The sequence below is a fragment of the Neofelis nebulosa genome, chromosome 12 (assembly GCF_028018385.1).
Source record: "Neofelis nebulosa isolate mNeoNeb1 chromosome 12, mNeoNeb1.pri, whole genome shotgun sequence".
Lineage (NCBI taxonomy): Eukaryota > Metazoa > Chordata > Mammalia > Carnivora > Felidae > Neofelis > Neofelis nebulosa.
The window spans coordinates 93680365-93821881 of record NC_080793.1 but is presented as its reverse complement, the minus strand read 5'-3'; the positions used below and the strand labels follow the sequence as shown (position 1 = coordinate 93821881).

Below are 141517 nucleotides of genomic sequence, written 5' to 3'. Positions count from 1 at the left end.
CTGACAGAGAATAAGCACAGGAATTCGCGGGACCTGAGACCCAGCAGCTCCTCCCCCCTCCCAGCGAGTGGATTCCTCCCCGGGCCACACCCAGACTGCCAGGGGCCTGCCCATCACCCTGCCCTGTCTCAGCCCACCAGCACAAGGCCCTGGGAGGAGGGACATCGTGTTCTAGAGCCTGGCGGGGCAAAGGTCAGGCGACCTTTTTTGTCATGTGAGACCTTCACATGCACCCGCAGCACACAGTGGGGGTTTGCCCCAGGGCCTCCCTGCCTGTAAGTGGCCTCGGGTGGGTCCACAGACATTTCTTGTGCACTCAGCATGTCCCCAGGCACCGTCCCAGAAATAGGGGTGCAGGGGTGAGCGAGGTGGACAGCCAGAACCCCATCCACTGATGACGTCTCAAACCTGGGAAGTGCCAGTGATGACACGTGGGGTGGGGGAGAGCCAGGGGAGGGCTGCTTCCCTGCTGACATCCAGCAGCTCCCACACCCCCTGAGACAGGGCACCCACACCACCTCCTACCCTCATGCTAACTCCTAAAGTCCTTTGTGGGGAAATCCCCCTCTCCTGAGCCGTCAGGCACCTCGAGGAGGGTATGAGGTTTTAATATTGGTCCCCATTTAAGAATGTTTTTTAATGTTTCTCTTTTTATGTTTAGTCATTTTTTTGAGAGAGACACAGTGCGAGTGGGGGAGGAGCAGAGGGAGAGGGAGACACAGAATCCGAAGCAGGCTCCAGGCTCCGAGCCGTCAGCACAGAGACCTACACGGGGCTCGAACCCACGAACTGCGAGATCATGACCTGAGCCTGTGTCGGACATTCAGCTGACTGAGCCGCCCAGGCGCCCCACTGGTCCCCCTTTTAAAGAGTGGGAAACTGAGGCACAGAGAGAATGGGTCACACAGCTAACAAGTGGTGAAGTCAGGCAACCCGGCTCAGAACCCGTGTCCGTAACCACGGAGCCAGCTCCTTCCCTCACTCGCAGCTAACCCTGATCATAGGAACCCCCCGGAGTGGACGATTCGGAACCGGCTGGAAATAGAGGCAAGCCACCCCTCTCCCGAGCTGCCGGTTCCTCACCTGTGAAAGGACCTCGGTAGCCTCCGTTTCTGAGGGCTTCCAGACCACCCCCTGAGGAGTGACCCAGGCGGCCGCAGGGCACGGCTGCTCGGACAAGCGTGGGCGCGGCGTGTGGCCCACTTAGGAGCCCAGGAGGGCCGTGGCTTCCAGCTGGGCTCCAAGGCTGCGCACCACGTGCTCAGGGCTCCGGAGCCCAGCCCGCACACCCCCGCCCAGACGGAAAGGAGGAACACCGCAGAGACCCCGGCGAGGGGAGAGGGCCCAGCCGCGCGTGTCCTCCTGGAAAGTTTGCCGGGCATCTGCAGTGGGTGCCCCAGCAAAATCCAGGTCTGAAGCCACGTCCGCCTGGCCGCCAATCCAGGGTTCCTTGTGCTGGGGAGGATGCCAGGCGCGGGGCAGCAGCCACTGGGGGCCCTGAGGCTGTGCGGGGCTGGGGCGCGGGGTCCCAACACAGACCCCAGCGAACGCACGGGACCGAGCGGAAAGGAGCGCCCGCCAACAAGGCAGGGCGGCTAGAGCTGCGCGCTGGGAGCCACAGGCCCGAGGAAGAAGGGAGTTTGGCGCCTTTGAGAAGCTCAAACGGTGAGGGAGCTGCGGGCAAAGGCGCCCGAGGCCGCTTGGCGTTTTCCCCGCGGGGCGCCGCCGCCCACCGTCACTTTTGTGCACACGGTTGTCCGGAGGTCTGGGGACAGGGGCCCGGAGAGAGCCCCATGCCTGCGGTCCCCTCCTTCCTGTCCCCTCCTCCAAGTCTGCCGCCTTCCCCCACCTCCCTCTCCTGCGGGCCCTTTCCCGTCCTCCTCCCGCCCCTGCCCAGCTCGAGGCTGCTTCACCCACGGCGCCCACTCCCACCCTCTCTTTCGCCCTCTCTCGCTCAGACGCTTCCACATTTGGGGTCCGTTTCTGCATCTCCGATCCCTGCACATCTCTTTCTCCGTCGCTCCTGTGTCCCGGCATCTTTCCGCCCCGCCCCCCGCGGTCCCCAGGGCCCGCCCCCGCCTCCACCTGCCCCTGCCCCGCGCCGCGCCGCCTCCTGCGCACAGCGCCGCTAGCCTCGCTAATGCGTTTCGCATGGCGCGTCAGTCAAACGCCCTTCTAATGTCCTTAAAGCACGCAGAAAATTGCATCCTTATGAAAAAAAAAAAAAAGCAAATTGCCTGGTGGAGGCGGAGCTGCCGCGGGGCTCTGGCGGCCGCGCGGCGAGTTTTGAGGGGCTGGGCTGGCGGAGGCGCCGGCCCGGGGGCTGCTAGAGCTGCAGGGCGGAGGGAGCCCGGATGCCGCCTTCCGGCTAGCGCCTGGGCCCACCTCCTCGCTCCCTCACCCACTACCCTTGACCACCTCTCCACACTTGTTTCCTCCACCCTGGCCAAACTCCTAACTGCCTCAGGACCCTTGCATGCGCTACGCCTGCTGCTTGGCATGCTTTCCTTCAGGTCTCAACTGAAGGATCAGCCCAGGGACAGAGATCCTCTCTGACCATGCTGACCAAAGCCCCCACCCCACTCATTGTCTATCACCTGATTTATTTTCTATAAGACGTTGGTCACTCCCTGAAACCATCTTGTAGGTTTAATTGTGCCCTCTTTGAGGTTTACCCAAGCGCCCTCACCCCCAACATGAGGTCCTTGGGTCAGAGGCTGCGTGCCCCTCGCCTAGCACAGTGCCTGGCACACAACAGGCATTTAATAAATACTTAGTGAACAAGTGCACAAACTCATTCCGGGCAGGCAGGGGCTGCAGGGGACCCTAAGGCACCCACAACACCCCGAGCTGAACCTCCAGGCTGCTGGGCAAAGCGCAGTGGAGGCCCACAGAGGTGAAGTCAGATCCGAATTCTGCTAATAGCTGTGTGTCCCTGGGCAAGTTGCCTAACATCTCTGAACTTTATCTGTAAAATAGGAGTAAGGTACATACCTTACTGGGCTGTCACTGGATCAACATAGTGGGTGGGCTTGTGTCGCATGCTGGGAACTGCCTGCCACACTCAGTAACTGCTTTGCTAAATGAATGAATGGGCCAAGGAAGTGCTTGGTTGATATTAGAGTCAGTCCACCATGCCACCGAAGGCAGACACTGATATTTCTGGAAGCACTAAGAAAGAAAAGTTTGTGAGGACATCGACAATGTAGCCATCACCCCATGTTTTTATGTCATCAGAATTTTTATGTCATACTTACTCAAGGATCTCTTTGGGGCCTATTAAGACATTGATTTTTCTCACAGGTCACTACTGAGTTTACATAAAAAGGAAACTATCAAGGAAATCAATGGCTTGAGGTATTTGGAAAACGTCTCTGAGGTCAGAACTGCTTCTGAATCCATGACCTCCCACAGCCAAAGCCCTGTGCCTCTTGGCCTCTGCCTGTGTCTCCCTGAACCTCCAGGAAGGTCTCCCCCTCCCCTGCCGCTCTAGGAAGCTTCCTGGCTTTCTCCATTGAGGGTCAGGGCCGTTGCTGCGGGGACAGTCACATCCTGCAGACCCCAGGACCCACAGTGCCTGGGACACCTCTCCCCCAACTGTCATATGAACTCAGATTTCAGGAAAGGGAAGATGCTGTCTTAAATTTGATGAGATTCAGTGACAGGGTGTGAGAACTAGGAAAAGGGGACCTTTGAAGTCACACAAGGGAGAGGCCTCCTGCAGAGTCAGGCCCGGGGGTGCCTCCGGGGGCCTTACTGCAGACACAGGAAGATCTACTTTTCACTGCATCCCTGTGTCCAGTGACCCAGGGGGCAGGGCCAGCAGAGAGGCTGGCCCAGAGCCAAGCTGACTCCACATGCATAGTCCTGACTCTGTGGCCACCTTTTTTCCCCACTCACTGACAGGGAGTAAGCCTCCCTTACTCCCTAAAGTGGGGATGGGGAGGTGGTGTTTGAGAAATTTCCTTCAGCTCGGAGAGCCCAGGCCAGGGGCAGGTGGAGGCGGGGGAGAACCCCTCCTGCTCCTGGAGGGGCTTTGGGGGCAGAGGCTTCCTGGGTCGGCTGGGATCCTCTCTGGACCTCGACGTGGAACCAGAGATGTCACTTTGAGGCAGGAGCCCCTCTTGAGTGTGGCAAGAAAATCAGGCAGAGGGGCAACCCGATGGTGAAGGGGCTGCCTGGTGTCTCCTCCCCCCTGCAGCCCCTGGAAAGGTGAGGCAGCATGCCGAGTTCAGGAGGAGAGGCCGGCTCCGCTCCCTCTTCCCTCTGCTCCTGGGTACCGTAAGGAGCGCCCTCCCTCCAGGAGGCACAAACTTCACACCGGCCGGTTAAGTGTGGCCCGGCACGCCCTTCTCTTCTGACTTAAGGGTTCCCACCAGCAGTTCTCCAGGAGAACTCCGAACCGGGAAAGGGTTAAGCCAGAGTAAACTTACTTTCTTACAAAGTGGTGTGGCACGGGGAGGGTGGGGAGCCCCCACTCCCGGCTGCACCTGTCACTTCCCGGGCCAGGGGACTGGCTGCCGGCCCCAGGCCCGCCTCGATGGGACCACCCTGTCCCCAAACGCTCCTGTGTGCCGCCCGAGCTAGGCTCCCGCTGGCACGGGCCAGAGCGATGGGCTCAGGGTCAGGGTCACCATCCCGCATCCCTCCCTCGGCCCCTCGCAGACCCTCCCCCGATGTCTCCCCTACCGCCCAGCCCCGCCGACCCCCTTCCCCTGCCCTATAAGCACAGAGCGCAAATTTGGCGGCGGTTGCGGAGCGCGGCCGCCAGGCTAATCCGGAGACGCTCAGCCAGCGGGCGGCCTCCGGCCCTTCCCGCGGAGAGGGTCCGGGATGCGGCCGTCGCTCCCCCCGTCCCCCACCCCAGGGCACGGCTCTCGCGAGACGCTGGAGCGCGCTCCCTCCCCCGGCCGCCGGCCCAGGGCGCCCCAGGCGCGGCCGCGACCTCGTCCCCAGCGCAGTCCCGGGGCTGTGTTTCCCAGGACCTTGGGGCGGAGCCGAGAACGGTGCGGCCGGGAGCGGCGAGGGGGCGAGGGGGCCGTCCCTCCTGCCGCCGGGCCTGCTCGGAGGGGCGCGCGCTGCCGGGTGGGGGAGGAGGGGCCTCCGCGCGGGGTGGCACCGCGTCACCTCCGTGGAGGGGGGAGGGGGCGCGGTGCGGCCCTTTCCCTGGAGTCGCGGCTCTGCGGGCGGCGGGCTGCGCTCCAAGTCTGGGGCGCCGTGGACACGTCGTGGCTGCGGCGCCTCCTCTTCTCCGGGAAGGGCTGAGCTCCCTCCCGGGGTCCCCAGGGCAAGGAACGCACCGCGGGGTCCAGGCCTGCTGCGGTCGCCCACTCCCAGGCCCACAGCTGCACAGGCAGTGACAAGGAACCCTCCCACCCCCGCCCGCACTGGGGGCCCAGCTCCCCCTCTGACCGGCTAGTGACCTCTCGACAGCAGTGCCCGAACAGGCTCCCCATCTGCGCCTGGAGGGGCTATCGTCGCTGCAGTACGGGCCCCTGTGCTCTGGCGCCCGGTCCGGCCGGATGCCCCCCGCCCCAAGCCCTCGTCCCCCGCGGCCCTATCCTGCAGTCCGGTAAGGGGGCTGCCTTGGGGATACGCCGCGGAAGCGCGAGGCAGTCTGCCCAAGGTCGCATTGCTCAGAACGAGTCCAACCGAGGGCCCCAGCAGCGACTTCGAGGAGTGGGTCAGAACGTCTCCTTCTCTTCTCTTGGACCCTCCTTCCTTATACAGCTCCGCGCCGCTGAACAGGGGCCGTAGCTGGAATTTGCGCCCTGGGAGCACCCGGGGACAAAACTGGTGGGACCTTCCCTTCCCTTTGAAGTGGAGAGAAGGAAACGGAGCGGCGTGCAGGCTTGACTGGCCGGGCTGGGTGCAGGAAGGTTACCGCCCACCGCCGCAGGGAGCCAACCAGGGGTGACCCTCAGGGCCGGAAGGGATTGGGGGCGCAGCGGTACACCGGGTTTTGGGGGCGCCTCGAGGACGCTAGCGAGCGAGTAGGCTGGAAGCTGTTTGCAAGATTGAGCCTTTGAGTGCGAGCTGGTTTCCTTGAGACCGGGCAGGGCTGGGGCGCACGGAGAGTTGCCTGCGGTCCTCAGAAAGAACCCACTCTCTTACTCCTCCCGGCCTTAACCCGACGCCTGCGATGCTCAGGGACCAGAAATCTAAGCGCTGGTTTCACCAAGGAACGATTAAGTCACAATTTGAAAGGCAGCCGTCGCCACCACAGGTGGAGGCCAAAACTGTCGTTTTCACATTCGGGAGACCCAAAACCTGAACGTGGATAGGATGTTCCTCTGTCCCCCGTAGCTGCGCCAGAAGGGCCTGGTTAAATCCTGGTCCCACTTGGAATTCTGCAGGGCCAAAACGCAGTCTCTCTCTGAGCTGTAACCAGCGAAGTGGCCATCTGTCCACCCCTAGACTCTGGTCGTCGTCCTGGTGAGAAGTGCATGGGCAGGAACCCACTGGCGTGCCCAGCCCATCCTAGAGGGGGAGAAGTCCACCGAAGCCTTCGGGTAGAAGAGGGCGCCCGCGGACACACGCCTCCAAGCCCCACCCCTGGAGAGCGCGCCCTGCGCTCCCCGTCCTGTGACTGGGTCAGGTGCCCTCGCTGCCCCGAGCGGGACCTCGGGGCTAGGCGCCGCCGCTCGGCGTGTGCCGCGCAAAACGTGAAGGCCGGGAGGCAGGGCTGCGCAGGTGGCGCGCCTCTGCGTGAGCCTTGGATCCCGGGCGTCCTGTCTGCCTCGCGAAGACTTGGCCGAGACCACGTCGAGGACCTCACGAGCGGTTCTTGAACCAACAACCGGAGGCCGCTCCTAGCCCCGGGACACTTCCCGAGCGAGCTCCGCGGTGGCCTGGGGCTCCCGCGTAGCGTGGCTGCTACTGCCGGCGCCCTGGGCTGGAGGAAAGGGGCGGAGGCTCACCCCAGCCCCTCACACCGAGCCGAAGCGGTTCCAGGAATCCTGCAGCAACCCAGCCGCCTGCCGTGCCCAGTCCGAGCCCGTGGGGCAGGTCACGGTTCGCTTCCACGTAGCCCGGGGAAAGGACGTTTCAGGAGCCACTGCAAGCGTCCCTCCTACTTTGCCGCGACCACCCTCCCCTAGCCCCGCGGACTCAGAGACCCCTTCATCAAGCCCGGCTGTGTCATAAAATATTTTATTGGAAAAAAATCACTGTCTTCGCAAGAGAGGGGTAGGAGCCCCAGCGACGTCGGGGACCCGGCCTCAGGGTAGAGCCACCGGGCTGTCCGCGCGCCCTATCGGGCCGTGGTGGCCTGCGCCGGGCCGCTGAGTCCCCGACGCGCGGAAGCGGGTGTGTGCCGGCGGCGTCCGGACGCGGGGCGGGGGGGGGGGGGGGGGCGGCCGAGGCCGGTGGGGGTGCGGGAGAGGAGCGGGGCGTGAATGCGCGCGGAGCTCCGGGCCCAGGCGTGCCACGCGCCAGACGCGAGTCCCCAGGCCCGGGCCGGGGAGCGCACTGGGGCCGGGCTTGGCTGCAGGGTCTGTGTCCTTTCTTGGCCCCTAACTGTCCGCATTCAAGGTAATCATGAAACGTTTAGAAAGCAAATGGCGGGGCCGCAGAAGGGCCTACTCGCGGCTTCCCGCGCGCGGAGGGGGCCTCGGCAGCGCGGGGGTCCCGGCTCGCCGCTTTGCACGCTCAGTCCTCGCGGCTCCTTTCGATGATCTCGCCTGGCGCCTCCGCCGGCCTCTCCGCCTCCTTGGCGCGCTCCTGCTCCGTGAGTTGCCCACTCGTGGGAATGGAGTTCTTCTTGGGCCTCCCCTTGGGCTTGGTGGGAGACTCCAGGCCGCCGCCCTGCAGCACCTGTGCAGAGGAAGGGCCGGCACCGCGGTGAGCTGGGACCAGGCAGCGGGACTCCGTGCCCTGTGCCCAGGCAGGGCCTGCCGGGCACTTTCCCACGGGCACCGCCAGGCCAGCTGAGGCCGCGCCTGGCCCCAGGAAATGGCGGCCATTTGAGCCGAAGGGTTGGGCCTGGGGGTTCAGGCTGCCAGGAAGCCTGGGGGCGCAGCAAAGCACGAAGGAATGTGGGCTGTGCTAGGGCGCCCAGAGGTGCGGAGAGAGCAGGGAGGGTCCCTGCGGGCACCAGCCGCGGAGGGAATCGGAAGGGTTGGTGCCACGTCTAGGAGGCGGTGGGGAGGTGGGGAGGGGAGAGAGGAGGGTGGCTCCCGGAGGGCACAGGGGCCTGGCGCCAACCAGGGGCAAAAAGCCACAGGACACTCACTATTTTCTTCCACTTCATTCTCCGATTCTGATACCACGTCTTCACCTGCAACTGACTCAGGCCCAGGGATTCCGCGAGATCTATTCTGGAAAGAGCAGGGTGCACCCTCAGCTGGGCGAGTAGACTCCTCCCACCATCCGCCGGGCTCAGCCGGGGCCCAGGCTACCTGTCGGGGGTGGAGAGGTACTTCTGCTTCTCGAAGCGTTTCTCTAGGCCCATCAGCTGCAGCTCGGTGAACACTGTGCGGCTCCGACGCCCCTTCTTGGCCTTGGTGCCCGGCTCCCCGGCGCCGGGCGTCTCCAGCTTCCCACGGAGCTGCAGCTCAAGCGGCAGGTGCGGTGTGCCAGGGGCGCCGGGCAGTCCAGGCCCTGCGGCCAGTAACGCCGAGCCCAGCCCCGAGCACCCGAGCGGCGCCAGCGGGAACTTAAACACCGCTGCCTGCTCGGCCTTCAGCACGGCTGGAGGGAGAGAGAGTGGGGAGCCGGTGAGCTTGGGCCCTGCACCCTCCTAAAGATCCCCAGCACTGTGAGCTTGGCCAGCGCCACCAGCACAAACCCTTCCTGCCTGGTGACAAAGTGCGCGATTTGTGCCGCACGCCTAGGGTGACACTCTTCAAAGCCAGCGTCCCTGGAGTCTGCGAGGGGGGACCTCCCGCACCCCCGCCTTTGCCTGCTGTTCCCCAGGCCCCAACCGCCTCCGGGATTTTGGGATTCTCAATGCACACAAGGTTTCGGCAGGCAGAAGCACAGTGTGTGTCTTTCACAGAAAAGGAAAGCAAGAAGTGGCAGAGAGAAGGGTGAGCGTTTGCCGCAACCCAGTCGGCATCGCCGCGGCCCGGCCGAAACAAGATGTTTGTTAAATGAGTGAGCGCATCTGGCGTCCTGGGCCGGGCACAACAGCCACGCGGCGGGCAGGCGGCTGGTCTTTAGCGGGGGTGGGGCTGGGCGCTTCCGGGAAACTCCGAGCACCCCGCGAGTCAGGAAAGTACCCTTCCTGTTTTCTCTGTTTAGACTCTTCCCGCGAAGACCTTTCCATTTTTCATTAGTCCTGTGATGATTGGTTTTTCTTTTTTGCCCGCTTCAAACGAATTGTTAACAGCACTGCAAAGAGCAGCGGGGAGGCTCCCTCAGAGCTGGACTTGGAACGAACGAACGAACGGGCCCTGCTGCCCCTTGCGCTGGCCGAGCAGCGGCTGGAGAGTCAAGGGTGCAGGGCAAGGCGGTCTGCAGGGCGGAGGTCCTGCCTGGGCGGGCATCTCACTGAGGCCCAGGCTCGCCCTGCTGGAGGAGGCGAGGGCCGGGCAGCGTGGAGGCAAATGTGAGGAGGGGAGAAAGGATCCTTGGGAGACGGTGGGAGAGGGAGGGCAGACAGACCCCTTAGAGAGAAGCCGATGGGAGGGAGGGGAGAGCGGTAAGGGCAGACAGACCCCTTAGGGAGAAGCCGACGGGGCAGGGGCAGGGGGGAAAGGCCAGAAGAAGAAGGGGTGCCTCGGAGAGGGACCGGCAGGGAAAGGCAGGATCGGCCAAGCAAGGAAGAGGAAGGACCCGCGGCGTCAGAAAAGGCCGGAGCAGGCAGCTCCAGACCCAAGGAGGCCCAGCCGACCTGGAGGGGGAGGGCCAGGCGGGCAGCGGCTCACAGCCAGGCCTCTGGTCCCCAGGCCAGGCCCAGGGGCGTGGGCGCTGCAGCAGAGGCCGCGGGGCTCCCACCTGAGGCGCCGGCACCGGCGTCAGCCCCCAGCACAGCCCCCCGGAGACACGGGCTTCTTCCCCAAAGGTCCGGCTTCCCCGCCGTGGGCAGCCGCGGCCACTCCCGACCAGCCCTCTGCGGCTGAGGCCCGGGAGCCCGAAGCCTGAGGTCGCTCTGACCCGCAGTCAGACATTAGCAGTCCGGTCCTGCGCCCGCGCCCGGAGGCCGCAGGTCGGCGGCGAAGGGGAGAGCGGACGCCCCCCTCCAGCCGGCCAGGTCTGTGCGCGGCCCGGCGCCTGCCCCGAGCGGCGACCTCGAGGCGCCTGTCCCTCTCCCCCCCCCACCCCCACACCGCGCGGCCCCGCACGTACCCAGGTGGCTGTGGAAGGGCCGCGCCGCCAGCAGCGCCTGCACGCCGAACTTGAGCAGCTCGCCCGCGGCGGCGGCGGCGGCGGCGGCGGGCGCGGCGCCCTTGGGCCCCGGCGGCTCGGTGAGGATCTCCTCGATCATGAAGCTGCGGTAGCGGTGCGGCGGGTGGTCGGCGCAGCCCTCGGGCGGCCCGAAGCGCGCGGCGCCAGGCTCCCCAGGCCGCTGCATCGCGGCGCCCGCGGCTCGGTGGCGGTGGCGGCTGGGCGCGGGGGCCCCGCGCGGGGCTCTAGGCCGGCCCGCAGCTCCGGGCGGCGCGCGGGCGCCGGCTCATGCCCCCCTCCCCCGCCGGCCGGCCGGGGCGGAGGCGCAGGGCGCGGGCGGGGCGCGCGGGGCTCGGCCGGTCGGACCCGGGACTGCGCCCCCGCCCCGCGCCACCGCGCCTCTTGCCCGGCCGGCCCCGCGTCACCGCCCCGCCCCGCCCCGCCCGGCCGCCCCGCCCCGCCCCGCGCCGCCGCCGCCGCCGCCGCCGCCCCCATCCCCACCCCCACCCCCAGGGCTAGAGCCCCAGGGAGGCCGGAGACGGGAGGGAGGCGGGAGAGAGGGGGCCGTTCGAGGGGCGGGCCGACCAGACCGAGGGGACCCGGCGAAGCGCACTCCCAGGAAGGAGAGAGCCGGAGAGCTCGGGGACCAGACCCCAGAGGTGGGAGCGGAGGGCTCGAGACCGAGGTGAGAGGGGCCAGCGCGAAACGGCGAGGCCACACAAGATGCGAGACAGGGGTGGGGGTGCCACGGACGCCGAGACGTGCGCGGAGAGCGGCCGGCAGAAGCGGGAGCCGCGGGCCGCGACGTGCCGCCGGGCACAGAGGCAGGCAGGGCTGGGCAAGGGGCGGTAAAGAGAGAGCCGGGGCTAGGAAGGCTAGGAAGGCAGCGGCCTGGCCGGAGGAGGTGGGGTGGGTGGGTGGGTAGGCAGCCCTGGAGAGGTCGGGGGAGGAGAGGCAAAGGCCGCGAAGCTCGCTGGGAAAGGGGTAGCTGCGCGCGAGCCTCCTGGCCGGCGCTCAGAGCCGCCCGCCAGGCCGGGGTGCAGCGGGAGGCAGCCGAAACTCGAAGAGCGGCGGCCGCACCTGTGCACCCCCGCCTCAGTTTACCAGGCATGGCCTCATTTGTCCCGAGCTGGCTGCCCTGAGGGGTGCTCCAGCGGGATTCATCACATCGCCAAGTGATGCATGGACACGTCCTCCTTGGCAACCCCGCTGACTGTGGGGTGGGTTCTGCCCCCCTGGAGGAAGACACGGATGTCCGGGAAGGACAGGCTGCAGCCTCCCCTTTCCCCAGCTTTACAGTAAGAGAGAAAACTGCCCCCAGGGCTGAGCCGGCCGAGGGGCCACAGGGCGCGCTGAGAGCCTGGGGGCAACTGGCGTTGCCCTACGGGTCTCTGAGCCTTAGAGTACCCCCACGTGACTGGAGGAGGTCCAGCCTTCCCTGGCTGCTTCTCTTCATCACTGCGGGAATATCAACCGAAGCCGTCGGGTGAACAGCCCCCCCACCCCCCACCACCACCACCACACCCTCTCGGCCGAGTTTCTCCCATCTCTGCCTCCCACCACTCCCCACAAGCCACTGCCCCATCTGGGCCTCACCTTCCAGACCTGTCCTGAGGGGATGCTGACTCTTGGCTCCAGGGAGGCTATGACAACTCAGTAGGGGGGGGGGAGGGTTCCTGCACCCATGTGCCCCACAGGTCTGTTGGGGAGGAGTACACCGTTTGTCTGGGCAAGGAGGGTGTCAATGGGGGTGGACGGGTGTCTCTGGGAGGCTGAGGAGAGCCGCTCGGCAGTCCCTCAGCCGAGGTCCTGGTCCACTTCTCCCCCTATATGAGTTCTGCCCCAGGCCTCAGTGTTTGCTTCTGGGAAATGGCCTACGGACCCACGGCCTGCACTCTGTCAGCGGATGCAGGCTCTCTAGCCCCAGGGCAGGCAGTGAGACCTCTAGGACAGCCCCACTCCCTGCACCCGCCCTAGCCCCTTCGTGAACTAGGAGATGGCCGAGACTTCTTGTCCGTAGGGACAAAGACAATGTCTTGCCAGAGGCTCTGAGATCCCAGCTGCTTCCCCCTGCAGTGATCGGGTGACTGGCTGGAGCTGCCCCTTCCTGGACGTAACAGCCAGCATCAGGTCTGAAAGAGGGCTTCCAGGTGCTCCACTTGTGGGTAGTCTTGTGAGTCACATGGTTGTTGTTGGAAAGGGGACAGTGTGGGACCCACTGAGAATGACAGTGTCCCACACTGAGCCGGCCACCCTCCCCATGAGAGGTGGCATGATGGGGGGTGGGGCCACCATGCCAGCTGTCCCAGGGGGAACCCAGCGGCTTCTGGACGGCACTGCCCGTCCCCACCCCCCACCCCCCCCCACCCCGGGGCCACGAGGAGCAGGGCTCATTCACCATTGCTCCCTGTACATGTCAGCATCACACCATTTTCCTCTCACCGCCCCCCACCCCAGTTGGGCCCACCAGCCTCCACCCATCCTCACTACCCCTCCCCCTCCCCCTCTTCGCAGCGTCTTTACAAGGGCATAGATGGGGGTGTTTCCTTTGAAGGGTTAGGCCCAGCCACCTCCACTCTATCCCTTCACCCCCCCCCCCCCTTTTGGACCCCTGACGGAAGTTTCTCAGCTCTGAGCCGTCTCTTCCCGATGCAATTGCTGCTCCAGGCGGTCTCAGGTCCTTAGATGGAAGACCAGGTCCCAGATGACACTGGGTTTCCAGCAGCGGTCAACAGACCCATCTGCCCCCCCCCCCCCATTGGCCTCCTAGGTCAGGCTTGAGGGAAGGAAGTCATTGTCAGGGTGAGACCTCACCTCTAGATTTGGGGGAGTCAGAACACTGCACAGCCCAGCCCACACCCCATTTCGCAGGTGCGGAGGCCCAGAGTGCCTCCCCCAGCTCTTTGGACACCGCCCGGGCGCTTTCTCCGTGGCTGGCGAGGTCTGCGCGCAGGGAATGAGGCCCCGGGCTCTTCGCAGAATGCCTCCAGGGGACCAGTCGGAGGCCTTGGTCGGGGCCTCGGTCCCAAGAGAAGCCGGCCCGCCCATCACCCTCCCTCCGGTCTCCCATACCCGGTGGGAAGGCCCCTGACCTCCCCCGCCGGAGGAGGCCTCCCCGCGGGCGCGATCCCAAGCAGACCCGCAGATAAACCCCTCTTAGGCGAAAAAATGCGCACGAACGGTAGCAGGGCCTCTTCTGCTCGGGAATTGCCGCGTCGTGGGCAGGCAAAGGTTCACCGTGGGTCCCTCCTCCCCGTCCTATAGGAGGGGGCCCCCGGGGCGGAGGAGCCTCCGAGCCTCCGAGCCCCCACCCCAGGGGCGCAGCAGCCGAGCCAACGCCTGGGACCCGACTGGGGCCTCCCGCCGCCGCCGCCGCGAAAATCCCGGAAACCGTCCGCTCTCGGCGGGCGCAGTGGAAAAGGTGACCTCAGCGCCCGAGGCCAGCCACCCTCTCCCAGCGGCGGGCGGCGAGGGGCTTCAGGTGGCTGGGGGGTCCCGGCGCCGGCTGGGGCCGCTTTCCCCCACTGCGCTGCCCTTCCGGACCCCGCGGCCGAGCTGGAAGCGAGACGCGGGGAGGGGGTAACTCCCTCCCTAAGCAACCCCTCAGCAGGGGTGCCCGGGTTCCAGACTCCCCCTCCTCCCTCGGCGCCTCCTCGAGGGAGCCTTTCGCCGTGGGCGTCCCGAGCCCCGACGCAGACGGGGAGGCTGAGTCGGGAGTGCGCGGACCTGGGCGAGGCCGGCGGCCGGCGGTGCTGTTTCTGCACGGCCGGGAGGGGCCCAGAGGGGCCGGGAGGGGCCTGGGACCAGCCCCCACCCGACCCCGGCCCCGGCCGGTTTCTTTGCGTCTCCTCCCCCGTTGGCCGTGGGCTTGGATCTTACGCCGCAAAACCGAGTCAGGGCGGGAACGGAGGGTACGTTGCTTCCAGACCTGTGGGCTCACCTCCCAATGCGACCGTCAGCAGCTGCCTGCGGGGACTCCCACGCGTCCTCCGCGAGCCCCGACGGGCCAGCGGTTCCCGGGTCCCGGCGCAGCCCCGCGCGCAGGTGCTCATCCTCGCTCCCCTCCCGGGAGCCTACGGTTCTGGTTGTCCCCGGCCCGGCCCGGCAGGCGGAGGTGGCGCCCGCACCCGCCGGACCTCAAGTGCGCAGCGCCCCGAACGCACCGTGCGCCTTCGGCTCTCGCCTTGCTCGCGCTCCCGGTGCGCGGGTTCGAGACTGGCCACCTCTGTCCTGCCTTCAAAGCAGAAGATCTCGGGGTCCTCACGCTCGCAGGTCACATCTCTCAGGGATCGCCAAGTGACTTTCTCGTTGGAGACGCCTTCCTTTACGAAAGTTTCGATGTCAAGTGTAGACTTTTCGTTTTGGATCATTTCAAACCCCTGTGAGCTTGGGGCTCAAATCGGGTTTCGGGACAGCGCCTTAAGACACATCCCTCCTTCTTCTCTTCAAATTATTCCTTTTCTGGTATTTTACAAACTTGCTCCTTTGGAATGTGCTATTTTATTTTTGTTTTGTAGTTATTTTTCTTAAACGTGTGGTTTTCTTTAGAAGTGTGAATTTTAAAAGATAAATCTGTAGGCAGGTAGTAACTGGCTCGAGGCAGCGCAGACCCCAGACCACCCAGCCTCGTCAGCCCCCTGTATGTCCCGCCTCCTTTCACGCCGACCCCTCCACCTGTCCCCAGGAGGCTCCGCAGGGACCTTGGATCCCAGTCCACACCCGGGGCCGGAAGCGGTGGCCGCTGGGGCCGGTGTTTGATGGGGACCCGCAGCGTGCGCAGGAACATCGAGGACGGGTGTGGGCGGCCTGGAGATGTGCCCCGCGCTCTGGGCCCTGTGACTGGGGACACGGTGCCAGGCCCCCAGACTGGTCAGACTCCTGCCTGGGCGTGCATTCCAGACCGCATTGGGACTCGGAGCTGCTCCGCCTCAGGGAGAGGGAGGGTCCGTGCAGGACGCCCCCATGGCCATCTCCGCCATCACAGCAGGTGCCAGGTCGCCCACTGGCCGCCCCCCGTCCGCGTCACTGGCCTCGAAGGCAGCAGAGGAGGAGAGGCCCCACAGCGGAGGCAGGGTCTCTCCAGCGGGACCCCCCTCTCCAGGTGCGCCTGGAAACTGCTTCTGCTTCCCTTTCTTTTGCCTTCCTGTTCCATCCTTGTTGGCCCTCCTGTTTCTCGTCCCTCCCTGCACTCACTCACCCTCCTTCTTCTTTTACATTTTCGCTCTTCCTTCACCTGGGTCACCTTCCGCTAGGGCTCCCTTCCGTCCTTCTGCTCCCCTCTCGCAGACACTGCTCCTTCCCCAGTGTCTTCAGTCAGAAGGAGGGCTAAGCCAGTCAGTCTTCCTGATGATAAGGCGAGGGTTGCACTCATGGGTGGCTCCAGGGTGCCCAATGCAGAACCCGTGGAGGGGCCCGTGGCCTGCGTACCTGGACCACGTCTCCTTCCTAGCCAGCCAGCGGGGTACCTGGGGGCCCAGGTGGAGACCAAGCCACTGTCTGGCCCCGCCGCCCCTCCCCCCAGGCAGGTTGGGAGGGCCGCACCAACTCCTCAGGTTGGGTCCGCCAGCAGCTGGGAGGACAGATCAGGTTGTCCGAGTTCAAGTAGGGACTCACACCCGTGCCTCTCCTCTTCCTCCATCCATTCTCCTGGGACTGGGGATGTGGGCGGGGCTACAGGGGACAGAGAAGCCACAGCTGCCTCACCCCTCAGACAGCAGGACAGTACAGCCTCTGGTCCCCAGACTCTCCTCCCTCTTGCTGGTCTGAGTGGGGATGGGGTCAGGACTCTGGTGCTGTCCCCACACACCAGGCTGTCCTGCCCCTTGCCCCCGCCTGACCTGGGCTTCCTGCAGCATCTTGTACCTGTCTTTGGGTGCTAAGGAGGGCCCCCGAGGCCCAACTCGCAAGTGTCCAAATGCCATCCAGAGCACAAAGGACCCCACAATGAGCCCAGGACCATGGTTTCTGGTCCTTTCCTTCTCCTGCCCTTGAGCAAGTCCACTTCCTGTTTATTGCCTCGGTTTCCCCAAATGAGACGATGAAAGGAGTGAACTGGGTGAATTCTCCTCCTTGCCAGTTTTAATAGCCTAGATCAGGGCCCCAGACTTTCTCTGTTAAGGGCCGGATACATCAAGATTTTAGGCTTTGCGTCCACACGGTCTGTTGCAGTAACCCCCTCTGCTCGGCAGTGAGAAAGCAGCCAGAGAGAACGTGTCCTGGCTGTGTGCCGACCACACTTGATTTATGCACATTGACACTTGGATTTCATTTAATTTTCACATGTGGCAAAATATTATTCTTATTTGTATTTGTTCTGACCATTTAAAAATGTCACAGCCGTCGTGGGTGTAGGGGCCGTGCACAGCCAGGCAGTCTGGCTTTCTGGTCTACTATTTGTAGTCTATTTCTGATTCTCATGCACACACATATGTACTTCTACATCAGAGGTGTTACCTAAGCAAAAACAAATTTTTTTTAGTGTTTTCCCCACATAAGCACCCTTTAGTTTAGCGCTGGAGCCTTGGACACATAAATTATGTAGTTCATTCCTATGACCGTGTTTGACTTCTTAACAATTTAAAATCTTCTCGATGCTCATACTGTGTTATACACGCATGGTTTAGAGTTGTCAGCTCATCGAATAGATGGGCTCTCACCATAGTCCTTTAAGGATTGTTTATTTACCCCCCCCCTTTCCAGTGCTTTGCACACTCCTGGTGACAGGGAACTCACTCCCTTCAGTGGCAGCGCTAAGAGACTCCTAGGGCTGGGTCCTCTGGAGAGTCCTGGCTACTGAGAGCCCAGTGACCTGCCTGCTGGCCCCGGAAAGGCAAAGGCTACCGTGGGTATGAGTGCTCCGTCCAGGGCCCATCCTTTCCCATCTCTACTCAATTCCATCTAAATCCTCTCCAGCTGTTGAAATGTGGATGGACAAGGGAGCCACATCCTTGATTTTCTGGAAGTTTCCCAAGTCCTGAGCCTTTGCAGGCCTTTGCAGCTGCCAAGTGACAAATCCTGCAAGGAATATGCAACGGGAAAGAATATGACAGAAAAACAGCTATTATAAATGTGTTACTTGCTAGAAATATTTCCAGGAAATCTCGTTCGTGCAGAGGCCTCTTCAATGGCTCTCGCACCATCTGCTGGTCGGATTGAGTCATAACCAGGCTCCCCAGGAGGCTCTTTTCCTCATCAAAAGGAAAAACAAGCCAGAAAATTCTCTCCCCTTTACGTACCAGACGTTGGATGCTAAGGAGACAAAGGAAAGGGCAATTTATCTGCCCTCAAGGAGCACAGTTTAGCCGCGGAGAGAGGTAGAGATGTGCTCACAACTGATAGCAAGGGTGAAGCTGTGACACGGGTGGGGACAGGTGGGGAGAGGTGGACAGCTTTCTAGAGCAGGTGACATGCTGTCGCACCCAGCCAGGGGTGAAGAGCTTCCAGATGCAGACGCGATGAGCTCACGGCTTCTGGGGGGTGTTAATGTTCCAATCAGTGTGCTGGCGGTGTGTCGGCTTTTCAGTGTTTGGATATTTTGGACATGGCCAGCCTTTGGAAACCTAGCAGGCTGGAGCTCCATGCCCCACGCCCTCTCCTGACATCTGCGGATGTTTTCTGGGCCCTACTGCTGAGAAGGGCTCCAGTGTGCACTCCCCAAGTGGAATCACCCTGGGAACGGTTTGAGGAGCATGTCCTCGGAGTCCCGCCCTCATACCATCTCATTTAATCCCTCGCTAGGACAAGGGCTACTGAGCCAGTAGCTCCCATTGCCAGATGTCACCTCCAGCCAGGTGTCCAGAAGCACACTTTGCTCACTGTGTTTAAATCTGGATTCCTCCTCCCTGCACCTCCCCAGGCAGCCGCTCCTGCTCCCACACAGGGGGTGGGTGGGGAGGACCGGCCCAGCAGCCATCAGTACACACAGGCCTCCGCTGGCTGCTGACTGCAGGCAGCCCTGGGAGGCAGGCCCCATTCAGGGTTCTGGGCCCCTGTGCCAGCCTTGCCCCGGGCCCATCCTGGCTGTCTAGGAGAGCATATGGGCGTTGAAGACAGGGGGTGACCAAACGTGGTGGCTTTGGGAAGAACCGTCCGCTCTGGGAACCCCAGGAGAGGTCAGAGGAGGAGGCAGCTGACTCGGTGTCGGGGTGTGGCGGGCAGGGGCAAAGAGATGGAGGAACATCATTTGCCGGGGCTGGAAAGCCCTCTGGAATGTAAGCTTAGGGTGGGGGTCCAAGACCTTCTGGGAGGTCTGGGTAGTCACCTGCTTTGAGGCTAAAAGGCTTGTTCCAGAAACACGGTGGTTCCCAAATGGTTTTGCATTTAGTGGTACACCCAGCAGCATCCTCAGCCAGGGAGTTACAGTTGTAGACCCTCCTGGCACCTGGAGACAGGCTGGGGACAGCTGTTGGGGACCAGGGAAAGTCTGGAGACCCCTGTTGTAAGCACATAGCCAGAACCACCATGTACAGACTACACAGCTCTCGGGAGTATCACTGACTGTGCTGTGAAGGGCACTTCAGTGCACAACCCATACAACTGTCCAGGAGGCCTGCCAATTATTCATTACCTTCTGTTCTCATGGAACAAAAGGGGGTTGAAGAGACCGTTGTCGTTCAGCTCATCCTGCTCTGTGGGCCTCTTTCCCAGACGATGAGCCACGTGTTGGAATAAGAGGAAGCAGATCCTTTCAGTACACGTCATGTGAGAGACCTACCCTAGTTTAGAAATCCAGGTTTTAAATGCCCTGCTGTTTTATGTTTCTACTACAGATGAGAATAAAATTTCTCTAAGTGCAGAGCATAGAATCGAGGCCGGTTGAATTCTGTGAGCGCCCCCTGGTGACGTGCCCTGTGTAACCCCCAGACCGTGGGCACACCTGCTGGTTGGTACCTTATCTGACAGACAGGATTTGCTAACGTAATTGAGGTCCCTAACTGGTTGTGTTGAATTGATCAAAAGGGAAATTATCCCGGACTTGACCCAACCGGGGGACAGGGGCCTCCCTGAGGTCAGGAGATGGTTCTGTAGGCCTGGAAATCGGCTGCTACCTGGTGAGGGCCCTACGGAGGGGCCATGGGACCAGGACCCCAGGGGGGCCTCCGGGAGCAGAGAGCAAGGAGGTGAGTGATGTCAACAGCCCGAATGAGCTTCGAAGTGGGTCCGTGGTCAGCTGGACCTGCAGATGAGGGCAGCCCTACCAACGGCCTGGGCGCCTTTGTGGGACCTCCGGCAGAGAACCCTGCCTGCACCCCTGGCCCGCAGACACCCCAAGATAACGAGTGCGTGCTGTTTGTGGTGATTCGTTAGGCAGCAGTAGAAACCAATTCAGTACGGAGACCTGTGCTGTCAAATGTGACTTCTGCTCTGGAGTAAAAAGAACACAAGAGGACAGGACACTCCTCCATGCCCCAGGGGCAAAGCGGGGGGTCTGCCCTGCCGAGAGATCACAGCATGCTGGTCCCCATGTGCCTGCTGACACCCGGGGAGGCCCTTTGGCAGGGAGCTGGCCACAGTGGGCAGGACCTCTGTGCCGCTTGCCTGCCTGGGGCAGAGAACAAAGATCATTCTGGTCACCCAGTATCCAGATACCATCCTGCTGCAATTAAGAGTTGAGTGCAGGGGCGCCTGGGTGGCGCAGTCGGTTAAGCGGCCGACTTCAGCCAGGTCACGATCTCGCGGTCCGCGGGTTCGTGCCCTGCGTCGGGCTCTGTGCTGACAGCTCGGAGCCTGGAGCCTGTTTCCGATTCTGTGTCTCCCTCTCTCTCTGCCCCTCCCCCGTTCATGCTCTGTCTCTCTCTGTCCCAAAAATAAAAAAATAAAAAAAAAGAGTTGAGTGCAGGAAAAACCCTGCCCAGAGAGGGAGGCTGCTGAGCTGGCTGGTGGTGCACACAGGCAGGGGCGAGGGTGTCCAGTCCTCTGTCTCCATCCCTGCTTGGCTCTTCTGGGCTCTGGGAGGCAAGACAAGGTAGCAAGTAGAATTTAACCCTCTTCTGAGACCCGGGTCTGGTGTCTGCACTGCCCCACCTGCCATCTGGAGCTGGGTCTGGGTCAGGTCACAACACTCCCCTCCCCACTGCCCTGCAAACACACTGCCCACAGGAGTCCTCCCCTCCCTCGTGGTGACAGACCCCAGTTGTGGATGCCAGTGTCTGCGTAAGCCCGGCAGCCTGGGCTGCCCGGTGCCCTTGCTTCTCCTGTTCCCTGACAGGACTCTTAGGTCCTGGCAGGAGTAGGTGACTGGTACAGCCGTGCCTGGTGGGGGGTTTGCCTGCTCGGTGAGTGTGAACAAATGGGGCGTTGGGAAGGGTCTGAGTGCACCAGGGCCATACCACTATCTGGATGCCGTGGGGAGAACCCTGAGCCTGTCACCAGCTGGGCAGGCCACCTCTCTCCTGGCCCCCTGACACCACTGACCCTCCCAGTGTGGGGCCCAGACCCTCCCTGGAGTCCTGCAGCCCTGCAAGGCTCCTACCTCCCTAACCATGAGGCTGCAAGGGCCTGACTATCCCAGGCTGCTGTGGTTCCTCAAGTCCCTTCATCCCTTGTAAGCAGTGGCAGGCGTCACGAGGGTGGGGCATCAGCTGTGTTAATAGCCACCTTGTCCCTGGAGAGCCTTCCTCAAAGGGTGGGGGTAGGGGTGGAAAGGCACCGCCGGCTCTCCCGGCCTGGCCCATAGCAGGTGCTGAGTGAGCACAGCTCTTGCCCTGCGCCCGAGACCCCTGCCAGAGCCTGTCCACTGGGGCGACCCCCTAGTCTCCTTCCGCTCGGGGCTCCCGCTGCCCTGGATCCCCACTCCGCTGGCTCTGCCTTCTGCTTTTCCTTCCTGCTGCCCCCAAGTCCCCCATCCTCAATCTCTTCCAGATCCCGATTTCCAGCCTCATCACTGGATGGGCGGCTGGTATCACCCCCGCACTCCCCCAGGGAAACTGAGGCTCTTCCAGAGCCCTCCTAGTCTGACATTCTGAGACAAAACCAGTCCATGCTGCGTTTCCATGGTGGATCACAGCTCCGCAACAGCTCTGGCTCCCCAGCACCAGCCTGGGATTGTGGGCAAACAGTAGGACTTCTCTGAGCCTCAGTTTCCCTATCTGCCTGGTGGGGACGGTAACAGTCGCACAGTCAGGGGTTACTGTGGATAAAATGAGGTGCTGTTTTCAAGGTGCTTAGCAAAAGGTCAGGTTCAGAATAAGTGCTCACAAGACTGGAGCGAGGAGGTGGGTTTAGGAGCCAGTGGTCACCGTGGGAGCGAGCACAAGCCCGAGCAATTAGTACGATTGTCTTCGTCTTTCTGACAAGGAAGCTGACTGGAGGCATTCCCAAAACAGACCAGGGCAGCGAGTGAGGGCACAGCCAAGATTCGAGCCCTGTGCTAGGAGATCAGCAGGCGCCCAGGTCTGGGAGGGGAACCGAGTGGTCCGGCAGCAGAGAGGAAGCCTGTATGTACTGGGAATAAGAGATGGACAGAGGCCCCGACGGGCCCAGTGCAGTGGGCAGGGGGGAGGTGCGGGCGCTGTGCATGCGTCTGGAGAGGCCTGTGCGCAGAGATGCTGTAGGGGGTTCTCGGCACAAAGGTGGCGTGGCCTCCTCCCGCCCGCACGAGCCCCTGTCCGTGTAGGCCCCCGCCTATAGATGGCTGCGTGCTCACTGCCCGGAGCCCCTGGCCACTTGCTGTCTTGCTCTTGCCCCCCTTCTTGTGCAGGCCCAGCCTTGGGTTTCAGATCTTGGGGTGAAGCCAGGTGCCTTTCCAGGACAGGTGGGAACAGAGGAGATGCATGTGCCCAGTCTGGACCCTCCCTGCCTCTCTGGAGCCTCAGCTTCCTCCCCACCCCCACCCCCATCCCCTGGAGAACCAGGGACCCTACGGGACAGGGGTGGGGGGCTTCCCCTCCTGTGGGAAGAGGAGGAGGAGCCCTGAGCACAGCCTGCCATCCACCCAGCAGGTTCTCAGGGACGCCAGGCCGGTGCCCCCTGCAGGGTGCTGGCACTGACCGCATGGCCCAACCGCCCTCTGGTGGGTGCTCAGGGAACAGCAACTTGGCCTGAGCCATCTTCTCTCCAGCCCTTCCCGCTGCAGACTGAACGTTTGTGGACGCGGTCTATGTGTATTGTGTCATCTTTGCCACAGGACTTTAAGGTCCTTGAGAACAAGACTCACCGACCCCCACCTCCACCCCTGCCGAGGACTTCACGTTTCCAGGGGGACGGGGAAGGTCTGATGTTTAAAAATGCCGACAAGGAGGGTTCTAGAACAGGGCCATCACTGCCTGTATGGCTTTCCGGGGCTCCTGCCAAAGCAGCCCCACACACGGGGCAGCTTAGAACACCAGAGTCCAGGGGCGCCTGGGGACTCAGTCGGGTAAGCGTCAGACTTCAGCTCAGGTCATGACCTCGTGGTTTGTGAGTTCGAGCCCCACGTCGGGCTCTGTGCTGACAGCTCAGAGCCTGGAACCTGCTTCAGATTCTGTGTCTCCCTCTCTCTGCCCCACCCCCACTCACGCTCTGTCTCTCTCAAAAATGAATAAACATTAAAAAAAATTTTTTTAAATAAGAAAAGAACAACAGAGTCTATCTTCTCGCTGTGCTGGAGGACCCCCAGATCAAGGGGTCGCAGAGCCTCGTTCCCTCCCAACACCAGGGGAGGACCCTTCCTTGTCTCTTCAAGCTCCTGGAGCCAGCCCCTGCTGGCCTCCGTGTCTGCCACTGTGGTCATTCCCATCCATGTGTCCAGGTCTCCCTCCTCACAAGGCCTGCAGTCATTGGGTGGGGGCCCACCCTGATCCAGCCTGACCGAATCTTAACAAGTTATATCCGCAAAAACGCTTATTTCCAAAGCGTTACATTCACAGGAGATGGGGAGTTAGGACTTCAGTATGTCTCTTCGGCAGTCTCGATTCACCTGACACTGCCCGCATAGCATCTTTGTACAAATTAGGTAAAGACCACCCCTCGTGCAGGTAGGCATGGCAGCAGCAGCAGAGAACAGGCTGGGTTTGAGCCCCTCACGTGCCCTCAAGCCAGGTACCCTTGTGCAGTGAACAATCTGCACAACTGGAAGCAGCAGCTCTGTTCTGGAACCTCTCATTTAGAAGCTTAACATCCATTCCAGATAAAAAGTCCAGACTGGAATTTCAATGTCAACCAGGGCCAGAAGGTGCTATGAAGCCCAAGGGAGAGGCCAAGGCGGGGTCTGCAGCAGGCAAGGCCACAGCGGGTACGTTGTCTGCGGAGAATTTAAGAACGATAGCAAAAGCTCAGTAAAAGTGGATCTGTTTTTTACTGTCCCCATGTACCCACGACTCTAAACAGTGTAACTCAAATCTCCTGTTGGTCTTAGTTTTCTAAGCGACCACTACAAGGTTTTCAGATTAGTGCACACTCATTATTTGTCTTTTCACGAACACTGTGGCCGGCACAGAAGTTGTTCAGATAACTGGAATTCTGCAGCCAGGCCAGACATTCACATCCATCTTGAGTGTGGAAGGCTCGGGACCACTGGCAGTCATGGCCCTGTGGGATTGCACACCCCTGAGACCCAGGGTAGTCAGTGTCCCTCGGGAAAGCAGAGCGACCACAAAGACAAAGACAGACAGACCCCCAGCTTCTTCAAATCTGCCATTCCGCAAGACCCCGGGAAGTTTTGATTAGCTTTTAAACCCTCCGACAGTGAGACGGAGATCCAGTGGGAGGTGAGAGCTAATAGTGCCATGGTCCGGAACACAGTGGCCGTTACCACACTAGTGATAAAATGGCAAGAACAGCACAAACATACCAACGTCAACTTCCTGCTTTTGACGCTGCTTAACCCTAGTTAATTAACCTAGGATGTCACCGGTTGCAGAGTGGGATGGAGAGTACACGGGGACCTCTCTCTACGACCTTTGAATCTGTGATATGGTTCAAAATAAAAACTTAAAAAATATATATATATAATGGCGGAGGGGCACCAGGGTGGCTCAGTCGGTTAAGTGTCCAACTTTGGCTCAGGTCGTGATCTCACGGTTCATGAGTTCGAGCCTCACATCAGGATCTCTGTCCTCAGCACAGGGCCCGCTTTGGATCCTCTGTTCCCTTCTCTCTCTGCCCCTCTCCCCCCACCCCATAAATAAATAAATGCTTAAGAAAAGTATAGGCTTAAAAAATATATATATGTATACATATACATATACATATACATAAACATGTGTGTATGTGTGTGTATATATATATGTATATATATATATATATATAAAATGGTACACATGAATGATCTCAAAAACAAAAAACAAAAAAACTCCAAAACACCATGACGGTGCAGATTGTAGAGTGTAATCATTTTGTTTGTGAGTGCAAATTTATTTTGTACCTGAAATATTTTACTGAATTTGGTTATCTTTGAAATTAGAGTTTATTATTCTTTTAAAATTATGCTACTTAATTAATTTTTATTTAATTGTTATTGGGGCACCTGGGTGACTCAATTAGTTAAGCTCCAACATCGGCTCAGGTCGTGATCTCATGGCTCGTGTGTTCGAGCCCCACGTTGGGCTCTGTGCTGACAGCTCAGAGCCTGGAGCCTGCTTTGGATTCTGTGTCTCCCTCTCTCTCTGCCCCTCCCCTGCTCACACTCTGTCTCTGTCTCTGTCTCTCTCAAAAATAAATAAACATTAAAAAATTAAATTGTTATTAAACCACAATAGACCAATGTGTAGGTTTAAGGTTTTCCCCTTTCAAAAACACTCAAGTAAGTCAAGGGTACTAACCTATTGGTTTCTTCCTATTTTGTACCATATAGATAGATAGATAAATAGACAGATTTTTTTTTTTTTTTTTTTTTTTTTTTTTTACTGGCATGAAGTTCGGTAAAAGTTTACTGTCTGAGTCCCTTTACCGCCATGATGGTGGTTGATTCATGTCATTTCATGATTATTCCTGAAAACAGTTTTGTTGTGTCCCGGAGAGGGTGCTAAATAATGGAGCACCAGGCATGCTGTATGCACTGCGGGGCCCAAACTGACCCTGTTAACTGCTTGGGGCCTGAACCCAGCTCTGCCCGGCGCCCTCCACCCTCTGACCTGTCTGCACATCTGTGGCTCGGCAGCACAGGGTAAACACAGGTGCCCCTGTGGCCCTGAATGTCAAGGACAGGCTGACTCTGCATTTGGTTCTTAGGAGGGAAGCAAGTTTCAGGAAGCTTTGTCCCCAAAGGCGAAGGCTGCACAGTTCAGGTGTAATTATAAACACACCCTGTTAGGGGTGCTCTTGGTCATTTGGGACCCGGCACACATGGACCCCTGGGAGTCAGGCTGGCGGGCCAGAGTCCTTAGAGGAGCCGTGTGCCCCCCGTGGCCTCCCGAGTAAAGGGGCCCATCCACAGACACTTGTCTACATGCTGCTGTAAGGAGCCAGTGGGTCACATGTGGGCGTGCTGTGTCCCTTCATCCTTGCCACCACATACACGTCACTCTGCTCAACTGCTCTCTACACAGCTCAAGGGCCACTTCACCCTCTGGGCCTGTTTCCCCGTCTGTGATTGGCTGGCTCTCCAGGCACCTGCCAGCACCGATGTCATTTTTGTCCCAGCTCTCATTGTCCAGGACCTATTTATTCCTCCATGTGGCTGCTGGGTCCATCAGCCACTTAACCCACAACAGTCCTAGGGGTTAGGCACGGTCTTTCCTCCTTACAGATAAGGAGACTGAGGCTAGCTACGTTGGTAACTTGCCTGTTTACTCTGTAGTGAGCGTGGAGCTGGGGCTTGAACCTCAGCTCTCACAAAGCACACTAACCACTAGGCTACACTGCCTCCATTGCAGGCAGAAATAAACCTCAAGTTCCCAGCACCAACTGCCGCTGGTGAAATTGAAAGCCTTGTGTGGTAGTGAGCTCACTAACACTGCAGGTGTGCAAGCAGAGACAGACCGATTTGTCAGGGAAGTTGCAAAGGATCAGAGAGAGGATTCCTTAAGACCTGCATGCTTCAGTGACAACATTGTATTAGTATGGGTAGTATGGACGTTTTAACAAGATTAATTCTTTCCATCCATGGACATGGAATATCTCTCCACTGATTTGTGTCTTTTTCAATTTTTTTCATCAATGCCTGATAATTTTCAGGTTAAATTTATTCCTAAGTATTTTATTCTTTTTTGGTGCAATTTTAAATGGAATTGTTTTCTTAATTTCTCATTCTGATAGTTCATTATTAGTATATAGAAACACAACAGATCTTTGCATATTGATTTTGTATCCTGCCACATTACTGAATTCATTTATGAGTTCTAGAAGGCTCAGGGTGGAGTCTGTAGGGTTCTGTGTGTGTAATTGCACATGTCTGCAAATGTGACAGCTTCTTCCTTTCCAATTTCAATCCTTCTATTTCTTGTTTTTTCCTAATTACTCTGACTAGGAGACTGTGGTTTTACATTTAAATGAATTTTTTGTAGACAACACATAATTGTGTCTTTCTTATCTATCTCTGCCTTTTAGTGTGAGCACTTAAGCCACTGACATTTAATTTTTGTTTATTTATTTTTGAGAGAGAGAGAGAGAGAGAGCGCGCGCGCACACGCACGCAAGTGGGGGAGGGGCAGAGAGAGAGAGAGAGGGAGAAGGAGACACAGAATCCGAAGCAGGCTCCAGGCTCTGAGCTGTCAGCACAGGGCCCAACGCAGGGCTTGAACCTACAAACTGTGAGATCTAGACCTGAGCTGAAGTTGGTCACTTAACCGACTGAGCCACCCAGGCGCCCTTAAACCATTGACATTTAATGTAGTTATCCATACGGTTGGATTTAAGTCTACAGTATTGATATTTTTTATTTTTCTTCGTTGCTTTTTTTTTTTAATCCCTGCCTCCTTTTAAGGCAAATACCTTTGTTTTATGATTTCAGTTTGTCTCCATGCTTGTCTTATTAGGTAGATTTCTTTTATTTATGCATTTGTGTTATTAGCTGCTCTGGGATTTATGTTGATCACAATCTATGTTCAAATGATATCATATTTTCTCGTATATAATACATGAATTTTACAACAGTCAACTTACATGTCCTTTCCCCCACACTTTGTGTGTTGTTATCATACACTTTAATCCTACATATGTTGTAAACTGCAAAATACGTTGTTGGTTTTTGCTGTAAGCAGTCAATCATCATTTAAGATTAAAAAATGGGAAAATGTGGAGTGCCTGGGTGGGTCAGTCAGTTAAGAATCCCACTTTGGTTCAGGTCACGAGCTTGTGGTTCCTGGGTTTGAGCCCTGCATTGAGCTCTGTGCTGATAGCTCAGAGCCTGAAGCCTGCTTTGGACCCTCTGTCCTCCTTTCTCTCTGCTCCACCCCTAATCAATCACTCTCTCTCCCAAAAATAAGTAAACATTAAAAAAAAAAATTATTCGGGGGTGGGGGGTTGCTGAGTGGCTCAGTTGGTTAAGAGTCCAACTTCAGCCCAGGTCATGATCTCCCAATTTGTGGGTTCGAGCCCTGCGTCGGGCTCTGTGCTGACAGCTCAGAGCCTGGATCCTGCTTTGGATTCTGTGTCTCCCTCCCTCTCTGCCCCTTGCCTGCTTATGCTCTGTCTCTGTCTCTCTCTCTCAAAAATAAAAATAAACATTAAAAAAAAATTTTTAGTGGCAAAATGTATTTCAAATGTATCCACATAGTCGCCAGTCTGGATGCCTGTCCGTCTCCTTCCTGTAGAAGCACAATGTCGTCCTGGCCCCATTCTCGTTCTGCTTGAAGCAATCCTCCCATAACATTTTCTGTCGTTGGGGTCCACTGGTGAGCTGCTAACTCAGCGCTTCTTTCATCTTTCTGGAAAGATGCTTTTATGGAATATAGAATTCTGGGTTGTCATTTTTTTTTTCTCTGAACACTTAAAAATGTTGTCTGATTGTCTTCTGGCCTGCAGTTTCTGGAAAGAAAGCCACCGTCACTGTTACCTCTGATCTTGCAATACGCCTTTCCTTCTCCAGCTGTCTTAAGTACGATGTACCTTAGTGGGGTTTTCTTTATATTTCTGCTATTTAGCATTTGCTGAGTGTCATGGATATTTGGGCATGCAATTCTCCTCAAATTTGGAAATCTCAAGTATAATTTCTTCAAATATTTTTATGTTTTCCCTCTCCTTCTGGGACTCCAATTACTAGTCTGCCAGACCACCAGATATTGTCCCACAGCTCACTAAACCTCTGGGAGATTTGTTTTCAGTATCTCTCGTTTCCTCTGTGCGCTTTATTTTGGATAATTACAATCGCTGGCTATGAGGTGTCTGATTCACTCTTCTGCAGAATCTCCTGTGCCCTCGGCCCTGCCTGGCTTATTGTTCACTTCAACATCACAGTCCTCATCTCTCCATCTTCCACTTGTGTCTTTTTTACACTTCCCGGTTCTTTCCTCATGATGTTCACATTCTCCCTTCTGGCCCTGATCACAGTTATAAGATTTTTAATGTAGTCGTTTAATATTTCCATCTATTAACACCATTACCTGTCACTTCTCGGTCTGCTTGTATGGCCTGATTTTTCTGCTGGTCTTGGGCCATTTTTCTTGCTTCTCTGCATCTCTGCTCATTTGTGGACAGTGTAAGCTTTAGAGTGCTGTTCAGTGCTGTAAGCTTTAGAGTGCTGTTCAGTGCTGTCATTTTTTTTTTAATTTTTTTTAACGTTTATTTATTTTTGAGACAGACAGAGACAGAGCATGAACGGGGGAGGGTCAGAGAGAGAGGGAGACAGAATCCGAAACAGGCTCCAGGCTCCGAGCTGTCAGCACAGAGCCCGACGTGCCCGACGTGGGGCTCAAACTCATGGACCGTGAGATCATGACCTGAGCCGAAGTCGGCCGCTTTACAGACTGAGCCACCCAGACGCCCCAGTGCTGTCATTTTTTTTTACAGAGTGTTACATTTTGTTCTGGCTGAAGTTATGTTACTTGCAGATGAATCCAATCCTTTCGGGTTTTGATTTTGAGATCTACTAGAGGGATTTCTGAGCAGCTCTGGTCCTGCAGGTAACTGAACCCCAGTACTAGGCATGGCCCTTGAGAACATACTACCTAATGCCCTGGGCATCATGAGGACTCTGGGAACACAGACTATTCCCAGCTTCATCTAAACTCCAGGAATTGGTGTCTCCTGCTTTCCGGGATTTCTTTCCTCAGTCTGGGAGTTTCTCTGCCAAAGACTCGTTGGGCCCCTCTGCAGATGCCTGGGACTCTGTCTACAACACCATTCCCTTCTGCATTCTGTTCTGAAATTCCTAACCTTCTTGACGTCCCCAGAACTCAGTGTCTGTGTCTGGAGCTCAGCGAGAGCTCTGAGTCCTGCTGGATTCCCCTGCCCTGCCCTGCTCTGCCACCCAGATGTCTGCTCCGGGCAGTGAGCCGGGACACCTGTGGGGCTCACCTGCTTTTCAGCTTCTCCGCCCTGTGCTGCCGCTTTCCGGTGCCTGGAACTTTCTGGTGCCTGGTGTTGCAGATATTTGTCTCCGCTGTTCTATTTTTGTATGGCCAGAGGGCAACTCCCTTAGTACTCGATCCTTCACGGGCAGAAGTTGAAGCCATCCACTGAGTTCTTAATTTCAGTCATTATGGTTTTCAATTCTAGAATTTCTGTTTGATTGTTTTTAATGGTTTCCAGTTCTCTGAGAATCATTTTCCATTTTCTTATTGGATATGTCAAAGACATGAAATACGAAACTTAATTATTTTAAAGTTCATGTCTGATAATCCCAGGATCGGGGGCATTCTGTGTCTGTCTTTAGTCTTATTTTTTTCTCTGAACTTTTGCTCAATTATTATCTTTTTGTATGCCTTCCTAAATTTGGTTGAGGGCCAGACATCTGTGGTTTACAAACTATGAAGACAGCTCGAGATTTTGGATTCTTTCTCAGACAGAGAGGATTTACTTTTGTTGCTAGCCAGCGGTTAGTGAGGGACAGACTCCCTCATTCACACGACAGATGGAGCTGCCAGAAGCTGCCTTTTGTCCTGGCAATCAGTGATCTGCTTCCTGTCTGCCCTCTCTCCTGGGGTGCACCCCTCCAGGGACCCAGCCGAAAGCCTGGGATGTCCTCTCCTCCTAGGCCAACTCTGAACAACGCTTGAACAATGCTGAACAACTCTGAACAATGCTTGTCCCCAAGCCCAAGGAGCCACCGACAGTGAGCCTTGGGGCCTGTGCAGCAGCGGATACATACCTTGGGGGGAAAGGTACCGGAATCGGGCTCCCCTCCCTGGGCTTTCTGTCTCTCTGCAGTGCTGTTGACAGACATTTAGTTAGAGACTGTGTCCATCTTTTCTAGTTGCTCTTGGTTCGAGGATTAGTTTGAGACATGCTGGTTCATGGTTACAGGAAATAAAACTCAGCACGGATTTCTTCATGGTAGTACTTTTTCAACCTGAAAGGGCAGCGGCTGTGGCCAGTGTAACATCACCAAGAACTCCCCTGTAGTCAGGGCTGACTCCAAGTTCCTGAACGCCAGATCAGGGTGAACAGAACCCTCCACCTCTCCCTTAATGAAGCCGGGATTCGGGATCCTTGAATTAGGGCAAATAGTCATGGAAGAGATTTACAGCCAGGCCACATGCAGGTGCCTCCTTAAACAGGGTGTGGTCAGCTAGGTGCCCAAAGCTGAGGGACTCGGTTATCACATTAAGGTCCCAGAAAAATCATTCAAGTCCGAGTTGCTGGCAAATGCAGGCAAAATGTAGGATTTTCTGAGGGCATGTCATAAAAATCTAGTCCAGTTCCTTGGACTGGACCCCGTTCCTCAGTTGCCTCCAGAACATCCCCCTGATGTCCAACAGCACCTTGGATGCAGGGGCCTGGGCTAAACTTGGTGTCTTCCCCCCAAATCCCTTTTTTTCAGAGAGAAAGTTCTGAAAGGACACAGATTAAACTATTTTTTTTTAACATTTAATTATTTTTGAGAGAGAGAGAGAGAGAGAGTGAGCAAGCGAGGGACAGAGAGGGGGGAGACACGGAACCTGAAGCAGGCTCCAGGCTCTGAGCTGTCAGTACAGAGCCTGACGAGGGGCTCGAACCCATGATCTGTGAGATGGTGACCTGAGCTGAAGTCGGAGGCTTAACTGACTGAGCCCCCAGGCGCCCCTGTTGAAAACAGGGCCTCGCAGGCGCCCCTGGATGAAACTTTTAATGGGGCCACATCAGAGGAGGTCACCTGCGGAATCGGAGAACGGAAGTGGCGGCAACTTACGCTTTCCACCTTTCGCTCCTCTATAGTCTTGAAAACAATTTTAAACCATGGATTGGTATCGCCCTTAGAATAAAACACACCTGTCCCTCCCGTGCTCCCTGCAATGCCCACGAGGGTAGCGCCCCCACCCATCCCCGCTCACTCCGCCCCTGACCCCTTTCCCCGCCCCCCCCATCCCGTGGGAACACGGAAGGAGGCCCACCCCCACCCCCAAGTCCAGCTCCTCTGGTGCTCCGCTCCTGTTTAACTGACTCAAACGCACGCCTGCTCGTCAGAGCAGCGGGTCCTCATGGCTGTGCCTACGGTGAAGCCCCAAGTCCTGGACGCGGAGCAGAGACTCCCCTCCACCTGAACCCAGGCCTTCCCCCGCCAGGTCCGCTCGGTTCTCTCTCTGCGGCAGGGGGGCTTCCGGTCGGGGCGGGGCTTCCGGTCCAGGCCGGCGGCGGGGCGGCTGTGAGGCCTGGCGGGTCGCAAGTTCACGAGTGCTGCAGGCAGGCCTGCGTGCGGGACTCGGAGGGCTAGGGTCCAGGGCAGGGTGCCCCAAGCACCGCTCCCTGCCTCGTCTTTCCCTCGCTGTTCTCTGGGGTGTGTGGCCCGTGCTTCCGCCGACGCCTCGGGCCATCCACTTTCCCGACACGGTGCTGCTTCTCCCGGCGATGGCATCAAAGTAACACAAGGTCTGGAACGTCGTGGGCCTGATTGAATTCTGGAAGGTGACTTACCACTGTGAGACCCAGGTCACTCTTCCAGAAAAGGGGGTTCCCGGAGGTTGGAGGACTAGGAAAGAAAAGGGCGAGGCCCCAAGCCCAGCTCCTGCCACAGCAGTTCTGCCACAGACGCCAGCCTGCCCCTTGTCCTCCGGGGTCCCCGTGCCCCAGCGCCCTCTCCGCGTAGCGCCTCGGGCTCAGCTCAGCCGTCAGCGCCCGACGCCAGCGTATGGGCTCACAGCCTGGCCGGTCCGCATCCTTCCAGGGCATGGGCCGCAGAGTAACTGACCCCCAACGCTGTCCTCGTCCCGATCTCCCAGACCTGCGACCATGCGACCTTACTCGGCCAGAGGGTCCCTGCAGACGTGGTAGACTGGTCCTGAGATGAGGGATGGTCCTGGATGATCGGGGGCCGGGCGAGGCCATCACTGGGCCCCGATAATCCGGAGACAGGACAGTCAAAGAGGCAGATGCTGGAAGCCACCATCAGAGTGATGCAGCCGAAGACTCTCCAACCCCCCAGATGCTGAAGAGGCCGGGAGACGGGTTCCCTCCCTCCCCCCAGGCCCCACAGGGAACCAGCCCCAGCCACACTTGAGCCCATGAAACCAACTTCATGCTTCTGGGCCTCAGAAAGGTAAGATATGAAATCTGGTCTATTTAAGTCACCAGGTTTGTGGTAGTTTGTTACCAGCAGTAGAAAATTCGTGCGGGAAGAGTGAGAGCCTCACCCGGCACCGTCTCCCTGCGGTTTGCTATGGGGGCAGTGGCCCATTTTTCTTAGGTCGTAGATGCATGTTTGACATCCTTGAGAAGGCCAGGGCAGGGTCTGCTGAAGTCAGTCAACAGCCAGCAGGTCTGAAGACTCGAGCGACACCCCACAGGCTTAGCGTGATGGCCACACGCCTCCTCCTGACCCCAGAGGTTGCTCTCAGACCTGTGGTCCGTCACACCCGTCACACCTGCAAGGATCTTTTCTCACTGTGAAAGCGACACCTGCCCACCCCTGTGCGGCAGCAGGAGGCGGGCCACCTCCTCCACATGGGGCCTTGTCTGCTGCTCCCACTCCCTCACACTTGTCTGCCGGTAAAGAACAGAGAGGCCCCGACTGGCTGTTCGTTTTCTGTAAGCAGAGAGTTGCAAGTATGGCCACAGAATGCATTAATTTCGGATTGAATTTCGTGAGTGACATGTGGTCCCTGGGGGTTATCTATTGCAGAATTTATTAAATCCCAGCATTACCAACCAGGGGTTTTTCAAAGTGTAGACTTTGTTAGAAATGTAAATCCTCAGGGGTGCCTGGGGAGCTCAGTCGGTTAGGCATCTGACTCTAGATTTCGGCTCAGGGCATGATCTCACAGTCTGTGAGTTTGAGCCCCACGTCGGGCTCTGTGCTGACAGTGTGGAGTCTGTTTGGGATTCTCTCTTCCCCCTTACCCTTCACTTGCTCTCTCTCTCTCTAAGTAAATAAATAAACTTTAAAAAATTAAAAAAAACCAGAAACATAAATCCTCAGGTCCCGTCCTAGAACCGTCTGTTATGGACTGAATGTTTGAGTCCCCTCAAAATTCATATGTTGAACTCCTAATCCCGATGTGATGATGTTAGGAGGTGGGACTTTGGGAGGAGATCTGGTGACTTTGTAAGAGAGGGCCCAGAGAGCCCCCTCATGCCCTCCACCATGTAAAGATACAACAGGAAGTCTGCAACCCAGAAGAGGGTCCTCACATGACCCACTGGCACCCTGATCTCAGAGCCCCCGCCTCCAGAACCATCAGGAAGGAATGTGTGTTGTGGAGGCCACCCCGTCTGTGGTGCTTGGTTACAGCAGCCCATGCTGGCTGAGACACTGCACGTCCCTGAATGCCCAGTGGTCACGTCTTACCAAGTCCTCGGTGAATCAGGTGCACACTCAGACGGAATACCGATCTGCCTTGCTCCTGCTGGACACGCTTCTGCAGCAATAAGGCACCGTGTAGCCCCACTTGCATACCTTGAAAGCCAGGGACTCACTACCTAAATTAGGTTTGGTCATCAAAAGCTCTTTCTTGTATTGAGTCAAAATCTGTCGCTGTGTCCTGAACCCGTGTCTCCATTCTGCCCCTGGGAGGCACTTAGAAAATAAGTGTATTCCGCTGATGTCCTTCCTCCAGCCACTGGCGCGCCCAGAGGGCAGAGTCCCCGGATGGCTCCACGTCTGGGGGCTCTGTCCAGGCAGCCAGAGGCCCCAAGCAGGGGTGCTGTGTGAACTTCTTGCCTTGCTGCCTATAGACTCCAGTGCCTCCTCTGAAGTGGGCAGTGATCAAAGTGGGACACAGGGCACCTGGGATGTCCACCTTTCCCCTCGCCAGCTCTCGCTCAGGTGGGCATGTCCCAGTGGCTCCAGAGCTGTGCCCTCAAACCTGCCTGGGCCTTCCTTTGCTGTGTTCTCACTGGAGGCCCCTGTCAGTTACCCGATTCTGTCCTAGCACTGCTGAGGCTGAAGCTGTTTTCTCTCGGCATCAGACGGTCTTTGTGTCTTTGCCTCTGTGGCTCATTGTGGCTTGTCATGGCTCTTACAGCTGCTGGAGGTTCACACACCCTGGCTCCCAAGTGCAGGAGATGTGCAGGAGGGGGGGCTCAGGAAGGAAAGAGGCTGCAGATTTGAGTGGCAGAAAGGGGCCAAGGTGGTGAGAGATGGAGGTCAGAAGGGCCTGGAGGGGGAGGGGGCCATGCAGCATTGGGAGTGACACGAGCCAGGTCAGGTTTGGGGAGCCCCTCTGTTCGCTGGATTCGGTGACAAGTGCCAAGGGGGTGTCCTCAGAGGATGAGTGAGGAAGGGCATTTCTGGCCCAGGGAACAGGCCTGGCAACGTTCAGAGGAGAAAGGAAGGAGCAGGACCTGGTGGGAAGCTGTACCTCACTCTATGAGATTCGGACCCCGATTCTTTCTTCATTACAAGCAGCTTCCAGGAGCACCGGTGTCCTCCTGCCCGGTCCACATTGGCTATGAGTGGTCGAGGCTGGACTCCATCTGTCCAGCTGGCCTCAGGCTGGAGGCGCATCCCCGCCTGGGACTCCAGACTCGGGTGGGGTGTGAGCCGGGGCCATGGTTTCATTCTGTGCCATCAATCAAAGTTCACATGACCAGCTGGCTGTCAGGGGCTCAGCTGGTGGAGATGCCAACTCTGGTCATAAGGAGAAATGAGTGTTTGGAAAAATACAACCCACCCCAACCAGGGAGCCTGACCAGGTCTGGGGGTGGCAGGGACGAGGGACAGAGCATGGGCCTGATGGGCAAGCAGACTACAAGGTCAAGTCCAGTGGCCCCCAAATGTCTTTTTTAGCTGGTTTGGGAAAGCCAGGCTCCAGTCGGACCCCAGGCATCAGAGAAGGCTGCCCTAACAAAGTGCCACAGATGGGCAGCTTTGACAACAGAAACAGATACTGTCAGTCCCGCGATGCAGGCATGGGCAGGGCTGGTGTCCCCTGAGGCCTCTCTCCTGGTGTGTAGATGCCATCCTCTCCCCGTGTCGCCCCTCCAACCCTCTACGTGTGTCTGTGTCCTGATCTCCTCAGTCATGTTGGGCTAGGGCTCACCTGCCATCAGCCCTCAGGGAAGAAGGGTCAGGGAGCCGATGTGGGGGGTACCGCTTGCGGGGTGGGGGGGGGGGTCTGTGCATCCTCCAGGCCTCTGGGAGGCCATGACTCGACCCATCACCCCCCATGCTACCCCACGCGTTCAGTCCCTGGGAATCAGCCTCAGTGCAGACACGGAAAATACACTTCTTTTCCTCCGGTGCATGGTCACTTTAGCAAGCGGACTGAGGTCCCTTTGGGAGACGTGGGTGAGAATACGTGTGTGAATCCGCAGTATCCGCATGGTGTCGTCTCTCGAGGGATTTGGGGCCAGTGAACCGACTCTCCATTGTGGCACTTCAAGCCCGGTTTTTGGCCACCAGACCTAGAGGGTTTTTTTGGTTTCGTTTTAATTTTTTTTAAATGTATATTTATTTTTGAGAGAGAGACACACACAGAGTGCGAACAGGGGAGGGGTGGAGAGACACACACACACACACACACACACACACACACACACACAGAATCCGAAGCAGGCTCCAGGCTCTGAGCCGTCAGCACAAAGCCCGACGCGGGGCTCAAACTCACGAACTGTGAGATCATGACCTGAGCTGAAGTCGGACGCTTAACTGACTGAGACACCCAGGTGCCCCGCTCCCTAGGTTTCTGACCCGCATTAGCAAAATCTTGAAAATCTTCCAGCATTCAAACTGCGTCCTCCTGGGTCACCTCCCCATGTTCCCTGGGGTCATGCTCAGGTCTGACCTAAACCACGGGTCTAGAGGCAACAGGAGTGGTTGGGGTGGGCCTTGAAAAGGATGAGTATCCCTTTTTGAGGCACTTGCCCAGGAGTCCCGATATCAAGGGTGTTAAGCAGAAGCAGCTGTCTCCTTCGACAGCAAACAAGCTGTTTCCCTGGCGGTGGAGGCTCAGAATGATTTGCCAGTCCAGTATTGTCAGTTTCATCTGGGTCCAACCAGATTTCTCCATTCCCAGTGTCTCCTTTTCCAAGTTTCAAGATTACGTTCCTTCCCGATCAAAACCCTAACTTTCACAGGGGAAGCTCGGCAAGACTGAATCTGGCTGCCGAAATCTAGCACCCTGCACAGCTAAACAATGTGCCTGATTTCCAGCTTCAGGGGCTGTCTTGGACCCTCTCTGGTTTTCAGAAAAGGCTTCAACTGATTATTTTTAAATTTTTTTTTCTAACATTTATTTATTTTTGAGACAGAGACAGAGCATGAACGGGGGAGGGTCAGAGAAAGGAGACACAGAATCTGAAACAGGCTCCAGGCTCTGAGCTGCCGGCACAGAGCCCAACACGGGGCTCGAACTCACGGACCGCGAGATCATGACCTGAGGTGAAGTCGGACGCTTAATCGACTGAGCCACCCAGGCACCCCGACTTCGACTGATTATTAACACACCCGAGCTTCTTGTTTTCTCTCTGCAAGAGCTCAGGTGCCCCCACCCCTGCTGTAACAGTCAAGCACAAGGTCACTGGGATCATAACCCATCGCTGTGGTCCATGGTGCCTCACGGTCCATGGTGCTCCCGCTTTCCCTTGGTGAGGAGCTCAGCACTGTGCATGATCCTGAGGGTACTGCTAAACCAACCCCCGAATTCCATCTGTGCAGGTCTGCTTCCCAGGACCAGTCCCAGAACCAGTTCTGTATCAGTTTGGATCCAAGCAAGGGTCAGAAACCACACAGTGATTTCAACGGAGTTTAGTCTAAAGAATTATGAAGCTTTGATTAGGGAATAATATAAAGGTGGAAAGAGATCTCTAAAGGGAACCTGTCAGCTGGATAAACAAACTGGGGTTCATCACAGGAAGAACACGCACGCCACATCGTTCTTGTGCGCAGCACACACAGGGGGAGAGCAGACTTGGAAGGAGCCTGCTTCCCAAACCTAGGGCTCAGACATTGTCGGGGAGGTGCAGTGTGTGATTTTGCTGGCTGCCTGGACAGAGCCGGTCCACAGTCTCTGGCAGCAGGAAAAGACCCTCTGAATTTGCCTTCTCACAGACAAGACAGCACACGGTCTCCAGTGCATGGGGTTCATGTTGGAAGAGTTGCAGCCACATGGCCACCAGGCCAGTCCCCGAGGCAGTAAGGTCGTGAGGGACACATGCTCCAGGGCTCTGGGCTTGTGGCTGGGGCAGAGCACCACTGGGGGTTCCCAGGGGGTGTGGCAGAAGACAGAAAAAGCCGGATACAGCATGTGGCTATCAAGGGGAGGGACCCCTTGCCCCTGCACTGGCCCCTAGTGCCGGCTGCTGACAATTTCGGTCATCACACCCTGCCAAGGTGAAATGCCGATGGATCCCAGGCTGTCACAGAGGAGGTGCTCCTGGGGCAACCCTGGAGCTCAGGGGCATATATAGATCTGGCCCATGCCACAGTGTAGACACCACACCAGTGTTTATCAGCAGGTGAATGGATGAACACAGTGGGGCACGTCTATGCGGTGGGAAACACCACTCAGCCATAACAAGTAGCCTATCACTGGCACACGCACCACACACGTATGTCGCAAGGACATTTTTCTGAGAGCCGCAGACACAGAGGAGCCCACGGCACGTGACTCTGTAGGAAAGACTACTCTACCGGTAGAGTAGGAAAGAGTCTACCGGCAAAGCGTCAGCTGGATGGGGCTCCCAGGAGAAGTCGCTGCCAAGGCGCATGCGCAACTTTCTGGGATGATGGGGGTGTTCTGTTTTTACAGTTGTGCTGGGTAAGTGGATGCACCCGTCTTTCAAAACTCATAAAGCTCTACACTACGGTGGGTGCGTATGTTTTATGTAAGTCATGCCACAATAAGGCTATTTTTCAAAAGTTAGTGGGAAACTGTGGCCTCTCAATGAAAGCAGGATTATTAAGAATTCAAACCGTCAGATGTTGGGGAGAGGACCCCCACCAGCTGAGGGGCCGGCTGACAACAGAGTACACACACGCGATGGGGAGACCACTGCAGATGTCAGCTGTGGCTTCAGGACCAGCTGTCCACATGAACGGGTTTCTTGTTGGCTGTTCTGGGGTGTGTGTGGAAACCCGGTTTTCCCACCTCCTCCCCTGTTGTTTAGTGATTCATTTCCGTTGTCTTTGGGGTCACAGAATTTCCAGTAGGACTTTGAGCCAGAACAGGAATGACCACTCAGACGTTATGATGGGGCGTAATGGGACTTTGCGGTCCCCTCCCGGGGGTGAGAGTCAGAGGATCCCCCACGAAGCATGACCGCGTCCTGTTGGAAGAGCATGAGGCTTCTGTCCTCTGCTGAGCGTGACCGTAAATGCAGATGGTGGGAGGTAGGGATGCTGGGCGCGACAGGGGCTGCGACGATGCTTGACTGCACGGGTTATGGCTGTTGTCATTGAGGTCCACACCTGCCTTGCTGCGCTTTGCCTTTGGCTGCTGGAGCCGAGTGTCTCAAGTCTGTGTTTCCTAGGGTCACCTGACAGCTGGCTTCTGGTCCTGAGGATGGGGAGCACTGGCAGGAGACACGAAGCTACAGAGGGAAGACAGCTCGAGGTAGCTCTGCCGGTGGGAGACGTGTGGCTGTGCCCCAGGGGACCCAGGCAAGGGCAGGGGCGGGGAGGGGGGGTGGGGCCTGGTTATCACTCCTTCCTTTTTGCTCTTCTGTACCTTCTAAGTCGTTTGTAACCAAGTCTCTGTATACATTTTTCTGTTTAAATACCTAGTAGAGTTTCTGTTTCCTTGCCCAGACTGTGACAAATACAATAATCCTAGTATCAAAAACACTGGTATGGCGTAGCACAGTAAGCACAGCAGCCTTGCCCAGGGGGTAGGTGGAGACAGGGTAATCACCTGATACCATTTACACGGTGGTTTTAAAGTGTTTGCTTAGCAGAAAGGGTGAGCGCTCTAGATAAATGAAGGAAGGGCCCGGAAGGAGGAACGGCTCAGCGAGCACCCCCAGCATCTCCCCACCTCCAGAGAATTCATTTCTGGTCCCAAATCTGCATCCCCTCCTCAGCAAATCAAAGCCCTGAAGTTAAGGGCACCACTGTCTCAGAAGGTGATGTTTTGGCTCAGTTCCTCAGGACCCTCTCATTCTAGGCCCTGTTCAAAGATTCCTTCCCCCACCCCTGCCCTGCTATTTCCCCTGAGGGCAGATCCAGAAAAGATTGCTGTCTTTACCCTGCTGCTGCTTTCAGTGAGATTGGCTGGTCTTCCCTGGCTAAAAGGAAATGTGCTTTCTTTCCAAGTGCTCTGGAACTTTCCTGAGCCCTCTGGTGCTCCTGTGTGCCTCCCCCCTCCCCCCCCCCCCCCCCCGCCACCCCACTCCTGGCTTCCCAGGGCCCCCAACATAACTGTCAGTTAGGCCATGACATAGAAGGTGCACAGACGTTAGAAAAGTGCAGAGACAAAGGATTTAAATAAGAAACAGTGCCTCATAACATATTATGTCCAGAATATCATAGAAAATCAACAGTTAAGCCAAGATCCAGGAACATCTCCACTTCATCGAGAAAAGACAATCAACAGAAGTCAACACTGAAAGGATGCAGATGTCGGAATTATCTGGCAAGGATTAAAAAAATTTTTTTAACATTTATTCATTTTTGAGAGACAGAGCTCAAGTGGGGGAGGAGCAGAGAGAGCAAGACACAGAATCCAAAGCAGGCCCCAGGCTCTGAGCTGTCAGCATAGAGCCGGACGCGGGGCTCGAACTCATGAACCGTGAGATCATGACCTGAGCTGAAGTTGGATGCCCAACCGACTGAGCCACCCAGACGCCCTTTATCTGGCAAGGACTTTAATATAGCCATCACAAAAATGCTCCAAAGAGCAAATACAGACACGCTTGCAACAAATGAAGAAATAGAAAGTCTAAGTAAAGAAATAGAAGATGTAGAGAAGAATAAGAGGAAAATTTTAGAAGTGAAAAATACAAATGAAAACCTCAATGGATGGACACAATGGAAAATGGAGAGGAGAGGAAAGAATCAGCGAAGTTGGAGGTAGAATAAAAGAAACTACCCAACCTGAGCAAGAACAAATAGACTTGAAGAATAAACGAACAGAGCTTGCATATCCTGTCGAACAATAACAAAAATCACACACTGAGACTTCAGAGTCTCAGAAGGAGGGGAGGAAGCAGGTGGCCTGAAAGATTTTCAAGGAAATCACTGCTGATAATTTCCCAAATTTAGCAAAAGACATAAACCCGCAGATTAAAGAAGTCGAGGATAAACAAGATCCACCCAGTGAAACCCACACCAAACACCACAGTCAAACTGAAAAGGTATCTGAATCCGCAAGACAAGTGAGTGACCCCTTGCCTGTAGAGCAAACAAGCCGCGGACAGCAGAGTCGGCGTCAGAAACCGCGGCGGCCAGAAGGAAGCCACGCGGTGCGCTCCAAGCGCGGACAGAGGACCACTGTGAACCCAGAATCCTACACCCCGTGGGGATAGCCCTTGGGAATAAAGAGAAGAGTGAGACCTGCTCAGAAAGGAGAAGTTCAGTGGGTCGCCAGCAGACCCACTCTGAGAGAGCTCGAGACTGAAGCGACAAAGGAAAGATTCTGAAAGATCAGGAAGGAAGGGGGAGAAATACAGTGAGAGTACCAGCAACCCCGGTAGACTCTGCCTCTTACCTTGAGCCCCCGCATCGTGCTGGACAGTTGAAACAAATCAGTGTTCCCTGGAGTCTACCGGGGATCAGGGACGCAGGGGGAGGCGTGCCCTGTCCTGGGGGAGGGTGTGGGGGGGGGGGTTCCCAGGCAGTGCATACTTGATCAAACCGCCTACAAACAGTCCTGATATGGCAGTGAGCAATGCATGTAACTGTCTGTTAACGGAATACAAGAAATGTAAGTATCCGGACACAAAAGTCAACGGAAAGACGTCCACCGGCAGAGAAGATCGTAAATCCTCCTTTTTGCTCCCATTAATGTGGCAGTAAAGTACAGAGGGGAAGAGATCCATCTGGTCCACTCAAGTTCCGGGCTGTACTATCCGCTCTCAGCCAGCCGGGGTCCAGGTGGTCCCAGAAACCTCCAGGGAGACGTGGGTTCTTCCTGGTCTCCACCCCACCCCACCCCCTCGCGTTGGCCTCCACACCACCGACTCCATCAAAACTCTAGCATCTGTTTTTAGAGAAAGGTTTTCTCCCCATTTTCTCTTCTGAACATACACTTTGACCCAAGCTCCCACGTTGCAACATCAGAGAAAAGCTCTGTTTGCAGCCTCTCTCATGTGCTGTTAACATGAATTAGGTTGCAAATTAATCAACAAAGTCACTGGTTAATTGGCTTTCATTTCTTCCAGAAATGTCAGGAGAAATGATATTTTTCAGACCTGAAAATGCATTCCCCAGCCAGAAACACTGGGCTACATAAGAAGGTTTCCTCCTAGGCCAGATGAGGGTGAAATGGGGCAGACAGATTTTTCTTGCGGCCCCCACTTCCTTGCTGGCAGTCTGTTCACAGGGACAGGGCAAGAGTCGTGCCCTGGAGGACCCGGCTTATCGCCGCGTCCTGTCACTAACGAGTTGTGGGAACTTGGACACGTCAACGCCGTGAGCCTGGTCTGTAAAGTGCATACAAATCTACCCCATTTGACCTTTGCAAAAAATTCCTTGTAAAATGCAGCATATCACAACGATACATTCCTTTTCAGGGGCTGGAACATACGGAGAAGTGCAGGAAGGTTGGAGAACCAAGCTGAATCATGAAGGAGGAAAGGAAAGGCGGTATTTTCGGCCAGAAGAACAAGGTGGCAAAGGTGAGGGAGGGCGGGGCAGATCCAGAAAACTGCTCAGAGTTTGCACAGCCAGGTTTAAGGACTGAGGGAAATGGGGGGTGGGGGAGGTATTGGAGCAGGCAGGGCAAGGTCACAAAGCCCTTCTGGTGTCCCCCGAGGGAGTGTGGCCTTGGAGGATGTGGGGACCCATCAAGGCATTTGGAGAGGGCAAGACCAGGTCTGTTGTGTGAGAGCTCGCTGGGAGTGGGGCACAGAGGAGGGACCTGGCACAGACTAGGCTGGAAGACCCCCCGCCCCCCGGCCGGAGCCAGGCATGTCAAGAACCCAACCGGGGGCTGTTGTACTGTGACCGAACGTCAGGTGGAGCGTCCAACTTCGGCTCAGGTCACGATCTCGTGGTTTGTGAGTTCGAGCCCCACATAGGGCTCGCTGCTGTCAGCCTGTCAGTCCAGAGCCTGCTTCAGATCTTCTGTCCCCCTCTCTCTGCCCTTCCCCTGCTTGCACTCTCCCCAAAAATAAATAAATATTTTTAAAAAGTGGCTGAGGGGCGCCTGGGTGGCGCAGTCGGTTAAGCGTCCGACTTCAGCCAGGTCACGATCTCGTGGTCCGTGAGTTCGAGCCCCGCGTCAGGCTCTGGGCTGATGGCTTGGAGCCTGGAGCCTGTTTCCGATTCTGTGTCTCCCTCTCTCTCTCTGCCCCTCCCCCGTTCATGCTCTGTCTCTCTCTGTCCCAAAAAAAAAAAAAAAAAAAAAAAAAAAAAAGTGGCTGAAAACCCTGCCCATAGGAAGAGATCTTAGTTTTACAATGAGCTAAAGTAACTTTAGGGCAACTCAGGGGGCTTCTGCACAGGCCCTCAGCTCCAACCTGGGTAGCTGCCTGTTCTTCAGAGTAGACACATTCTTTCCCTGCCTTCGTCCCTCCCTCTCCCTGAGAAGATGCTCCCAGTGTGTTACTGGGGTCACTGCCTTGCAGCTGATATGGAACACACTCTACATCCAGTGGTTTTCAAACTCCCCACCCTCATTCCTCAGGATTTTTTATAAAAGAAAACCAAACAGGGAACCCCAATATTAAAAGCACATTTTATTTATTTTTTAAGTTTATTGATGTATTTTGAGAGACACAGTGCACTGCCAGCACAGAACCTGACACGGGGCTCAAACTCACAAAAACGCAGGATCATGACCTGAGCTGAAACCAAGAGTTGGATGCTCAACCGTACATTTCAAAGGCTCTTCAGACGGTTTAAATTTTTTGTTTACATTTATTTTTGAGGGACAGAGAGAGACAGAGCACAAGTGGGGGAGGGGCAGAGAGAGGAGACACAGAATCAGAATCAGGTTCCAAGCTCTGAGCTGTCAGCACAGGGCCTGACGTGGGACTTGAACCCACAAACTACAGAGATCATGACCTGAGCTGAAGTCAGACGCTTAACCAACTGAGCCACTCAGGAGCTCTGGCTCTTCAGTTTAAATCTTCATCTTGCACGGTTCAGTTTGAAAAGTCTGATTCCCAATGATCTCTGCTAAGAATTCAGCTGCTTTCCAGGACGGGTCATTCTCTGCAACCTGTCCACTGCTCACAATGCTTGAGGTCAGGGATCTCCGTCCACATCCAACCTACGATCTCTTTTGTCTGGTTAAGCCCATTGCTTTTGGTTCTTGTCCTTATTAGAATCAGATCAATTTCTTGCTATAAGTTTACACAATAACAGTTTATGCCTTTAAACCTATGGTTGGACTATTTCAAACACATGGATAAAAAATTTAAAATATGGTTGTCCAGATGTTTCCAAATCTCAACCAACAATTATCATTTCTCATTGGTTTCCCCGTGCCTCTGAACTAGAGACCAAAGTTAAACTGGCCAGCAGGTCCTGTGTGATACAGGTCCTGCCTGCCTTTTCAGCCTCGTGCTCCCATCTCCCCTAGTTGGCCACCGCTCCTCCCCTGCCATTCTGGGCTTCTCTGCATTTCTGGGATGCTCCAGGCCTTGTTTTCACTAACTGCTTCTTTGTGACTGTGCATAAATTGACATACAATTCAAGATCAAGGGCAGAAGTGGGGTCAGGATTTCCACTTGGGTCTTAAGTTCCTTCATCTGTAAAATGAGAAGGGTGAACCGGACCGGGTTGGACACCAAGAATAGGATCCCATGATTCCCAGGGAGCCTCAGAGACCTGCATGTCTTAGTGAGCTAGGAGAACGGAACTTTGGCCCATGAGAAGCTACAACAGGAATAAATCTTCACCAGGCTCTCACTCACCAGGCTCACATTTCCCTAGTTCCTTAACGAGGTAGGTGCTGTTGACCTACTTTACCATCGCCATTTTCAGGTAAGGAAATAGTCCACAGAGAACTGAGATAGGACCCTTAAAGCAGACCTGGGGATTAGAAGCAAAATGAAACCAAAACCATGTTTCTTTGCTTTTAAATGGAATTATATGAATTTAATAATGTAACCAGGGCTGTCCAGTCAATAGGCTGGGTGGCAGGGCAGGGGAAGAAGTGTATTCTTGCTTTCCGATACCTTTCAAAACATGATCCACCCGGGGAGGGGGATAATAGTACGCAGACTTCTTTTTTTTTTTTTTTTTTTTTTAACGTTTATTTATTTTTTTTGAGACAGAGACAGACAGAGCATGAATGGGGGAGGGGCAGAGAGAGAGGGAGACACAGAATCCGAAGCAGGCTCCAGGCTCTGAGCTGTCAGCACAGAGCCCGGTGCAGGGCTCGAACTCACGCACCGTGGTGACCTGAGCTGAAGTCGGACGCTTAACCGACTGAGCCACCCAGGCGCCCCAGTACGCAGCCTTCTGATAAAGTTGGTAACCAGTGGAGTAGTTGCTTCATAAAGTACCTCAAAATCCACGAGGATCTAAGAAAACCTGACATATGGCGTGCGCGGTGGTAATTAGCTGCCATGGGCGGGAGTGCAATTGTCAGAAAGCAGGAGGAGCAGGCCCCACACTGCTGCCCTCACTTAGAACATCCTTTCTCTTTTAAAAATTCAGTCTTGGGGCGCCTGGGTGGCTCAGTCGGTTGAGCGTCTGACTCCGGCTCAGGTCACGATCTCGCGGTTTGTGAGTTCGAGCCCCGCATCGGGCTCTGTGCTGACAGCTCAGAGCCTGGAGCCTGCTTCCAATTCTGTGTCTCCCTCTCTCTCTGCTCCTCTCCTGCTCACGCTTAGTCTCTCTCTGTCTCTCAATTATAAATAAACATTAAGAAAAAAAAAATTTTTTTTAATAAAAAAAATAAAATTTCAGTCTTGATTGTTCTATTTAGTAAGGACTGGCTTACTTGCACGAGTACCCACATGGAGCCCTTCCCAGCCTCCCCTCGATAACGCACATTAATAATAAAAACGGTGCACTGCAACTGACTTCCTACTCCCCACCCACCATTCTTTCTAGTACCTTCTGTCTCCCACTGTATTGGTATGGTGGCCTGGTGGCTGCCTTTTGAGCAGATTTAATAAGCAGGCATCAGGCTCTCACTGAACTTGAACATGCCAGACCCTGTGGCCACTAGGAATCCCAAGCAGCCCGTTTAGTTAAAGCCACGTGGCTGGGGAAGTGAGCAGCTCGCTGACCATCTGTTGTCTTCCTTCTCCAGGGGCCGAGTTGAAGGAATGTGGAAGGTTAGTGAGCTCTCGCTGGCCCACATGGTCCTGCCCAATCTGTGGTGTAGGCCTTGTCCTCTTGGAAGATAAATACCCACATGAGGGGCGCCTGGGTGGCGCAGTCGGTTGGGCGTCCGACTTCAGCCAGGTCACGATCTCGCGGTCCGTGGGTTCGAGCCCCGCGTCAGGCTCTGGGCTGATGGCTCCGAGCCTGGAGCCTGTTTCCGATTCTGTGTCTCCCTCTCTCTCTGCCCCTCCCCCGTTCATGCTCTGTCTCTCTCTGTCCCAAAAATAAATAAATGTTGAAAAAAAAAAAATTTTAATAAAAAAAAAAAAAAAAAATACCCACATGAAATGTGTCAGGTGTGCACATGCCTATACGGTGACCAGAGTTTCCTGTGAACTTTCCAGAGGCTATAAGGGAATGTCAGAAAACAGCATGGGCTTTGTAATCAGACCGTTCAGGATTTTAGACCTTGATTCCTCCACTTAATTAGGTAACTCTGGTGCATCTCTGAGCTTCCTCTTCCTGTAAAATGAGGCAATGATAACATGTTTATCTTGTGGGGCTATCGTGAAGATGAACTGAACTAAGTGTATGGAGCACGGAGCACAGACCGGCTGCTTTGATTGTTGGACTGTAACTAAGCTCCCTCTTCAATTCCTCTACGTTGGTTTCTTCAAACCATCAATCACTCATCCCATAAACACTCACTAAGTGCGTGAGAACATGCCAGTGGCTAAGCTGCCGCCAGGGCGGGGCAGGGCTGGGGGGGAGCTGAGACAAGCAGGAGGATGGGGTGGGGACCCCACAGCGAGCAGGGCTCTGTGCTGAGAGCTGAGAATCGCTGGCAGACGAGCCCCAGCATCTGGATGTCGTCCTCACTTTTGCTTCTTCACTCACGCATTCATTCAAGAGACTTCAAGGCTCACAGGAGCTCTTGGAGACAGGCCAGCCGGGCTTGTGCCCCCACTTACTTCCCCCCTGCGGTGAGGATTAGCCACTTTCTCAACAGGAGCCTCCTGCCCTCAGCCTCAGTAGTACTGTTTTTGAGAGCGATGGGGTTGTGGCGAGATCACCTGCCCTCTTACTTATGGCCCGTTATGGTTTGGTCCTTGTCCCTGGTCCTCTGATCACATTGATTTATTTGTGTTGTCAATTCTGTCACTAAGTATATCCTCTTACATCATGTTGTTATAGCACACTTCCATACAATTTCAGGAAAAAGTGGGTACCACTGGAAATTAAATTACTCAGAGAACCACATGATGAGGACATTCCACAGTGCTAATTTGTTCTCTCTTTCCCCCAAATCTGTGGCAACGAGTGACTCATCTTTAAAATAAAATAGCTCTAGAGTTGGTCATCTAGAATAACTCAAGGGGAAAAAAAAAAAAACCCGCAAAACCCTTGTCATGGCCTCCATCAAAGCAATCAATCTTACAGCACGATAAAAAAACTCCGAGAAGGTTGTCAGTTGAACATGGCATTAGAGTGAAATTGGATGGCAGTCTTTGCACATATTACTCAAAAAATTGTTTTGGTGGAACACCCCATCCAAACTGTCATAGAGAAATGATGTTGACATAGTCCAGACTTTCCGCAATAGTGCTGATTTAAAATACCGGGTATTTAATTTGGGGTTAGAAAGTATGATCAAAGTAAGTAAAGAATACATCTTTTCAGGGACTAAAATACAGTTATTCCTATCTAGTTCTGAGGTGTGAAAATGAAGTAATGAGACTTTATTGCGTTGGCTGAGGAAAACATCACACACATAACCCCTACCCTCGGTTGTGCTTTCCATGCAATTTTGTAAGCTTTTCGTGGACCCACAAGGCATCCCCCTTGCCTGCTCTCAGGTGGGGATGTTTGAACCCCTGACTTTCCCTCTCACTCCTGGTAGATGATCCTGGCTTAGCTTGAGTCAACTGCCCATCTGTTGGCTGGATGCCAATGGGTATTTAAATTAGGAATGGATTTGGATATTTGGATACCAGAGGGTATCTAAATGAGGAATACCACCAAGACTACACACAAAGTAAAGAAACCCCCAAATCAAGGAGGGAATGGCTGCAAGTGGCCATAGGGATGCGAAGTCCTTATGTGCATACATGACCAGTTACGTGCATACATGACCTGTCACGGCAGGGCACCACCTAATTAGTATGTTCTTTTAGTCCTCTCTTCAAACCCAGCGGTCACATAAGCGACACCCTTTTGCCCTACATACTTTTGTACTGCTATTCCCTACACTTAGCTTGGTCCTCTCCAGTTCAATTTTCAAGAGCCCCATTCAATTATCTCTTGAGGCCTTCTCTGATGACTCCCTACTTCTTCCTTGCCTCCAGATTGGATACCCTTCTCACATGTTCCTACACCACCCAGGGTTGTCCTGATGAGTTCAGATTGTGTTCTGGTCTTTCTCCCCATAGACTGTGGGCTCCCTACAGGCAGATCAATGTCTAGCTTTCCCCACTAATTGTCAAAGTTTAATGCAGCAACAATATTTGAGAGGTATTTATTTGTATATTTATTTTAGAGAGAGGGAGAGAGAGAGAAAGAGAAAGAGAGAGAGAGAGAGAGAGGAAATCTTAATCAGGTTCCACATTCAGTGTGGAGCCTGATGCAGGGCTCAATCCCACAACCCTGGGATCATACCTGAGATGAAATCAAGAGTCAGACACTCAACCCACTGAGCCACTCAGGTGCTCCTGGAGAGGCCTTTAAACCAGTCCGGTTACTTATTAATAAACCATAGTGTGGGCACGCTTCTCCCTTGGACAAACTTGAGGAAAATCAAGTTCAAGTTTCTCAACTCTCATCAAAAACGTTTCCTTTTACAATCTTACTATATTGTTTTGGCACGGTAATATCTTTACGTTGGTGCATTATGTGAGGCCTGCTTCTTTTTTTTTTTTTTTTTTTAATTTTTTTTTCCCCCAACGTTTTTTATTTATTTCTGGGACAGAGAGAGACAGAGCATGAACGGGGGAGGGGCAGAGAGAGAGAGAGGGAGACACACAGAATCGGAAACAGGCTCCAGGCTCCGAGCCGTCAGCCCAGAGCCCGACGCGGGGCTCTGGGCTCACGGACCGCGAGATCATGACCTGGGCCGAAGTCGGACGTCTAACCGACTGAGCCACCCAGGCGCCCCATTTATTAATTTTTTGAGAGACAGAACGTGAGCAGGGGAAGGGCAGAGGGAGAGAGGGAGACACAGAATCGGAAACAGGCTCCAGGCTCCGAGCCATCAGCCCAGAGCCCGACGCGGGGCTCGAACTCACGGACCGCGAGATCGTGACCTGGCTGAAGTCGGACGCTTAACCGACTGCGCCACCCAGGCGCCCCTGTGAGGCCTGCTTCTTGAGCTGCAGAGAGGAGTGATCTTGTCAGAGCTGGGTGGCCTTGTTGATTTAACAACACAGACTTATATTACTTGGGCCCATGTGTTTGTAGCACTGTAGAGCCGCCCACACCAGATCATCTGGTGTACGGAAAAGCCATCTGCGTTCTAGTTTGCCATCCCTGATCAGCGGTGGTGCGGAGGTGATCATGCCTACCTCGCAGGGTTGTTGAGAATTAAATGGGAAGATGTATGCAAGCATCCAGCACAAGGTCAGCCACAGAACATGTATTCGCCTAGTAAGTTGTTCACATCCAGGAGGACTTATTTCTAAGGAACTGTGTGATATAGGACCACCTGCACTGGTTTCAACGCACACAACACCCACCCACCAGGACGTAGCATTCTTTCCCTCTTTTTTGGAAGATTTCACCGCGGGCAGAAACGTGCTGAGACTCCATTTCCCAGCTGGGTGAGCTGCTAAGGTTAAGTGTGTAAGATGTGGGTAGAGGCTGTTGGAAGGGGCTTCTGGAAGGCCCGTCCTAAATCAAGGAGGTGACTGCCGGAGCTCCCCCAGATTTGCGGTCGGAAGCCAAGCCGTGAGGCCAGAGCGCAGAGAGCCTGGGCCCCTGGGGTCCCGAGCTCCCCTTGCTCTTGGAGGGGAGGCAGCCTTGCGATAAGGCTCGGGGTGTTGGGATTTGGGGGTTCTGCTACACGCAGGCGAACCCCATCCGCCACGCGCTGGGGGAGCAGGTGCGGGCCCCTTGGGACACTCGTGGGCCAGTCGCGGCCGTCGGGGCGGGGTAGCTCGGGGGCGGGGCCCAGGTTCCGGCTCCCCGTCCCGCGGGCACAGGCTGGCCGAACCCGGGCCCTGCCTTCCCTTCCCGCTGCCGCCGACCTCCGAGTCGGGCCGGGAGGCGGCATCCCGCAGCCTTCCCGCGTTCCGCCGCCGCATCCCAGGCCGCCTCCGGCTGCCATTGGCCGGCGCGCGTCACGTGCGTCGGCGGCGGGGGCGAGGCGGCGCGCGCGGCCCGGGAGCGGCCCAGAGCGCCTGCGCCGGCCGCGGCCGAGGTGGGCGCCGGCGGTTGTGTGGCGCCGGGCGGAAGCTGCTGGGCGGCTGCGGCGGCGTCCTTGGCGGGCGCAGGCGGCGCGGTGAGTGCGGGCGGGCGGCAGGCCTGGCGTGTCTCCTCCAGAGGCGGAGGTCGGCGCTGTGCTGCCGCAGCCCAGATCCCGACGCGTCGGCCGTTTGTGGGAAGCGCGTGAGGAGAGTGGGGACCGGGCGGGGGGCGGGGGTCGTTCCGCCGTCCGCGCGGAGAGGCCGAGGCTGGGATGGAAGCCCGAGCCCGCCACGGCGGTCCCGGAGGCCCCTGGGCGCTACCCCGCCGCCGGCGACTTGGGACCGCGCCGCCTCCCGCCTGCTGGTGCGGGTGCCCCCAGGTGCGGGTGCCTCCCAGGTGCAGGTGTCCCGCCGGCGTCTGGGACGCCCCCTGGTGCGGGTGCTCCCTGGTCTGGTTCTCCCGGTCAGGTGCAGGTGCCTCCAGGTGCGGGTCCCCCAGTTGCGGTGCCCCAGGTGCCCCGGGTCCCGGGGCCATCTTCAGGGGCTGCACCCCGGGCTTCGGCGGGGACCAGCTGCTGACCGGGCCTGGCGCCCTGCCTGGTCCGCGCGGTCTGGGAAGGTGTCTTGTCCTCCCTTCTCTCCTCCTTTCCAGTGTCGCGCTTCCTCCTGTGCTCCTCTGACCCTCATAAAAAATTCAGGCCCACGACAGTTATTTTAAAGGTAACATTGGACGCTATGAAAAGGGGTCTGAGAAGCACAGTTTCCCCGAGTGCAACCAGTGTGGCAGAATCACTTCCACACCCTGCCGAATCCCCTACTGATGATGAAGTCTCCCCGGTGCTCCTCGTATAGCTTGTTCAGGGTGCCAGCATTTAGGAAAATATTCGGAGAGAAGGGGCTTGCACTTCAAAATTCCACTTGGAAGTCTGGAAATTATCCTGAGGACAAACCTTAAATCACAGTTCTCTTAAAGGCACATCTCATCCTTTTTCCGACTAAAACCGCCTCAACATCTGAAGATTTTCTTTAGCTTTAAAACAAGCAGCATGGTGGGTGTGAAAACGTGTACGTTGGAATGTTTCTTTGCTTTATCCGTTCTTTCTCACCTAAAGATACATTTCGGCCTCACCTAAAGATACATTTGATTTTTTTTAGTTTACTCATACATCTCCTGTTCTAAAATATGTAAGTTGAATAATCAAAACATTTCTTTGCAAAATATATTTTTTTAAGTTTTTATTTATTTTTGAGACAGAGAGAGAGCATGAGCAGGGGAGGGGCAGAAAGAGAGGGAGACACAGAATCCGAAGCGGGCTCCAGGCTCCGAGCTGTCAGCGCAGAGCCCGACGCGGGGCTTGAACTCACAGACTGCGAGATCATGACCTGAGCTGAAGTCGGACGCTCAACCGACTGAGCCACGCAGGTGCCCCACTTTGCAAAATATTGACTGTGTCATTTAGTGCACTTAATGTGTTGTTACTGAAAAAAAATGGAGTATTTTTTGGTTCCCTTGGAGGCAACTTAGGGTAGAGAAAATAAAGTGGGTTTTGGTTTAAGCAAGAACTCATATTTTAACCCCAGTTCTAACACTTTCCTGACCTTGGGCCAGTGACTTCCTGGCTGAGTCTCACTTTGCTCATATTTAGGATGGGGACAGTGCCTCCAGGGTTTTATTTGGGACAGCATATGGAAAGGCCTGGTAGAGTACTAAGCACAACCAGTTTTGTCCTGTTCTCTTTCACCTTCCCTGTTTTTAGAGATTAGTGCGTTCCCATACTGCTGTAATATTCCAGGTCATTTTCATTTCCAAAAAAGATGCAATTTATTTTTGAGGACCTACTGCATGCAAGGCATAAAAAGAAAAAATCGATAAAAATAGTAATGAGCCATGGGGCGACTGGGTGGCTCAGTCTGTTAAGCATCCGACTTCGGCTCAGGTCATGGTCTCATGGTTCGTGGGTTCGAGCCCCGCGTCGGGCTCTGTGCTGACAGCTTGGAGCCTGGAGCCTGCTTCGGATTCTGTGTCTCCCTTTCTCTCTCTCTGCCCCTCTCCAACTCGTGCTCCTTCTCTCTCAAAAATGAAATAAAGACATTTAAAAAAATAACAATGAGCCACCTTTTTAAATATTTTTGAGAGATCTGCGGGCATGGGCTATTTATTTAGCTCCTAATCATGCTTTCCTTTCTATGACTAAAATCATCCATTTGTTAATTCAGGAAATATTTATGAACAATTATTGGTGCCAGGCTTTGTGTTAGGTGGAGGGGATATACCAGTGAGGAAGGCAGACAGGGTCCCTGATCTTACAGAAATTATATGGGAAAAAAAATACAAGCAAATAAAAAAACAAAGGTAAGTACAGATTGTGATAAATGAACAGTACAACTACAAAGTCTCTGAATGTTAGCATGATGAGGAAATGTGTTTCTCACTGAGTTTAATTTGTAACAAAATAGTGGTTGGGAAATTCTCTTAAACTCTTAAAGTCTCAATTAAAAGTACATTGTGTGTTAGAAAATAGGAAACTTCAAGAAAGTAAACGAGCACAGTTGAAGATTTCACAGGTCTGAAATACTTTTCACAGTTGATCCAAGAGATGTAACTTAAATTTGTTCCGTAAAAATGTCAGTGCTTTGACAGTTCTTTGGCTTAACTTACAAGAAGTTATAATCGTATTTTTTCTTGGAAACCATTCCCTTTAATGGCAGTTAGTATGGGCACCTAGTTTTGTAGAAAATTGTGTCCCCATAAATCTTTCTGCATGATCTCGAAAATGTACTGATCCTCAAGCCCATGAGACTTTTAACACGAACAGTGAGTGTGGACTGACCATTAAACAGGTGTCTGAGAGAACAACTAACCCATGACCTTAGACATCGTTTATAAGGTACATGTTTTTATTTTTCTAGTTGATCAAACAGCAATAGATCTGATGCCAGCAAATTGAACAAATTGGATTTTTAAGGAAACTGACTTTTGCAAGTGACCAGTTACGATGATGAAAATCTGAAACTCCCTAACTACTTACACTTGCATGAAAAAAACTACCAGAAATATTAACAGGCATTCTGCTTATCATTTTCTCAGTTCGTTATTAGTCATGTTTCCTGGGCTGTCTAGTTAAGTATTTGGACATAACTTTTTTGCCATGGTTTAAAACCTAATAGTTGTCCTCTTGGTGGTAAACCTTATGATTTTAGTCCATGATTGTTTTTGTTTTGTTTTGTTTTGTTTTAGAGAATGAACAGAGGGAGAAGGGCAGAGGGAGAGCGAGAGAACCTTAAGCAGGCTCCATGCTCAGCACAGAGCCCAACATCCATGACCCTGGGATCATGAACAAGTTGAAATCAAGAGTTGGACGCTTAGCGCCTAGTCCTTAACCTCTTGATTGGCAGGTCCCCCCCCCCCCCCCGTCAGGCCATCAGCTAGCCTCCTTGTAGTTGCTATGAAAGAGCACTTCTGCCCTTTGTTCTTTCTCTGTGGGCACAAACACCTGTCAGTCTCTGGATCAGACCTTTGCGTCTGAGTGCTGTCCCGCTTATGAGCATAGGAGCCGGCCACTGTAGGTGGAGACCAGCTAGGAGAAAGCCCGCTAATAGTTTCTTGAGGGAAATAAAAGTCTTTTTGGTCTGGGAGTCATTTCTTTTCACTATAGTTCAAGCAACACCATTTTTTTCTGCACGGTCGGTGTAGTAATTTGTGGCGTTCTACCCTTCAGAAGGAAAGATGTTTGGCCCTATATGTGAACTCGAGACTTTATTTTATCAAAAAAATCCTTTTAAGTTTATTTATTTTGAGAGAATGAGAGTGAGCAAGCAGGGTAAGGGCAGAGAGAGAGAGAGAGAGAGAGAGAGAGAGAGAGAGAGAGAGAGAGAATCCTAAGTAGGCTCTGCACTGTTAGTGCAGAGCCGGATGCAGGGCTCGAACTCACAAACCGTGAGATCATGACCTGAGCCGAAACAAAAAGTTGGACGCTTAACTGAGCGAGGCACCCAGGTGCCCCAATTCTAGTTCTTTTTAAGCAGGTGTTTTATTGCTAGAATAAGGACCAGAAGAATCCATTTATTGAATTGCTCTGCAGGATAAATTTGGAAACCCAAACTGCCTGTCCAGGAACAAAATCAATTACCCGCTCCTTTCCTTCCCTAACCCTGGCCTCTCAGCCTTACTGCCCACCGGAGGGGTCTCTGTCGGAAGAGGTCTCTGAAGGAAGATTTATCCTATTGGTGACAGGTAGCACCTTCAGTTCTCTTCTTTTCAAACTTTGTCAGCCAATCCTTTAGAATGTTGATTTTTTACTTTGTTTGCTAGAGGCAGAGCATGAAGAGTAGACTTGAGGGGATTAGGGTTAGTATGGAAAAGTAAAATCACATGCTGGAACTTTTCCTCAGAATTGTAGGGAAAGGGGAGATGGCTGACTGAAAATATGTTGAGTTGAGTAATAGATATTCAAGTTTAAAACTTTTGTGTTCCAAAGAAAATGGCCCAATTTAAAAATTCTGTCTAGCCTTTTGTATATTACCTCAAACTTGGTAGCAATTTTGTTGTGTCTATCACTGATGGGCAAATATATTTGACTATTGTGGCTGTTTTGAAATATACAGTAGTTTTGTCTTTATCCCCCAATGAGAAACTATGTATAAATTGACCCAGGCCACAGATTAAATTTATAGCAGATATTAGAAACAATGGCAGGAGTATATTGTAACATGTAGCACGAAAGTAAATAAGGCTGTGTGTAATGTAATAGTAACCATTACAACTATAGGATCTTTTGAAAGTGGAATTGTATTCCTATAAAAGTGAAACATCACTGAGCATAAAAATTTAGAAAATACTGATAAGCCAAAACGGAAAACAACCTTGCGACTTCAGCAGCGTTAGTATCGTATTAGCTGCGTTCGCCTTTGTTGATCTGCGGTGGATTTACTCGGGATGGTGGTAGACAAGGCCAGCTGTCCCGTGAGCGCTGGACGCTGCATCTCCTGCGAGCGCGCGTAGTGTGTGCTTTCTACTCTGGGTGTTCCGTGAATGGAGGCACTTATTCTAAGGTCAACACCTTTTGTCCACTCTTTTTTCCAGACTGTGACCTCTCCGGACGTCTTCAGACCTCTGGCTCCTCAGGAATCTTTAGGGAAGGGCCTGGTGAGCCAGCGTTTCAAGTCTGTGGTGGCCACCTGAGTAAGGACTGAAGAGTGGCCGAATATGTACTGCGAGTAATAACGGAAGCTGTGGGAGCGTGTCAGGGGAAGTCAGCCACCTGGTGTCTCTCAAGCACTTTCTCTCCGCCTGTGTGGACGCACTGTGTGTACAGTTGTTGTGTTTGACTTTGTTTGGTGGGAAAGCCTTTCCATTTCCAGCCAGCTCTCTGCATGTCCGTATGGCCCGGAAGTGCTATCCTGAAGTTCTGTCCCTGCAGGCCAGGCCGTCCCCTGCCATGGTCCCTCCCGACCCGCGGGCCTCCTGTGCTCCCCGCCGTCAGTGCTGTCGTGTCTTGAACACATCTCGGGCTTCTCGCTTCATGTCATAGGCCCACCTGAACACGCTCACCGTCACCGTGCCCTCTCCTGCTGGCCCCCGTGGCTGAGCTCCTGGTCTCCGCCCCGAGCTGACTCGTGTCCACACGCCCTCCATAAGCCTGTTTTGCAAAGGTCCTAGCACGCATCCAGGTTAGCCTGTGTTTAATTTTGTGAGTATAAAGCTGTACAGAATCAACTGTTTTCTTTCAGCAAAAGCTCATTGGGAGCAGAGGTGATAAGCAGGGGCATTGGGGAGGCTTTCTCCTCTCGGTGGTCAGTTGTGTGTGTTTCCTGGTACATGTGGGAAAGCATTCTCATCCGGATAATTTTCTTCTCTTCCCTCTGATGCAGCCATTCCATATTTCAAAACAGAGAAACAGAATGTTAATTATGTGTGGAATTTTAAAGTGTTCATGCCATTAATGGTCGAAAGTTCTATAAAGCGATCGTGGAGTATTTCTGCTTTTCAGTCTGTGCTGTCCAAAGTCTTATTTTCTAATTGCCTATTACTTGGATCATTGGTGGCCTCCTTGAGTCAAAGTACAGGACTCCCCCATTCATGTAGACAGAAAGAAAACTGAACAGTTTTTCTGCATGTTAAGTTTTAGACTTTTAAGTTCTGTACTTCTAAAACGCTAATTTCTCTAGTTGATTATAACAATATAGAATGGAAGTAATATCCTTTTGTCACATAAGTGGTGAAATTTACTGGTTTCAGTAGAGTGAGTCCTGTTGCATTGGGCATTTGGGGAAGAGCTCGTAACATATATTAATCACTTACTTGGTGCCAGATGTTGACTCCAACTCAGCCTGTGAGGGTGTCCTGAGCCGTCCCTCAGGCCACGCACCTCAGGAACTATTTTGTCTTTGTACTCCCCCATGTTCTCAGAGCTCTTGGCACCTCGTAGGGGCTCAGATATTTACTATATTGAATTGGACTGTTGTTCGTGTGACTCCCTAAGCATTCTGGCATCTTCCCCTCTAAGGCATACTCTGGTTTGTCCCCCTGCCTTCCGACTTTGGGAAAAATATACCTGCATGGTGACACAATTTTGTATTATTGAGCATGTCAGAGGTTTCTGTTCCCAGGTAGATACAACTGAAAAGTGCAGTATTTATTTGTTGCTCAAATTGTTCCAACTTTACCATTGAGAGCTCTTTCCGGTGGTTTCTGTTTGTGTTTGGAGCACTTGCCTACTTTCCAGCACTACAGGATGCTTCAGATTCATCTGGTGTATTCCCTGTTCCAGCCCTAAAATCAGCCATTTCAACAAGGATCCCTGGATCCTGGTGTTAAAAGTCAGGATTTGCTCTGATGTGCTCATCGCTACTGGGGTGTCCTTGCTTTTAGGTCCCGTGAGTGAGCAGAGCTAGGAGATAAATATGTGGATATTTACTTACCTGTGTGTGCACACATCTCTGTAATGTTTCCACTTTGAGTCATCGGTTTCTGTATTAAGCTAAATAGGAGTTCCGGCTGATGCCTCAGACTCTAATTCAGAACCCCCCACCCGGTTCATTCTGGCCTTTTCCCCGGTGCTTACTTGTTATCTGTACCCTCCATCTGCGACAGCGAGAGACCCGGCTTCTGCCATTCACCATGTTTCTACTTAACTTCTCCATTCCAGGATACGTGTGCAGGAGTATCAAGATTGTTAACCACCCCCTCCCTGAGAAGTCGTATTTCCAGCTACAGTGGAGTGTATGGTTCCTTTTGACTTTCAGTCTCCGGTCATTTCCAGAGTTACTCAGGTCCCTTTCTGCCATCCCCCCCCCTCCTCCCCGGTGAGGTTATTCACACATTTGTAATACAATTAAATTCTTTTGTCTGGATTCCCTGCTGGGGTTCCCCACTCTCCACCCTCCTAGTTGATTTTTTTTAGTTTGCATTTTAAAATATTGCATAAAGTTTATTCTCTGTGCTATAAAATAGTTCTGGGAGGGCTGACAAATGGATAACATACGTATCCATCACTGTAGTACTAGACACAATAGTTTCATGGCCCTAAAAATTTGTGCTTTACTTGGTCGCCCCTCTGCCCTTTTCAGACGTCTTGCAAAGACTGTTTTGTCTCTTTTCCAGAAAGTCATATAAATGGAACCTTACAGTGTAATCTTACATTGGATTCTTTTGCTTAGCGTGCTACATGTAAAATTTATCCACGTTGTTGCATAGAATAATGATCCTTTCCCTTTAATCACAGAACAGTGGTCTAGTAGGTTTTGTGACAGGTGGGTCATTTCCAGATATTGGCGATTACAAGTGAAGCCATCGTGAAGATTCACATATGTGTTTTTGAGTGGATGTGTTTTCAAATTAGTTGGGTAAATAGCTGAGAACAGTTTCTGGGTCTTATTCTAGGGCTGTGTTGAGCTGGCTGAGAGACCGCCACACTGCCTTCTACATGGCTGTACCATTGCCCTCTCTCCCACCAGTGGTGAAAGAGGCTTCCTCTTGCCCCCCATCTGTGCCAGCAGTTGACATTGCTAGGTTTTCTTGTGTTTCTGTGTTTTGCTGTTCTGACATAGAGTGGTATATCATTGTGGTTTTAAGTTGCACTTCCCTATACGAAGCATCTTCTCATATGCTTTATTTTCATCTGTCTGTCTTTGGTGAGGTGCCTGTTCACATCTTTTGCCCATTTTTTTTTCTTTCGGTAGAAACTAAAAAGTATAATATAAAGGTTTTATTTTTAACTTCAAAATAAAGCTCAAACAATACAGAAGTGTATAAAGGGAATAAATAGGACAAATGCTCCCTTTTTTGCTCCAAATGTAAATCTCTTAAAACTGGTATTAACAGATTGACACATATGGCGCCAGTTTTCCCTTATGTTTCTAATTCACAAATGCATTTTTCTATAATTTTGAAGTTTTTTTAACACATAAATGTAACTCAACCCAAACTATTACTCTGCAACTTGCTTTTATTTTTTAACTTACTGCTGTATTGCAGTCAAGTTCCAGCTCAGTGCATGTAAACATAACTTGGTGAGAATGTAACTGGCTTGTGTTCCGTGAGAAATGTATGCTAGAGTTTGCTCAACCATTTCTTACTCAGAAGTATTCAAATTCATACCAGTTTCTTTTCTACAAGAAAAATTCTGCAGCAACCACAATTTACACACCCTGATGGCCTTTTCATTTTTTTCTTAAATAAAAATGCAACATGTGGGGCGCCTGGGTGGCTCAGTCAGTTAAGCACCTGACTTCAGCCCAGGTCATGATCCTGCACTTCGTGGGTTGGAGCTTGGCGTCGGGCTCTGCGCTGACAGCTCGGGGCCTGGAGCCTGCTTCAGATTCTGTGTCTCCCTCTCTCTCTGCCCCTCCCCTGCTTACACTCTGTCTCTCTGTCTCCCCAAAATAAACAAACATTAAAAAAAAAATACAATATGTAAATATCTATAATATCTCCAATTAACCAGCATATGAGCAGGAAAGAGTAGTTATCAGTCATCCTGGGAACCTGTCCTCCCACCCCTGCCCTCTCTCCTCCCTTTCTCATTTTGCCAGTTTTTAAGAGTGCTTGGGTGGCTCAGTTGGTTGAGCGTCCCACTCTTGATTTCAGCTCAGGTCATGATCCCAGGGTTGTGGGACTGAGCCCCACATCAGGCTCTGCGCTCACAGCATGAAGCCTGCTTAGAGTTCTCTCTTTCCCTCTCTCAGCCCCTCTCCCCCGTGCTCGCACATGCTCTCTCTCATTTAAAAAAAAAAAGAAAAAGAGTTGTCCTCTTCTTCAACCTTTAAAGTTGTTTGCATGTGTTTGATGCGTGTCCTTCATCAGACATGGGATTCTCCCAGTCCGTCTTTTCATCCTCTGTGGCTTTTACAGAATTCAGGGTTTTCATTTTAATTAATTTCAACTTAAAAGTTTTTCTTTCATAGATTTGCTTTTGCTGGTATACTTAAAAACTCATCACCAAAACCAAGGTCATGCAGATTCCCCCCTGTACTTTCTTCTAGAAATTTTATAATGTCTGCATTTTACATGTAGGTCAGTGATCCATTTTGAGTTAATATCTGTGTGAGGTTCAGTTTGTTGCATATGTACTCCAGTATCTGGCATCACTTGTTGAAAAAGCTGTTCTCTCTTTATTGAATGGTCTTTGCACCTTTGTCAAAAACTGTGTTTTTGTGGGTTTGTTTCCAGGCTCTGTTATGTTCCATAACATGAGTTGGTTCTTTCACCGGTTTATAGTTAGTCTTGAAATCAGGTAGTGTGAATCCTCCAACTTTGCTCTTTTCCAGAATCAAATTGGCTATTCTAATACATTTACTTGTTCATATAAATATTAGAATAAACTTGAGTGTGTTTCCAAAAAGCTGGCTGGGATTTCAGTAGGAATTGCATTAAACCATCGATCTGCTGACATCGTTACTACATTGGATCTTCCAAATACAAGAACATGAAATATCTCTCCCTTTATTTAGATTTCCCTTGATTTCTTTTGATCAGTGATTTCTGGTTTTCTGTACCCAGATCCTGTACATATTTTGTTACATCCATACCTCAGGATTTCATGTGGGGAGGTGCTGTTATAAGTGTATTAGTTTTTATAATTCAAATTCCAAGTGTTCATTGCTGGTATGTAGGAAAGCAGGTGTCTTTTTTATCTTGATTATGTCCCTTTCAGCTGTGCTAAATTCACTTATTATGTACAGGAGTTATTTGGTAGATTCTTTGGGGTTTCTGGATAGAGAGGTATGTTGTCTGTGAATAAAGATAGTTTTATTTCTTTTTATCCAATTTGTATACCTCTTCTTTCTTTCCCTTGTGTGATTACACTAGCTAAAACTTTTAGTATGAAGGTGAATTAGAAGTGGTGAGAGGGAACATCCTCCTTCCTGATCTTGGGGAGAAACTTAACATCTCACTATTTAGTGTGATGTTAGCTGCGATTTTTTTTTTTTTTTTTTTTTTTTTTTTAACATTTTTTATTTATTTTTGGGACAGAGAGAGACAGAGCATGAACGGGGGAGGGGCAGAGAGAGAGGGAGACACAGAATCGGAAACAGGCTCCAGGCTCCGAGCCATCAGCCCAGAGCCTGACGCGGGGCTCGAACTCACGGACCGCGAGATCGTGACCTGGCTGAAGTCGGACGCTTAACCGACTGCGCCACCCAGGCGCCCCGTTAGCTGCGATTTTTAAAAATAGTCTTATTAGATTAAGGGAGTTCCCTTCTAAGTTTTTTGGGTTTTTGTCATGAATGGATGTTGAACTTTGTTTCTCCTGCATATATTAATATAATCATATCTTTTTTCATTCATTCCATTAATATGACGAATTACATTGATTTACAGATGTTGAATCAGCCTTGCATTGTTGGAATGAACCCCATGTTACCATGTATTACCCTTTTTAAATAGTCAGTTTGCTGGATTCATTTTGCTAATATTTATATCTAAATTCATGAAAGATCTTGGTTTATAGTTTTCTTTTTTGTAATATATTTATCTAGTTTTGGAATAAAAGGTAATGTTGGACTTACAAAATGAGTTGAAAGATGATCTCCCTTCTGATTTCTGGAAGAAACTGTAAAAGTGGTATTGTTTCTTCCTTAAATGTTTGGTAACATTCACCAGTAATACCATCTGAGCTTGGTGTTTTCTTTTGGGGAAAGATTTACCACTGATTTAATCTTTTTCAGGTGTAGGGCTATTCATATTATCTGTATTTCCTGGGGTGAGTTTTGGTTGGTTGCACCCTTCAAGAATTGGTCCATGTTATCTAGATTATCAAATTTAGGGGTGCCTGGGTGGCTCAGTCAGTTATGTGTCTGACTTCGGCTTGGGTCATGATCTCACAGTTTGTGAGTTTGAGCCCCACGTCGGGCTCTGTGCTGACAGCTTAGAGCCTGGAACCTGCTTCGAGTTCTGTGTCTCCCTCTCTCTCCCCCTTCCCCCTCTCAAAAATAAATAAACAGTAAAAAAATGAATTACCAAGTTTATGGGCATAGAATTGTTTGTACTATTCGCTTAACTAACTTGATGTCTGTAAGATTAGTAGTGATGACTCCTATTTTACTCCTGACTGGTAATTTGCATCTTCTCTTTTTTTCTTAGCTCTTGGTTTGGTTTATTGTTTCCTTCCTTCTACTTGCTTTAGATTTTGTTTTTCTTTATCTCATGTTTGAAGTTGGAAGCTTATGTTATTGATTTTAGACCTGTCGTCCTTTCTGTTGATCTTAAAAGTAAAACTGCTAGTTATTTTACTCTGTACAGGAGTAGAAGAATTGCAATCTAGGACGTTCAGGTTACTACAAACCATAGGTAAACTCAGAACAAAGCAGAAGAATGCACTTTTATGGATGGAAGGGGGATTTGCAAAGGCTGTTCTGCACAAAAGTCCAATGGAGGTAAATGGGAGTTTCAGGGTGGTGCCCATCTCTCATTGGCTGGGCTGTGATAATCTCTCATTGGCTGGGTTATGACCTCTCTCTTTGGCTTGGCTGTGATCATCTCTCATTGGCTGGGCTGTGACATCTCACATTGGCTGGGTATTACCATCTCTCATCTCTTGTTAGCTGAGCTGTGACCCTCTCTCATTGGCTGGATATTACAGTGTCTCATTGGCTGGGCTGTGACACCTCTCATTGGCTGGCTGTGCCCTCTGTCATTGGCTGGGCTGTTGCCAGGTCAGAAGAAAATCTTTCTTCCTCCTGCAGAGGTGGTAAAGCGAACTTGGTCCTGACCGAATGCAAGGTAGGGCTCTTCCTGTTGCATCTGCAAAGGCTGCAAGGAGTGGGGGTGGGGGCATGAGAGTCCCCCCACCCTCACCCCGTCTGACCCCCAACTCCACTCTAAGTAAGGTTTCCTTTACTCATTTTCACATTCCCCCTTTTAATCAAGAGCTTTCCCCAAAAGCAGCGCCTGTCCCGAATCAGGTTTTCTGTATTTAGTGGTTTAGTCCCTCAGTGGCACGGAGGACCTTTGCTGGTTGTCATGTCCTACATCGGAGGGAAAATGCATAGCAGTTGGAAACCACTTCAGGCCACATTTGAGTAACGAGGAACGTTAGGAGGGAGAGACCCTCGGGTGGTTTCCAACTAAAGTTTCTGTCTTCTCAACGTTGTAAGTGTTGGAAATCACCTTGAAGCATGAGCTAGAATCACCTTATTGGGTACATTGTTTTTACAAAAGTTTGATAGGTAATAAAATGCAAAACCTAAAAGTAATTATACAAAACAAAAAAGGTAATATGACAATAACAAATTATAGTATAGTCTACAAAGTTTTCCCCTTGAGACTTCACGATGCCGCGAGTGAGTGTGACAAGTCTGAGGACTGAGTGTGGCGTGTGCACAATGCAAGTGTGGTAACATCACACGGCCGAACAGTGCACGCCTAACTAACAAAGCACCTGAATGGTGAAGTGGGTTTCCCGACCACCGTGATGTGTGAGAGGCGCCCCCAGGTAGGAGTAATCTTCTTTAACAGAATTTTAGCCACAGAAGAAGCATTGGCCTGTCTACAAGGGGAAGCTTCGGTCCGGTGGCAAAACATACAGACCATGACAAGAACATATTTCTTTCCCTGAGGTAGGGAAGCCGTATGAGATCCATTTGCCAAACCTCTAATGGTCCGTTGGACGGTTCAGAGTCTGGGAGAAGTGCTGTTTTCCCTGGATTATACCTTGGATGGGGGACGAGCGAAGTAGGCACTTTCTGTGGCCCTGTTATCTTTTCCGCACCAGTATTGGTCCACGAATGCCATCACCGTGTCAGGAGGCCAGTGGTTGAAAGCACGTACAGTGGTGAGCAGTGGGGATTTTGAAACTTCTGTGGGCAGATTGTTATTTGGTCCAAACCAGAGTTCTCTATTACTATCAAACCAACAATGACTAGATTTCTAATACTGTTTTTCCTTTTCTGGGACCAATTTTTGGGGTCTCTGGTCAATTTTTCCAAATTATCATTTGAGAGAACATCCCTTTGGACCAGGGCAGAGGTCTGGCTGTTGGCCTCCGAGAGACCAGCATTTGGGGCAGAAATGTCAGTGAGGTGGTTTCCTTTGGCCTCCAGGGACTCATGTCTGGAATGCCCAGGAACCTTGGTAATGGCCAGAGCAGCCCTTAAAAATATGGCACGTAATATATTTAGATACTGGCATTTAAAATTTTATCTCCATTGGAGGTAAACCTCGCTGTTGCCATACTATTTCAGAGTCCTGAGTTACTTACTGGAAGGGGTACCAGCTCTTGGTATAAATGCCTGTGGTTTTACCCTTGGCCAGGGTATCCAGCTCGAGTCCGGGCATGTAACTCAGCCTGTTTGGCTGAAGTAGGCAGAGGTAAAGGTGCCCCCTTAGTGACTTCAAAAGGGGTTCCAGTAGCACTCCCAGCACGATATTTACCATTTTCATCCTTTAAATAAGAACCATCAGTGAACCATTAAAAGTCTGTATTTCATCTGCAGAGAAATTCCTGTAACTTGTCACAGGGCGTCAAAAGGTGATGTGTCAACACCGAGCAGTCGTGAGGGTCTTGTCAATGAGGGAGGAGAGAGGAATAGTGGGGTGAAGGCTGTTGCAAAAAGGAAGAGTCACATGAGGAGCAGTTAGCAGGAGGATGGGAAGTGAGGCGACTGGCTGAAGAGTATTGAGTGTGGGGAGAGTTCAGGAGGGCTTCCACTGCATGGGGCACAAGGATGGTTAGAGGGGACCCCATGACTATTTCCGCAGTGGCCTCAACCAAGAGGGCAGTGGCAGGAATGGCTGGGAGGCAAGGGCGGGGGGGACATCCCTGAGCCACAGGTTCAAGTTGTTGGCTATAATGCCCTACGGGACAGCGATGGTGCCCGTGATTTTGGGGTGAGCGCTCCAAGGGCATTCCCTTCCCTCTCACATACCAAGAGGGAAAAGGGGAATTGAAAGGACGTCCAAAGGCAGGGGTCGTATTGGGCTTTTCCCTAAAGTCCCAAAAGCTGTGTCATCCTGATCTTTCCAAATAACAGGGTCAGGTTGGTTGATTTTCAGGAAAGCGTGTGGAAGTTGAGCTGTAAGAGAGTTTGGGGTCCAGTTTTGACGCAGTCAGCTAGGCCAAGAAAACCTCGTAATTGGTGCTGGTTTTAGGTTTAGGGATGTTCAGGGTGCCCTGAAGTCGGCCTGGGTCCAAATCTAGCCCTGGTTCTGAGGTCAGGGGCCCTAGGTATCGAACCTGAGTTTGAGCAAACTGCAGTTTTCCTTTGGTGACTTTATGTCCGTTTAAGGCCACAGCTTTGAACGGATGAACGTTGCCTTCCTGTGAAGAGATCTGAGAAGAGGGGCAGAAGGGCGAATCCTCTACGTATTGGAACGAAGTAGAGCCTGCAGAACACTTCCTATCGTCCGAATCGGCTTTTAAGGTTGTGAAGAGTAAGGACTCTGAGGAAGCCTGGGGCATGACTGTCCAGGTGGATTTTAAGTCTTCCCCAGTGAAAGCAAAAATATACTGGCTGTCCTTATCTACTGGAATACTAAAAATACACTGTATGGATCAATCACAGTGAAAATTTTGTTTTCAGTGGGATTGGGTGTCGATATGGATGGGGGTTAGTGATAACAGTGTGACGTATTGTGTGGAGATCCTGGACAAACTTTCGTCCTCAGCCATCGAGTTTTCTCGCAGGTAAAATAGAGTATTACAGAAACTAGTGCAGGATCACTGAGGCCCTGAGCCTTGTAACCTTGTATTATGGACTTGATGCCTTGAAGGGCTTCTTTATTTGGAGAGTATTGGTTAATTCTGGGGAGAGAGTTTGAAGGATCTGTGCGAATCTTGATGGGAGGTGCACTGTGGGTTCTGCGAGTTTCAGCTGAAGGTTTTGCCCATGAGGAGAGTGGTAGCTGATCTAACAGGGACAAATGATCAGTGTCTTTGGACTTAGCTCCCGTTAGCTCGGAGAAGGAGCAAATAGGAGACGTTGAAGGGTCATTTGACTTACCGATTTGGCTACTTTGATTGCTGCTGTCAAATTCTAGGATTATGTCCCCCTTTGGGGAGGAAGGAGTCGCAGCATGAAATTTTTCTGAGACACCTCAGCCCAATAAGTGAATGGGCAGAGGAAGTAAGGAGAAAAGGGCGTGTGTCTCTCGGAGGGCCCAGACGGAGGGAGTGGGTTCAGGGACGGAACCTGCTGAGGTTTATTGGAGACCCCGCTCCGTGAGCTGTTCCAGTGCTCCGAGGGGAGGGCTGCTTGGTGGTGGCGGGTGGAGCACCGAGAGTCCAGACGGGCAGAGATTCACTCCCAGTCTGGAGAGTGGTTCCTCCAGGTCGATGAAGAGGGGGGATTGGGAAACGCCAGGAATTCCGTGGCCCCCCCCCCCCCTTCCCTGGGAATGAGGAGGATATTGGAATAGGTTGGCTAGAGGGTCGAAGGTGCCTGGATCACTCCAGTTGGTAACGGTCTTTCCACAGTGTCCTGGCCCTTTGCAGTAAGAGCAGAAACCATGAGGTTTTGGTTTTGTTTCGGGGCCTCCATTCGCTGGAGCTGAAAACTGAGAATTTTGTGCTCTTCCTTTTAGCAAGCAGGTGTGCAATCCAGTAGTATTAAGTATATTCACATTGTTGTGCAAGATAAGTTGTATTTTCATTTTTATTAGTTTAAAATATTCAAAGATGTCTCTTGAGACTTCCTAACCCATGTGTAGTTTAGAAGTATTTGTTCAACTTCCCAATATTTCTAATTGTTGAGCCATCTTTCTATTACCGACTTCTGCTTTGGTTCTGATATGCCACGAAGCAGGACTTTGTGTCACTCCTATGCTTTCACGTTGTTAAGATGTGTTTTATGTGGCAGCAGTGGTCTGTCCGGTGCTGTTCCATGTGCGCTTCTGTCGGTGGGTGAATACGTACCAATTAGACCAAGCCGATTGGGAGTGCTGTTCAAGTCACCTGTATTCTTACTGATCTTCCGCCTGCTTGATCTATCAATTTTTTGGAGAAGAGTGTGGAAGCCTCCAACTATACATGGTGGATTTATCTATTTCTGCTTTCAGTTCTGTCAGTTTTTTCTCATGTTTGTGAAGTTTATGTTTTTAGTTCTTGCATTTGGGTGTATGATAATTTTGAGTTAATTTTTTTTTTTTTTAATTTTTTTTCAACGTTTTTTATTTATTTTTGGGACAGAGAGAGACAGAGCATGAACGGGGGAGGGGCAGAGAGAGAGGGAGACACAGAATCGGAAACAGGCTCCAGGCTCCGAGCCATCAGCCCGGAGCCTGACGCGGGGCTCGAACTCACGGACCGCGAGATCGTGACCTGGCTGAAGTCGGACGCTTAACCGACTGCGCCACCCAGGCGCCCCGAGTTAATTTTTATATGAGGTATGAGATGTCATTTGAAGTTCACGTTTTTTGCACATGGATTTTCAGTGGTTCCGGCACACTTTGTTGAAAAGAGCATACTTTTTCTACTTAATTGCTTTAGCATCTTTGTCAAAAATGAGTTGTCCAGCGGGTGTGGCTGTGTTTTTGGGTGTTCTTTTTTGTCCCATTGTTCCATTTATCTGACTTTAAGCTACTACCTCACTTTTTATTTCTGTTGTTTGAGAATAAGTAGTGTTAGATAGACAACTTTTTCTTTTTTTTCAATGGTGTTTTAGCTACTGTGGATCCTTTGCATTTCCATATGTTTCATAATTGGCTTTCAGTTTCTACAAAGTCCCCATAGGATTTTGGTTGAAATTGTGATGGCTCTATTGGTCATTATGGGGAGAATTGATATGTTAACTAGGCTTTTCAACTATGAACACAGTAGATCTTGCCCTTCATTTTAGGTCCTCTGTAATTTTTCTTAGTAGTGCTTTATAGTTTTTAGTATTCAAACTTTTTACCTCTTTTATCAGATGTAGCCCTAAATATTTCTTACTTTTTGATGTTATTATGTTTTCAATTTTAACTTCATTACTTATCCTTATTATATAATATGTGATTGGTTTTTATATACTGATATGTATACCACAGTCCTGCTAGATTGACTTATTGTTTCTAATAGATTTTTTTGTAGATTGCATCAGATGTTCTACGTAGATAATATGTCATCCTTGAACAAATATAATTATACTTTTTTCCTTTTCAAAAACCTTTCACTTTTTTTTTTCTTGAATTATTGCTCTGGTCTCCATACTGTGTTAAATAAAAGTGACAAGTGTGGATGTGCTTGTCTTGGTAGAAAATACATTGAGTTGAGGGGTGCCTGGGTGGCTCAGTCGGTTGAGTGTCCGCCTTCCACTCAGATCATGATCTCACGGTTTGTGGGTTGGGCCCTGCATCAGGCTCTGTGCTGACAGCTTGGAGCCTGGAGCCTGCTTCAGATTCTGTGTCTCCTCTCTCTCTGCCCCTCCCTACTCATGCTCTGTCTCTCAAAAATGAATAAACATTAAAAAAAATTTTTTTAAAAAGAAAATACAGGGGCGCCTGGGTGGCTCGGTCGGTTGAGCGTCCGACTTTGGCTCAGGTCATGATCTCACAGTCCGTGGGTTCGAGCCCCGCGTCGGGCTCTGTGCTGACAGCTCAGAGCCTGGAGCCTGTTTCAGATTCTGTGTCTCCCTTTCTCTCTGCCCCTCCCCTGTTCATGCTCTGTCTCTCTCTGTCTCAAAAATAAATAAACGTTAAAAAAAATTAAAAAAAAAAAAAAAAAAGAAACTACATTGAGTTGAATGAAATCTCAACATACCAAAGTTTGTGGGCCACACCTAAAGCAGTGCCGAGAGAGGGAGCAAGGCTGGTTCAGAATTTGAAAATCAGTCAGAGTAATCCACTATATCAATAGGTTAAAGAGACAGAAATTATACATTTATATCAGTTGATGCAGAAAAAGCATTTGACACAATTAAGCACTGACCATTATTAAAATTCTCAGAATGAGGTGTCGTCTGGGTGGCTCAGTCGGTTAAGCATCCAACTCTTGATTTCGCTTCAGGTCATGATCCCAGACTCATGGGTTAGAGCCCCTCATTGGGCTCTGTACTGAGCATGGAACCTGCTTAAGATTCTCTCTCTCTCTCTCTCTCTCTCTCTCTCTCTCTCTCTTTCTCTCTCCCCCTCCAGTCCCCCTATCCCTCCCTCCCCACATATGCACTCCCTCTCCCTGTCTCTAAAAAAAAAAAAAAAAAAACTACCAGAAAATTAGGAGTAAAAGGGAACTGCCTTGACTTGAAAAAGAGCATTTTTAACAGAATTTATAGAACTAAAACTATAATTCAAGCTTATAGAAATAAAATTGTTTTTGTGTATCATTCTTGTATCTTGCCAACTTGCTGAACTTGCTTATCAGTTCTCTAGTCTTTTTAGTGGATTCCTTAGAACTTTCTAAATATAACACCCTATCTGCAAATAGAAATAGTTTTACTTCTTCCTTTCCAATATGTAAGCTTTTTTATTTCTTTTTCTTGGATCATTGCACTGATTGGAACCTCATTACAATGTTGAGCAGACATGGTGAGAGTACATATCCTTGTCTTATTCATGATCTTAGGAAAAAGCCCTCCATCTTTCTGTAGATCATGATGTTAGTTGTGGGCTTTTCATAGATGCCCTTTATCAGGTTGAGAAAATTCTCTTCTGCTAGTTTATTGAGTGCTTTTACCTTGAGAGGATGTTGGACTTGGAAATGCTTTTTCTGTGTCTATTGAGATGATCATGTGGTTTTTGTCCTTTATTATGTTGATGTATTACATTAATTGATTTTTTAATGTTAAGCCAGCCTTACATTCCTGAGATAAATTCCACTTGACCATGGTGTATATACTTTTCTCTATGTTGTTGGGTTCAGTTTACTAACATTGTTTAAGGCTTTTTGTCTCTGTATTTGTAAGGGATGTTAGTCAGTGGTTTCTTGTGATATCTTTCCCATTTTAGTATCAGTGTAATACTGTACTTATCGAATCAATTATGACAGTCTTCTGTTTTTGAAAGAGTTTGAAAAGGTTAGTGTTAATTCTTTAAATGTTTGGTAGAACTCACCAGTGAAACCATTTGGGCTTGGTTTTTCTTTGTGTGAAATTTTTGAAATAATTTAATTTCTTTACTTCTTGTAGGTCTATTCAGATTTTTTATTTCTTCATGAAGGTATTCTTGGTAGTTTGTGTTTCTCTAGTAATTTGTTTCATCTCACTATTTGTTGGAATATTTTTCTTCTTAGTATTCTTTTATAATCCTTATGTCTGTAAAGTTAGTTATAATGTCCCTTTTGTTATTCTTTAAGTTTATTTTGAGAGAGAGAGAAAGAGCGCGCATGCAGGTGGGGTAGGGCAGAGACAGAAGGGAGAGAATCCCAAGCAGGCTCTGCACTGTTAGCACAGAGCCCGACACAGGGCTCAAACTTACAAAACATGAGATCATGACCCAAGCTGAAATGAAGAACCAGACGCTTAACCCACTGAGCCACTCAAGCACCCCATGTTATTCTTGATTCAGTACTTGAGTCTTGGTTAGTCTAGCTGAAAATTTGTCAATTTTGTTGATTTTTATAAAGAACCAAATTTTGGGTTCATTGATTTACTCTTTTGTTTTTGTTTTTCTCTATTTCATTTATTTCCACTGTGTTCTTTTTCATTTCCTATTTTCTGCTTGCTTGGGATTCATTTTGTTCTTTTTTTTCCCCAGTTACTTAAGGTGAAATAGTAGGTTATTGATTTGAGTTCTTTCTCCTTTTTTCCCCCCCCAGCAGACCATAATCTTTCCCTTTTTTTCATACATGCAGTTATATCTCTAAATTTCCTTTTTAAGCACTGCTATAACTGGTTACCCCACAAGTTTTGATATTTTGTATGTTTTCATTTCATCTCAAAGTATTTTATATTTTCTGTTGTATTTTCTTCTTTGACTCATTGGTTGTTTAAATATATATTTAGCTTTTATTTTTTTTTTTTTTTTTTTTTTTTTTTCAACGTTTTTTATTTATTTTTGGGACAGAGAGAGACAGAGCATGAACGGGGGAGGGGCAGAGAGAGAGGGAGACACAGAATTGGAAACAGGCTCCAGGCTCCGAGCCATCAGCCCAGAGCCTGACGCGGGGCTCGAACTCACGGACCGCGAGATCGTGACCTGGCTGAAGTCGGACGCTTAACCGACTGCGCCACCCAGGCGCCCCTATATTTAGCTTTTATATATCTATGACTTTCTTCTGTTATTAACTTCTAATTTAATTTCATTGTGGTCAAAGAAGATATTTTCTATGATTTAATTCATTTTTAATTTACTGTGATTTGTTTTATGGCCTAGGATATGGTCTACTATGGAGAATGTTCTATGTGAACTTGAGAAGAATGCGTGTTCTGCTTTTGTGGACTTGAAGTGTTTTGTAAATGTCTGCTACAACTAGGTAGTTGTGGTATTAAGTCTTCTGTTTCTTTGTTGATCTTCTGCCTCATTTTCTCTCTGTTACTGAAAGTGGAATATTGAAGTCTCCCAACTATTTTTGTTGAATTGTCCCATTTCAACACAACCTCTTCAGGTTTTCAGTTTTACTTTGTGTATTTTGGGATTCTGTTCTTTTTTTTTTTTTTTTTTAATTTTTTTTTTTTTCAACGTTTTTTATTTATTTTTGGGACAGAGAGAGACAGAGCATGAACGGGGGAGGGGCAGAGAGAGAGGGAGACACAGAATCGGAAACAGGCTCCAGGCTCCGAGCCATCAGCCCAGAGCCCGACGCGGGGCTCGAACTCACAGACCGCGAGATCGTGACCTGGCTGAAGTCGGACGCTTAACCAACTGCGCCACCCAGGCGCCCCTGGGATTCTGTTCTTATGTGCATGGATATTTAGTCATTATATCTTCCTGATGAATTGATTTCTTAATCATTGTACAATGTCCTTATTTTGCCTCAGATAACAGTTATTGTCTTACAGTGTTCTGTGAGGTATTAGTATAGCTATCTCAGCCGTATTTTGGTTACTGCTTACATGGTATGTATTTTTCCATCTTTTTTTCTGCCAGCCTGTGTCTTTGAATCTAAAGTGAGCCAGGTGTCAAGGGGTATCTCACTGTTTTCATTTGCATTTTGATGACATATGATGTGGAGCATCTTTTCATGTGCTTATTTTCCATCTGTATACCTTCTTTGGTGAGGTGTCTGTTAAGGTCTTTGACCCATTTCGGGGCGCCTGGGTGGCGCAGTCGGTTAAGCGTCCAACTTCAGCCAGGTCACGATCTCGCGGTCCGTGAGTTCGAGCCCCGCGTCCGGCTCTGGGCTGATGGCTCAGAGCCTGGAGCCTGCTTCCGATTCTGTGTCTCCCTCTCTCTCTGCCCCTCCCCCGTTCATGCTCTGTCTCTCTCTGTCCCCCCAAAAAAAAAGCGTTGAAAAAAAAAGGTCTTTGACCCATTTCTTAAATCAGATTGTTCTCTTATTGTTGAATTTTAAAAGTTTTTTGTATATTTTGGATAACAGTTCATCAGATGTGTCTTTTGCAAATATTTTCTCCCAGTCTCTGGCTTGTCTTCTTATTCTCTTGGCATTGTCTTTCACAAAGCAGAATTTTTTTTTTTTAATACTTATTTATTTTTGAGACAGAGAGAGACAGAGCATGAACAGGGGAGGGCCAGAGAGAGAGGGACACACAGAATCTGAAACAGGCTCCAGGCTCTGAGCTGTCAGCAGAGAGCCCGACGTGGGGCTCGAACTCACGGACTGTGAGATCATGACCTGAGCCGAAGTCGGACGCTTAACCGACTAAGCCACCCAGGCGCCCCTCACAAAGCAGAATTTTTAAGTTGAGTCCAGCTTATTTACTTTTTCATGGGTCATGTCTTTGGTGTTGTATCTAAAAAGGCATCACTACATCCAGGGTCATCTAGGTTTTCTCCTGGTTTATCATGGATTTATAGTTTTACATTTTATGGTTCGGTTGCCATCCATGTGAATTAATTTTTGTAAAGAGTATAAGATTGGTGTCTAGATGTTTGTTGTTGTTGTTATGTGGATGTCCAGTTGTTCCAGCACCATTTGTTGAGGAGATTGTCTTTGCTCTGTTGTTTTGCTTTTGCTCCTTTGTCAAAGATCAGTTGATTGTACTTCTGTGGGTTTGTTTCTGGACTCTCTATTCTGTTCCATGGATCTATAGTTTTGTTCTTTTGCCAATTCCACACTGTCTTGATTACTGTAGCTTTATAGTAAGTCTTGAAGTTATGGAGTGTCATTTCTCCAGCTTTGTTCTCCCTAAGTATTGTGTTGGCTATTCTAGGTCTTTTGCCTCTCCCTATAAACTTTAGAAATATTTTTAATGATATCCATAAAATAACTTACTGGGGTTTTGGCTGGGACTGCATTGAGTCTATAGACCAGGTTGAGAAGAATTGACATCTTGACAATGTTGAGTCTTCCTAGCCATGAACATAAATATCTTTCCATTTATTTAGTTCATCTTTGATTTTGTTTATGAATGATATGTAGTTCTCCTCATGTAGATCTTACCTGTATTTTGTTAGATCTTTTAAAAAATCTGTTCTGCCATTCTTTTACTTGGTAGAATATCTGATCCATTTACTTTCAATGTAACGTAATTACATTACTGATAAATTACTGATAAATTAGAATTTGTACCTACCATTTTTGTATTTTTTTGTATGTCTGAGGTCTTTTGCATTTCTTTATTCGTTGATTCTTGCCTTCTTTCATGTTACATATTTTTTTAATATACATTTTCAGTTCCCTTTTTGTTTCTTGACTATGTATTTTGAGTAATCTTCTAAGTGTTTACCCTGGGATTACAATTAGTATCTTAGCTTAAAACAGTCTAATTCAAATTAATACTAGTTTAATTTTAGTAGCATACAAAACCTTTGCTCCAATATACCTTCATTCCTTTCTCTCTCTTTTGTACTATTACCGGCATTCAGTTCAAATTACATCTTTATACATTATAAGCTCTTCAAGTCGTTTTCATAATTAGTGCTTTATGTAGGCATCTTTTAAAACAGATCAAGAAAAGAGTTTTATTTATATGTATTTTTATAATGCTTATTTTGTGAGCTTTTTTGTTGCTCTTTCTTTGTCTGGATTCAAGTTACCCTTTAGTGTCCTTTATTTTGGACTGAAATACAGTATTTCTTGTAAAGCAAGACTGATAGCAAATAACAAATTCTGTTTTGTTTTTTTGAAGTTTGTTTTTAAATCTGGAGATGACTTAATTTCTCCATTTTTTCAGGAAGAGTTTAGCTGCATGTGGAATTCTTGGTTGACTGTCTATTTCTTTCAACACTTGGAAGATGGCTACCTCCCTGTTCTCCATCTTTCTGAAGAGACACAGCTATGTGTTCTGCAGAATATGCATGGGCATATTCTGGGCTACAGCTTCCTCACCTCTGGTTTATTGACCTCTTTATTTTACTTGCTTTCTTTCCTCTGGGAGCTTACTAAGGTAACTAGTCCACCGATAACCTCCTCCTGCTTCTTGCTCTGTGGGGTTATTCTTTTTAAAATTTCTTTGCATTGGGGTCTTAGGAAGAGAAAGCTAGAGTATGAGAGTGTAAGAGAAAGCTAGCTTAGTCCACTACTTAAACCAGAAATTCTATGTATCTTGCCGTAGAAAGTTTGATCTAAGCCTTTGAAGATCCAGGAGCCACACTCCCGCTTATGTTTTAAGTCACCCAGACTTGTCACCCAAGTACTGAAATATGTTTCACAGAATAGTTTTTTCTTAGGGGCGCCTGGGTGGCTTAATTGGTAAAACGTCCAACTTCGGCTCAGGTCATGATTTCACAGTTTGTGGGTTCGAGCCCCACATCAGGCTCTGTGCTGACAGCTCAGAGCCTGGAGCCTGCTTTGGATTCTATGTCTCCCTCTGTCCCTCCCCTGCTTGTTCATTTTCTCTCTCTCTCTCTCTCTCTCTCTCTCTCTGTCTCAAAAATAAATAAACATTAAAAAAAATTTTTTTAAAGAATAGTTTCTTTTAGAGAAATAGTTCAGGAAGTGAAGAGGTAGAAAATCATGTTATCTTCTTAGTCGATAAATAAGGATAGAAAAGTGAATAACAAACTGTTTTCCTCACTATTTTAAGCTTTTCATGTTGAACTACCTGAAATTGAAAAAGTTGTAAACAGGGGCGCCTGGGTGGCTTGGTCGGTTAAGCGTCCGACTTCGGCTCAGGTCACGATCTCGCGGTCCGTGAGTTCGAGCCCTGCGTCGGGCTCTGTGCTGACAGTTCAGAGCCTGGAGCCTGTTTCAGATTCTGTGTCTCCCTCTCTGCCCCTCCCCTGTTCATGCTCTGTCTCTCTCTGTCTCAAAAATAAATAAACGTTAAAAAAAATTAAAAAAAAAAAAAAGAAAAAGTTGTAAACAGCATGTCATATTAAATGTGAACATAATTTTATATCCATGCTACTTATATATTTACTAAAAAGGAATATTTAGTTAATGAACATCTGTTGGTTAAGAATCCAAATTAGGCTGTGCAAAGTGGTGTGGTATCTGGTGGCTGCTGTGGGGGGTGTTTCTTCCTGTGGATACCTCATTCCAGGTGATTGCTTGGTCCAAACTAGGATATTGGTGGGAACATTAGTACCCAGGGCTCACCCAGGTATGTGAAGCTTTATCTAGGTCTGGTTGATGCGGTGGGGCTTCTTAATGTATTTTGGGATTTTGTGAAGGTTGGTGGAAGAACTGTAAAAGGAAGCCTTCATTATGTGACTGCTAAACAGAACCCAGGGGCCCTGCATTCACAGTAGCCTCCATGAATACCTGCTGTTATGTGAATGCAAGCTGTTTGTCTAATGCTGCATTCTCAAAGCATCACTGGAGAGGCACCTGGGTGGCTTAGTTGGTTGGGCGTCTGACTTCAGCTCAGGTCATGATCTTACAGTTCGTGAGTTCGAGCCCTGCATCGGGCTCTGTGCTGACAGCTAGGAGCCTGGAGCCTGCTTTGGATTCTGTGTGTGTGTCTCTCTCTCTCTCTCTCTCTCTCTCTCTCTCCCCCTCTCCCCCTCCCCCACCCCCACTCATGCTCTGTCTCTCAAAGATGCATAAATGTTAAAAAAAAAATTATAAAAAAAAAATAAAGCGTCCCTGCAAACTAGGCAGAAATGCAGATTCTCAGCCCCACCCAGACCTACCAAGTGGAAATTCTGGGAGTGAGGCCCGGCCGCTGGGCTTTTAAGAGAACCCCTCTGATGGGTGTTGAGTCAGGAAGGGTTGACATCTTGATGAGTTTAGAAGTACCTGTGGTGGTGACACTGATGTGAGTGAGGTGTGTTCACATCTGTGGGAATGATCCTGGTGTGGCTGTTTGTGGGAAAAGGCTAGGAGCGTGGGAACCCTGCTTGCGAAGATCTGCTTCGCCTATTGTTAACGTCGCACCCATTGCCTTATCATAATGCGTTTTCTGGAGCATCTGAACCAGACAGCATACTTCTTCAGATGATGCAGCAGCAAGGGTCCTGCTGTGTGTTGTTTTCCCTGATCAGTGATGAGTCTCCTGAGAGCCCAGGGACCTTCCCAGAGGTGCAGTGCAGGTGTGAGATCACAGGAGCCCGTGAGGTTCAGGCAGACTGCCAGCTCTTTCCCAGAGGACCTACCTTGCAAGAAGGTCTGGAGGGGCTTCAAGAAGGAAGAGGCACCTTTTAAATGTTGCCTGCCTGCCCCCAGGTGATTTGAGGAGAAAAAGAATTTCATTCAGTTTCCTCATTTTGTTTGAGTTTGCAGATTCAGAAGTGAGGATGTTTCCATTTAAAATTTTTTTTTTTTTAACATTTATTTATTTTTGAGACAGAGAGAGACAGAGTATGAACAGGGGAGGGGCAGAGAGAGAGAGGGAGACACAGAATCTGAAATGGGCTCCAGGCTCTGAGCTGTCAGCACAGAGCCCGACGCGGGGCTCGAACCCACAGACCGTGAGATCATGACCTGAGCCGAAGTCGGACGCTTAACCGACTGAGCCACCCAGGTGCCCCGAGGATGTTTCCATTTAAAAGAAATAGGGTTTTTCATTTGTTTTACTACATATGGACTCATAAAAAGTGCTATAATTCTTTAAGGACAGAATACAAGTGTGGTGTCAGGAAGCATCCGGGCCCCTAGGTAGATCTGCAGTCGGCCCTGCATGATGAAGGGATGTAATAAAATATGTAATTGGTATTAGGGAAAACATCCTGAAGGAGAGGAAGTTGGAAGTTCAACAGACCCACCCCTCCGGGGATTAGAAGGGAATTAGAAGGGACACCAATCTGTCAGGTTGAAGACCAGCCAGGGGTTGGAGATGTAAATGTGATCAGGAAAACTAAGATAAGGAAACAGTTCCTTGTGTTTGCATGTGGTGCTGTAACCTGAGACAGGTGAGGCATAGCTGCTATTTCCCCTTTACAGCCACGTCAAATGACGGTGGTGCTGGTGGTCATGACCTTTGAATGGTTATTCGTGTATTCATTCACTAACTCTTTATTGAGCATGTACTGTGTGCTGGGCCCTGTTGTATACAGTAGTTGACAAAGCAGACAAAACTCTGCCTTCGTGGAGCTGACCTCCTAGTGGGGAAGGCAGATAATAATGTAATAATAGGGATAAATCAGTAAATGATGTGCCATGTTCCATGTTTTCTTCAGAAGTCCTGAGGACACGGAAACAGAGGGGAGCTGGTTTAAATTGTAAACAGGGTGGCTACGTGGGTTTGAAGAGAAGGGTGGTGTGACCCGGGTGACCCTGGCTGCTGTGTTGAGGATAGACTGAATTATGAGTCGGGCACGGAATTAGGTCTGTATACAAGCTCGTGGGGCACCTTTACGGTGACCGCAGGGCAGATGTGAGGCTCAGAGGTGGCAGTGAATGTGCTTACGGTCACAGAGCTGGTAAGTGCCAACAACCCTCCATTGTGGAGGAGCCCAAACATGTGAAGGAGGTGTGTGGTTGACACATGTCTTTGGGACAGCAGTGCATTGAGATTTGGATGAAGGAAGGATCAGCTAAGTGTCTGCACAGAGCAGAACGAATGTGAAAGTCTTGCTGTGTGGATAGGGAGGTCTGAAAAGTTTCTTGGGAGCCAAGGAATTATCAGCGCCACAAAGTTAGAATGCATACAACATTGCATTCATTGCATTGCATGCAAACAGGGGAGTTTCCTTTATTCAGTGAGAGGTCTTTACTGTTGAGAGGCTGTGTGTGTATGGTGGTGAAGAGAACAGACTGTGGAATGAACGATGTGAATTCAGATCCCAGCTCCACCATTTAATAGCTGTGTGACTGCAGGTAAGTTATCTGACTTCTCTTTGCCTTGGTTCTGTAATCTGCAAAATGGGAATAATATATGAACCTAAACATGTTTTTACCATATGGTCCTGTGGTCGTGGTCCTTGGTGTTTGCTCACAGGAGCTGAAAAACCCACTCCCGCACAAACATCTGCACACAGATGTGTACACAGCTGTATTCATAATTGCCAAGCCTTGGTAGCAAGTAGAATATCCTTCAGCAGGCGGCTGGATAAGCAGACCGTGGTCCGTCCAGATAATAGAATGTTACTCAGCACTAAGAGGAAATGGACTGCTGGCCACAGAACATGTGGAGAAGCCTTAAATGTGTGTCACTAAGTGAAAGAAGCCAATCTGAAAAGGTCACATACTGTATGATTCAATTACATGACATTCTGGAAAAGGTAAATCTGTGGGCACGGTGAACAGATCAGGAGTTGCTGGGGTGGGGGTAGGGGTGACTGAATGGGGCATGGAGGATTTTCAGGGCAGTGAAGATTCTCTGTGTGATCCCATAATGACAGATACATGTCCTTATACATTTGCCCAAATCCGTAGAATGTCCACCACCTGGAGTGGTCCCTTAGGCAAGCCGTACATCTGGGTGACGATGACGTGTCCGTGTGGGCTCATCAGTTGTACCGAAGGTGCTATCTGCTGGGGGTGTCGACAGTGGAGGCCGTGCACGTGCGGGTGGGACAGGCGTGTGCAGGGATTCTCTGTGTCTTCCATGTAGTTTTGCTGTGAACCTAAAATTGCCCTAATAATAAACTGTGTTTCTGATTGGAGTAATGGTAGTACTTCCCGAATGGTGTAGTGGTGAGGGCTCCGAGTTGCAACAAACAAGGCACTTGGAACAGTGCCTGGCTGGAGTCAGCCTACGTGTTTATTATTACTAACAGATTATTCACAAGCATGAAAGTGTTTATGTAGCTGTCCTGTGTTCACTCATATACTTGGAAATGTCTATTTTTGCCCACACAGACTTAAATTTCCAGCCTCAAATTCTTCTACCATGATTGCTGTGTAGAAGGTAATCCGTTGACATGTTTCTTTAATGTGGGCAGAGGGCCTCTTACGTCAGGAGGAGCTGGACGGAGTGTGGGCGGATAACGTGTTCCGTTCCTCAGACATCCTGAGGGTGGGCCGCAGACTTGCACTTCCCACGGGCGCCCGAGAGGACTCCGAGCCCCAGAGCAGGTGGGAAGGGTGACGCCACACCCCTGACCTCCCAACTTCTCAGGGCTGTCCCCGTCAGCTCTCCCAGAAGTACACACGCAGGCTTTTTGTGCGGAAGGCGGAATGGAAGGCAGTGACCTCAGAACCCCTCAGGCTGTCACAGAGCCTGGCTCTTGGGCCAAGTGACTTTTTTATGAAGTAGAACATTCTTTATGTCAAACTCTTACTCGGTGACGACTCTTCCTAACAGTATGAGTAATCGTCCATTGCTGTTCTGAGTTTTAAGTATTAGGTACTAATTAGTGAGCCTGTGATTAATTCTGAATTTTCAGTCATTTCGAGGGACTTCTTGAGATGAAAGCAAATTGCAGGATAGAGTGAGCAAAATATCTGTTATTAGCAGCAGGAAATGAAATTAAATAAGAGGACTGTGCAGTGAAATGACAGGATTACTCTTCAAACCCTCTTTCTCCTGACTCTACAACCAGGCACACAAAATCAGTCCAGTTGTGGATGAAGCTAATGGTTCATAAATCTTCTTCAGGTCGGCCATTACCAACTGCTGGCAGGACTGTTCTACACGTCATGAAGGCAATGCTTTACAGATTCTTATAAAATATTACGATACTGGTTTGCAAATTAAAACAACAGTAATATATCGGATACCTATATGCCAGACATTGTGTTAGAAACACACACACACACACACACACACACACACACACAGTTGTTCTTTATCCTCACAATAAGCTAGGAAAGTAGTCTAATAATAATCCCCATTTTACAGGGGAGAAAATTGAGGCTGAAAATGGTTCCTGTGGCCAGCAATGAACAGAGTCAAGGTTTTTTGTTTGTTTGTTTTAAATATGAAATTTATTGTCAAATTGGTTTCCATACACCCGGTGTTCATCCCAACAGGTGCCTTCCTCAATGCCCATGACCCACTTTCCACTCCCTCCCACCCAAGAGTCAAGGTTTAAACACAGAACTTGTGACTGCACAGGATGGTCCAGCCTACTTGAGCTGTATGTAATTGGTCAGCAGTTCCTCTAGTTGGACTGGACATCAGTGTTTTCACACAGAGTTAATCCACAGTGGACACTCCTGCAGAGTCCCCTAGCCAGGGCCAAGGGGGGTTCTGCTTCCAGCCATGATGAAATTGCAGAGAGCAGGGTTACCTTCTGCCTTAAACAACTAGAAAACCAGATGAAATATACAAAAATGGGTTTGGGACAGTGGAAAGCAGGCAGCTCGGGACCATGATCTCTGAGAGACAAGAAGAAGACGTGTGTGAGCCCAGGATTGGACTCCCGGGAGGCAGTTCCCAGGCTGCCTTGTGGGACGGGGACAGACACAAAGCTACCTTGGATATTCACTGAGAGCTGAGGTGGCTGGAATTTGCGGTGAAGGGCCCTGGCGGGAAGGAAGTGGCACGGAGAGGGCCATGGACGTGTGCAGAGGGCCTGCTGGGCTCCGCTGACCTGTGTTTGACTGAATACTGACCATGCGAGCTACCCAAGGCCAGGGGTGGACACAGGAGTGGACAGAACACCTTCTGGGGCTCTCAGACAGCTGGAAGGAGTTCACATTCCCACCAGCCAGACAAGAAGGGCCTCACGATACTCAGAGCAGCAGGTGGAGGCCTGGAAAGGTGTCGGCTTAGTGATGGGACTAAATTAGCCTAAAGCGAAGGCTGCTGTAGAGCTGCCTCCTGATTCCATAGAATTCATCTAATGAGATGAGGACAAGAGGTTAGGAGCTGAGACCCGTTGGATAAGCAGTGGGGATTCCCTGGAGGAAGCTGGAAGGTGAGGCGGGATAGAAGAAGGTCTGGTGTCCAGGCAAAGAGGGAGGTCGCTGGATTTGTGGAGCCGGGGGCCCCCAGACTTTGTGGATAAAGGTAGTGATGGGCAACTGCATGCATGGAAAGGGGCCTGCGTGGATGCCCTTCATTTTCTCCTTTAACTCTCAGTCTCAGAAAGGGCTTGAAATATACTCTTTCCCAAACTGATGTTGATTATATATCTCAGATCGCTGAAAATTTATAATTTAACACTAAGTATGTATAGTAACTCTCAGGTAATTAGACCAATAAAACACTCCATTTGTTGCACCATTTTTCCTTGGTTAGAAGGATTACTTTAATAAAAGGCATGTATTCATGTTGTTGGCAAAAGCACAGTATTTAAGGACTGCCTGGGTGGCTCAGTTGGTTAAGGGCCTGACTCTGGATTTCAGCTCAGGTCATGATCTCACAGTTGGTGGGATCAAGCCCCACATCGGGCTCTATGTTGACAGCATGGAGACTGCTTGGGATTTTTTCTCTCTCCCCCACTCTCTGCCCTTATCCTGCTCACGCTGTCTCTTTCTCTCTAAATAAATAAATAAATAAATAAATAAATAAATAAATAACACAGTGTTTAAGCTATATAAATGTAAGTGATTTACAAAGAGTTTTATTTTACTGTTCTTTTTTATTTATATTCTAGTTAGTTAGCATACAGCGTGATAATTTGTTTCAAGAGTAGAATTCAGTGATTCAACACTTACATATAATACCCAGTGCTAATCCCAACAAGTGCCCTCCTTAGTACTCATCGCCCATCCCCCACCCACCTCCCTCCATGAACCCTCAGCTTGTTCTCTATTGTTAAAAGTGTCTTGTGGTTTGTTTCCCTCTCTTCTCTTTTTCTCCCCCTCCCATATGTTCATCTCTTTTATTTCTCAAGTTCCACATATGAGTGAAGTCATGATATTTCTTTCTCTGATTGACTTATTTCACTTAGCATAATATACTCTAGCTCCATCCACGTTGTTGCAAATGGCAAGGTTTCATTCTTTTTGATTACCAAGTAATACTTCATTGCATATATGTATACCACATCTTCTTTATCCATTCTTCAGTCTGTGGACATTTGGGCTATTTCCGTAGTTGGGCTGTTGTTGATAGCAATGCTTAAGCATTGGAGTTCACATGCCCCTTTGAATTTGTATTTTTGTATCCCTTGGGTAAATACCTAATAGTGCAATTGCTGGGTCATAGGGTAGTTCTATTTTTAGTTTCTTGAGGAACCTCTATACTGTTCTCCAGAGCAGCTGCACCAGTTTGCATTCCCACCAGCAGTGCAAGAGTGGCCCCCTTCCTTTGCATCCTCCCCAACACCTGTTGTTTCTTGTGTTGCTAATTTTAGCCATTCTGACTGCTGTGAGGTTGTATCTCATTGTGGTTTTGATTTGCATTTACCTGATGGTGAGTGATGGTGAGCATCTTTTCATGTGTCTGTTAGACACCTGGATATCTTCTTTGGAAAAGCTTATGTCTTCTGCCCATTTTTAAATTGGATTATTTGGTTTTGGGTGTTAAGTTTGGTAAGTTCTTTATAGATTTTGGATACTAACACTTTATCTGATATGTCATTTGCAAATATCTTCTCCCATTCCATAGCCTGCCTTTTAGTTTTGTTGATTATTTCCTTCACTGTGCAGAAGCTTTTTATCTTGATGAGGTCCCAATAATTCATGTCTGCTTTTGTTTCCCTTGCCTTCGGCGATGTGCCTAGTAAGAAGTTGCTATGGCCTAAGTCAGAGAGGTTGCTGCCTTTGTTCTCTAGGGTTTTGATAGTTTCCTGTCTGAGATTAGTTCTTTCATCCATTTTGAATTTATTTTTGTGTATGGTGTAAGCAAGTGGTCCAGTTTCATTCTTCTGCATGTCGCTGCTCAGTTTTCCCATCACCATTTGCTAAAGAGACTCCCTTTTTCCCACTGGACATTCTTTCCTGCTTTGTTGAAGACGAGTTGACCATATAGTTCTGAGTCCATTTCTGGGTTTTCTGTTCTGTTCCATTGATCTATGTGTCCGTTTTTGTGCCAGTACCATACTGTCTTGATGAGTACAGCTTTGTAATATAACTTCAAATCGGGCATTGTGATGTCTCCAGTTTTGTTTTTCTTTTTCAGGATTGCTTTGGCTATTCGGGGTCTTTTGTCATTCCATACAGATTTTAGGATTGTTTATTCTAGCTCTGTGAAAAATGCTGGTAGTATTTTGGTAGGGATTGCACTGAATGTGTCACTTGCTTTGGGTGTTATTGACATTTTAACAAGGTGACTTTTATAAAGTCACGTTAGGATACATATGATATTCTTTGAAGATGGGCCATCTTTAATTTTGTCGTTTAACTATTATGCTTTAGCAATACTGTCATGCTGCAATAGGGACAGCATTTATCACTCCAAAATGGGAGATATTAAATTAGGATTTACATGTTGTATTGTAGAAGGTTTTCTTATTGTGGCAGAAAAGTTGAAGTCATAGGAAAAATCTTACAGGTTGGACTATATAAAACAGGACTGCTAGGCAAAACACACCATAAACATATGTAAGACATGATAAACTGTAGGAAAAAAAAGTGGTATTTTAATTAAGTTTTTAATTTTAATTCCAAGTAGTTGACATTCAGCGTTATATTTGTTTCAGGTATTCAAAAATAGTGACTCAGCACTTCCATGCATGGCCCTGTGCTCATTGCAACAAGTGTACTCCTTCACCTGCATCTCCCATCTCCTCCATCCCTTCGCCCACCTCCCCGCCAGTAACCAGCAGTGTATTCTCTTTAGTTAAGAGTCTGTCTCTTGGCTTGTGTCTCTCCTTTTTAATGTTTATTCTTTGTTTTGTTTCCTGAATTCCACATGTGAATGAAATCATCTGGTATTTGTCTTTCTCTGACTGATTTCACTTAGCATGATACTCTCTAGCTCCATCCACGTCATTGCAAATGATAAGATTTCAGTCCTTTGTATGGCTGAGTAATATTCCATGGTGCCTGTACCACATCCTCTTTATCCCTTCATCTATCAATGGACACTGGATTCCTTCCAGAGTTTGGCTATTTGTCAGTAGCGCTGCTATAAACATTGGAGGCATGTGCCACTTCAAATCGGTATTCTTGTATCCTTTGGGTAAATACCTAGTAGTGCAGTTACTGGATTGCGGGGTATTTCTATTTTTGAGGAACTTCCATACTGTTCTCCAGAATGGCTGCACCAGTTTGCATTCCCACCAACAGCACAGGATGGTTCCCCTTTCTCTACATCCTCACCATCACCTGTTGTTTCTTGTGTTGTAAATTTTAGCCATTCTGACAGGTATGAGGTGATATATCTTCATCATTTTGATTTTTATTTCTCTGATGATGAGTGATGTTGAGCATCTTTTCATGTGAGGACCATCTGGATGTCTTCTTTGGAAAAATGTCTGTTCATGTCTGCTGCCCATTTTTAAATTGGATTATCTGCTTTTTGGGTGTTGAGTTGTATCAGTTATTCATGTATTGGATACTAATCCTTTATCAGATATGTCTTTTTTTTTTTTTTTTAGTTTCTATATCATTTATTTCTGCTGTAATGTTTATGATTTTCTTCCTTCTACTATTTTTGGGTTTTGTTATTTTTCCAGCTCCTTTAGGTGTAAGGTTAGGTTGTTTATTTGAGATTTTTCTTCTTCTTTTTAAAAAAATTTTGTTTATTTTTATTTTTCATTTATTTATTTTTTAAATGTTTTAAATGTTTATTTATTTTTGAGACAGAGAGAGACAGAGTGTGAGCAGGGGAGGAGCAGAGAGAGAGGGAGACAGGATCCAAAGCAGGCTCCAGGCTCTGAGCTGTCAGCACAGAGCCTGACACGGGGCTTGAACCCACAAACCATGAGATCATGATCTGAGCTGAAGTCGAACACTCAACCGACTGAGCCACCCAGGCACCTCTCTTATTCATTTTTTTTTTTAGAGAGTACAGGGGAGAGGGACAGAAGGAGAAAAAGGGAGAGAATCTTAAGCAGGCTCCATGCTTCATGCTTAGCACAGAGCCTGATGTGGGACTCAGTCCCATGATCCTGGGATGATGACCTGAACCTAAATCAAGAGTTGGGCGCTCAACTGACTGAGCCACCCAGGCACCCTGAGACTTTTCTTGCTTCTTGAGGTAGGCCTGTATTGCTATAAACTTCCCTCTTAGAACCACTTTGCTGCATCCCAAAGATTTTGGACCACTGTGTTTTCATTTTCATAATTTTTTTTTCTTCTTTGATTTCTTGGTTGACACATTGGTGTGTGATTTTTTTTTTTTAATGAAGCCCTTGATATTCTTAATATAAAAAGACATCTTGTAAGTCAATAACAAAGGGACAGATGTCCCCATAAGGAGAAGAGCTAAGCCCTGAAGCAGGAAGTGTATTAATACATTCATTAAAAAAATTTTTTTTTAACATTTATTCATTTTTGAGAGAGAGAGACAGAACATGAGTGGGGGCGGGGGGCAGAGAGAGAAGGAGACACAGAATCTGAAGCAAGCTCCAGACTCTGAGCTGTCAGCACAGAGCCCGACGCGGGGCTCAAACTCATAGACTGCAAGATCATGACCTGAGCCGAAGTCAGACACTTAACTGACTGAGCCATCCAGGTGCCCTGATAAATTTATTTTTCAAATTGAGTATAATTATATTAGTTTTAGGTATATAACATAATGATTCAACATTTATATATGTTATGAAATGATCATAGTAAGTCTAGATATCATCTGTCACCATACAAAGTTATTACAATATTATTAAGGCTTTTAGGCTTTCACCATTGTGTGTGTTGTTAGCTGTCAGTTTGTCTCTGTAATATCCTTACCTTGTAGATAGCACTGTTCACTGGAATATCATGTGAGCCTTGGATTCAGTTTTAGATTTTCTAAGAGCAACATTAATAATAAGAATCAGAACACTAATTTTTTTTTTTTTTTTTTTTAATTTATTTTTGGGACAGAGAGAGACAGAGCATGAACGGGGGAGGGGCAGAGAGAGAGGGAGACACAGAATCGGAAACAGGCTCCAGGCTCCGAGCCATCAGCCCAGAGCCCGACGCGGGGCTCGAACTCACGGACCGTGAGATCGTGACCTGGCTGAAGTCGGACGCTTAACCGACTGCGCCACCCAGGCGCCCCCAGAACACTAATTTTAATAATGTATTTTATTTAACTCAGCATATCAAAAATATTTCAATGTAAAATCAGTGTAAAAAATTATTGGGGCGTCTGGGTGGCTCAGTCGGTTGAACGTCCGACTTCAGCTCAGGTCATGATCTCACAGCTCGTGAGTTCGAGCCCCACGTCAGGTTCTGTGCTGACAGCTCGGAGCCTGCAGCCTGCTTCAGATTCTGTGCCTCCCTCTCCCTCTGCCCCAACCCACTCGCATTCTGTCTCTGTCTCTGTCTCTCTCAAAAATAAATAAATATCAAAAAAATTAAAAAAAAATTACTAGTGAACTATTTTAGTCTTTTTTGTATTAGGTCTTCAAAATCGTATTTGACACTGACAGCACATCTCACGTCTACACTGTCCACATTTCCAGAGCTGGGGAAACACAGAGCTAATGACTATTAGCAGCAGAAGTCCAGCACTTTGTAGGTGATTCATAAATGCACATCCCATAAGCAAACTCTCAAAAAGTAATGTTTTTTTCTCAACAGACTACCATGCCTGCGGGAATCTTGCCTCAAAATGAAGAGCCATACTCCACTTTGGTGAATGACAGTCCATATGCTGCCAACATGAAGGGTAAGTTCTTTGACACACTTTTTGACGCTTTGTGCAGAGTAGCGTCTAATGAAACAGTATGAGTAGACATGATGGAAAAGGCTCGAGGCCTCACACTAGAATCCCAAGTGCAGTCACTGCTTATGGCTCTTGTTTATTTCTGCCTCCCTGTTTCGACCTGTTGAAACTCCTTTTCAAAATCTTGAATAAGCGGTCTTTTGAGAAGGAATGTTGAAAACAAAGTTTGCCTCCTGCATTATCCTTAGACTGAAATGACCTCTTCCTCTCATTTCTAGCCTCCTTGTGAGGCAAGCTTTCTCTTCCATCCCTCGCAAGTGTCACTTCGAAGCAGGTGCCCCTGCTCCTCCCAGTTTGTTTCTTCTTCATTCCATCCCACACATTTGATTTTTCACATGGTAGCCCTGGGAAGAAGGGTGCTGTGACGGGGACCCTTGCTGCTGTCGCAGCTACTAGGCTGGTGACTGATTTCCTGCCATGAGCCATCAGCCAGACGTCAGGTCATTTTTTTGGCAAAACCTTTGCATGGTTTTGGTCCTGCCCTGTTCACGTTAGGGCTCCTGTATCGGGAACCTTGAAGGGCTTCCCCCTGCGTCAGATGAGGTAACGTACAGAAAGTAAAGAGGCAGGAGTCTGAAGGTATTGGAGTCCCGCACTTGCTGGGAATAATGGGCTCTGTTGACTGTTCTCTCGTAGGACTCTGACCACCCCACCAGGGGGAGCCCTCTGTCATCAGGAAACCAGTGTCTCCCTCCTCTTACTTGTCAGAATTCCCCTCTTTGTAGTCCCTCCTGCATCTGTCTGCTCCTGTCTGACTCAGTAGGGACCGGCCTATTGGTAACCACTGTTTGTGGACAGCGTCTGAGAGCTAACTTACTGTTAGTTTCCCTGTTTGAGAAAGCGCTATCTAATACAAGGGCGGTAGCGGTGCCTACTTGCTGCTTCCTTTGTACGACATGTTTCTTGCCTAAAGGACGCCCCAGCTAACAACCCTGAGTCAGACCTTTTTCCCCTCTCCCTTCTGTCGAAATGTCCCCTCTTAGCTGGTGTTTCCCATCAGGGATTTTCTTGGCTTCTGAGATGGGCGAGTCTTCGTCGTACAGGAGCCAGGTGACGGCATCCCTGACCGAGTCCCGTGATGTCCCCAGACTGTGGTGACAACCAGAAAACCTGATGTGTTTTCAGATGCCCTGGGGGAGGTCGTCATACCCACGTTGTGATCCTCTAGAGAAGCTGATTTTACCTCTCCTAAAGCCATCTCTTTAATTGAAAATCTCCTCGTGTATAATATGGAGCTAATTTTTAATTAGGAAAAAGTCTGGAGAAATAAGAAACTTACTTTATATCTAACTTTTTTAGAGTGAGTCTCATCTCTAAAGGTAGTTCTACCTATTGGGTTAACATTGGGCTAGGAAGCATTTTTTTTTTTAATGTTGGCTAATGAACCATAAGGAAATTTAATTGGGTCAGTAAGTAAAGTATTTAAATTATTTTTAAAGGAAAATAGAAAGAAAACTCAACAAGAACTAGCTTTAGAATGAGACAAACCTAGATTTAAATATTCTACTTTTTGGAAAAAAAAATTTGTGGGGAAATTTCAAACATTCACAAAAGTATATAGAATACTACAAAGATCTCTGTGGAGGTACCACTGCCTGTATGGGTGCCAGTGGAGACCCCACCCCCAGGGAGGTCCCCTTCCCCAAGAGGTACCATCCCCCATCTTTAACAATTTCGGCTCACTCATTTCCTCTACTCCTTTCCCTGCTTCCATATTACTTCGTTTCATTCCTTAACCATATCACCATCACCATAACTAGAAAAATTTAACACTGGTCACCTAATATCCTCAATACCTGAACATTGTTCAGATTTCTAGCTGTCTCATAGACGTATGTATGTTTGTTTGCATCGGGATCCAACAGAATCCATATTGCATAATTGGTTGATATGTATCTTACATCTGTTTTACATGTGGATTTCTCTCTCTTTTTCCTTACAATTTATTTTTGAAGAAACCAGGTTTTTTGCCCTATGGAGTTTGCCACAATCTGTATTTTTCTGATTTTATTCCCACATTATTTCCTGTAAACTGGATTAGTGGAGGGATGTAGAGCCTAATCAAGTTTTTTTTTAATTTACAACCATGTTTCATGGATGGCACTATATTCTTCCATCAGAATGCCTGTGATGTCTAGTTGTCTCTCGTGATGTTAGTTCTTTCATTTTGCAAGAATTTCAGACTCATAGAAAAGCATTAAAAAATCCCTAAATACTGTTCACCCAGAGACTCCCTCTCAAGTTTGGTCAGCTGTGCCAGTAACATCTTTTAACAGCAAAAGGATACTTGTCATGTTTTTCCAGTTTCTTTCTGTGACCACAGTCCTGCCTTGATGTCTGTGAAACTTACAGGCCAGGTACTTTGCAGCATATTCCTCCCTGGGGGTTTGTCTGCTGTTTCATCATAACATCGTTAAGGTTTTGCGTTTCTGGCAGGAACATCACAGAAATGACTTCATTCTCTTCTCACGCATCCCATTAAGTGACCCAGAACGCCATCATGCCACATCCCTGGGGTGCTCAGTTTGGTCCCATCAGTGCAGTGGTGTCTGCGGGCTGTATCCACCGTAAGTCGTTCCTTCTCCCTTCGACTTCGTACTTGGTGGAGAGGCACTGGGAGGCTGTGGGCACCTGGTCTTCACCCAGCTCTCTCCCAGCCCCGCAGCATCCGCTGGCGTCTCTTGCCTGAATTAAGTATTGTGATGACAGATGACGGAGGGGAGGCTTCCTGACCCCATCACTGCTTCTGCATTTCTTAGCTGGCATTCTCCAGGAGCAGTTCCCCTTCCCCTTGGTTCATTCAGTTATTCTCCGTTCCGGCGTAGATCCTCATCTGTGCAGGGAGTGTACTCTTTCACTGTCCTTTGTTTTCGCACTCCGCTGTCCCCCATTGGGCCAGAAGAGCCTCTCCAGCCTGTAGCTGTGTCATCTGGACACGTCCCTGCTCCCTGCTTCCTGCTTCCTGCCTCCTGCCTCCTAGCCCAGCAAGGTCTTTGGTGTCCTCTTGTACCTTTCCTGGTCCAGCCCTGAAGTCACCCGTTTCTGCCAGGAGCTCTGGTTCCTTCCAGTGCAGAGTGGTGTTGGGAAACCCAAAATGTGTCCCCAAGCTCCCTGCAAGACAAAGCCAGGAAGTGTATAAGTGTGCATAGATATCTCCCCACTTTTATACACATAATTGTTTTTATATATTGAAAACTATGAGTTCATATTGGTACTTGCTGTTGTCTCATCCATCACTGTACCATCGTTCTAGCTTTTCCCCTTACTGAGTTTATAATTCCCTTCCCCAAGAATGAGGAAGGAACCTTGCTCTTATTTAGTGAGTCCTCCTTTTCATGACCCGTCTCCCAGCCCTGCCCTGCCATCACTTGCCTCCGCTCGCTCTTCCACACAGGGCCTGTGCCCTGCTGGCTCGAGTGCCATAGACTCTGCTACAGCTGACCCTTGAGCAGGCGGGTTTGGACCTTGACCACCAGCACAGATGAAAATCCACATATAACTTTTGACTCCTTGAAAACTTAACCACTAATAGCCTCCTGTTGACTGGGAGCCTCACCAACAACCATTGATTAACACATATCTTGTGTGTCATATATTGTATTTTTACAATAAAGTAGCTAGAGAAAAGAAGACATTATTAAGAAAATCCTAGGGAAGAGAAACTACATTTACAGTACTATACGGTATTTATCCAAAGACATCTGCTTATATGTAGACACATGGAGTTGAAACCCATGTTGTTCAAGGGTCACCTGTGGTTGCCTTCCTTGTGTGGGGCCTGACCTTTGCTAAGTAGGCCTGCTTTGTGGCTGTTTTTATCTTGATTATGTGTACACTTTTAATTAAAATAATGAGATAATTATACAGTCACATGCAGTTGTAAGTCATACACCCTTTACTCCGTTTCCATCAGTAGTAACATCTTGCGCATCCGTAGTTCAGTGTCCTGGCCAGGATGTCAACATTGTTGCACTCGAGATACAGGCTGGCACTGTCACTGCAAGGATCCCTCCAATTGCCTTTTGTAGCCGGACCCACTTCCTCCCATGAGCCTGGCCCCTGACAAGTACTCCTCTGTTCCCACTTCTATGATTTTTGTCATTTCAGGAATTGTATATAAGTGAAATCACACAGCATGTAGCCATTCGAGTCAGCTTTTTCCACTTGATGTCATTCTGTTGGTGTTGTGTCTCCACGGTGTACTTGTTCTTAATGCCAAGTGGCCTTGCCTGGTAGGGGTGCACCACAGGGTGTTTATCCATTCACTCCCCAAAGGATGGCCAGGTGGTCTCCGTTTGGGGCTCTTGTGAACACACATGAGCAGCTTTATGTGTGAGCAGGAGTTTTCCTTGCTCTGGGGTCAGGCAGGGGTCAGGAAGGAACTTCCTAGTTCACACAGTAGTTGCATGTTCAGTTTTATAGGAAACTGCCAAAGTGTTAACCAAAATAGCTGTGCCATTTTGTGTCCCCCAGCAATGGACGAGTGATCCGATTTCTCTGCTGTTTCACTGTCCCAGCAGGTGCGTGCTAGTGTCTTATTGTGGTTGCTCAGCTCACTCACTAGGTCTAGGAGGCTTTTGGAGATTCTTTGCGATTTTGTGTGCAAACAATCACATCAGCAAATAAGAGCAGTTTTATTTCTTTCCTTTGCAGTCTGTATGCCAGTATTTCTCTTCTTGCCTTACGGTAGTGGCCTAGCATGTCTGCTGAGCAGAGAGCGTTAGGAGGGCCACCGGCCTTGCCTTCCTCCTCCCTCAGGGAGAAGACCGTGTTTCACCTTGCAACATGATGCTTACAGATTCTGGCAGGTTCTCTACAACAAGTTGAACCAGTTGCCCTCTGTTGTTAACTCACTGAGATTTTTTTTTTTTTTTTTAATTTTATTTATTTTTTTTTTCAACTTTTTTTTTTATTTATTTTTGGGACAGAGAGAGACAGAGCATGAACGGGGGAGGGGCAGAGAGAGAGGGAGACACAGAATCGGAAACAGGCTCCAGGCTCCGAGCCATCAGCCCAGAGCCCGACGCGGGGCTCGAACTCACGGACCGCGAGATCGTGACCTGGCTGAAGTCGGACGCTCAACCGACTGCGCCACCCAGGCGCCCCTACTCACTGAGATTTTTTTGGTCATGAATGGCTGTTGGAATTTGTAGAATGCTTTTTCTGTGTCATTTGATAGAATTATTTTTTCTTTAGCTTATTGATATGGTAGATTTTATTGTTTTTCAATATTTAACTATCCTTACCATACCTACAATAAATCCCGTTGGTAATGGCATATAATTCTTTCTGTGCATCGCTGGATTTGGTTTGCTGCTATTTTGTTCAGGATTTTGTGCTTAAGCTCTGGAGAGACATCGGACTATTGTTCTCTTCTTTTGTACTATCGTTGTCTGCTTTGGTGAAAGAGTAATCCTAGCTTCCTAGAGGGGGTGGAAATGTTCCCTCCTCCCCTGTTTTCTGGAAGACACTGAAAACTGGTGCTCATTCTTTAGATGTTTGGTGGCATTTTCCAGTGTCTCAGCAGTAGTCTTGTGCCCCAGGAGCCTGCAGATTTTTTATCACACAGTATTTTCGAGTAATAGTTGAAATTACTTTTCTGCCTTCAAGGTGCTCAGGTGCCCAGACAGGTTAGAACAAGCACATACAATAATTTTCAAATAAGGTTTTCTCTGCTCATCCTGGAATTAGAGACCAGGGTCCCATACTGGGACGCGGGCTGCCGCCATCTTGACAGCTGCCAAGCTGGGTGGGGGTGGGGGGTGGCATGGGGCAGGGACAGGCAATCAGTCATCAGAATGGTGTGGTACTGGCATAAAGACAGACATAAACCAGCAAATAGAGTAGGGATCCCAGAAAAAAACCCCTTGCATGTGTGGTTAAATGACTTTTGCCAAGGATAACGAGTCCGTTCATTGGTGTAAAGACAGTGTTTCCATCAGTTGGTGGTGGAAAGACCGGGTGTACATGTGCAAAAGAGTGATATTGGGCCCTTACCTTATGCCTTGTGCAAAAATTAGCTCAAAATGGATAAAAATCCTAAACGTATGAGGTGAAAGTATAAAACCCTTAGAGGAAAGGCCTCGTGATGCTGGAGTTGGCAATGATTTCTTGGCTGTGACACAAGAGCACAAGCAACAAGAGAAAAAAATAGGTAAATCAGACTTCATCAGAATTTAAAACTTCTGTGCTTCAGAAGATGCTGTCAGCAGAATGAAAAGTCAGCCTACAGACGGGAGAGACTGGAAATCACAGAGCTGTCTAATCAGGGACTAACATACAGAATGCATAAAGAACTCCTGAAGCTCAGCAACCAGAAACAAACAACCTGACTCAGAAATGAACAGAGGACTTGAGTAGATGTTTCTCTGGAAAAGATACACAGATGTCTGATAAGCACATGAAAAGCCTATTTTAACTATTACGGAAATGCAGATCAGAACCACAATGAGATAGACTGCGTATCCACCCGGATGGCTGTTACCAAAGCAAATGAACTAACCAGAAGTAAGAGGTGTGGGTAAGTGAGAGACTGGAGTCCTTGCATGTTGCTGGTGTGGTAAATGGTTTTACTATGGAAAACAGTATGGCAGTGTCTCAACAAATAAAAAAAAAATAAATATATGATCCAGCAGTTCCACGTGTGGGTATATACCAAAAGAATAGAAAGCAGGGACTCGAGCGGATATTCGTCCACCCACATTCATACAGCGTTCACCATAGCCAGAAGTTGGAAACGAGCCGTGTATCCATCGGCAGGTGCACGGGGAAAACATGGTGTGGCACATACACACAGTGGAATACGATGCAGCCTTAGAAAGGAAGGAGATTCTGACACCTGCTACAGCATGGATGAACCTTGAGGACATTATGCTGAGTGAATAAGCCAGACACAGAAGGACAAATACTGTGTGATTTCTCTTATACAGGAACTGCAAGAGTCAATTCCATAGGGAGGGCGCTGGGTCGGCCGGGGGGGGGCGGGGGGTAGTTAGTGTAATGGGGACAGAGTTTTGGTTTAGGAAGATGAAGTTCTGGAGATGGTTGGTGGGGACGGTTGCACAATGTGAATGTACTTAATGCCATTGTACACTGAAAATGGACTAAGATGGTCAATTTTATGTTCTGTATATTTTACCACAGTTAGCAAAGGGAAAAAGGAAGGCACTCTCTCTTCCTCTTCTTTTCTCTTCCCTTCCGGAACAAATCCGTGTAAAAGCCACTGGCAGGGCCACGAGATGTGGCTGAGGGCAACAGCAGGATGGCGAGCGTGTGAGAAGCTAACCTGACTCAGGGAGTCAGAGCCTGCCTGGGGTTAGCAGGGCTCCTGTGTGTGGCCGGGTGGCCCCGTGTGGAGCATCAGAACACACACAGGGCCCAGGCTTCCCTGAAGGTGGTGGCAACAGCCATGAGGGGAGAAGGGTCACACAGAGGGTCCTGGTTAAGGATTACAGAAACGTAGAGGGGCCCTGTGTGTTGGATTGGAATTGATAGTACTAAGGTGAACTCAGTTTCCAGTTGATGATGCATGCACGTAGAAATAAACGTGGCTGGGGCGCCTGGGGGGCTCTGTCGGTTAAGCGTCCGACTTGGGCTCGGGTCATGATCCTGTGGTTTGTGGGTTCGAGCCCCACATCGGGCTCTGTGCTGACAACTCGGAGCCTGGAGCCTGCTTCGGATTCTGTGTCTCCCTCTCTCTCTGCTCCTTCCCCACTCACGCTCGGTCTCTCTGTCAAAAATGAATAAACACTAAAATTTTAGAAATAGTGTGGCTGCAAACATGTGGAATGTGTGCATGCGTGTACATATTTTTTTTTAAGTTTATTTCAGAGAGAGAGAATGATCAGGGGAGGGGCAGGTAGAGAGAGAGAGAGAGAGAATCCCAAGCAGGCTCCACACTATCAGCACAGAGCCCAACCTGGGGCTCAAACTCACAAACTGTGAGATCATGACCTGAGCCAAAAATCAAGAGTCAGACACTTAACTGACAGAGCCCCCCAGGCGTCCCACGTGTTCGTATCGTTTAGCTCTGTGTGCTGAGCAGGCCCGCTGGCGGCAGCATGCCCATAGCCACGAGCACACCCAGCACCCAGACTTGGTTCCTAAATGCTGTTCTTCACCCATTAACCCCCCAGGCTCCGTGGCTCTAATCGTGAGGAAACAGACACATTCTGCAAGCTAAGCGCCTGTACTCCGCAGAAATGAGGGGCGTCAGAGTCCGGCAAAGACTTTGGAGCTCGCTCTAGAGAGTGAGAGACAGGACAGCGGGTACAGCATGTGGTTCTGATGCTGTGGCGTGTTTGCCGTGAGCAGCACTGAGGTCACCAGGGAAGCTCCAGTGAGGTCTGAGGGATAGCGGCGACTGGTCACGTATCAGTCGTCGTCTGATCTGGGGGAATCTAGAGGTTGTCTTTGTCGAAACATAACGCTAAATTATTTGGCGTATTGGGCGGCGTGTATGCAGCGTATTCTCCGACGGTTCAAGAAAAAATATTCTTTGTATTGTCTTTTTATTTAAGTTTGAGATTGCTTCAAAATAAAAGATAAAGTCTTTTCCAAAAAAGTTTTTAAATTGAAACTAAATTGCCCGACTGTGTGGCATGCTGCTGAGCAGTCCGAGACAAAACTCACGAAGAGGCCATCGGAGACCTTTGCTGGAACAACTTTCCATGGATGGTGGACGCCAGAGGGATACGGGTGGAAACTGAGACACGCAGCGGCAACCACAGTCCACTTTTCAGAGTGTTGGCTGTGAAGGGGGACGAAAGGGCCTTGGAAGCGGGGGGCTGTGGGGAAGGGTCTGGACACAGTGACATGTGCTTGGAAAATCGGGAAGGCGTGGGGCGCCTGGGTGGCGCAGTCGGTTAAGCGTCCGACTTCAGCCAGGTCACGATCTCGCGGTGCGTGAGTTCGAGCCCCGCGTCAGGCTCTGGGCTGACGGCTCGGAGCCTGGAGCCTGCTTCCGATTCTGTGTCTCCCTCTCTCTCTGCCCCTCCCCCGTTCATGCTCTGTCTCTCTCTGTCCCAAAAATAAATAAAAAACGTTGGAAAAAAAAAAAAAGAAAATCGGGAAGGCGCAGCCCAGGTAGGGCAAGTTTTGGAGAAGTTCTGTCTTCAGATATTTGAACATATTTGAACTCTTGCAGAGTCAAAGTCAAAGAGATGCTTCGTGTTAACTTTTAGAGGAGAGAAGCAGAGCCGGCGGCTCTGACTGGACGTCGGAAGACACGCTGACCTATCCAGCAGCTGGACGCTTGTTACTCCTGCGAGAAGCGAGCCCCCTGGGGTAAAACTTGGCAAGCAGACACGGCGCGGTCGGCGTCCTGCCCGACTCCTGGATGTGACTGCCCCGGTGATTGAGGGCCGGGGGCTGGGGCCCCGTGGATCTGCGGCTCTCACCACACTCTTGGGCCCACGGCCACGCGATGTCGTTCAAGTAGGAAGTTCCCAGCCCTTTCTGAAACCTTGGATGTGAGAGAAATGACCGGTTCTTGGGGTCCACGTCTGCTTTAACCGCCACGTGTGGGAATTGAGGAGAGCACAGTGGGGTTCTCTGTGGCTTACTGCCCTCATCACAGGGCTAGACAGTTTCACATTTGCAGTGACCAGGACATCCCGGTTCCATAAACATTATTCTGAACTGGGGAAGGTCTGATTGCCCACCTGCACACAGGCCATTGGCCGGGAGGGTGTTACGACGCAGAGACGGGCACCTGGCACCCCCATTCTTCATGCCTTGAGGGGCCGTTTGTGCGTTGGTGATGACAGCAGCTTGGGGCACAGAGGGTTGGTCGTGGGGATGATCCTTTATTGTTTTCCTACTTCTTGGAGCCTGGTTTCTTTTTAGACACAGCGTATTTGGAAGTGAGGAGAAGGTAAGAATAGTAGCAAGGTAGGGTCCCCATGAGTTTATATTTAGGGAATGTAGAAAACTGACATTTTTTTATTATGTATTTAGACAAATATGTTGGCAGAGCAGTGAAAACAAATGAGTTATTAGCAGGTGAGTGGGAAGGCCCTTGTGGCAAATAAATTAGAACTGTGGGCCAACAAGGAGCTTATGATAATGGTGTTTTCTCTGTGGCCACCAGGAAAAAACGCTCTTTACCTTTTAAGTGTCTGCTGACAGCATGGCCCTTCACAAATTACTCTGACTTTAAAAAATTCTGTTTTATATATAACGTAAAATAGGAATTGAAAGTCTTTTTGCTTCTGTTTATCTAAAGAGAAGCCTTCTATTTTTTTTTTCCTATTGGGGATTTAAATACTAAAATGTTATTTCTAAGTGTCTGAATAGGGGCGCCTGGGTGGCGCAGTCGGTTAAGCGTCCGACTTCAGCCAGGTCACGATCTCGCGGTCCGTGAGTTCGAGCCCCGCGTCAGGCTCTGGGCTGATGTCTTGGAGCCTGGAGCCTGTTTCCGATTCTGTGTCTCCCTCTCTCTCTGCCCCTCCCCCGTTCATGCTCTGTCTCTCTCTGTCCCAAAAATAAATAAAAAACGTTGGAAAAAAAAAAATTAAAAAAAAAAAAAAAAGTGTCTGAATAGTTCATCATTAGCCATCTATAATTCATCCCAATTATAAGTTATAATAATTTAATAGAAATAAATTCATAAATATAAATTAAAAATTTTAGTGGATTTTTAGGTTGTACAAATATGCCTTCTTAATGAACACAAAAGAAGAGATCAGTTTGGTACAAGTATAATATCTTCTCTTCCAAGACTTTGAAAACAGTTTCTTTTGAATTGTTGCATGATTGATTTCCAGTGACTTTCTGTGAACAAAAACGTGGTTTTCGCAGGCCACAAATTAAGGAGATGTGAGATTTCTGAGGTCAGGGAGGCGGAACCAAAGCATCTCTGAGATGGCTTTCCCCGATCCTATTTTAATGCCGTGTTTCTCTCTGACCTGAGAAAAAATTGTGTTTTTTCAATTGTTGAAGTTTTTCAAAATATTTCCCCTTCCAGTGTCTTCACACGTGGTTGTTGAAACGGGTGAAGACTCAACCAAATGGAAGTCTGAGCTTCAGTGGTGAAACCTGCTCACCAGCCAGCCACCTCACCCCTGGGGGTTTGCTGAAGGAGAAACGTGGAAATCAAAAGGTCCTGGGCCTGAAGTGTTTCTGTCTTGTTTGTAAATAAAGTCGGGGGTGGTGGCCTGAATGTCTGGCAGTGAAGACAGGAGTGGGTCAGTGGCGATGCACCTGTGTGTGCATCCCTGAGTGCGCGCCTGGGCGGGTGTGTAGAAGGGCAGGAAACGGCTTGTGGTGTGCTTCCAGACTCCCCCAAGGCCCCGTGCAGACAGCGGGAGGGGGGCTGTGAGGTCTCAGGGGACAGGCGGGAGAGGGGTCGTGCGGTCTCAGTGGATGGGTGGGAGGGGGCTGTGTGGTCTCAGGCAGGACTGAGGCATGCTCCCTACCAGAAAGCCGTTTGGCACAGGCAAAACCAAGTTTTCAAACGTGGATTTAGTCGTGATTTGGGCATTTTGCCAGCGGGTGGTTTTGGAGGCTGAGCCTGCCAGGCAGTGGTGCTGTGCTAAGGGAGTGGGGGTGTCCAGGCGGGCCCCTGGGTGGACCCCAGCACCTCAGGTGTCCTGGGTGAGCCTGAGGACGCGCTCAGAGGAGGGCCTGCACTCAGGGTGCCCGGGCGTCCGCTCGGTGCTGACTCGTTCAGGTGAGGTCGGCCCACTTCTGTGGATTTCACAGCAGAGATGGTTCTTGAGAGAACACGTGAGCCGTCCCTTCCTTCCTCAGCTTCGTCCAGACAAGTACTGCCCTCAGCAAAGCCATTTTCGTTTTTGGAAGTGCTGAGAGCAACGTCGCTTGCACCCTCGTCTGGGGATGTCCTTAGTGCCGTAGATGTGAGGTGTCCCCTACTCCCCTACTTGAGGCTAGAGACTTCCCAGCTGCTGCTCATGTAGCTGGCCTGCTGGGTCTCCCCACCCCCAGCTGCAGGAACCTGAACCCCGGCTCCCGCCTGTCCGCTCCTGTCCACTCACACCGCTGCTGTCCCAGTAGGCCCCTGGTTCTCAGCTCCCCACCCCGTGAACCACCGCCTGGAGGCTGGCTCAGACCCCCAGCCCCGAAGAGCAGAGGCTGTCCACCCGGCCGAGTTAGAAGCCCTCAGACTCCAGCTCCCCCCTGGTGCAGCCCCTTGTCCTCTGAGCTCTCCTGTGCTCTGTGGAACTGTGCTTTCTGGTCACTCACAGTAAGACGCTCTGGGGGCCTCAGTGGCTCAGTTGGTTGAGCACCTGACTCTTGATCTCAGCTTGGGCCTTGATCTTGGGGTCGTGAGTTCAGACCCTGCGTCAGGCTCTGCGCTGGTTGTGAAGCCTACTTAAAAAAAAAATTTCTTTCCCATCACTGTATATGAAATGACAAGGTCCTGGCACTATACGCAGAGTAGGAATTTGGGTGCCAGCTTCAGCTTTTCTGTCTCTCTTATTGGACAAAGTCTGTTGGGTTGGGGAGTTAGGCGTGCACTGTAGAAGGAGCTTTCTGACAGCATGACTGATCATAGAAATAGAACAAACATATAAGAGCTCGTTTCTCTGTGCACGCGGCTGAAACACCACCTGGAGAGACAGAGAGACGCAGAGAGACGGGGCAGGCGCAGCCCACATTCCCGAGGGAGGAGGCGGACTTCAGTGCTGGATTGTCTGTTCTCAGCTTGAAGCCTCCTCCTCACCCAGCTCCTGACAAGAATGTGGTACTTAGTGAATTCTTGCTGCACGCCTCCACCAGGACATTCCTGAAGCATTGTCCTCCCCCCCCCCCCGCCCCCCCCCGCAGTCAGTGACAAAAGGCACAGAATTGCATCTGAGTTTCTGAGAGGCCTGGCTGTTGTCTCAGCCCGATAAAGGCATGACCAGGGATTGCGTTGTCACGTCCTGAAAATAAAAATACGAAAGTAAAGGTCTTCTGATTAAGACATCAGCGCTACACACGTCTTTATTTGTTCTGTCCCGGTATTTTTTGAAAAGTTCTATCGAGAAAATTACAGGGGGCTTTGGTTTTGAAGAACTGAATGGTGTTTTCATAACGTCACGAGCCGTACTGCGAATCCTTCATTATGGTTCACTTCTCTGCCTGTGCACAGAGGGGTGGAAACGGAAGGGTTTTCAGAACGTTCAGAGAATAGATACGAGAAGAACAGCAGAATTTAAACCTTTTAAAGTGTGTATAAAAGGCAGTGTTTGTGTCATAAACACATTTTTCTTAATTCATCACAATGTGCTGTTAGATGTAATTCTTTGATCTGTCAGGACTTCCAGCTGAGTCTGAGAGAAAAGAGACTCGTTACAACTTAAGTATATAATCTACTGAAAATACACGTTCCTCTTCCCCCTGCTCCAACAATCCCTCCAAACTGCAGTCCATTCATGTGGGATTTCGAGGATGCAGCTCTGAGTGGGAATCAGTAGTTTCTTTGTTCGTCACCGTGGCAACAAGCCCGCCTATCCTGAGCGGCTGGTGGATCTCGCAGGCTGATCGCAGGCTGGTGCTCTGGGCTCAGTGAGTGAGTTGGTGGCGGAGCAGGCTGGCGCTGCCATCCCCGGCCATGCAGGACCTGCCCCGGCGGGGCTCTGCCCTGCCCTTCCTCAGCGCCTTCCTGCAGGGCCGCCGGCACTCGGCCTCGGACCCTGTCCTGCAGCTGCAGCAGGGCCGCCGGGGCTCCGCCGCCCAGACGCTGTCCTCGTCCTCTCTGCAGGTGATGGTGGCCGTGGCCTCCGTCCGCCGCGCCGACAGGGACTCAGCGTGCCTCCAGAGAAAAAGTAAAGCTCTTTTCCTTCTTTCAGATTGCCACAGCTTTGAGTATGAACTGAGACTGCAGGTGGCATGCTGTGTTGAGACCGTCTAGGTTTTGACAGTTAATTCTGCGTTCTGCTTTTTACCGTCTGTTGCACTCAGGGCTTCAGTGGACATGGAATAGGAGATCAAGTGATCGGATGTTTTGTGCTTTTTCACGAAAACATACTTTTTGAAAAAACCCATGCCCTTGTAAAAGATCTGCTTTTACGGTTTCTTCTTCTTCGCCACCAGTGTGACACGTGGAGGTGATCGTGTGCGAGCGCCTCTTCTGTGTCGGGAGGTCCTGCTCTTAGAGCACAAGGCAGCGGTTTCACTGTGGCAGAATGAGGGGGTGCAGCAGGGCCGTCGTCTCCAATCCTGGAGGGCGTTCTCACGTTACTCTTCCATCTGGAGACTGGGTTTTGAATCTTCCCTTCCGTGTACATTCTAGGAAATCCAGGGCGTCCAACGCCAAAGTACACGAAGGTCGGAGAGCGGCTGCGACACGTGATTCCTGGACACGTGGCCTGCTCCGTGGCGTGTGGCGGCAGAGCTTGCAAGTACGAAAACCCGGCGCGCTGGAGCGAGCAGGAGCAAGCCATTAAGGGGGTCTACTCGTCCTGGTGAGTGGTCCTGGGCACCTGCGCAGGGCGGTGGGGCTGTGCAGCCTGCGGGCCGGCAGCTCCAGGAGCGGTGTGAAACCTCGTTTCCTCGTCGGTGAGATGGAAATAATAAAACCACCCCATAGTGTTTTTTTAAGCAAGTGAAATGACGTGTGTAAAGTATCTTAGAGAAACGGTAACCGGGGAGGTCTTACATGTCAGAAGTTACTAGAAATAATGGATTCGGCTCTAAGTTTGAGAAGTTACGAGGTGCGTGTGTGGTTTCCTGGTCTGACGCAAGTACTGTTGGCCTCCTGTTTGCTCCCATCTGCCGTGTGAAAGGGCGCGCGTGGGTGCACACGCTGCCCATCTGCCTCCGTGGGGAGCCGTGCGCCACGTTGGCTCAGGATGGCGTAAGGCACACGCCTCGTGCGTAGTATGGGATGCGGCTCGCTCAGCATTCGGTCATACCGCTTTCTGTTCTTAACAGTAAACTGTCAAGTATGCCTGTTTTGATGTAGTGATACCTCTGAAAACGTCTGGTAATCAAGCCACATCATGTCTGAAACCCACTAAGAGTTCACCGTTTAAAGAACTCTAGCAGTGAGTCATTTCTTGCAGCGGGAATCCCACTTCCAGGTCAGACGTTTGTCGACCCGCTTACCCGACTGCACCCCGCGCTCTTGCGTCCTGGGCTTGCTGGTATGCGTGTGGTGATGGAATCGGGTCGGCTGTCCCCACTGTTCCCCACAGATCGCATTCCAGCCTGAGGAGTGTTGTGAGAAAGCAAACAATGTTCCTGAGATGTGGTCGGACCCTAAATTTCTAATAATGCAGCTCAAGGCCACATGAATATTTTTGTTTCACTGTTGACTAAGCCATCTGAGTCTTTCACCTCTGATGCTTTCATGGTCCTTCTGTCCTCGCCTTGGTCTAACTACTGCTGAATTTGGGGGGTCCCCGTTAAATGTCAGGACTTGCCCTGGGGGAGAGTTGCGGTATCCTTCTGGACCCTGATCAGCTCGGCCGACGTCTCTGTTACTGCTCAGGTTCATGTGGCCCACAGCCCCCGATGGACTGCCCGGTGTTTCTCACTAGACCCCTAGGCAGGATCCGCTGTCTGTCGGGCCTCTGTCCATTCGTACATTCCATAAAAATCCATTCGTCTACAGGCCAGGCACTCTGCTAGACACTGTCACATTATAATGTCATCTTCATGAAGCGCTGGAAAAGTAGACATTGTTAATGTCCTTTTAGTGATGAGAGGATTGAGTCCGGAGCAACTAAGTAATCTACTACTTAGCTAGAAAGCAGAAAAGCCAGCATTTGAAACCAGACCCGGCTGACCCCAAAGCCCAGATGTTTCGCTAAATCACAATAAGTCGGCATTTATTCATAACCACTCGCGCCAGGATTTGTGCTAAAGACTTTACACCCACACCTTGTCAAATTGTCATGCCAACCCCACGAGGCAGGCGTTATCCCTGCCTCACACAACGGGTGACCAGGGGGCAGAATTGCCTTTGATGCCCGATGAGGTGGCTCTGTCACGTCTGCTAGAATCTCATGAGAGTCCTTGAAAACACTCTGCTGCAGTCCACAAATACTTTACGTCCTGGAATTTTTTCCAGGCTTTCAGGGTCTCTTAGAGCCCTAATTGTGATGCAAAATTGAAGCCAGAGCTGTATAAGAAAATTGTTCTACAACTGTTGAAATCGTAGAAAAAACAGGGACTTGATAACTCGTTCTCTCAGTACTTAGAGCTAGAACGTTCCAGGTTTTGTGTATCTCACCAGCCCCATCCTCCCACCTCAGGGTCACTGACAACATCTTGGCCATGGCTCGCCCGTCCACTGAGCTCCTCGAGAAGTACTGCATCATCGAGCAGTTCCAAAGGTAAATGCTGCACGCTGACACACTTCGATAAGCCAGCTCGCGTCTTCTTGTCTGTCACTTTTGACTTCAAATGGTCAAAGAGTAGGCAGTGAAGGGCTTCTTTTCAACTAGGAAGTTAAGGTTTTGAAAGTTATTAGTAATGTTTATTAATGCCAAAAGATGGTTGATTTTTTTAAAACTCTAGCTCTCAATATGGTAACTTCTTTCTTTTCTCCGGTAAGCCATGGCATAAAAACAATCATCAACCTGCAGCGCCCTGGGGAGCATGCCAGCTGCGGGAACCCCCTGGAACAAGAAAGTGGCTTCACGTACCTTCCTGAAGCTTTCATGGAGGCCGGCAGTAAGTCCCCCACTTCCCCTCCGTGAGTTACCAAGGACAGCACCCAGGCTTTCACCCACTCCGCTCTTGGGTCAGAGGGTGATGGAATGAACGAACGCTTACTGTAGGCTCCCAACGGGGGAGATGAGCTGACTGATTCTAGATAATGCGACCATTCTTCTCTGGCGTTGCTGTTGAAAGTACAGGATTTCTTTTGTCCCATGCGAGCAATCTTGGGAGGAGCCCTGTAGAAACAAAGCGTGCATGAATTGCCATCATAGTGTGCCAGACCTGTCCTACCCATCCGTCCCATCCCGTGGTACTGCTCTCTGTTCCGACTCAGACCACACGGCTTACTCATGGCAGCGGGACTGGAACACAGCACTCACTCATGCTGTTACTGAAGCCCAACTCTGCCCCCGGGTGGTACTCAGGGGTTCTTTACTGGGCAGTCCCAGGAGCCCAAGTCCGGGAGCCTAGGGATGGGGTCACTCAACACGTGCCATTCTCACCAGGCTGGAAAGCACCAGCCCAGGCCACTTTGGGGACTTGTTTCTAAGAAGCGTGTGCCTCGCTTTTTTGTCTCCACTAGGTGGAAAATCTGTATGCACCCAGCTTGTGCCACTTGCCAGTCCTTTAAATGCATTTCCACTCTTGAACAAGATGGCGTGCTGTCCTTCTGTGGCTGAGTAATTTGGGTGAAGGTCGTGGCCTTTATTAATCTGCAGTCCTGTTTCTCCTTAATTGTTTCTGGCTGAGTTTTAGCAGGAAATGTCTTGAGTAATAGAGAATGTGCTTTGTAAGAAATGCAAACAGTGAATTTACCGGAAATATAAAGAACCTATTATTTTAACCTCCGCATGCGGTGCAGCCAGCCTGCCTCACAGCTGTGCGCTTTTCACGAATCCACACGCTTCCTTCACACGGCTGCTCACGTACTGTCCTTTATGTTGATTTTTCTTCTCTGTTCTCTGTTTCATTGTCCAGTCTATTTCTACAATTTCGGATGGAAGGATTACGGTGTGGCATCGCTTACCACTGTCTTAGACATGGTGAAGGTGACGACATTTGCCTTACAGGAAGGGAAAGTAGCCATCCATTGTCATGCAGGGCTTGGTCGAACAGGTAAATTCTAGGAAGTGGACTTACTGTCTTAGAGCATATCTAAACCTGGACAGAGCGATGCTTCCTAATACGAGGAGAAAAGAGAAGTAGTCTTCAGAATCCTGTCAGAGTTTTGGATTCAAATGAAAGAAACCACTGAAAGAAATTTGAACTATGTTTGGAAAAGACAGTTTCAGTGACCAGTTATTTGTGAGAGTATTTTTGAAAGACCTAGGACTGAAAACTCATCATACTTAGTAAACAGATGGGTTTCTACGGCTCACTAAATGATCCGTCTGGTTTTTCTTCTTCAAAGGAAAAAAAAACCCCAACACTTTCATAGTTAATGTATTTTAAAAATGGCATTTTCCTTAACCAAAGTAATGAGAATAGAAAGCATTGTTTCATTTGGTGTGTTCTAGGCATTTTACACTTTTGTTTTTTTAAGTCTTTGGCAACAACGTGCACGTTGAAGGAGGTTAAGTAGTTTGCTACGCTGAGTAAGTGGCAGAGCCAGGATTTGAATTCAGGGCTGGAAGGATTTGGGTGGTGACGGGAGTCTATCTGTGCTTCAAATTCTGTGTAAAAATCAATGATTTTACTTAAAAATGCAGCAAATCTCAGTGTAGTGCTGATACTGTTACAAAAGCAGATACCGTAAGATTAGAATCTTAACTGTAGCCTGGTCCAAGCAGACACCTGAGCTATGTGCCAGCCCCCAGGTCTCCACGTGCCTGGGAGCGTTAGGAGGGCAGGGGCTCCGTCCTGCTTGCTTAACAGACTTGGCGAACCACACGCATGTCTTCTGATTTGCCTTTTATCTTGATATTAGTCAACTGTTATTGTTGGATTAATTGATCAATTATCACCAGTATGTTATTCATTTTAATTTGATACTAATTAATGCAAATGTATAATGTTTGTAATGCTAAGTTTGTTTTCTTTAATAACAAGTACTTACAGAATAAAGTTATATCTTGGTTTGGAGAAAAGTACTATTAGTATAGGCGAAAAGTCCAGAAATAGACTGAATATGAATAATAATCCCCCGGCAAAAAATACCCAGAAAGGAAAAATGCCAGGCTGGGAATGTGGCAACAACTCATGGCAAAGCTGGCAGGGGTGGGAAGGAAGTGTGCAGAGAGGGGTGATAACGGAGGGATTGTGGTCCAGCCTCTGATCCTCCTGTTCCCCAGCCCCACGGGGACCACATCAAATCCACGGTCTGCTTTCTGCTCTGAACACCCTTAAAATATCCCATCCAGTCAGTCCACACACCTTGGTGGACCTTCCCCTCACATCTCCCTCATCCCCTCTCACTTCCTTGTCCCCCTCACCACACTCCCCCTCATCCCCTCACCACACTCCCCCTCGTCCCTCATCCCCTTGCCACCTCCCCCTCGTCCCCCCATCTCTTGCCACACTCTCTTGGTCCCCCTCACTCCTGCATCCATCCCCATCACCCACACTGTCCTTCTCTGGGTAGAGAGATGACTGGATTCTCAGGGGAAGACGTGACATACAGACAGGGAATAAACACTTGTACAAGAAGTCAGTAAGTTATAGTGGCTCTTAAAATAATTCTTAATATGCTTTCCTAACACATATTCAAATTTTAAATCTTAAATAGTGATAACTAAACGATAACCTTCTTCATACCAATCTTCTCTTTACCTCTAGGCGTTTTAATAGCATGTTACTTGGTTTTCGCCACGAGAATGACTGCTGACCAAGCAATTATATTTGTTCGGGCGAAGCGACCCAATTCCATACAAACTCGAGGACAGCTCCTCTGTGTAAGGGAATTTACCCAGTTTCTCATCCCTCTCCGCAATATATTCTCTTGCTGTGACCCCAAGGCACACGCCGTTACTTTAGCACAGTATCTGATTCGCCAGCGGCATCTGCTTCACGGTTATGAGGCCCGCCTTCTGAAACACGTACCCAAAATTATCCACCTCGTTTGCAAACTGCTGCTGGATTTAGCTGAGAACAGGCCAGTGGCGACAGAAGACGTGGCAGAGGGGCCCAGCCTGTGTGCGGAAATCGAAAAGACTGTTTCTGAGGTGATCACCATGCAGCTGGACAAAGAGTTACTGAGGCAGGGCAGTGACGCCTCAGACTCCTTGCCGCCCGCTGCAGTGGCCGTGGATTTTGAGAATCAGGATGTGATTCTTTCCAGCGAACAGCAGATTGACCCTCTTTGGAAGAGGCGGAATGTTGAGTGCCTTCAGCCCCTGACGCCTCTGAAAAGGCGATTCAGCTACAGCGACTCTGACTTAAAGAGGGCTGAGTCACTTCTGGGGCAGGGGGCAGCTCCGTGGACGGGGCCTGCCGCAGCCTTGCTTGGCCATAACCCCAGACAGCAGAAGCCCATAAGCCACTGTCACACCCCCCAGTCTCCACAGCTCGATCTGAGTAAGGAAACGCTGGTCCGAAATACATTCTCTTTCTGGAATCAAGCTAAATTTGGAGGCCTGGAAGGACTCAGAGATGAGGGGTCACCGGGTTTCCATAGGGAGACTGCTGCGAAGGAAGTACAGCGGAGTAGAACCTTCTCCTCGGGGGTTTCAGGTCCCTACGACCCTGGGGATCCAGTGAGACCCAGCTTTGCAGATGTCCCTCAGGAACCAGACCGTTGTCCCCAGCAAGCGCCCCGTCTGTGTGGAGCTCCCGCCGCTCACTGCTCTGAGACTCCCCGCAGCCCCGGGGACTGTGACTTCCTCTGCAAAGTACCCTCCTCGGTTGGTCCCACAGCCCAGGAAGGCAAAGACCTGCCTGAGGTCGCTGCGCACGCTGCTTCGCAGGCTGAACTGAGTGCCGAAGCCAGGAGAGTCCTGGCGGCCAAAGCCCTGGCAGATCTCAGTGAGCTTGCAGAAGAGGAGGGAGTGAAAAGGAAGGTAGAGATGTGGCAGGTACTTATATTTCACTTAACTAATGTGTGGGAAACACTGAGGTCAGAGCCGAAACACAGTGTCTTACTAAATTTAAGTGTGACAGGAATCTGAAGACCTGTTTGTGTAACACTTAACTTTGGAACTTGAGGTTTCTCGGTGTGTGTGTGCAAGAAAGGGCTCAGCGCCTAGTACTTAGGGTGCTTGAGTGAGCAGGGTGTGGGTGCTCGTTGACGGGTCGGGCGGGGGGCTTCCTTCTGGCTGGGCCTCTGAGACCTGGCCTGGGGGCCGCTCTGAGCATCTCTAACCTGAACTCAGGTCAGGGAGCTGCACCTGGAGAACCACGGAGAGAGGTTCTTTCCCCGAGTCGTGGACCCAAGTGCTGAGTGAGGTGGGGGGGTGGGGGGTGATTCCACAGAGCAGACGGGAGCAGTCATGGAGTGCCTTTGTGCTGTCACTTTTTCTTGACCTTGGGTCTTTGGGGTCCATTTCTTGGCTTGTAAGTTGGAATGTGAAATTTTAACCCCTTTCTGTGGTGCACTTTCATTAGAAACACAGTCTTAAGTCAGCTGTACTCTTCACCCGGCATGAGCAGCTAGTGTAGACAAAAGGCAGGCCTTCCCACGTAGTTACCAGAAGCTAGTAAACCACCCAGGTGTGGAGCTGACAGGCCTGGCTCCGTGGGATCTAGACTCCTTAGCCCATAATGTCCCACAGATCATTCGCGTAGCTGCTCCTGTGTATTCTAAGTTAATAAGCAAGGCACGTGCACTTTCCAGGAGGGTCGGAACCTTCCACGTGCAGAGGTGGGAAGCTGAGGCAAGGAACCTCGCACCCGCTTACGGCCGTGTCACCGCAGAGCAAGTGCTCGTTGTCATCAGAGCCACGGGTGTTTGCCGAGTGAATACCTAACACACACAGATTTCCCACAACATGAAGTCTTTTCTTTCCACTCCAAACTGAACAAGCCTTTTGCTCAGTCTGTGGGCCCCTCCTTTACGTGGCCGTGGGCCACAGAGCTGGTGGCGGGACCCCTCGTGGGCCAGCCCTGCGCGGCTGAACTGTCATGTGAAAGCATTTCCTAGAGGTGAACACAGCCCCTTGGTTTAGATAGGCTTGCCCTCTGTTTCCTTTTCTGGATTTCATCATGGACCTTTGAGCAATAAGACCAGTTAGTTGAATTCTGTGATTTGGACCACACAGTGCTGCCTGTTCCCTCTCATCTGCTGTTAACGTCACCTGCTCTCGCAGGAACCCGTAAGGCAGGGGATACCCCACAGATTCTTTGTTAACTTAACAGTCCTCATGAGTTAAGCATCACAGACGGGGAAGTCAAGGGTCACAGGGGTCGGGTCCTGTGGCCGAACACAGCTGCGCGGGTGCAGCTCAGAGAACTGCATTCTGTCGTGTCAGAGAACGTGACAACGTGACAGCATTTTACTGGGCGAGCCTTTGGTTCGTGCCGTCCCACCCAGCCTCTGGTCACACTGCGCACCAGATCTGCCATGCACGTGATCGGTGGGGAACGGGGCCCCCACAGCCGAACTTCATGGCCTCTTTATGAGATAATGAAGAGGGACCTGGAGCCGGGGGACCCGGCAGCAGCGCAGCAGGAGCCTCACGTCTGGGGTCCAGCCAAACGCGGGGAATGCTGTGTGCCCCCTTCTCACTTCAGGCCTCTGAGCGAGGGCCCCCTCCCCTGGGCTGCACGTGTGCCCTTTGGGCCTCCAAGGACGGTGAATGAATGCATGTGGCAAGTATTATGCATATTACTGTAGCACACACGCACCGTATTGACTGAAACCTAGGTCTGAACCCCATCAGAAGTTAAAACTCTTCTTTTCCCTGCTCTCTGTGAGGTCAGCATTTAAAGCCGCCTGCAGGCGTTTGGGGTGTGGGCAAGACTTCTGGTCACACCCCCCATCAGATCTCAGAACGCGGGCTTGTCCCGTGTTCACATGGGACTCCGGAAGGGAATTGGAAAGAAGTGCATTTGCCCCGCTTGTCGCCTTCTAAGCTCTTTGCTGGAGCCGTCTTGGGGGGTTTAGTCGGAGCTCTTCTCACCCAGGGTAACGCAGATGTGCTCTCAGTCACGCTTTTTCCTCTGCCGTTCCGCTTCATTGCGGTGAGTATTTCTGCTTTGTTCCAAGCACCCTGAAAAGGAAGGCTCCCTCTCCCTCTTCCTGAACAGTTTCTGTGGTTTCAGGGTGGGGTGCAGAGCTTAGCGCTGAGGCCAACCCTCCCTCTGTGGTTGGCGGGGGGGTGGGGGCTGGTTCTTGAGCAGACCTTAAGCTAAATCGGCCCAACATGCAGGGCCCCCAGCTTCACAGACCGAAACTGAGGCTCAGAGAGACTCAGTGTCTCAGCCCAGTGTGCCACCTGCTGGTGGGGGCACTGGGAAGGTCCCCATCCACAGCCTGGAGCCCGGGACTGTCACTCGTGGACAGCCTGAGGGCCTTCAAACCTCAGTGGTGCTGCCTCTCTGTCCCTCCCTCTCCCCCTCCCCTTTCCCTTCTCACCCCTCCTCCTCCTCATTTCCCTCTCCTTCCCCTCCCCTCCCTCTCCCCTTCTCACCCCTCCCTATTCCTTTTCTCCCTCCCCATCCCCTCCCCTCCCTTTCCTCCTCACCTCTCCCTCTCCCTTTACCCCCCCCTCCTCCTCTTCCTCACCCCTCCGCTCCCACTCCCCCTTTTCTCCCTCTTCTCCTCTTCCCCCTGTCCCTCCCCTCCTCTCACTCTCCTACCTACCCCTTTCCCCTCCCCTCTGTCCCTCTTCCTTCTCTTCCTCTCTCCACTCCTCCCCCTCCTCTTCCCCTCCCCTTCTCCCTCTCCACTCCTCCCCCTCCTCTTCCCCTCCCCTTCTCCCTCTCCACTCCTCCCCCTCCTCTTCCCCTCCCCTTCTCCCTCTCCACTCCTCCCCCTCCTCTTCCCCTCCCCTTCTCCCTCTCCCCTCCCCTTCTCCCTCTCCCCTCCCCTTCTCCCTCTCCCCTCCCCTTCTCCCTCTCCCCTCCCCTTCTCCCTCTCCCCTCCCCTTCTCCCTCTCCCTCTTCTCCTCTCCCCCTCTCCTCTCCTCTCTCCCTCCCCCTCTCACCCTTCTCCCTGTCCTCTCCATCCCTCCCCTCCCCTTTCTCCCTCTCCTTCTCCCTCTCCCTCTCATTCTCCCTCTCATTCTCCCTCTCATTCTCCCTCTCATTCTCCCTCTCATTCTTCCTCTCCTTCTCCCTGTCTTTCTCTCCTTCCTCTCCCTCTTTCTCTTCCTCTTTCTTCTCTTCTTTTTAGAAAGAACTGAATTCCCGAGACGGAGCTTGGGAAAGAATATGTGGCGAAAGGGACCCTTCCATCCTGTGCAGTTTAATGTGGTCTTGGGTGGAGCAGCTGAAGGAGCCTGTGATAACCAAGGAAGACGTGGACATGTTGGCTGGCAGCCGCACAGAGGCCGCAGAAGCGTTGTTTTTGTTAGAGAAGGTAAGAGGCTGTTGGCCAGTTGATAAGTTAACCAAGGCCCACAAAGTGCGGGCTTCGTGCTCAGAACTCTCGCGGAAAAGGGAACTTGTGCCGAATCCCATATCTGGGGCTCATTTAGGTTTTTCCAAGGCGGGAAGAGATGCACACCCAGCATAACACTTAGAAGATGCAAAACCAGGGGCGCCTGGGTGGCTCAGTTGGTTAGGCGTCCGACTTCGGCTCAGGTCATGATCTCACGGTCCGTGAGTTTGAGCCCCGCGTCGGGCTCTGTGCTGACTGCTCAGAGCCTGGAGCCTGTTTCGGATTCTGTGTCTCCCTCTCTCTCTGACCCTTCCCCGTTCATGCTCTGTCTCAAAAATAAATAAATGTTAAAAAAAAAAAAAATTTAAAAAAAGAAGATGCAAAACCAAAAAGGGAAAATACCCATGATTCTAGGAACACCACTTTGAACATTTTCAAGTCCTTTCTTTCAAACATTTGCTAAGAAGCTGCAAATCCTTTCAGAAACAACTTCATATTTCATGTTTCAGACTCACACGCTCGCACGCGACCTTATAGATGAGGACGCCCCGTGTCTGGAGTCCATTTGCCAGGCTGCCCTCTGAGCAGCTGCCTGACAGAGATGAACCTGGAAGGGAGACGGAGGGAGGTCACCCCTGGGGCGTCGGCCAGGCCCTCACTGGGTCATAATTTCCGTTTTCAGCTTTGTTCGCCTCCACGGCCCAGACAGAGTGCAGCCCCATCTTATAGGGAAGAGGGGCAGCGTGTATAGAGCAGGACTCGAACTCTGATCTGGCACAAAGCTCGCGCCCATCTGTCACACGGCACCCGCCCCGGGTTCCACGGCCTTCACTGCCATCCCCGCATGCAGGGCACTTATGTTATTTCAAGTTGTTACCCCTCCACACAGCCCTGTAATGTTGAGTTCTGCTTGCGGGTCCTCTGCGTTTCAGATCAGGTCCTTACAGTAGATTTCAGAAGCCACAGCTGGGGCTCCTGTACTGGGCGCAAGTTCTTCCAGTGCTGAGGTGTCTCCTTTGCTTCTCCGAAGTGCACAGCCCCCGGGGGGTCAAGCCGGACACCCTCCGTCCTTCCCCTGAGGTTCCAGCTGGCGCACTGCTGGAGGCCACAGCACTGTCTGTCTGTCCCCCGTGCTGGTCCTCCTGTCTATCCCAGTGCTAAGTCAGCATTCGGTAGCTGCACAGAACCAGTTTTGTCCAGAAATAAGCGGATCGTCTCTGTTCGCGGCAAGGAAGACATTTGATCTGCAATGACACTTGCGTGCGTATTCACTTTTACTCTGTATAATAACTCCGCAGCTTGGATTTTACCTCCCGAAAGCTTTTCAGATGACACTAACACCCAACGGTGAATATCGGTAGAGCCCTTGGTAGGTCGTTCAGTATCAGAGGTTATGAGTACTTGGTCACAACCAGTTCCTGGCTCTGCGGTTGCTTTGAGTTTATTTCTTGAGGCATTTTTCAAACCGCTTGTTTGATTTTGATTTTGATTTTGATTTTGATTTTGATTTTGATTTCTGCAAACACAGGGCCAGCACCAGACCATTCTCTGCGTGTTGCACTGCATTGTGAACCTGCAGCCCATCCCTGCGGATGTGGAGGAGGCCATCCTTGCCCGCGCCATTAAAGCCTTCACCAAGGTGGGTCACACGCTGCAGGGGGCATAATCCAGAGGTCACTCACCTGCTCTGAAATAAAACTTTCAGCTCTGTTTTTCCTTATGGAAGTGTGTTTGACATTTCTCAAATGTAGTTGTAGACTTTAGCCAAAATATATTAATTTCCCAACAGTGCTATCAGAAAGAGCTGAACTTTTTGAAGAATGCTGGAACAGAGAGCTTTGATAGAGAAACACTTGGATATTGAGAAAATACTTCTAAATCACATGCCTGGTAGGAGTCAGAGAGTCTTTTCTGGTGGAGGAGTTCTGCCTTGGGCATAAACAAGTAACCGGCCCCTGAGAACCCAGCATCCGCCATTGATGGCCTGGTCCCCTGTCCTGTTAGCAAATCTAAGCAGAAAGTGAAAGAGGGGCACCTGGATGGCTCGGTCGGTTAAGGGACCGACTTCAGCTCAGGCTATGATCTCAGGGCTCGTGAGTTCGAGCCCCGCGTCAGGCTCTGTGCTGACAGCTCAGAGCCTGGAGCCTACTTCAGATTCTGTGTCCCTCTCGGTCTGCCCCTCTCTCGCTCGTGCTCTCTCTCTCAAGAATAAACATTAAAAAAAAAACTTTAGGGGCGCCTGGGTGGCTCAGTCGGTTGAGCATCCGACTTCGGCTCAGGTCATGATCTCACAGTTCGTGGGTTCGAGCCCTGCGTCGGGCTTTGTGCTGACCGCTTGCTCAGAGCCTGGAGCCTGCTTCAGATTCTGTGTCTCCTACTCTCTCTGCCCCTCCCCCGTTCACACTTTGTCTCACTCTGTTTCTCAAAAATAAATGTAAAAAAAAAAAAACTTAAAAAAAAAGAAAGTGAAAGAAAAGGTTCCTTCGTATGTACGCCCTTTTGGCTTACAGCAATGCTTCCTGGCTGAAGCAAGAAGCCAGGTCCATGCCAGGGGAAAAGGCACCCCTTACCCTGCAGCCTCTCATAGGCCATGTGGAAACGTCATTAAACAAAGAGTCCCGCTTTTCAGTGACAGCATCTGTGGTAAATGTTAGTGATGACACTAGTTATGTTTGTCCGCGTTCACAGCGTCTTCCCCTCTGCTCTCCAAGGTGCTGTCCTTCCTGCAGCTTCCTCGTTACCCGCGGGGTCTTTGTGGCACTGACCACCCTGGTCTCCTGGTCTCTTGTTGACAGTTTCCAGAGCCAGTGGCTCAGACCCAGGGTGCATGGTCCTTCACATCTGCATTTATGTCTTCAGGGACCGTGAGGCCACCTGCCCTTGGGGAGGGCTTAGCTGGATGCTTAGCAAAGTGAACAATTCAAACCACTACTAAGGTTAATGAGAAGTCTTTGCAGGTAGGATAGACAGTATGATTTCATTTCTGAATTTAATTGAAAAAAATTATTAGTGTTTGTTTCTCTAAAAGTGGTGGGAATTCTGTACAATTTCTGTTGGCCTTTTAGAGGATCCTAATGAAAAGTTAAACATAGCAGCTGTTGCAAACCCAACTGTAAAGAGGTTGGGAGATGTTGGGTGTCTCCCCGGGTGCATGGTCTTGTGAGCAGGGGCCCCGACCGCTCTTGTCCAGGGCTGGCTCTTTGAGGAGAGCTGTGCAGCAGCTGCAGCCATATGAGGAAGGTCCTGGTACCCTTTGTCCAGAGCTTTCCAGGCCCGCTGCGGCCCCTCATCAAACACTGGGGTCACCTAAGCCTGGAGTCATCAGCTGTGATGCAAAGCCCTTGTGTGCGTGGCCTCCGCCTGGGCCGCTGCGCGTCACCCCCACCTCGTCAAGGATGGGGATGTGGAGGGCAAGGGGACCCCGTGATTGAGACGCACACACTGTCCGGAGTCGTAGACTTGTTTGTCTCTGAGCCGGTGGTCTTGTGTCCACAGATGTGCTAGTTGGGCACAGCCTTCCTGCACCCCCTCCGGAGGAGGGGTTACTGACCGGGTGGCTCGTTTCTGTGGGTGTGGGTGTGGGTGGAGGTGTCCCGTTCTGTGTCCTACCATCACTCAACCCTGTGTCCCGGTGAACATGGGCAAACAGTCCATGAGCACGGACACGGTACCTCCCCACCAAGGGGTGAGCTGGCTGGCTTCTGGGACAGTTTTCTGTGTGGCAGATGAAGCCGCGAGCCTCTGCCAACTCCTCCCGGAAGTGCTAAGGTGGGGGGGGGGGGGTCAGTCCCGTGTCACGGAGGTCGGCTGTGAGCTGACGCAGCATGGCTGGCAGGTGGAAAGCCGGGTTCCCTGCTGTGCGGCTGTTGTGCTCTTCCCTGTGCCACCAGCAATTAGTGTCAGATTCACCACTCCGCCCTCGTGGCTGCCCTGCCTCAGTGAGTGGACCTGTCCAGGCACTGGATTGAATCTTTTGTTTTCATTCATAAGTTTGCCTTTGGCACAGTCAACAGTTCTAATACAGTCTCTCGGTTATAATTAACGTGGGACGTGAGTTGTGTGTGTTTAGTTGAATATAACTGTGTTTGTAAGTCAGGTTTTCTCCACCCCCTTTCTTTTCTACCAAAACAGGCTGATTAAAATTCTGTTACGGTGTCCTGAATCCATATATTCTTTGTCACCAGGTTAATTTTGACTCTGAAAATGGACCAATAGTTTACGACACCCTAAAGAAAATATTTAAGCACACACTGGAGGAGAAAGGGAAAATGACAAAAGATGGCCCTCAGCCTGACGTTTAGTGACGCTTCCCCACGGCGGACACTCCAGACCCGGAGACCCAGGCGGCGTTCGTGCGTACAGATGAACAGGAAGGGGGGTGTGGAGCCGTTTCGGGTCCCAGCACTTTATCTCAGACACTCTTGGTTTGTGCAAAGAACACTCATTTCTGTTGTGAGCGATTATTTATTTTAAAATACCCTTGAGCTACATTTTTGTGTTGAAAAATTGCCATAATGTTGGTGCCACTTTCTTGTATTTATTTAACTGAATTAATATTGTGTTAATATGTTAAGTACATGGTGTTTACATCTTTATTCTTTTTGACATTTTGGAAAAAGTTGTAATTCTTCTTTCCAAAACAGTTATTTTATTGATGGAGCTCTTGCTGGAGTTTTTACCAAGTAGGTAATTTTAGCAGTAAAACTTCACTGTGGATCCGTGAGCCTGATCCATGACCTGAGGAAGTCACAAAGTGTCTTCAACTATTTTGTATTTGTTAATAAGAAGGCGATTGATAACATTTTTAAAGGATTTTTTTAATTTGGAAATTTTTTGTTTTTTCTTTTTATAAATGTGTCAAAGGGTTTCAAAGTATATTATTTTTTGGAGTGATTTAGTTTTGTGTTAAGGGTGGTCGTGAGGTGGTTGGGATTTTTTTACTGTAGGAAGTAGACTCGGGCCTCCAGATGGCCTTGCTGATCTCTCCACACATCCAGCCTTACTCTCTCCAAACAGCGTCTTTGCAGGAAGTAGTCAGGCAGACCCTGTGCTGACAGTGTGAGGTGTGAGGGCCGCACAGATCAGGCATCAGGCCCAGGCAGGCACTGTGCTGACGGTGTGAGGGCCATGCAGCCCGTACCTCCCACCTCCGTCCTTCTGCAGACCCCGCTGCCCTAGGGCCCTGTCTTCTGCCACTTTTCACTAGGAAAATTAAGATTCTTAAACTGAAATGTGAGCACGTAGCCTGCATTCACCATATGGGCTTTAGTTAAGAAGTAAGTAAACTATTTGTTGCCTGACTAGTAACTGCCTAACGGGTTCTTTGTGGACCGAGCTGTCATTCAGCAGTTGAGGCTGTAACAAATGTGTGCGGTTATCAGAGGCCAGGCCGCACAGGGTGATCGTTTTTCCCAACAGATGTGATACTAATCAAACCAGTTTCACACTAAAGCTGTCACGTAATTTTAGAGACAGAAACTTGGGGGAAGCGAGACTAACCTTGGATGAGATTCTCCAACTCCTGCATCTCTGAATCCGGCACTGGCACATCAGAAACATTTTAGTCATTATGGGTCTTACTGACTCTGGTGGCAGATGCTGAATGCCGTTTCCTCCTACACTGTTTGAATTTTCTTGGGAAACCAGATCCAGTGAATTTTAATGAACTGGGTTGCCTGTTGCTGAGATTTCTCATTTTTAAGTGCCTGATCTGGGAAAGGGGAGAAAAGATAACATTTTATCCAAAGGTACATTATAAAAATATGTGTTTTACCCAAAAAGATGTTTACCCACATGTCTGTCAGTGTCACATGGACAAGGGCCAGCAGGGTTCATTCGACAAGTGGCTATTGGCCTGTGTCTGCGATGGTCAGGTTAGAGGACAGATCCCGTGCAGCCACAATGTGACCACGGCCTCACGCCAGCCTGAGGAGGCTGGTGGGACAGGTAAACCAGGCTGTCTCCAGGTTTTGTATTTATTCGAATAAAAGTGCAAACAACAAACCATAAGGCTCGTATGTCTTTAGCTTGGAGCTCTTGAGACCCTGACGATACGGAGGTGCCCTGGGAGGAGATGACCCTGTGGGCTGTGGTCAGCCCAGACTTTGCTGGTTCCAGACGAGCAGGTGGGGGTGGGAGGGGAGCAGGGCTCCAGGAGGAAGGAGTGAGGGGAGTCTTTAGGTCAGCGGGGCTCCTGCCTTTCCTGTATTGGAGTGGGTGAGGAGTTCTCTGTAGCCCAAAGGAAGGACCTCCGGGGTGGGGGATTCAGCTCCAGGGCCAAGAGTGCACACATCCAGAACTGACCGCCATGGCCGCACACGCGCTCTGCCTCAGGCCAGAGAGAAATATTGTTCACACTTGCCTGATGAAGGAGTCCTGGTCTGACGGACCCCAGACCCCATGCTCTTCCCCCCAAAGCCACCTGTGTGTGGCGTGCCCGGCAGGGACGGCAGGGCCCTTTCAGCATTGGGCTCTGTGGTGGCACCATAGAGCATCGTGTTGTTTGTGACTTAGCAATGGTCTCCATCCTCTGGAGCAGGCTGGGCTGCCGTGGTGCTGTCATGTGATCTCAGCATATCACACTTGGGAAGCTCGGGACTTCCTGTCCAAGAGCTCGCTGGTGCTGCTGGTTTCCAGACCGCTCTATCTGTTTGCAGAACTCAGAGACACGCTGTGATGTGCCGAGTCCTGTCTTCAGCCAGCTTCCCGGTCTTAACCTCAAGAAGACCGGGGTCGACAAGAAACCACGTGTCTTACATCGTCGAAGTTTCTGTTTGCTCTTGAATGGGGGACACCTGCTTGTGCACGTGTTTGTGTCCTGTTTCAGCCAGTTCTCTAGATGTCCGAAGAAATCTCCAGAGCCAGTACGCAGCAAAGTGCTTGCCCCAAGTTCTTGATGTCTGAAGGCCCCCAAGGAATTTTGGGAATTGATGAAAACTGATCGTTTCCTCAAGACCTCTTTGTTCTTGTTGTTGTTCCAAATGAACAATATTGATATATTTTCAGGGCAAGTAAATCAAAGATGATATTCCCTTTGGAGTTTTTATTTTTATGAATGTGGCTAAAGAGTATCACCTTATTTAAAAGAGTCTATTCGATACCAGATGGTTGAAAATTGTTTACAGATAACATGGCAAGAGAAAAAATGCAACAAATCCTGTTATGCAGGTGTGCATTATGTTTTACTTATGCTTTTAGGCATGAGCGGGTCTCTGATTAGCCCAACACTGACACTAAGACTGATTTGTAAATAATCACCGTGGAACCATTGAGTAGTGTAGCTTTGGGAATCCTTCATTCTCAGCCATCATTTAAAACATCCAGACGCGCCTGGGTGGCTCCGTCAGTTGAGCGTCCGACTTCGGCTCAGGTCATGATCTCACGGTTTGGGAGTTTGAGCCCCACATCGGGGTCTCTGCTGTCATCACGGAGCCCATTTCAAATCCTCTGCCCCCCTCTCTCTCTGCCCCTCCCCTGTTGGCTCTCTCTCTTTCTCTCAAAATAAATAAATAAAACTTAAAAAAAAAAAAAAATCCAGTCACTGAGGCACCTAGATGGCTCAGTCAAGTGTCCAACTCTTGATTTCAGCCCAGATCATGGTCTCAGATGGTCTCGAACCCTGTGTCGGGCCCTGTGCTAACAGCTCAGAGCCTGGAGGCTGCTTCTGATTCTGTATCTCCCTCCTCTCTCTGTCCCTCCCCCACTCATGTGCTCTCTCTCTCTCTCTCTCTCTCTCTCTCAAAAATAAATATTAAAAAATTCTTTTAATAAAAAATAAAAATCTGGGTGATGGGTATTGAGGAGGGCACCTTTTGGGATGAGCACTGGGTGTTGTATGGAAACCAATTTGACAGTAAATTTCATATATAAAAATAAATAAATAAATAAATAAATAAATAAATAAATAAATAAATAAATAAATAAAAATAAAAAACTTAGACATTGAATTAGATTGAACCAGGTAGAAAAGCCTGCAGGTCAAAAATGATCAAATACAGCCATTTTATATAGTTCAACCTAATATTAAATGTAATGTTCCTGAGACAAGTAGGTGATATTTCCTGAATTATTTTAACAAAGTTTAGATTAGATGATCAATTATTTTCTAAGAATATTCTATATGCCCCCAGTGGACTTCCAAAACAAGTGGGAGAGACCAGTGTGAAACTCGGCGAGCCTGTGCCCACTCAGTGCTTGGCCTCCGCTGTTGCCAGGGACACACAGGAGCCATTCAGTCACTCGCCCTCCATCAGGAGCCACGATTAGCGCATGTTCTTAACTAATGCTGGAAGCCTAATTCTCAGCACTGTGACTCACTGAATTCTAAATGTCCTTCAAAACTCAGCTCTGATTCCTTGGAACAGAATATGTTAACTGTAGTTAAATTCAGCTACCTGACTACACAGCCCAAGAAGATGGAGGGGTATCACAGGCTGGATTCATGTGCTGAAGTGCCGACCCCCAAAACTCCCAAATGTGACTTTATTTGGAGATGGAGCCTTTACTGAAGTGATTAAAGTAACATGAGGTCATATGTGTGGGCCCTAAGATGGTGTGACTGCTGTCCTTTTAAGAAGAGGACCCAGATGCACACAGACAGATGACCCATGTGAGGACACAGGGAAGATGGTGTCTACACGGAAGGAGGGAGGCCTCAGGGGAGACCACTGAGTGAGTGAGGGAGATTGCCCACGCCTGCATCCCGAATTCCAGCCTCCAGGACTGTGACAGGATAGTCTCTGTTGTTTAAGCCGCCGTCTCTGTGGTCTTTGTTACACAGCCCAAGCTGACCAGTATACTCGATGCTCCCACTGCACCTCGTGTGTGTGTTTCTTCATCCCGTTACCTCAGGCAGCACATGGCTTGGTTTTGCTGGTGTCTCCACTTTATATAGATTGAAGAATGCAGTGAATTGTCCCGTGACTTGCTGATTTTGTTCAACATGCTCCTCAAGTTTATCTGTGTTGATGTGTGATGCTACAGCTGCATGGCAGCCCGCTGTGTGGACACCCCACGCTTCGTTCCTCTGGCCTGGAGTGGACACTTGGACGGTTTATATTTGTGCATAAATACAAGCACTCGGGACCCAGTTGGAAGTCTTTCTGGGCTGTGGACTTTTGAGTGGAATTTATGGGCCGTAAGGCACACATGGTTTCCTACGCAGTGACAGAGTGTTTCTAAAAACGATAGCGTGTGCTTATGAACGTTCCCATGGCTCGGCGGCCTTGTCGACACTTAGTACTGGCTGCGTTCCTGGTTTTTGCCAGACTCGGCAGGTGTGAGTTATATTATCACGTGTTCTGGGCTGTTTGTAGTTCCTCTCAAGTGCTAGTGCACCTATGTGAGTGTCTCCTACAGCATTTAAACACATGGTGCTCTGCCTGTCAGTGTTCTTTCTTCTCCTCCATGATCCTGCCACACCCTGTGTGCCTGGCACACAGAAGGGATCAGCACATGTGGGTAAAAGGAAGAACAGGGTAGCGGACAGGAGGGGAGCACAGTGCCCCTCAGACCGGGAACAACCCAGGGAGGGCTGCCCCCAGCCTTGCCCACGCTGTGCTGGCAGATCTGGCTGTTGTGATCAGGCAGGGAAAAGAAATACGAGGCATTCAGAGGGAAAAGTAAAACTATTCTTATTCTCAGACGTGATCCATGTAAACAACATGGTGGAATCTGTGGAAACAGCTGTGGAATATTCCGCGAGTTCAGTGAAGCAGACGGGTGCCAGATTGGTTCACGAAAGCCAGTGCCTCTCTGTGCACTGGCAGCGAAGCACCTGACCTAGAACAATGACGGGTACCTGAGCATCAAATGCTGACAGATGAATCGCACAGAAAAGTGAGCCACCTGCTGTGTCGTCTCCCAGTGCCACAACAGCACATCATCACGAGCCGGGAGCTCACGGCAACAGAAACTTGTTCCGGCTCCGACAGCTCTGGAGGCCAGGCGTCTGAAATCAAGGTGTTGATGGGGCATGCTCCTTCCAGAGGCTCTAGGGGAGTGTCCTTCCTGCCTCTTTCAGTATCTGCCAGCCACAGGTGTCCCATGGCGTTTCGTGGCTTGTGGCCACGTCATGCCCATCTGTGCCTCCATCTCCACACTGCCTTCTCCTTTTTCTCTGTCCTCTGTGGAGCTCTTACAAGGACTGTTGTCAATGGATTTAGGCCCATCAGGATAGCCTAGGATGATCTCCTCATTCCAAGACCTTCGAGTACAACTGCAAAGATCTTTGTTTCCAAATAAACTCATGTTCTCAGGCTCCGGGGACTAGGACATGGACATAATGGGGGGTCAGGGTGAGTGGCATGATTCAACTCACTACACCTGCACACTGAAAACTACAGAATATTTCCAAGAGAAACTTCGACAGACCAAAAACAATGGAGATACACCTGTTTGTGAGTTGGAGGACTCAAGATTGTTAATATGTCCATTCCATCCAGGTTGATCTCTAGATTCCATACAATCCTAATCAAAGCCCAAGCTAGGTTTTCTTGTAGAAATTGACAAACTGATTCTGAAATTCACATGGGAAGGCAAAGGACCTAAACAGCCAAAAGAACTTTGGAAAATAACAAAGTTAGCAGGCTAACACTAACTGATTCAAGAATTATTATAAAGCTGCACTAACCAAAACTGTGTGGTGCTCATGTAAAGATAGGTAGTTACATCAATGGAATAACGTAGTCCGGATTGAGACCCACAGGCACATGGACACCTGAGTTTTGACAAAGGTGAAAAGGCAATGCAGAGAAAGGACAGGCTCTTAACAAAGGGTGCTGGAACAATTGGGTATTTATATGCAAAACAACAATTTGAAAAAAAAAAAAAAAAAAACCTTGGGGGCACCTGGGTGGATGAGTCAGTTAAGCATGGGTCTTCGGCTCAGGTCATGATCTCACTGTTCATGGGTTAAAGCCCTGCGTCGGTCTGTGCTGACAGCCCAGAGCCTGGAACCTGCTTCGGATTCTGTGTCTCCCTCTCTCTGCCCCTCCCCAACTCATGCTTAAAATAAAATAAACTCTCAAACATAAACATTAAAAAAAATTAACATTGGATCCATACTTTGCATTATCTACAAAAATCAACTTTTGTCATTTTATTTTTTAAGTTTATTAGAGAGCATGTGCACGAACAGGGGAGGGGCAGAGAGAGAGAGAGAGAAAATCTCAAGCAGACTGCACCCTGTCAGCGCAGAGCCTAATGTGGGGCTCAATCCCATGAACCATGAGATCATGAACTGAGCTGAAATCAAGAGTCAGATGCTTAACTGACTGAGCTACCCAGGCACCCCTTAGAAAAATCAACTTTTAAGTGTAAAATCTAAAACATAAACTTCCTAAGAGAAGATCTGTGATCTTAGGTTAATCAGAGATTTGGTGAATACAACAGCTAAAGTACAAACCATTAAAGAATAAGTTGATAGATCAGACTATACCAAATTAAAAACTTCTCTTCAAAAGGCACTGTTAAGAAAATGAAAAGACCAAGCCTATAGACTAGGAGAGACTCTGCAAAGCATATATCTGATAAAGGACTATCTGAAACCTCTCAAAATGCAACAAGGTAAAAGAAAAAATAGTCCAAAGTTATAAAAGTGCTAAAGATTTGAATACGCCACCAAAAATACATAATTGGCAAATAAGTCAATGAAAAGGTGCTAAGTATTATTAGTCATAGAAAGGCAAATGAATCTGTACAGCAAAGGAAACAACCAACAAAAACTAAAAGGCAGCCAATGGAATGGGAGAAATATTTGCAAACGACCTATCGGATAAAAGGTTAGTATCCAAAATCTATAAAGAACATGTCAAACTCAACACCCAAAAACCAAATAACCCACTTAAGAAATGGACAGAAGATATAAATAGACATTTTCCAAAGGAGACATCCAGATGGCCAACAGACACATGAAAAGATGCTCAACATCACTCATCATTAGGGAAATACAAATCAAAACCACAGTGAGATAACCACCTCACACCTGTCAGAACGGCTAAAATTAACAACACAAGAAATAACAGGTGTCGGTGAGGACGTGGAGAAGGGGGAACCCTTTTGCACTGTTGGTGGGAATGCAAACTGGTGCAGCCGCTCTGGAGAACAGTATGGAGTTTCCTTAAGAAACTAAAAATAGAAGTACCCTATGACCCAGCAATAACACTTCTAGGTATTTATCCAAAGGATACAAAAGTACGGATTCGAAGGCGCACGTGCACCCCAGTGTTTATAGCAGCACTATCAACAATAGCTGGACTATGGAAAGAGCCCAAATGTCCATTGACTGATGAATGGATAAAGAAGATGTGGTTTATATACACAATGGAGTATTACTCAGCCGTCAAAAAGAATGAAATCTTTTCATTTGCAATAACATGGATGGGGCTAGAATGTATTATTTCTATTATATTCACCTAGTGAAATAGAGAAAGACCTATGATTTCATTCATGTGAAATTTAAGAAACAAATGGGGAAAGTGGGGGAAAGGCAAACCAAGAAACAGACTCTTAACTATAGAGAACAAACATGGTTACCAGAGGGGAGGTGGGTAGGGGATGGGCTAGGTGGGTGATGGGGATTAAGGAGGGCATGTGTGATGAACTCCGGGTGTTGTTATGGAAGTGCTGAATCTCACCACATTGTACACCTGAATGTAATATTACACCGTATGTTATGTAACTGGAGTGAAATAATAGCAATGTGAATGACAGCCACAGTGAGGGGTCCCTGCACACCCCGTAACATGCTGAAATGAGCAAAACCACACCAAGTGTGGGTAGATGGGGAGAAAGGGGAACTCACGTACACTGTAGCAGGGACGCAAAACGGCATATACTTTGGAAAGCAGTTTGGGAGTGGCTTCAGAAATGAAACGGGTACCTACTGTGTGATCCAGCCATGCCTTCCCTAGGCATTTGTCCCTGGGAACAAAATGTACACGTCCCTGCAGACACCTGCACAGGTGTCCCTGCAGACGATGTGCAGCAGCTCTGTTGGGAACACCACACCCTGGAAACAGCACACTTGTCCATGAACAGGTAAATGGAAAACGCCACGGTGGTAGAGCCACACGAGGAGTGCCACGCGGCAGGAAGAGGGCGTGAACTATCAGTGACTCACAGCGGGAATGACTCACGGTGCCGAGTGGAAGAAGCCTGACAACAGGAGTTCGCACCGTGTGCGATCCCGTGTACATCAAAGTAGGAGATTCAGAGTAACCTGTGGTGACCAAGCACGGATGCGGCTGCCCCGGGGAAGAGATGCACTCACAACAGGGACTGTGGTGTTGGTTTCACGGGTGCGTTCGTGTCACATGTTCCCCAGGTGCACTGTTTACACTGATCTTCCCTCAGTGAGGCTCCTACAGAAAATACAGAAAATAGACCGTATTTGTCAGAGGAGGGAGGAGCGTTGGAGCGGCCGCGTGAGTGTTCTCTGGGAGGGACCGAGACATTCTGTTCCAGGCACGCTGGGGCTGCAGCTGCATTTGAACGTGGACAACACGCGTGTGCCCACGTTGTGGCTGTGCTGCTCTTCAGAGTTACAAGGAAACAGGCAGCTCGAATGCTCCGGGAGCCTCCGTGGGTGGCGATGTTTGTGCAGCCAGAGCTTTGTTTCCACAATCTGAACTCTTTACATGAATTGAAACGCATTTCTGATTTTAAATGTTCCCCGCCCCGGGGATTTCTGAGGGATGATTTGGGACAATCTGCTTGTGAGCAGATGTCCCACATTCCCTGCTCAGTTCTGTCTCTAAACATTACGTGGTAAGAGTGAAACACTGTTTTTCTGGACTCTGACTCATGCGTGGATTTTGTGGCCACCGCCCATTCGGAGCAGGGCCTCCCCCACCACACGTCTGTCTTCCTGCTTCAGGAGATTTAGCCGCGCTAGGCACACGGCTATTTTTTCAGCAGTTGAGAGCTTTGACAACTGGCATTCGCAAACTAACCCGACGACACAGAACCCTCGAGTTAATCACAGAGTTTCAGAAAGGGTTGGGCCTGTCACCTCCCGAGAGGGCGCCGCTGGTGTGCCCGGAAGTCATCCCCCGGGAATTCTGACAGATCCTGGCCGCCACCCCGGGCCTGTGAGTCATGAAGAAACCCCGTGTGCAAAATAAACCCTTGGCAGACAAGAAATGGCTCTTTGGAGAGTGTGTGTCTGCACCAACAAAGAAGAAGCTGAATGAAACACGGGACTCCGTACATTCTTCACCCCTGGAGGCGCTCATTCCGGCCTCGCTGCGGCACCTTGTGGCCCTGGCCCTAGGGACAAGGACGCACAGCAAGTCCCTCCGAGGAGGCAGGACAGGCTGTCGCCACTCGGGGCCCTCACAACCAAATTCCTCTGGGAGGAGGGAGGACGTGGGCTCAGCCTACGGAAAGTCCGAAAATTCCGGACAAAGGAGCAGTGTGCCGGGCTGCTTCCGGCCCGTTGTTCTGAGACCGAACCCTTCTTTGTCCCGGGGTTGCTCTGGTGCCACACTGCAAAGAGCCACCCCCCAGCCCCCAGTGTTAAATCCACAGACACAGGTGGGCAAGAAACGGCACAACCTTTACTGTCTTTCTTCGGTGCAGACTCCAGGTCCCCATTTCCCCCAGGCTGTGTCTGAGATGTCAGAGCAGCCCGGGTCCTCGGTGCCCCCTCCCGGCTGCCACAGTGGACCCGGCAGGCCTGGAATGCGCGCACGTCTCTCCTGAAGATACAGAAGTGTGCCCTGAAGGGGTCGCGTGTGGTGCGAGCGGGGCTTCCCGCAGGCTGGGGCTGTCTGCCATCCGGGATCTGACCCTGAGCCCAAGGCCGCCCGAGGAGGAGGAGGAGGAGGCCGGGCCAGGGCCCCTGGTCACTCCTGGGAGAGGGAGGAGGCTTGCTGAGGCGGTTCGGGCCCAGAGCGCAGACAGCGTGACCAGGAAGAGACGGAGCGCCGGGCTGGGTCCCTCCCCGGCTCCCAGGACCACGCTTGTCTGGAGGGCCCCTCCCCACCGTCCCCCAGAGCGGCCCAGGGTCCGGCCTCTCCTCAGCCGCCACCCTGCTCCCTGGGGAAGGCCTCCCCACAGGGGCTGCTTATTTCAAAGTCGGGTTTATTGGGGCGCCTGGGTGGCTCAGTCGGTTAAGCGTCCGACTTCAGCCAGGTCACGATCTCGCGGTCCGTGAGTTCGAGCCCCGCGTCAGGCTCTGGGCTGATGGCTCGGAGCCTGGAGCCTGTTTCCGATTCTGTGTCTCCCTCTCTCTCTGCCCCTCCCCCGTTCATGCTCTGTCTCTCTCTACCTCAAAAATAAATAAATGTTAAAAAATTAAAAAAAAAAACCAAAGTCGGGTTTATTGACAGAGTGGAGTCAGATGCTCCACTTTCCACAATCTGCCACCACAGTGTAAGTTCCCTGCTGTCCCACGCAGCCACCGCTCTGTCCTCTGGGTTTGCCGCCTCAGCGGGCCTCTGTTGGCTGGCCCAGATGCGCCCTCACTGTCCTGTGTGTCAGGCTGTGGCTCCGGAGGTCCCGCCATGTGGCCTGGCCACGGCATGTGGGTCCCTTCTCCCACGGACGCTCGGGCTGTGAATAAGGACGTGATGTGCCGGTGGGCTCTCCCGTGGGCTCAGCCCTGATTTCTGTTGGTGAAAAGCCAGGGACAGGCCTAGGCTGCCCTCCAGAGATTGTGCCTCGCCCCCCGCCCCTCGCCCCTGCCCACACCCACCATCTGTTCTGCTCCGGCTCCCGGGTGGTGGTCTTTGTGCTCCAAGTCCCACGGGCTCTTGGGGGCCCAGGACCCCCCACCTCTGAGCCCCCTCCTGCTCTGTCTCCACCCATCCCAGGGACCCCCTCTCTGCACAGCCTCCTGGGCCCCAGGCCAGGTGCCCTCCCTGGGCCAGTTCTGCTGGGACAGCACTCACCTCCACAGCCGAGTCTGGGGGCTGCGTGTTGGTACCCCCAGCAGACTGCAGGTCCTTGGAAGGCAGGGCGGCTTTCAATTGAAACCGGACTCCCAGACCCAGGGGCACCTGGCCCTGCAGTGGTGTCCTAGGAGGACACAGAGGAAAGGGGCCCGTGTAGAGAAGGCAGAGGCCGTGAGCCCGCAAGGTGCCTGTGACCGTCGTTTGGACAGGCAGCACCGTAGGCCCCACGCTGCCGTCACGTGGCCCTAGCATGTTCGGTTCTCAGCCTGTGCTTGTCGGATGGAGGCTGAGGGCACGCGGTGGGTCTGGTTCTGTTCTCCCTGCTGCCCGTGGTCTCCTAAGCATGTCTAGGAGTGCGAGGAAGACGTGCGTCTCGCCAGGAGTGCTCACGTCTGCAGGACCTCGTTAGTGAGCCCATCGGGAGCGGGAGCGTAGGGAGAGCCACTCCCCGGGTGTGGAGACACCCGAGAGGGGATGTGGCAGCTACCTGGCCCGGCCTCGTGCTGCCCACGCCCCAGCTTGAGGCTGCCTGATCTCCCGAGCCACCCGCAGCCAGCTGGACGCATACACCTGCCCCCTCTCTGCAGACACGGTGCCACGCCGAGGCTGTCATATGCAGGAGGACAGGGCTGCACGGGACTTCAGACACGCCCCGCACCCACAGCCCCTCCAGCCGGAAGGAGCTGACCGTGCCCACGAGGTGGGCTGGGCTCCAGCTGTCCATCTGCTGCATTCGAGAGGCCAGCAGACTTTCGGGACAGAGCTGGACAGAACACATGGTCTCCGTTACTACTGTGTTTTTGTGTTTCTGTTAGTTTTCTTCCTTCCCGCCTCTTCACGTAAAACCCACTGGCGTCTGGTGAGCTGTACACGGAGAAGCTGCGGCTGGCACCCCGGGCGTCTGTGGAAATGCCCCTGTTCCTGGCGTGAGGAAAGCCTGGCGTGTGCATCGTGATGGGTCTCACGGCGCTGTGTCCGCGCCTGTTCTAGAAGCAGGGCGGGCGGGCAGGCGCTGCTGCGGCCGTGGAGGCTACTGGGAACATGCTGTCCCGCTCCCACAAGCAGCGTCCTGGCCCATCCCCGTGTCTCTCGCTGCAGCCCCGCCGGCGGGCGGTTCTGTGCCGTGTGTCGGACGGTGGAAGAGGTTCGGGGCCCTCTGCTGAGGTGGCAGGTTTCTCTCCGGTCAGCACACGTGGGTCGGAACCTGCCCCACGTCGGGACTGCGGACACGGGCCGGCCAGAGGCAGGCTCAGAGGAGGGGCGACCTAGGCCGGGAGCCACGGGGGTCGTGCCCTGGGGCTTCACTCTGTGGGCACCTGCACCCCGGCCCAGAGACGCACACGCGGGGCGCCCCCCAGCAGAGGCGGTGAGCTGGGAGGGTCCTCAGAGCAGGGCCGACACGGGTGGAGAGGGCATTCTGGGATGAGGGAGGGGTGTTGGGGCTGGTGTGTATGCAGGTGAGAGACTCCAGTGGAGCAGAGGGGATGTGGCCCCAGGAGGGCTCTGCCTTTCGTCCCAGGGGCAGTGGGGGCCAGCAGTGTGGACCTGGAAACCGTTTCCACACCACACATCCTGTGGGACCTAATCTTGTGTGGTGTCTCCCCGAGCTGGAGAGCAGGAGCCACGACTGGAGATCACCCAGGCCCCTTGGCTATTTGTGGGGGGAAGGAAGGAAGGAACGCAGACCGGACGGATCACAGGACGGGGGAAGCTACTCGGGCCCAGTGGGAAGCAGGGTGGCGGACGGCAGAAGGGCCAGGCCCACCCCCACCATGGTCCTCAGTTCAACACGGGGGGCCAGTGATGGGGCCGCAGTTCAGAAGCACCAGATGCTTGGATTTATTATGCTTTTCATTTTGCAACTTGGAATTTTCACGTATTTGTCTATTTGTTTTAAAGTCATGTCAAAGGAACACGGCAGGTTGAAAGGATCAACCTTAGGAAAGGTCGACGGGAATGCAAGCTGGCGCAGCCACTCTGGAAAACAGGATGGAGGTTCCTCAAAAAACTAAAAAGTAGAACGACCCTACGACCCAGCAATTGCACTACTGGGCATTTATCCACGGGATACAGGTGTGCTGTTTCGAAGGGGCACTTGCGCCCCCATGATTATTGGCAGCACTACCGACAATAGCCAAAGTATGGAAAGAGCCCAAATGCTCTTGGATGGATGAATGGATAAAGAAGATGTGGTATATCTATACAATGGAGTATTACTCGGCAATCAAAAGGAATGAAATCTTGCCATTTGCAACTACGTGGATGGAACTGGAGGGTATTAAGCTAAGTGAAAGTCATTCAGAGAAAGACAAAAATCATATGACTTCACTCATATGAGGACTTTAAGAGACAAAACAGATGAACAGAAGGGAAGGGAAACAAAAATAATATAAAAACAGGGAGGGGGACAAAACAGAAGAAATTCTTAAATATGGAGAACAAACACGGTTACTGGAGGGGTTGTGGGAGGGGGGGATGGGCTAAATGGGTAAGGGGCACTAAGGAATCTACCCCTGAAATCATTGTTGCACTATCTGCTAACTAATTTGAATGTAAATTAAAATTAAATTAAATTAAAAATAAATAAATAAATAAATAAAGGAACGATCGAGAGGAACAGCCGCAGCCTCTGCTCCATCTCCCCTGCCCCAGGCCCCCAGGGGCAGGCCCTCAGAACTTGTTCTCGAGAGTTCTTCCTGTGGTGGCCTCACAGCGCTAAGTCAGAGGCTCATTCTGCCTGTTTCTTTAGTGCCAGCCACGGACATGGCTGGTGTTCACTTCACGCCACCCCTGGTCTCCCCAGTGTGGTTCTAAGTCACACACTTAAACCTAGGGATGAGAGACTCTCTGACTACACTGTAAAACGAGGCTCATGTGACATCCCTCCTCCCACACTCAGGGAAGTGTGCTGGCGGCCTTGGGCTTCACGGGTGTTCCCAGAGGAAAGGGCACACGTGTAGCAGGTGCAGCCAAGACAGGACACAGTGGGTCAGGCCCTCCCAGCAGTGCCCAGCGGAGAGGCCAGCAATGGCAGGGGCCACAGGAGAGGCAGGACCGGCCACCTGGGACACACCAACTCTCCCTCACTTCTGTTTGAATAGAGATAGGGCCCACATCCCAGGTGCCTGCATTGAGGGGCCTGGCTGGTTTATTCCCCATGGAGCAGTCACACCCCTGAATTTTGGAGGAGAGTCCCACAGTGAGTGCTGGGGGGGGTACAAGCCCAGGTCCCCCCAGCGAGACCACCCGGCAAGCCGGGATCAGCAGCTGGGACAGACTGAGCAGCCCTGTCCTCCATTCAGAGAGAGGGACAATCCAGAAGAAGACAAGAGGACATTTGCCACATCGGGATTCCAGGCAAGACAATTTCTAAATCCAGTCCTGCTCACATCATAGGGCCTCCTCGAAAGCCTAAACAGGCACTTTCTTCAAAGAAAGGGACAGAAAATTCACTTTCAGAATATCAGCAATAGTAGCCCCTTTAAATCTGCAAGCATGTTACTGCTAATGAGCAACCCCAACAGCAGACCGAGGGGTTCCAGACACGGAAACAGGCTTAAAATTCAAGTCACGATGTTTGAGTTCACACAGCTGACTTGCCCTCAAGGCACAGGAAGCGCACACAGTGTGTCTCCATAGGACCCTCCCAGACCAAGACCATGCAGCCAGCGGTCCCCAACGCCCACGAGACCCTCCACTTCTTTCATGGGGCGGGGGAGGGTTGTGCCTAAATTATAGAGATGGAACGATACGGTATATATTATTGCCACCTAGTTTCTTCCACTCTACATACTTTCTCGAGGTTCACTCATGCTGTATGTACCCGTGGTTCACGTTTTCTTTGCTGTTCCACTGTATGTGCTCACATACCCACCTATCTACCGCTGTCCTTCCGCTTACCTGGGGAGTTCCCAGTTTCACGAAGATGGGACTTAAATTTGGAGCTTTCCCTTCAGACCCTGGGCTCGATTACCACGTGTTTCCCCCACAGAGTAACATGCAGCTATCTTTTCTCGCTGACCCCAGAGCGGCACAGAAAAGACAGGTTTAGGTTAACGGTCTGGCCGGACATCCAAGGATGGAGCCAGAGTGGTGGCCACGGGACATCTGTGTCCCCCTCCAGCGTTCAGATCCCTGAGAGGGATCAAGCGTGTCTGTCTCGTTCACCCTTACATCCCCAGCATAGCAGCAGCTGAATAAAATTTTGTCAAACACATGGGGGCTCCTGGGTGGCTCAGTCGGTTAAGCATCTGACTTCTGCTCAGGTCATGATCTCATGGTTCGTGAGTTTAGGCCCCTCATTGGGCTCTGTGCTGACAGATTTGAGCCTGCTTGAGGTTCTCTCTTTCTCCCTCTCTCTCTCTGCCCCAAGCTGCTCATTCATTCTCTCTCTCCCTCTCTCAAAAATAAATAAATATTGGGTCACCTGGGTGGTTCAGTTGGTTAAGCATCCAGCTTCGGCTCAGGTCATGATCTCAAGGTTCGTGAGTTCAAGCCCCGTGTTGGGCTCTGTGCTGACAGCTCAGAGCCTGGAGCCTGTTTCAGATTCTGTCTCTCTCTCTCTCTCTGACCCTGCCCCCCCCCCCCCACTCATGCTTGCTTGCTCTCTCTCTCTCTCACAAAAGTGAACGTTAAAAAAAATAATTAATAAATAAACAAACATAAATAAAAATTTGTCAAACGTGGATTTGGGGATGGACCGTACAGTGGCCCCTGGTCGTGTCTATTTACTAGTGTTGAAAATGCAGATTTTATTATTATCCGGGTGTGGTGGCGGCCAGCGGATCAGAACACAGCTTGTTACCCACAGTCCCCAAGCGGGGACCTGCCATGGGGGGCCACACGGGGAAGCACGGGGTCAGCCGGTGTGGGAGGGCTGCGGGCAGGATTGCTGTCCTGATTCCCACCGTAAGAAAGGTTTGGGATCAGCAGTGTGCACGAGTCAGCGGGCTCTGGGAACAGGGCCCCCACGGGGAGTCTGGCACCTGGTGCTGGGTGACGGGGAGGTTCGCAGGTGAAGGCAGCCCCCAGGTGAGTCCTTCCCTGACTCCACGCGTTATCCCATCCCTAGGGGTCTGCAGGGCCCCAGATGCCAGAGCACCAAACACAGTAAAGGAAAGATGTGGTTAATACGCTTGAGTCCTCAGTGCCTGGTTCGGGCACCCTCTTCTCAGTGCTGTGGCCCTGGTCTGCGCTGTCATCCCGGAGACCTGGTTCCTCCTTGCCTGCGCTCCCCTGTGCGTCATTGTCACCTGTGAGCATCCCTGGGGACAGGCAGGCACGCAGGCCACCCGGGAAGCAGGCTGGCGGGCCCTGTCTCCTCCCCGTAGCGACGTCACGGTTGGCGATGGGAACCTGCCACAGGCTCGCGCCTCTCTGTGTTCGAGTTCGTGTCTCGGGGGGGGGGGGGGGGGGGGGGGGGGAGGGGAAGGAATGGGTTGCGGAGAGACATCCCTGCTGAAAAGGTGCTGGACAAGTTTGAGGAGGCCCCCAAGACCCTTCACCCCACGGCGCACAGTCAGCTCGCCAGGATGCGCGAGGAGCCCGGAGAGGCTGCGAATCCGGCATCCAATTCCGAGTTTCGGCGGATTCTCGCCGAGCTAGCCAGGCTGCCAGATCACTCGGCAACCTTCTGGTCGAGATCAGGTGTTTGCTCGGGAGGCGGGCAGCGGAGTGCTTCCGGAAGACGTTCCCGCGCCGACGCCCACCGCGTCCTTCACTCCTCACGCCGGAGCCCGGCCACGGGAGGTGTGTGGTGTCGGCCACGCGGCCACAGTGGGTGTGCAGCGGCCCAGCACAGAGGGGCCCGACGGGTCACAGTGAAACGGCAGCGCATTCGGACTCCGGAGAGAGAGAGAGGGTGGGTGAGGTGGGACCAGCCGAGCGGCCGTTCCTCCCCCGGTTCCCGCTCCTCTGTCTGGACAGCCGAGCCTGCTTCTGCGGCTGAGGTCGGTGAGTCGTCCACACGGCGCGTCGCAGGAGCCCCCGCTGCGTACGTTGTTGCGTACACGCACGTCTGCAGCGGGCTTCACGCAAAGCCACGTCCTCTGCATCCAGCGCTCCAGCTAACGGGCCTGCGAAGGCCAATTGAGACAGGTAGGCCTCCCCTTGGCCCTGACTTTAGGATGGTCCCGTGTCGGGTGTAACTCAGGTGCGAGTCGGATGTGACGCCCGTGGCCTGGGGGCGGGCCCTCGGGTTCACAGGTCACGCAGCCCCCCCCGCCAGCCGCAGGCTGCTTTGCAAACCGAGGGCTCGAGCTAAGCCGGTGACTACTCCCCGGTCGGCGGGACCCGGCTCCGGCTCCAGGCTCTGCGGTCACTCCGGGCGCGCAGCCGTGGCCGAGAGCCTTCGGCCAGGGGCTCGTCCTCGCGGGCCAGCGCGTCTCCGGGCCTCCCTGCCTTCAGCCGGCCTCCCGGGCCGCCAGGCCACGGCGGCCTCCGCTCTGTTCCTTCGGCTGACCCCCTCCTGGGAGGACTCACGGTGCTCCCGGGCAGGCTGGCCAGGCCGGCGACAGGGCGCAAGAGGAGAGCCTGCAGTTCGCTGTGGTCTGACTCTGCCTTCCAGAATCAGTTTCGTTTGCCACAAATCCGCAGTGGTTCTAAGTCGTGGCTGGTGGTTATCTCCCCCCGAGGCGTGAGTGCTGATCCCAAGGCCCCCCAGTAGTGGAGGGAGGGAGAAGGGTGCCCCCCATCACTTTCACTCACGTGGTGCCCAGCTTGTCACGGGCCTGCAGTGGGCTGGACACTGTGGGGGCCCCGTGAGATCCTTGGTCACCTCCCCGTGTGTAACGTCTGCCGAGTGACGGGCACCACACCAGGCCACGCTCACCACAGTCGGTCCTGCTCACGAGCCCCTGGCGGCCGTGGTGTGGCTGAGTGGAAGGGACCTTGCTGTTGGTGTCAGAAAGCCCTCTTCTAATCCCAGAGCCGCCCCTTTCCAGCAGCATGTCCCTGCCGGCTTCACCCAGCATCTCGGCAGCTGTCCGGCCACCTTGCACAGTAACATCTGAAGTGGTCGTGGTGAGGGTCCCACAAGGACCCAGCGTGTGTGCTGTGCTTTTGCTAAGTGGCCAGTCACCCACCACTGCCATGACCTCTGTCCTCCACCTGCCAGGGTGTCCTTGATACCTGCCCAAGAACATATTCCGAACATGTCACTGGCCTGCGGCTTGGCGGGTCCTGAGTGCGTAGAGCAGGGACGTGAAGGGAGACAAGCATCATTGACTTTTCTTTTGTCAATCAGAGGTGCCTCAGCGATGAAGAACTGATTCGTGGGATGCGCCAGCCCTTTGGGGACCACACGTCTCGCCGGGACCAGGTGGCCAGGACTTCTGACGTCTGTGCAGAGAGGAAGGGGAGCTTTGCTGAGGACACCCGCCTGGTGCTGCCGAAATCCCAGAGTGTGGTGCACAGCACAGGTATGGCTCACATGGCTCGGGTGCTTTCCCCGCGTGAATGGCAGGGCCATGTTTGGGTTTAATTCAAATGGTTTTCTCTTCGGGGCACGAGGCTGACAGCAATGATGCAGAAATTACACGATGCATTCCCCAGAGCTTGACTGGGTCCAAGACTAGTCAAGATCTGAAAGGCGTGCCTTGAGACATGGCTGAATTCCTATTGCGTGGAGGGCTTCCAAAAATAGTCACTTAATGGTGACATTGGTTACCCTCTTACGAGATGCACAAATAGAGCGCATCCTAGCTTCTACAGCCTATTTCTCTTATTTCACGACTTTCCCCCCTGCAATATAGGTCTTGGGAACTAATCTCTGTATACGTTTTTGTCAAGAGAACAAAATCCTCTAAGTCACACAGATACACAGACACACGCTGAAGACCAGATGGTCTTTCAGAGACAAATTCCAGTGGTGAGCTTTCAGTTCATGTAGACGAGAGACGCTACGGAGGCCCCTGGGGACCAATATCTGGGCCCCACCGGCCGCCTGAGGGCTGGCAGCAGAAGGTTCTGCAGAAGCAGAAGCTGAGACGGGGTTTGGGGTAGGAGACATGGAATGGGAAGAAGTAGATGGAAGGGGGAAGGCGGACTGAGCAGCAGGCCTGACATGCCCCTGATGCAGGTGGGGACTCGAGCCGGCACTGCCCATCACGGTACCCCATGTAGGGCCGAGTCGGGGCTGCTGTATGAGGGGCACAGCAGAGAGCAAGCGTGTGAACCTGGCCGCTGCCAGCTGGTGTCACCAGAGCAGGCAACACGTCCTCCCTGGGAAGGGAGATCTGGGGAGAACATCTCTGTGTCTGCCACATTTTCATACATCTTCTCAATACCCACGAATGTTTGTTAAAATTGGTTTTATTACTTCCTCATCTGGCCAAGATGGAGCTACGGGGAGAATTTATCCTTCTCCCTGAAACGGTAACAACGAAGTAAACAGAAAAACGCGAAACGATGGTTTTCAAGACACCGGACCTCAGGCGATGAAGGATGATAATTCCTAAGGGATAGAGACCTAATGGCCTGCAGAGGGTTCCGTGAGGGTCCGACAGAGACCCGGGAAACACTCGTTTGTGGGAAACTCACCTCAGGTGGGGGAAGGAGCCACAGGGAAGGATCGAGGGACAGTGCCAGAGCTCAAACAGGCCCAACAATGACACCTGTTCCGACAAAGGAGACTGGAGAAGGTCCCACATCATGAGACCTTAGGACAAGCACTCTGGAGGTCTCAACCCCAGGCTCAGCTCTGCTCCAGACCCATCCAACAGATGATGAGAGCAAGAACTGACAGGATCACACTCAACTGTATTCAGAATACAATTTAAGATTTGTAGAAGTACAAAAATATCCAACATCCTACAAGGTAACATTCACCCTGTCTGGCCTCCGATCAAAGATTATCAGGCAGGCAATAAGCAGGAAAATATGGCCCACATTGAAAACGAGATCCAAATCAAACCAGAATGGAGACAGATGTTGGCATTAGTGAAGACAATAAAAACTACCAGGAATCCTGAATGGGCTGAAAACACAGCGGATCAGGGTTAGGGACGCCACTAAAGCAGCGTTAGTGCGAAACTTACATTAGAAAAGAGTAAAGATTTGAAACTACCACTTCAGCTTCACGGTCAAAAAGTACAAAAAGAAGAGCAGAGTAAGGGGCTCCTGGGTGGCTCGGTCGGTTAGGTGTCCAACTTGGGCTCAGGTCATGATCTCACGGTTTGTGGGTTCAAGGCCCACATCAGGCTCTGTGCTGACATCTCAGATCCTGGAGCCTGTTCAGGTTCTGCCCCTCCCCTGCTCATGTTCTGTCTGTCTGTCTCTCTCTCTTTCTCTCAAAAATAAATAAACATTTGAAAAAATGTGAAAAAAAAAAAAAGAAGAGCAGAGTAAACCCAAGTAAGCAGAAGAAAATAATTTAATAAAGACCAAAGCACAAAACAAGGAGACAGAAAACCAAAACAGCAGAGAAAATCAATGAACCAAGAACTAGGTCTTCAAGAAGATGGATGGAATCAAACCTTTGGGCAGGCTGCCCAGGGAAAGGGCAGAGAGGGCGGAAGGAACACAGTTTACCCACATCGGGAATGAAACTCAGCATCACTACACATTCTGCAGGCACTGAAAAGATAATATAATGAAAGGGCAGACTCCATGCTTGATGTGTGACTTCTGAGAACCTCTAAGCTACAGGTCCCCCTCCCTCCCACCTCACATCTGGGCAGCTGGTAGACAAGCCCAAGTCAGCCCAGCCTATGCGTGGGAGCCTTCAGACCAGTCCATTTCCCTGCTTCCTCCAGAAGGCTGCTCTGAATGAGGAGGCAACAGATAATGAGGGACTGTTGCAGACAACTGAATGTCGATAAGCCCACAACTCAGGTTAAATTCTGTGAAGGGCACCAACTATCAAAGATCTCCTGGGGCGCCTGGGTGTCTCAGTCAATTAAGCATCCATCTCTTGATTTCGGCTCAGGCCATGATCCCAAGGTCGTGGGATGGAACCCCAAGTAGGGCTGTGCACTGACAGCATGGAGCCTGCTTGGGATTCTTTCTCTCCCTCTCTCTCTGCCCCTCCCCTTCTCTCTCTCTCTCTCTCTCTCTCTCTCTCTCTCTCTCTCTCTCTCTCTCTCTCTCTCTCAAAAAAAAAAAAAAAAATCTCCCGAGAAGAAATCAGCTGCAAGAATAGCTATTTGGTTATTAAAGTTAAATTTGTAAACACCATCCCAGGCCCACACAGGTCCACTGGGGAATTCTACCCAACACTCAAGGAAGAAGCAATAGCAAATATACACAAACTTCCCAAAAATCGAAGAAATGGGGATATGCGTCCATTCATTCTGTAAGACCAGCATTGCCTGAAACCAAAACCAGGCAAAGAAAGCCACAACCAGTATCCCTTAGGATCTCTGATGAAAGAATTCTTCTCAAAATTTTACACATCAAATCAAAAACGATATGAGGGAGCTAATACATCATATTATATATATAGCTTATATAGCTAATACATCAATAAGGGGGTGTCCCAGGAATACAGGGTCGGTTTAACATTCAAAACAATCAATGTTACACCTGAAACAAATAGAGTGCTATATGTCGATTATATCTCAATTAAAAAAAATAATTAAATGTGACAAAGAAGGAGACATAGTGCTGTGAGCCACAACTCACAAACGAGATATAAAAATCTGAATACGTGCCAAAACACAGCAGCGATTTTAGAATACAGAAACCGCAGGGCATGCGAAGACAAATTTTTGAATCGCACTAATAGGACACCTTAACATACCATTTGCAGTACAAAAAACTAAGGCTCCAGAAGACCGACACAATGTAATAAATGCGCTAGAGCTTATTGAAATATTTATATGACACCTCCGTAATGGAAAACATTCTTTTCAAGTACACATTGAATAGTCACACAAATTGGTCTTATTTTAGGACACAAAAATTATATCGCTGAGTTTCATAAAAAAGAGAAAAAAATATTATAAAACTTCCTGATCAAAATGCAATTAACATAGAAATTAACAACAAAAGGGGCACCTGGGTGGCTCAGTCGGTTGAGCTTCCGACTTTGGCTCAGGTCATGATCTCACAGCTCGTGAGTTCGAGCCCTGCATCAGGCTCTGTGCTGACAGATCAGAGCCTGGAGCCTGCTTCAGATCTTGTGCCTCCCTCTCTCTCTGCCCCAACCCACTCGCATTCTGTCTCTGTCTCTCTCAAAAATAAATAAACATTAAAAAAATTAAAAAAAAAAAAGAAATTAACAACAAAAGTGCAAGAAGGCCTTCTACCTGGAAATCTTAAGAATTTAGTTAAACAACTGAATGAAATGTCACATACAAAACAAACTTAACAGAATCTCTAAAACATAATAAAAACACTGCATATCAGAATCTATATAATACATTTTAAAGAATAATCAAAGGAAGCTACACAGTCTTAAACACATGCCAGTAACATGGAAAGAAAATAAAGGAATTCAATTCTCACCGCAAAAACTAAATAAACTAAAAGGAAAGACAAGTGAATTAATAGATATAATAGCAGAAATGGCTAGAATAGAGAAATAATAGATATAATTAACAAAATAAAATCTTGATTTATTAAAGTGATACCAAAATAAACCACTAAATAAACTAATCAAGAAAGAGAAGATAAAAACATACGAAACAAGAAATGAGAAGGGAAAAAGAACCATTGAATAAATGAATATTTAAAAAAAATTTTTTTTTACATTTATTTATTTGTGAGAGACAGAGAAAGACCGAGCATGAGTGGGGGAGGGGCAGACAGAGAGGGAGACACAGAATCCAAAGCAGGCTCCAGGCTCTGAGCTGTCAGCGCAGAGCCCAACGCGGGACTCGAACCCACGAACTGCAAGATCATGACCCGAGCCAAAGTCAGACGCTTAACCGACTGAGCCACCCAGGCGCCCCTCAAATGAATATTTTTTAATAGAAGAATACTTTTAATGAAATGTAACATGTAGATGACATGGAAAATTTCCTAAGACACAATAGCTTAACATAACTGATGTCACTGGAGAGAGAAAGCTTAAGCCGAATAGTTTCTGTACAACAAAATAAAGTTATCAAGAAACCATCCCACCCAAAACCACCTGGCCCCGTTGTTTCCAAAGAATTCTACCAAATCTTCCACTTGCTTCAGAGCGCAGAACAGGGAGGACTTTCAAGTGCCTTTTATGAAGCAAGTCAGATGATGAGACATAATCCTGAAAAGACAATATCAAAAAAGGAAAATTTACAATTATTACTTATAAATAACCAGTGAAATTACAGTAAGTATACGAGCAGAGAAACCATAACACCACATTAATATAATAATATACCAGGGCCGAGTGGGATTTTTTTCAAAAGTGAACACACTGATACTGAAAGTTCATATGGAAAAAATTTTTAAATGCAAGAATAGCCAGGAAAACACTAAAATGGAAAGGCTCTGAGGGAGGATTAGACCTACCAGATATTGGAACAGACTGTGAAGCCTCTATAGTTGCGGTACTGGTACCGGAACAGACAGGCCAGTTTCCAGAACAGAAAGTCCCAAACCAGACCTGAGTATATGTGAAAGTGCAGTATATGGTGAGGGTGGCACCCACATCACTGGGCCCAAGGTAAACTTTCCAATAAATGGCGCCAGAACAACTGAGTGGACATTCAGAAAAAGAGAAAATCAGATCTATGCCTTATACTTTACATTAGAATAAACCCCAAATGATCAGATATCTGAAAGTAAAACCAACAACAACAAAAAAATATATAGTTCCCTATAAGAATAAGATAAAAAAAAATCATGGTCATAACAGAAAAAAATTGAAAAAATTTAATATCCATTTTTTTTTTTTTAATTTTTTTTTCAACGTTTTTTATTTATTTTTGGGACAGAGAGAGACAAAGCATGAACGGGGGAGGGGCAGAGAGAGAGGGAGACACAGAATCGGAAACAGGCTCCAGGCTCCGAGCCATCAGCCCAGAGCCTGACGCGGGGCTCGAACTCACAGACCGCGAGATCGTGACCTGGCTGAAGTCGGACGCTTAACCGACTGCGCCACCCAGGCGCCCCCAAAAAAATTTAATATCCATTTTGATAAGAACTCAGCAGTTTAGGAATAATCTCATATTCTCTGACTCTCTGACACCATCTAGGTGTCCAACGCTAACTAAATGCTGACACTAATTACCCGGAGTTAGTTCAGGCCTCATAGGCTAAGCACTCAGTCCTCCACGACTACCCCTACTTTGGACACCAGTTGAAAGTCTGAAGTTGCCATAACCCCCCTCCTCAGTTTTTGTGGTTTTTTTTTTTAATGAGGAAACTGGTGTCTTTTAAATGTTTATTTATTCTTGAGAAAGAGAGAGATAGAGCATGAGCAGGGGAAGGGCAGAGAGAGAGGGAGACACAGAATCTGAAGCAGGCTCCAGGCTCCAAGCTGGCAGCACAGAGCTGGATGTGGGGCTGGAACTCATGAACTGTGAGATCATGACCTGAGCCAAATTGGACGCTTAACTGACTGAGCCACCCAGGTGCACCCCCCTCGGTTTTAATAATTCACTAGAACAACTCACAGACCTCAAGAAAACACTTGATTTGCATTCATGAGTTTATTATAAGGATACAATTCAGGAACATTCCATACAATGGTACAGGGCAAAGTAAGGGCTGGGGCTGAGGGGTGGGACAGCGCAAAGCTTCCACACCTTCTCCGGGTGCACCACTGATGTGTTCACCAATCTGGAAACTCCCTGAATCCTGTCATTTAGAGGTTTTTATGGATCTCCTATTACATGGGGGATGAATGATCAAATCATTGGCCACTGATGTTGGACCTCAGTCTCTGGTCCCTCTCCCTTCCCCAGAGGTGGAGGGGTGGGGCTGGAAGTTCCAACCCACTAGGCAAGGCTTGGCCTTTCTGGCAGCCAGTCCCATCCTAAAGCCATCTAGGGGTCCACCAAGAGTCACCTCATTAGCGTAAAGTCAGATCTGGTAGAAGGGAGCTTGGGAATAATGAAGATGACCTTATCACACCTATCACCCAGGGAATTTCAAGAGTTTTAGGAGCTCCGTGGAGCACTCAGGTGGCTCATACATTGAGCGTACAACTCTTGATTTTGGCTCCAGTCATGGTCTCATGGTTCATGAGTTCAAGCCCTGTGACAGGCTCTGCACCGACAGCCTAGAGTCTGCTTGGGATTTTCCCTCTCTCTCTCTCTCTCTCTCTCTCTCTCTCTGCTCCTCCTTCACTCACTCAAACACACACACTCTCTAAACAAACAAACAAACTTTAAAAAAAAGAGAGTTTTAGGAGCTTCATGCCAGGAAGCAAGGATAAAGACCAAATATATATTTACCATTATACCACAGAATACCACATTATACCACAGAATAAAGCAACAATAACAGGCATCTATGAAACTTTCCACCAACATCATACTTAATCTTGAAACACTGAAGTTTTTCCTTCAAGACTAGGAACGAGACAGAAATGTCTGTTCTTGTCACAGGTACTTAACATGGTACT

The 141517-nt window shown here is 50.4% G+C and overlaps 3 protein-coding genes across 11 annotated transcripts; 1 reads left to right on the top strand and 2 right to left on the bottom strand.

Annotated features, from left to right (window-relative positions):
• Window positions 1-7337: 7337 nt before the first annotated feature.
• BARX1 (BARX homeobox 1) lies at window positions 7338-10708 on the bottom strand. The gene is made up of 4 exons (XM_058693326.1): window positions 10291-10708; window positions 8400-8691; window positions 8234-8318; window positions 7338-7815 (listed from the first exon to the last, which is right to left on the bottom strand). Exons 1-4 carry the CDS (start codon window positions 10514-10516, stop codon window positions 7651-7653), a joined length of 768 nt encoding a protein of 255 aa, XP_058549309.1. The 5' UTR covers window positions 10517-10708; the 3' UTR covers window positions 7338-7650.
• A 39480-nt stretch (window positions 10709-50188) lies between these two features.
• Window positions 50189-51070, bottom strand: LOC131490789 (atherin-like). The gene has a single exon (XM_058693242.1). It carries the CDS (start codon window positions 51068-51070, stop codon window positions 50189-50191), a length of 882 nt encoding a protein of 293 aa, XP_058549225.1.
• PTPDC1 (protein tyrosine phosphatase domain containing 1) lies at window positions 50525-117130 on the top strand. Of its 9 annotated transcripts, none has more exons than XM_058695930.1 (11): window positions 50550-50630; window positions 74179-74391; window positions 86895-86982; window positions 101279-101450; window positions 103245-103325; window positions 103547-103665; window positions 104632-104769; window positions 106429-107663; window positions 110921-111106; window positions 112656-112766; window positions 115312-117130. In XM_058695930.1, exons 2-11 carry the CDS (start codon window positions 74194-74196, stop codon window positions 115426-115428), a joined length of 2445 nt encoding a protein of 814 aa, XP_058551913.1. In that variant the 5' UTR covers window positions 50550-50630; window positions 74179-74193; the 3' UTR covers window positions 115429-117130. The 9 variants fall into 9 exon arrangements, with proteins under 9 accessions (XP_058551910.1, XP_058551913.1, XP_058551909.1 ...); XM_058695924.1 differs by lacking the exon at window positions 50550-50630 and adding an exon at window positions 65094-65407; XM_058695927.1 differs by lacking the exon at window positions 74179-74391 and having other exon boundaries at window positions 50525-50630.
• Window positions 117131-141517: the final 24387 nt, after the last annotated feature.

Bases quoted from the DNA above. Each gene is read 5' to 3' on its own strand.
- BARX1 (XM_058693326.1), bottom strand. From the start codon at position 10,516: ATGCAGCGGCCTGGGGAGCCTGGCGCCGCGCGCTTCGGGCCGCCCGAG. The intron at 8,692-10,290 runs GTACGTGCGGGG...CTCTCCCTCCAG, and splicing joins GCCCTTCCACAGCCACCTGG to CCGTGCTGAAGGCCGAGCAG. The intron at 7,816-8,233 runs GTGAGTGTCCTG...TCCTCTGCACAG, and splicing joins GAATGAAGTGGAAGAAAATA to GTGCTGCAGGGCGGCGGCCT.
- LOC131490789 (XM_058693242.1), bottom strand. From the start codon at position 51,070: ATGGCCCCGGGACCCGGGGCACCTGGGGCACCGCAACTGGGGGACCCG.
- PTPDC1 (XM_058695930.1), top strand. From the start codon at position 74,194: ATGTGGAATTCTTGGTTGACTGTCTATTTCTTTCAACACTTGGAAGAT. The intron at 86,983-101,278 runs GTAAGTTCTTTG...TGTACATTCTAG, and splicing joins ATATGCTGCCAACATGAAGG to GAAATCCAGGGCGTCCAACG. The intron at 112,767-115,311 runs GTGGGTCACACG...CTTTGTCACCAG, and splicing joins CCATTAAAGCCTTCACCAAG to GTTAATTTTGACTCTGAAAA.